The 144,179-nt window shown below is 45.0% G+C and overlaps 2 protein-coding genes across 6 annotated transcripts; one reads left to right on the top strand and one right to left on the bottom strand.

Moving 5' to 3' along the window:
* Nucleotides 1-24,805: 24,805 nt before the first annotated feature.
* Nucleotides 24,806-91,487, top strand: CCDC39 (coiled-coil domain containing 39). Of its 4 annotated transcripts, none has more exons than XM_029076084.2 (20): nucleotides 24,806-24,960; nucleotides 31,726-31,845; nucleotides 33,639-33,785; nucleotides 38,030-38,188; nucleotides 40,196-40,288; nucleotides 40,402-40,530; nucleotides 43,762-43,953; nucleotides 46,310-46,413; nucleotides 47,167-47,299; nucleotides 52,431-52,625; nucleotides 53,642-53,806; nucleotides 55,242-55,379; nucleotides 56,181-56,389; nucleotides 64,173-64,293; nucleotides 65,967-66,126; nucleotides 74,573-74,679; nucleotides 77,241-77,381; nucleotides 80,487-80,666; nucleotides 90,267-90,352; nucleotides 91,138-91,487. In XM_029076084.2, exons 2-20 carry the CDS (start codon nucleotides 31,726-31,728, stop codon nucleotides 91,292-91,294), a joined length of 2,736 nt encoding a protein of 911 aa, XP_028931917.1. In that variant the 5' UTR covers nucleotides 24,806-24,960; the 3' UTR covers nucleotides 91,295-91,487. The 4 variants fall into 4 exon arrangements, with proteins under 4 accessions (XP_028931917.1, XP_039769107.1, XP_028931910.1 ...); XM_029076077.2 differs by lacking the exon at nucleotides 24,806-24,960 and adding an exon at nucleotides 27,103-27,303; XM_039913173.1 differs by lacking the exons at nucleotides 24,806-24,960; nucleotides 40,402-40,530 and adding an exon at nucleotides 27,102-27,303.
* Nucleotides 91,488-97,286: 5,799 nt separating this feature from the next.
* TTC14 (tetratricopeptide repeat domain 14) lies at nucleotides 97,287-122,274 on the bottom strand. 2 transcript variants are annotated; one of them, XM_029068009.2, is made up of 12 exons: nucleotides 122,088-122,274; nucleotides 113,275-113,399; nucleotides 112,985-113,184; nucleotides 109,447-109,531; nucleotides 109,184-109,313; nucleotides 108,504-108,659; nucleotides 106,487-106,558; nucleotides 106,236-106,355; nucleotides 105,114-105,236; nucleotides 101,948-102,065; nucleotides 100,339-100,448; nucleotides 97,287-98,746 (listed from the first exon to the last, which is right to left on the bottom strand). In XM_029068009.2, the coding sequence occupies exons 1-12, from the start codon at nucleotides 122,258-122,260 to the stop codon at nucleotides 97,807-97,809; spliced, it is 2,352 nt and encodes a 783-aa protein (XP_028923842.1). In that variant the 5' UTR covers nucleotides 122,261-122,274; the 3' UTR covers nucleotides 97,287-97,806. The 2 variants fall into 2 exon arrangements, with proteins under 2 accessions (XP_028923842.1, XP_028923849.1); XM_029068016.2 differs by lacking the exon at nucleotides 97,287-98,746 and having other exon boundaries at nucleotides 100,339-100,431.
* Nucleotides 122,275-144,179: the final 21,905 nt, after the last annotated feature.

Raw genomic sequence — 144,179 nt, 5'->3', positions numbered from 1 at the left:
GTCTCCTCTGGTCTGAACCTGAGCAGATGGCTGGCATTGGCCAGAGTTTCTCATGTTTCTAGGAGTGCTGAAAGGAGGCTAGAGTGGTCCTCTATTAGCTAGCCATTGCCATCTTTACTCTTGGTCCCTGCCCTCCGAAGATCTACTAACACAGATTGTAAGCTTCTTGAGGGCAGGGATCATGGACAGAGCGTGGGCATGGGAACCAGGAGGACCTAATCCTGGCGCCACCACTTGTCTGCTGTGTGACCTTGTGCAAATCACTTTACTTCTCTGTGCCTCAGTTACCTCATCTGTAAAATAGGATTTAAGACTGTGAGCCTCACGTGCTACAGGAATTCCATCCAACCTGATAACCTCATATCTATCCCAGTGCTTAGAACAGTGCTTGGCACATAGTAAGGGTTTAACGAACATCATTATCATCATTATTAATCCCAACACTATTGAGGTAAACTCTCCCAAGTACTTAGAGCAGTGCTCTGCCCAGGAGGCTCTTAATAAATACCATTGATTGAAATTTACCCATATTCTTACTCCATTCCTTTCAGGCAATATTCTATGCTAACATTTCCAACATTGTTTGAAGTCATCGGCCTGGAATTTTCCAGCTGACTTTTAACTTGTGCCTTTGATAGAGGGAGAATAATATTGATGCTTCCAGTTATGCCTGTATATCTGTTGACATTGAATCTCCTCAAGCGTTAAATTTTAAGGATCCCATCCTTTCAAAATTAGGCAAAAGTTACTAAATGTGTCTTTAAATAAGGAAGCCATAAGTGAATGCTGTGTGTTTTACATTAATTTCCACTATTAATCTCAATAACTAGCTGCACATATAAATACCTCTTATATTCCATTAAAACATATAAAATGTGAGAAGAGGCGGCACCAAGTGAATAAACTAAGACTAATAAGCTCAGCTATGAGAGAATTTAGAACATAGCTTTAGTCTTCTGAAAACTACATGAGGTCAAACAAACAAACAAAAAAAAGATCCCAGTGTACAGTTTAGAATCCCCCATGAAAACGATACAATATTAATTGAATGATTAAAAAAGTTAAAAATCAGAACAAATTAGGACCGATTCAACCAAAAATGTCAAAAAACCAGTTCTAAAATTCAGTTGGATGAAAAGTGATTTTCAGGTTTCTTAAAAACTTTTCATTTCCTTCTTTACTGCTACCTTGATCAAGGGCCAGAAATAAAATCAAATTAATTCCTCTGGGTAAAAAGTAGTTTTACACTCAAAATTAAAGGAAATTAAATGTCTTTGGAAAAAAAATCTCCCAAACAAGAGTTTTCCAGAACCTAGTCTATAAATATTTTTGGAGGGTATTTTATTATTTTTATTTAACTCTTTTTACCCTCTTTTTAATTTGTAGCGGTGCCCAACAAAACTTTGAATAATTTAAGTGGGAAAGATTATATCTGAGAACCTGACAATTTAGGTACTTGATTCTAATCTACAGCAAAACCTGTCTGAAATTAATAATGTAAACTCTCACTTTGGCCATTTACCTTATTGTTTTAGCTCTTGTAGGGGCTCTAAAGCTCCCCTGGAAGTCCGATGATTTTGTATTTCTTTGAGCGGTAGCGGCATGCTCATTGACGATTTTCCAAGTTGTTCTGGGCTCTTCTTCGGGAGCCTACCGAGAGCTTTCACAGATTCACGACCAACTTGTCAAAGCTGTATTTGGCAGAGTTTGAATTCCTTTGGCGAACAATTTATCATCCCTCAAATCGTGAGGAAAGATAAAGAAAGCTGCCGAGCAAAAAGAGACAGAAATGGGAAATTTACAAAGCAAACTTGTGTGTGCCGAACGTATTAAAGATAGCCACTTTCTCCTATTTGCATATGAGCACAAATCTCTTTCAACTTGGTGCCAGAAAAGAAGGCCGCATCTCCCGCGATGTCTTGCTGAAAAGCCCGCTGTATTTGTTTGATAATGGATTTTCGTTCATTGTCATCTACTCCCTCTTCATCAGCAGGAACACTTCAGAGCAAAGGTACAAGCTTTTACCACACTGGAACAGAAGGTATAAAGGGGAAAAAAAACCCAGCAGATGGAATATTATTTGCATTTGGGCAAATAATGACCCGCCACAATTTTTGCTATGTCTTTGAGAGCTAAAGTAAACCAGATGTGTCCAAAGCCTGCTACAGACACAGAATCAGTTTCTGTGGGTTGATTAGAAGGTCACGACCTCAGAGCAGCTGTCCACTTGATTATCCATTAGTTTTATTTCGATTACTTATTAGTAGAAAAATACATAAGGTCCATATTTTCAGGGACTATTAGACAGTGGATCAAATTAAGTACTTTTCATTTTCCTGAATGAGAATCAAAGAGCTTTGGGCATGTGAATGTCCATCTTGAAGTCGAGATCCTGGTGTATAATGAGAAAACGGTCGCTCCTGGATGAAAAAAGATTATTAATTCATAATACGCAAGTTTATGTGACATGTATTTAACTTATTTTTGGTACAACCTATTTCTCAAGCCAAGTAGATGCCAAAGTGTATTAACATCATTAAAATATGATCATAATGAATTATAAGCAATTCTGATACTGAGTGGGGTATGGAAACAAAAGGTAGCAAATGTGTTTTTTGTGAATCAGTCAATCAGTTGTATTTATTGGGTACTGACTGTAAGCCCGTCAATGGGCAGGGATTGTCTCTATCTGTTGCCGAATTGTACATTCCAAGCGCTTAGTACAGTGCTCTGCACATAGTAAGCGCTCAATAAATACTATTGAATGAATGAATGAATGGAGAGTAAGCCCGTCATTGGGCAGGCATTGTCTCTATCTTTTGCTGAATTGTACATTCCAAGTGCTTAGTACAGTGTTCAGCAAATAATAAGCACTCAATAAATACTATTGAATGAATGAATGAGAGCACTTTACCAAGCACTTGGAGAATACAATATAACCGATTCATTCCTTACCAACAACGAGCTTATAGTCAAGAGGAGGAAAGAGGCACTAATATAAATAAATTACAGATACATACATAAGTATTGGAGGAGGGATGCATAAAGGGAGCAAGTACAGTGTGATGCAGAATGGAGTGGAAGAAAATGAAAAGAGGGCTGAGTCGGAGAAGGCCACTTGGAGGATGTGCCTTCAACAAGACTTTGTAAGGGGGAAGAGTGATTGTCTGTTAGATATGAGGAGGGAGGGCATTCCAGGCTAGGGGCAGGACATGTGAGAGAAATTTTTGGCAAGATAGACGAGATCGAGTTACACAGTGAGCAAGTTGGAGTTAGAGGAGTGAAGTGTATGGGCTGGGCTGACGCAGGAGAGTAGAGAGATGAGGTAGGAAGGGGCAAGGTGATTGAATGCTTTAAAGCTGATGGTAAGGAGTTTCTGTTTGATGTGGAAGTGGATGGGCAGCAGTGGAGGTTTTTGAGCAGTGGAGAAACTTGGGCTGAAAGTTTTTACAGAGAAATGATCCACACAGCAGAAAGAAGTATGGACTGGAGTAGGGAGAAACAGGAGGGAGGAAGGGCAGCAAGGAAGCTGATACAATAATCAAGGCAGGATAGCCTGGCCTTTGGAAGGAGCACGGGCCTGGGAGTCAGAAGGTCATGGGTTCCAATCCTGGCTCCACCACTTGACTACTGTGTGATCTTGGGGAAGTCACTTCACTTCTCTGTGCCTCAGTTATCTCATCTATAAAATGGGGATCGAGACTGTGAGCCCCACCTGGGACAGCGTCTGAGTCCAACCTGATGATCTTGTATCTACCCCAGTGCTTACTACAGTGTGGCACCTAGTAAGTGCTTAACAATTACCATTATTATTATTGTTATTATTAAGTGCTTCAATTAACGTGGTAGCAGTTTGGATTGAGAGGATAGGGAGGATTTAAGAGATGCCGTGAAGGTTGAACTGACAGGATTTGGTGTCATTGATTATCTGGGTCGAATGAGAGAGAGGAGTAGAGAATAATAGGCTGAGAAGCAGCGTGGCTCAATGGAAAGAGCACGGGTTTAAGAGTCAAAGGTCATGGGTTCTAATCCTGGCTCCGCCACCTGTCACCTGGGTGACTTTGGGCAAGTCACTTAACTTCTCTGGGCCTCAGTTACCTCATCTGTAAAGTGGGAATTAAGATTGTGAGCCTCACGTGGGACAACCTGATTACCCTGTATCCACCCCAGTGCTTAGAACAGTGCTTTGCACATAATAATCTCTTAACAAATACCAACATTATTATTAATAATGCCCAGATTATGGGCTTGTGAGACAGGAGGGATAGTGGTGCTATCTACAGTGATGGAAAAGTCAGGGAAGGATAGGGTTTGTGTGGGAAGAAAAGGAGGTCTATTTTTGACCTAAGTTTGAGGTAACAGCAGGACATTCAAGTGGACTTGTCTTGAAGGCAGGAGAAAATGTGAGACTGCACATTAAGTGATTTTTGTAATAGGAACAAGTGCTGAAGTCTTCCAAATCTAAATTCACTGCTTTTCCTCATCAGTCACATTTTATCTTAAACAGAAGAAAAATTGAGTCATGTAACTTTTTCACCACTTAGTTCATTAATAATAATAATAATAATAATAATAATAATGATTTCCTTAGGCACGTACTATGCACCAGGTACTGTACCAAGCATTGGAGTTGGTACAAGTTTATCAGATTGGACACAGCCTCTGCCCCACATGAGGCTCTCAGTCTCCATCCTATTTTACAGATGAAGTAACTGAAGCACAAGGAAGTGAAGTGATATGCCCAAGGTCACACAGCAGAATACTGGCTGAGCCAGAATTAGAACCCATGCCCTTCTGACTCCCAGGCCTGTGCCCTATCCACTATTCCATGCTGCTATTCACCAAATGCTGTCTCATTGCTCAGTTTTACTTACCCATAAACAGGTACTAGAAATTCCTGCGGGAGGTAAACCTCAAGGGTAGTTCTCATTCATTCAATAGTATTTATTGAGCGCTTACTATGTGCAGAGCACTGTACTAAGCACTTGGAATGTACAAATCGGTAACAGATCTCGTGGGATCCTTGTGGGCAGGGATTGCATCATACCTGTAATTTATTTATTATATCTGTAATTTATTTATATTAATGTCTGTCTCCCTCTCTAGATTGTAAGCTTGATGTGGACAGGGAATGTGTCTGTTTATTGTTATACTGTACTCTCCCAAGTGTTTAGTACAGTGCTCTACATGGTGAGTACTCAATAAATAGCACTTATTTGCTCAGCGCTTAGAATAGTGATTAACGCATAGTAAGAGCTTAACAAATACCATTATTATTATATATTAGAGTTGCCATGCATGGGATCCAGTTTACATAACCATTAATGGTGATTTGCCAAGGATCTGAATGATAAATTGCATCATCTGCAAATGTCAGTAAAACTGGGGGTCGCTAGAGAACAGGTCTAATATAAACAAAATAAAGGTCAGTAAAGAGAAACAGCCTGGCTTAGTGCAAAGAGCACAGGCTTGGGAGTCAGAGGCCATGGGTTCAAATCCTGGCTCCACCACTTATCAGCTGTGTGACTTTGGGCAAATCACTTAACGTCTCTGTGCCTCAGTTGCTTCATCTGTAAAATGGGGATTAAGACTGTGAACCCCACATGGGGCAACCTGATTACCTTGTATCTACCCCAGCGATTAGAACAGTGCTTGGCCATTAGTAAGTGCTTAACAAAAACCATCATTATTATTAAAGATAATAATAATGCCCTCCAAAGGTTGCACCTGGAGAGTTTCCAGTACTCTACCAGTGTTGACTACAAGAGGGAGAGTCAAGCATACTGGTGTCGCCAAACTAACTCTCTTCACCTCTTCAAAGGCCTAGTGAGAGCTCACCTCCTCCAGGAGACCTTCCCAGACTGAGCCCTCCCTTTCCCTCTGCTCCTCCTCCCCTCCCCATTCCCCTACTTCCTCCGTCTGTTCTATCCCCTTCCCCTCCCCACAGCACTTGTCTATATTTGTACATATTCATTCAATCGTATTTATTGAGCACTTACTGAGTGCAGAGCACTGTACTAAGCACTTGGAATGTAAAATTTGATATTATTTATTACTCTATTTTATTAATGATGAGTATATAGCTATGATTCTATTTAATCTATTCTGATGGTATTGATGCCTGTCTACTTGTTTTATTTTGTTTTGTTTGCTGTCTTCCCCTTCTAGACTGTGAGCCCAGTGTTGGGTAGGGATTGTCTCTATCTGTTGCCAAATTGTACATTCCAAGTGCTTAGTACATTGCTTTGCACATAGTAAGCGCTCAATAAATACAACTGAATGAATATCCATTCCATTCCTAGCTTGGGCAGTGGCTAGCAAGTGGAAGGCAATCTGCTGCAAGTGAAAACTCCCCTGTGCTAGGTAGCAGGGCACGGGAGAGAGTCGGGGGCAGACACTCAAATTTACCGCATGGAAGGAGGCAATAGGAAACTATTTCTGTATTTCTACCAAGAAAACTCCATGGCTACACTATCAAAATGATTGCAGAAGGAACTGGGGTGTTCTGGGAGAGATGTGTCCATGGTGTCACTATGGGTTGGAGACACCTCGACAGCATAAGACAGGACAAAATATAATGATAATGACAATAATAATACTATTTAAATACTTACTCTCTGCCAATCACTAGGGTAGATTCTGTTCAATCAGATTAGACACAGCCCTTGCCCCACATGAGGCTTCCAGTGTAAAAGACAGGAAGAATAAGTATTGTCTCCCCATTTTATAGATGAGGAAATTCATTCATTCATTCAATAGTATTTATTGAGCGCTTACTATGTGCAGAGCACTGTACTAAGCGCTTGGGATGAACAAGTCGGCAACAGATAGAGACAGTCCCTGCCGTTTGACGGGCTTACAGTCTAATCGGGGGAGACGGACAGACAAGAACAATGGCACTAAACAGCGTCAAGGGGAAGAACATCTCGTAAAAACAATGGCAACTAAATAGAATCAAGGCGATGTACAATTCATTAACAAAATAAATAGGGTAACGAAAATATATACAGTTGAGCGGACGAGTACAGTGCTGTGGGGATGGGAAGGGAGAGGTGGAGGAGCAGAGGGAAAAGGGGAAAATGAGGCTTTAGCTGCGGAGAGGTAAAGGGGGGATGGCAGAGGGAGTAGAGGGGGAAGAGGAGCTCAGTCTGGGAACGCCTCTTGGAGGAAGTGATTTTTAAGTAAGGTTTTGAAGAGGGAAAGAGAATCAGTTTGGCGGAGGTGAGGAGGGAGGGCGTTCCGGGACCGCGGGAGGACGTGACCCAGGGGTCGACGGCGGGATAGGCGAGACCGAGGGACGGTGAGGAGGTGGGCGGCAGAGGAGCGGAGCGTGCGGGGTGGGCGGTAGAAAGAGAGAAGGGAGGAGAGGTAGGAAGGGGCAAGGTGATGGAGAGCCTTGAAGCCTAGAGTGAGGAGTTTTTGTTTGGAGCGGAGGTCGATAGGCAACCACTGGAGTTGTTTAAGAAGGGGAGTGACATGCCCAGATCGTTTCTGCAGGAAGATGAGCCAGGCAGCGGAGTGAAGAATAGACCGGAGCGGAGCGAGAGAGGAGGAAGGGAGGTCAGAGAGAAGGCTGACACAGTAGTCTAGCCGGGATATAACGAGAGCCCGTAATAGTAAGGTAGCCGTTTGGGTGGAGAGGAAAGGGCGGATCTTGGCGATATTGTAGAGGTGAAACCGGCAGGTCTCGGTAACGGATAGGATGTGTGGGGTGAACGAGAGGGACGAGTCAAGGATGACACCGAGATTGCGGGCCTGCGGGACGGGAAGGATGGTCGTGCCATCGACGGTGATAGAGAAGTCTGGGAGAGGACCGGGTTTGGGAGGGAAGATGAGGAGCTCAGTCTTGCTCATGTTGAGTTTTAGGTGGCGGGCCGACATCCAGGTGGAGACGTCCCGGAGGCAGGAGGAGATGCGAGCCTGAAGGGAGGGGGAGAGGACAGGGGCGGAGATGTAGATCTGCGTGTCATCTGCGTAGAGATGGTAGTCAAAGCCGTGAGAGCGGATGAGTTCACCGAGGGAGTGAGTGTAAATGGAGAACAGAAGAGGGCCAAGAACTGACCCTTGAGGAACTCCAACAGTTAAAGGATGGGAGGGGGAGGAGGCTCCAGCGAAGGAGACCGAGAATGACCAGCCAGAGAGGTAAGAGGAGAACCAGGAGAGGACGGAGTCCGTGAAGCCAAGGTGAGATAAGGTATGGAGGAGGAGGGGATGGTCGACAGTGTCAAAGGCAGCAGAGAGGTCAAGGAGGAAATCGAATTCCAGAGAAATTAAGTGACTTGCCCAAGTTCACTTAGGAGGCAGGTGGTTGCATCTTTATTAGAATGCATATCCTGATTCTCGGTCCTGGATTCTTTTCACTAGGGCACGCTGCTTCCCAACTAGTAAAAGGTAATATTTTGGGGAATATGAACCCAAATGCAACAAGAAGAATGATGGTTTGCTAAAGGGTTTAGTGTGTGTTAGAAATATAGAATTGAAGCCAAAATATCAAGCCAATACTGCTGCACATGAGTAGGGGTGCAGAATTTGGGAACCTGGAGGAGCAGTGGCTTAAAGGAAAAAGCACTGGCCTTGGGAACAGAGGACCTGGGTTCTAATCCTGCTTCACCGTTTGCTGCTGCGTGACCTGGGGCAAGTCACTTAACTTCTCTTTGCCTCAATTACCTCATCTGGAAAATGGGGATTCATTACCTGCTTTCCCTCCTAGTTAGGTTATGAGCCCTCTGTGGGACAGGGACTGTGTCTGCCCTGATCACCCTGCATCTTTGCCAGTACTTAGAACAGTGCCTGACACATAGTAAGTGCTTAACAAATACCAGAATTACTATTTTCGGAAACAGTCATTTCATTCAGAATTGGTCAACCCCCCGGTAGAATTTTATATCTAATCCTACTTTCTCTAAGTAAAATGGAAGATGAGCACTTTGAGGACAGCCCCAAAAGTTATAAAGGGGCTGGGAAATAAGCACAGTGGAAAAATAAAAGGAAGTCAATGAGGAAATAAACAACAAAAGTTATAGAAGGCTGGTAAGTAAGAACAATGGGGAAATAAGGGAAACATAAATATTCAACCTGGAAAAAAATAAACTGAGGGCAAATTGAATAAAGTTCTTCAAGAACGTGAAGGATTTATGCAGGTGATGGTTGTAAAACTGTGTTCCAATGCTGTATTCGCAGTTGAAAAATGAGGGATTTACCCTCTGTACTAAACTCAACTCACTGGTTCCCTTATCCTTTTGCTGATTTCATACCACTAACCCATATCCCTGGATCACCACAGTCTGCTGCCTTTGTTCCTCTGCACAAGCTGCAGAGCACTGGTGGTGGAAATCCAGATCCTTTAAACTGTGAGCTCATTATGGGCAGGGAGCTTGTTGGCTAATTCTGTTGTACTGTACTATCCCAAGAGCTTAGAACAGTGCTCTGCACATAGTAAATGCTCAGTAAATACCATCCATTGATTGACTGATATCAGGCTGGCCTTCTCCAGTATAATTTTACCCTCATCTGCTTTAACTCAGCCCTCTCCTCTGCCTGGCAAGACTATTTCTCCATCGATTCTGATTCCAATGCCCATTGCTCTTGCCGGTTTCAGACATTTAACTCCCTCCTCAAATCCCCTGTCCCCCCAGCCTTCTCCATCTCTTGCCCTTAAAGACCTGGCCACCTACTCGATTGATAATATTGAAACCACTAGGTGTGCTCTCCTTAAAAATCTCCCCTGCTTCTCTCCAGTTTCTCCCTCCTCCTGTCCCTTCAACTGTCCCATTTTTCCCAGCAATATCTCTGGAGGAGATCTCCTGCTTCCTCTCCAAATCTACACCCTCCACCTGTGCATCCGACTCCATCGCATCGCACCTTATCCAGACACTTGCCCCTTGACTTTTACCATCCCTGACCGCCATCTTTAAATGTTCACTCTCCAGTGGCTTTTCCCCCACTGTTTTCAGATATGCTCATGTATCCTAAATAAACTCAACACTGACCTCACGTTTCCATCCAGTTATCTCCCCATCTCCTTCCTACCATTCCTCTTGAAACTCTTTGAGTGACTTGTCTGTACCCAATGCCTCTCCTCCAGTTCTCTCCTTTACTCTCTCTAGTCTGGTTTCCACCCTCTTCCCTCCACAGAAACTGCCCTCTCAAATTGGATTCTTACCAAATCCAAGAGCCTGTACTCCATCCTAATCTTCCTTAACCTCTCGGGTGACTTCAACACTGTTAACCATCTCCTTCTCCTGGAAACATTACCCAACCTTGGCTTCATTGACACTGTCCTCTTCTGTTTCTCCTCTGAACTCTCTGGGCACTCATTTTCAGTCTTTTTCATGTGCTTCTCTCTTTCCCAACCTCTAAAGTAAAGGAGTCCCTCAAGGTTCAGTTCTGGATCCCCTTTTATTCTCCATCTACACTCAATCCCCTGAGAACTCATTCGCTCCCATGGGTTCAACTACCATCTCTAAGCAGAAGATTCCCAAATTTACATCTTCGGGCCTGATCTTTCTCCTTCTCTGCAGTCTCGTACTTCTTCCTGCCTTCAGGACATCTCTATTTGGATGTCCTGCTGACACCTCAAACTTAAGATGTCAAAAACAGAACTCCTCACCTTTATGCCCAAACCCTGTCCTTCCCTTGACTTTCCTGTCACTATAGATAGCACCACCATCCTTCCTGTCTCACAAGCCCATAACCTTGGCTTTATTGACTCATCTCTCTCATTCAACCCACATATTCAATCCATCACCAAATCCTGCTGTTTCAACCTTTAGCACATCACTAAAATCCACCCTTTTCTCTTCATCCAAACTGCTACCATGTTAATCCAAGAATTTATCCTATCCCACCTTGATTACTGCATCAGCCTCCTCACTGACCTTCTTGCCTCCTGTTTCTCCTCACTCCTCTCTTCTCGCTGCTGCCTGGATCATTTGTCTACAAACCCCCTCCGTCCAAGTTTCCCCACTTCTCAAAACCGTCTAGCGGTTGTCCATCCACTTCTGCATCAAACAGAAACTCCTTGCTTTTAGCTTATCCCTCCTTCTTACTACTCATGTACCTTTCTGTCACATATTCATATTAATGTCTATCTCCCCTTCTAGACTGTAAGCCCTTTGTGGACAGGGAGCACGTCTACCAACTTGGTTGCATTGTACTTACCCGAGAGATTAGTACAGTGCTCTGAACACTGTAACGACTGATTACATGACTGAATAAATGACTGATTGATTGAATTACATTATATATGAAGAATTTCCTAATAGTGGGAGGACTTAGAACATTGTAAAACATTAGCCAAAAGAGAAATCATATGGCCTGTAGCTCTTTAATAAATGATCTAAAATTCGACATTGAAGAGTATCCTTCAACACTGTACTTCAATTACAACACTTTACCATTTGGATGTGAAGGTGGGAGAAGTTCCAGGCCAGAGGGAGCATGTGAGCAAAGGGTTGGCAGGGAGGCAGGCTAGATTGGCTCAGTGGAACGAGCACCGGCTTGGGAGTCAGAGGTCATGGGTTCGAATCCCCACTCTGCCGATTGTCAGCTGGGTGACTGTGGGTAAGTCACTTAACTTCTCTATGCCTCAGTTCCCTCATCTGTAAAATGGGGATTAAGACGGCGAGCCTCACGTGGGACAACCTCATTACCTTGTATCTACCCTAGGGTTTAGAACAGTGCTCTGCACATAGTAAGCATGTAACAAATACCAACATTAATTAGATTGAGGTACAGTGAGTAGATTGGTGTTAAAAGAACAAAGTGTGCAGGTTGGGTTGTAGGGGGAGTTCAGTTAGAGGGTGGACTGAATGCTTAGAACAGTGCTTGACACATAGTAAGCACTGACCTTCCAAGCTCCTGTCTCTCCCCTCTCCAGTCTATATTTCACTCCACCGCCGGGTTATCTTTCTACAGAAACTTTCAGGATGCATGACCCCCCCACCTCAAAAATCTCCAGTGGTTGCCTATCCACCTCTGTATGAAAGAAAAATTCTTCACCTTTGGCTTCAAAGCTCTCCATCACCTTGCCCCCTCCTACCTCAACTTCTCTCCTCTATAAAACCAACCTGCACACTTCATCCTTTACACTGTGCCTTGATCTTGCCTGTCTCGCTGCCGACCCCTGGCCCATGTCCTACCTCTGGACTAGAATGCTCTCTCCCCTCAAATCCACCAGACAATTACTCTCCCTGCCTTCAAAGCCTTATTGAAGACCCATCTCCTCCAAGAGGCCTTCCCAGTCTAAGCTCCACTTTTCCTCTTCTCCCATTCCCTTCTGCATCACCCTGACTTGCTCCCTTTGCTCTTCCCCACTCACAGCCCCATAGCACTTATGAATACATCTGTAATTTCATTTATTTGTATTGATGTCTGTTTATTTGTACTGATGTCTATCTCTCCCACTCTAGACAGTGAGCTTGTTGTGGGCAGGGATTGTCAGTCTTTATTGTTGCATTGTACTTTCCCAAGTGCCTAGTACAGTGCTCTGCACACAGTAAGCGCTTAATAAATATGATTAAATGAATGACTGAATGAATACTGAAGCTATGACCTTTGCACATTTGCTAGTCACCCTACCCCTCACCCTAAAACACATGTGCATCTTTGAATTATATATTATAAATTACTTATTTATTCATATTAATGCCTACCTCCTCCTCTAGTCTGTGAACTCATTATATCTGCTAACTCTGTTGTATTGTTTCCTCCCAAGCACTTAGTCCATAGAAGACACTCCATAAATGCCATTGTTTTGTTGATTAAAAATGATGGTGAAGAGTTTCTGTTCCATGTCGAGGTCAATGGGCAACCATTGAAGGTTTTTAATAACAATACTAATAATGATGGCATTTGTTAAGATCTTACTATGTTCCAAGCACTGTTCTAAGCACTGGGGAAGATGCAAGATAATCAGGTTGTCCCTCGTGGGTCTCACAGTCCCTATTTTACAGATGAGTGAATTGAGGCACAGAGAAGTTAAGTGACTTGCCCAAAGTCACACAGCTTATAAGTGGTGGAGGCAGGAAGAGAACCCATGACCTCTGACTCCCAAGCCTGTCCTCTTTCCACTGTCATGCTGCTTCTCATTTTTGAGGAGTGGGAATCGTGGACTGAATGTGTTTTGAAGAAACTGATCAGTGAAGTATGGACTGGAGATATGTGAGACAGGAGGTAGGGAGGTCAGCAGGGAGGCTGTGCAATGGTCCAGGTGGATTACAAGAAGAGCTTGGATAAGTGTGGAAGCAGTTTGGATGGAGGAGAGGGGCCAGATTCTTGAGATGTTGTGAAGGTAGAATTTACGTGAATGACTATGCAGTTATTACAATTTATAATTGCTTAATCTGAGCTGCTAATGATGGAGATAAAGTTAATTGTGGTGGAAGAAATGGAGTATTCAGTCCGTGGTCTAGAAAATTGCAAGACACTGGAGGAAACTCAACCATTAAATAATGAGTTCTGCAGAAACAGTGATGTGGGAATAACAGGAAACGGATATGCTATTGGTGGGGAGAGAAATATGGCCCAGTAGGGCCGGGGGCACCGGGGTTTTGAAACCCTGGGCGGGGGGGTTGGTGAACCTCACTTGGGCGATCTGCACAGCTGTGAAGGTCCCTCTTCCCCAACCCATGGGTCCCTCTGCTTATCGCGCCTGCACTCCTCTTGCTTTGGGGACTCGGTTTCCACTATTTTCACCAGATGAGGGGCTTGGGAAGGCAGTGAGGCCGTGCAAGTTGACCCGGATTGTCCTGGAGGGGTGTAAGACTGTAAGTCTGTTGTTGGGTAGGGACTATCTCTATTGTGGCTAAATTGTACTTTCCAAGTGCTTAGCACAGTGCTCTGCACAGAGTAAGCACTCAATAAATACGATTGAATGAATGAATGAAAGAATGAATAAGCCCCTTGAGAAGGAGCATGGCATAGTGAATAGAGCACATGCTTGGGAGTAAGAAGGTCATGGATTCTAATGCCGGCTCCTCCATATGTCTGCTGTGTGACCTTGGGAAAGTCTCTTCACTTCTCTGGGCCTCAGTTCCCTTATCTGTAAAATGGGGATTGAGACTATGAGCCCCAAGTGGGACAGGGACTGTGTCCAGCAAGATTTGCTTGTATCAACCCCAGCGCTTAGTAAAGTGCCTGGCACATAGTAAGTGCTTAACAAATACCATTGTTATTATTATTATTAAGAGTGTGAGATCCTAGTGGGGCATGGACTGTGTCCAATCTGAAGAACTTGTATCTACTCCATCACTTAGAACAGTGTTTGGCACATGCTAAGTGCTTAACAAGTACAATAATAGTAACAATAATAATAATAATAAATAGGTAGATTGAAAATATTTCTCCACCAAGAAGAAGGGTAATGGCAGAGATAATGGTCAGGCATCAACAGGAAGTAAAAATCTAATAACTAAAGGGGTGGCACCCAGAAAACCAAGCTCTGCAAACATCCCCCAAACTTTCACAAAACATCAACACCTAAAGACATAGTTGCAGGCAAACAATCACTCTCAAATACATTGAATCTGAGTTGATCTGCTTTACATCTGCTGCTGTAAGAGTAACTATCCAGAGCGTATGAGAACAACAACAATTACAATACATTGCACTAAAATAATAGGCAGCAATTAGCCCCCTCCCCAGGTCAAAAAAGTACGGAGAAAACTCTGCTTCTTACTATGACACCTGGAATGTAGGTTAGGATACAGATTCTCTGCTGCCATAGAGTACATCGAATAAATATACTCATATATTATGCTGAGGGCTAGATTTCACAGAAGAAAACTAAAAAAGAAACAATGTGGACTAGTGGAAAGAGCATGGGCCTGGGAATGAGAGGACCTGGGTTCTAATCTCAGCTCTGCCACTTGTCTGTTGTGTCACCTTGGGCAAAGCACTTAATCTCTCTGTGCCTCAGTTTCCTCATCAGTAAAAGAAAAGTAAAAAAGAAGCAGCGTGGCTCAGTGGAAAGAGCCCAGGCTTGGGAGTCAGAGGTCATGGGTTCGAATCCCTGCTCTGCCACTTATCAGCTGTGTGACTGTGGGCAAGTCACTAAACTTCTCTGTGCCTCAGTTCCCTCATCTGTAAAATGGGGATTAACTGTGAGCCTCACGTGGGACAACCTGATTACCCTGTATCTACCCCAGCGCTTAGAACAGTGCTCTGCACATAGTAAGCACTTAACAAATACCAACATTATTATTATTAAAATGTGGATTCAGTTCCTGTTCTCCCTCCTCCTTAGGCTGTGAGCCCCATGTGAGACGGGGACTGTAACCCAACCTGATTGACTTGTATCTACCCCAGCGCTTGGAACAGTGTGCAGCATATAGTAATCACTTAAGAAGTAGTGTAATTATTTTCCAAACTGCTACTCCACTGATCCCAGCACTTAATCCTATCCCACCGTGACTACCGCGTCTGTCTCCCCGCTGACCTCCCTGCCTCTTGTCTCTCTCTGCTCCAGTCGATACTGCACTCTGCTGCCCAGATCATTTTTCTAAAAAAAGGTTCAGTCCACGACTCCCTAGTCAAGAACCTCCAGTGGTTGCCCATCCACCTCCGCATCAAACAGAAATCTTTACCATCAGCTTTGAAACACTCATTCATCTTTCGCCTTCCTACCTTACCTCACTGATCTCTTATAATAGCCCAGCCCGCACAGGTTGCTGCTCTCCCACCAGCTTGCTCACTGTGCCTTGATCTCATCTATCTCACTGCCAACCCTTTTCCCACATCCTTCTGGTGGCCTGGAATTCCCACCCTCTCTGTATATGTCAGATTGCCGCTCTTCCCCCCTTCAAAGCCTTATTAAGGTTACATCTCCTCCAAGAACCTTCCCCAATTAAACTCCATTTTCCTCAACTCTCTTTCCCTTCTGCATCATCTTTGCACTTGGATAATCGTAATAATTATAGTATTTGTTAAGCACTATGTGCCAAGCACTGTTCTAAGTGCTGGGGTAGATACAGGGTAATCAGGTCATCCCATGGAGGGCACGCAGTTTTAATCTCCATATTACAAATGAGGTAACTGAGGCACAGAGAAGTTAAGCAGCTTGCCCAAGGTCAAACAGCAGACAAGTGACAGAACCGAAATTAGAACACATGTCCTCTGACTCCCAAGCCTGTGTTCTTTCCACTAAGCCATGCTGCTTCCCTTGATCTGGGATCTGTACCCTTTCAGCACTTGATATTCACCCCATCCTCAGCCCAACAGGTCTCATGGCTCAGTGGAAAGAGCACGGGCTTGGGAGTCAGAGGTCATAGGTTTGAATCCCGGCTCCGCCACCTGTCAGCTGTGCGACTTTGGGCAAGTCACTTAACTTCTCTGTGCCTCAGTTACTTCATCTGTAAAATGGGGATTAAGACTGTGAACCTCATGTGGGACAACCTCATTACCCTGTATCTACCCCAGCACTTAGAATAGTGCTCTGCACATAGTAAGCACTTAACAAATACCAACATTATACATATATATATGTATATATATATGTCTGTTTCCAGCTCTAGCCTGCAAGCTCATTGTGGAAAGGGAATGTGTTTATCAACTCTTTTGTACTCTCCCAAGCGATTAATGTAGTGCTCTACACAGGGTAAGTGCTCAATAAACACCACTGATTGATTCCTAAGTGTTTAGTGACATTACCTTGAACCCAGTGAGTGCTCAATAAACTTCTGTTAATACTAAAATTTGATCTTTCTGTTTTGCTTGCAATCCCTTCCTGTTCACCACACAACAGCTCTTTTGGTATCATGCTATTCCAGTCTCCTCACATGTTCTTACCTAGAGAAACTATCTTGCTCAGAACATTGCTTCGATGCTGGTAAGCTGATTGCAATTCTCAGAGTTCAGGATCTTTTCTTGACATTTAATTCTGACTATGGATTGTTGGTAATGTTGATGCATTTGCTCCAGTAACTGGATGTCAAATCAATCAATCAATGATATTTATTTTAGCACTTACTGTGTGCAGAGCACTGTACTAAGCGCTTTGGAGAGTACAGTATACTAGAGTTGGTAGACACATTCCTTACCCCCAGCGAGCTTGCAGTCTATGGAAATGTACACATGTACTATGGGGCTGAGGGTAGGGTATATGAAGGGCACAAATCCAAGTGCAAGAATGATGCAGAAAGGATTGGGAGAAGAGGGAATGAGGGCCTAGCTGGGGAAGGACTCCTTGCTGACCTCACAGCCGCCTGTCTCTCCCCACTCCAGTCCATTCTTCATTCTGCTGCCCAGAACTTTTTTCTACAGAAACATTCAGGACGTCACCCCGCTCCTCAAAAAACTACAGTGGCTGCCAATTGACTTCCACATCAAACAAAAATTCCTCACCATTGGCTTTAAAGCATTCCACCACCTTGCCCACTCCTACCTCACTTCGCTTCTACAACCCAGCCCACACATATCGCTCCTCTAGTGCTAACCTTCTTACTGTGCCTTGATCTCACCCGTCTCACCGCTGACCCCGGCCCATGTCCTGCCTCTGGCCTGGAACGCCCGCCCTCCTCAAATCCGACAGACAGTTATTCATCCCCCCTTCAAAGCCTTGCTGAGGGTACATCTCCTCCAAGAGGCCTTCCCAGATTAAGCCCCACTTTTCCTCATCTCCCGCTCTCTTCTGCGTCACCCTGACTTGCTCCCTTTGCTGTTCCCCCACTCCCAACCCCACAGCACTTATGTAAATATCTGTAATTTTCTTTATTTGTATTGATGTCTGTCTTCCCACTTCTGGACTGAAAGCTCATTGTACTAACGCTCACAGGCCATTAGAATTCAGCCTTAGCTGCATGTGAAATTTTATGCTGTTTTGATTAGCATTGTTATTATTATTATTATTTTGTACTTGCTAAGCTCTCATTATGTGCCAAGCTCTATACTAAATCCTAGGGGAAATATAAGTTCAGTCAATCAGTCAATCATATTTATTGAGCGCGGACCTTATGCAGAGCACGGTACCAAGTGCTTGGGAGAGTTCAATATAGCAACATAACAGAAACATTCTCTACCCACAATAAGCTTACAGTCTTCAGATTGGACACAGTCCCTGTCCCATGTGGGGCTCATAGTCTAAGTAGAGGGAGGATAAGGATTTCATCCCTATTTGACAGCTGAGGAAACGGAGGCCCAGAGAAGTAAAATGACTGGTCCAAGATCACATAGCAAGCAATCGGCAGAGCAAGCGGCAGAGCCGGGGTTTTTATAAGTGTAAGATCTGAGTGGGACTGAAATTCTCACAGTGCCCTTGTCAGCCACACTCATACCCAGAGGTAAACTTCACCATCAGTGTTATCGAGTTGGGGTACGAAGGACAATAAATAAATCGAATATATTTAAACGTCTTGTAAAATGAATGACCATTTCACATACTGATCAAACTCATTAAAACTGAATAGTCACACTTTCTTTGTTAATTATTATCATTAAGACCACTCTCTCACAAGAATAACTAATAGTCTTTAGAAAACCAAAATGAGCTGGTTTTGAATCTGTGAATTTTTAATGGATGATCGCAGAGGTCTGCATAACCAGAGATTCACTCATTTTCAAATAAGAAAGAATTGAGAAAAATAATAGTCAATAGGTTATTAGGCTCTTTTTTGGTCCCCAATTATTTCTGGGTGTTTTCTTTTCAAAAAAGTCTCTAATGCCATAGCAGAGATTTTGCTTGGATGATGGGAATAATGGTCATTATTATAATGGAGACCTTGATTAGGGTGCTCGGGCTAAAAATACATTTATAGTTCTTTGTGTATCTAACAGACATGTAGCACCATCTACTGGATTATTTTGCAAGAATACATTTAGGACAGAATATATCCAAAGTGCATTCACAGCATCCTAAGAAGCTGTAGACCCATGAAGTCGGGGTTCAGACGCTTTTTTAGCCAATGTTTCTTTTGAGGAGAAATCAGTGAGAGCCAAGAATACTGATTCACAGGGCTCTTCACTCTCTATGAAACATAGTCCTCTCGATGTTCAGCCCCCATTTCAAAGTGGCTCGAAGTCGTGTGACCTAGTGGAAAGAGTATGGGTCCTTCTCACTATTGGCTTCAGTGCTCTCCATAACCTTGCCCCCTCTTACCTCACCTCCCTTCTCTCCTTCTACATCCCAGCTCCCACACTCCGCTCCTCTGGTGCTAAACTTCTCTCTGTGCCTCGTTCTCACCTGTCCCACCATCGACCTACCTCCGGCTTGGATCTCCCTCCCTCCTCAAATCCATCTAACAACCACAGTTTCTGCCTTCAAAGCCCTACTGAAGGCTCACCTCCTCCAAGAGGACTTCCCAGACTCAGCCCCCCTTTTCCTTAGCTCACCGTCCCCTCCCCGTCACCCCAGTTCACTCCCTTTGCTCTACCACCCTCTCCTCCCCACAGCACTTGTGTATATAGGTACATATCTATAATTCTGTTTATTTATATTGATGCCTGATTACTTGTTTTGATGAGTATATATCTATAATTCTATTTATTTACATTGATGCTTGTACTTTTTTTGATGTCTTTATCCCCTTTCTAGACAGTAAACCCGGTATGGGCTGGGATTGTGTCTCTTTATTGCTGAATTGTACTTTCCAAGCACTTAGTACAGTACTCTGCACACAGTAAGCACTCAATAAATACTACTGAATGAATGAATGAGACCTGGGTTCTAATCCCAGCTCTACTCTTTGTCTGCTGGGTGACTGAGCAAGTCACTGAACTTCTCTATGCTTCAGTTTCCTCACCTATAAAAATGTGGATGAAAAACCTGTTTCAGCCACCTCCTTTGACTGTGAGTCCCATACAGGGACTGTATCCGATCCGCCTATATTTTATCTACTCACGTTCTTAGAACAGTCCTAGTAGGGAATGTGCCTACCAATTCTGTTATATTTTACTCTCTCAAGTGCTTAGTATAGTGCTCTGCACACAATAAGCACTCAATCAATGCAATTGATTGATTGATAGTCAGCTCTTATTTGTTAACAAATACTAGTATTATTAATAATGATAAGGCCTCCTGGAAAGACCAAGTGCATAGGAGTCATAGAAACTGGGTTTTAATTGTGATTCTTCCACTTGTCCCCTGAGTACCCTTGGGCAAGTCACTTAACATCTCTGTTCCTCAGTTTCCTCATCTGTAAAATGGGGATTAAAACCTACTCTCTCCTATTTAGACTGTGAGTCCCATATGGGACAGGGGTCATGTACAACCTGATTATTTTCTATCTACCCCAGTGCTCACACTAAGTGCTTAAATTCAGTAATTGTAATAATAAGAATTATAATAATAGACTGTAGTTCTCTACCCCTCTAGACTGCAAGCTCATCCTCTGGACTGCAAGCTCATTTTGAGCAGAGAATGTGTCTGCTCATTATTATATTGTACTCTCCCAAGAGCTTAGTACAGTGTTCTGTGCAAGGTATGCCCTCAATAAATACGACTGACTGACTGACTAATAATAATGATGATATTTGTGAAGCGCTTACTATGTGTGCCAAGCAATGTTCAATAAACCTTATAAGACTTGACGGTTCTTCCTAATGCGTATGCTATACATTTATATAGTCATTCATAAATACATTCAGTTTTGAACTGATGAATAAAAAGTCAAGAAATATGAGTAGGAGGGAACATATACATACGTGTGTGGTGGGGGGCGGGGGCATGGCATATGCTCTCTTGCACACATTTAAGGGATGATAGGCATAGAGAAAAAATGGGTAACATTACCAGAGGAAGAGATTAAAAAAAATGAGTCAGAACAGCCTGAACTACGAAAAGAAAGGATGACTGCAAAAGTGACTTTAGGGTGGACCGCACCTCTTATTTTCTTGAACTGAGCCTGTGCCGTGAACACAGCAGATTTGCAGTGAGTTCACTTCATTGATCAGTCTAATTTGCTGCTAGGGTAAGACATCCCGATTTCTGATGACATGAATTTGCCTGGATGTGGCTTCTTCTAGGAATGAGGCCTACAAACCTTGAGTGCAGAAAGATCGAGGCAGGGTAAGGGAACTCAGAGAGGCAAGGGCAGAGAGTCAAGGAGGATGGCGACTCAAAATGAGAAGAAAAAGCAAAGGGGAAAAAGTCAGAGGGAAAGAAAGGATGGCAGAGGGGAAAAAAAGAGAAAGAGGAGAAGAGGGAAAAGAGTAGAAGGAAAGGCAGAGAGGGAGGAAAGGAAGACAGAAGAGAGCTACTGTCAATGCTGTCGTCCATCACATCTTTTAACTGGTCCTGGAGCCATGGTATTGTAGTTTTAAATGCTGCCAGAAACCCATTTTTATTAATCCTCCTCGCCATGGCTGATGGGCAGGATGCAACGGTTCCTCTCTAGGCTTTTGGAGTATCAGAACAGAACCTCAAACAATGGTGAATCTCCCGTCTCCCATCTAGTTGGGGAAATCCGATCACATCTGCCAGGCTAATGCTTTTTCTAAACAGTTGTTACCATCATCCCCCATCAATTGGTCCTCTTGAATACTCCATAATCGTGGCTTTTTTGACTTTCACAAGTTCTTGAAATCTTGTGAATATCGGCTTCCCAGAAAGCTACTGAGAAAACCGTTCCGACATTTAAACTTGATCCACGTTTTATAATTGTCAAGAGGGTTGAAGACTAGAGAGCCTCCTTAGATTTCTTCCCCAAATGGCTGCCTTTCCATTGTCATGGTGAAGTCAACATCCATCGGCAGTACCGATCGAGTGCTTTCATGTTCAGAACAAGCCTGCTTAGGTGGAGTGTAATTTTGTTCTTACGGAAAGTGACTTAATAACATCGATTAAATCGTGATTGCAGACATATCGCTGATTCCAAATGACTACAGGAAATCTGTAGATAGGTAATTTGGTCATTGCTGACATTAGTATGGAATCCGTAGGCCTCTCCCTACATTCAATTCCCTCTCTACCAGCTGCTTCTCCCTCTCCATTCCAAACACCAACGGAAAGCTAGCTTCCCCGCCTATCCAAACGCAGCAGACAATAACTGTGAGGGAAAAAAGGACTACTAAGTCCGGCTAAAATCTCTGCACTTCTACCTCATCCCAATTCTTTGCTGCACTGGAATAGAATGGAGAGATCCCCCATTTACTCGCTATGGGCAGAGAATGTGTCTGCTTATTGTTCTGTTGTACAATGCTCTGCACACAGTAAGCGCTCAATAAATACTACCGACTGACTGACCAGACTCGGCCCTGCTTCTGCATTCCCCACCTTCCCCAAACACACACTGAATGTCAGATTCTCTGCAGTGTCGGAAAGCAGTAGAAAATCGTGGCGTGTTAGAAAAGGCTCTAAATGCAGATATATTTCTGATCTTCTATCTCAGCCCTTTTCTGGACTGTTTTTGGGTGTGAGAGGATTAGGCTGCCAAGGCCAGACTCTTAGCTCTACCATCAGCTAAATTTGAAGTTCTGTGTGACCTTAGGCAAATCACTTAACTTCTCTCCTTCATCGTAAAATGGGAATGAAGACTGTGAGCCCCATGTGGGACAGGTACTTAGTCCAACCTGATTGTCTTGTATCTACCTCAGCGCTTAGAACAATGCTTGGCACATAGTAAACACTTAACTGATATCATTATTATCATTATTAAGAGCCTGGGCTTCGGAGTCAGGGGTCATGGGTTCGACTCCCGGCTCTGCCACTTGTCAGCTGTGTGACTGTGGGCAAGTCACTTAACTTCTCTATGCCTCAGTTCCTTCATCTGCAAAATGAGTATTAACTGTGAGTCTCACGTGGGACAACCTGATTATCCTATATCTACCCCAGTGCTTAGAACAATGCTCTGCACATAGTAAGCGCTTAACAAATACCAACATTATTATTATTATTAAAAAGTTTAGCATCACTTTTCAAGAAAGGAGAACTTTTAAAAATGGTTGAAGAAAACTCTGATGGGGTGTTCAAAATAGCATGGGGATGTTTGAAAGGGAAAGCTACAGATTAAGATCTAGATCACATGGTTTATAAAGTGAGGGCTTTTTTTTCAGCCTAAATGGGACACTTTTTTGTTAAAATGGAAAAACCCCTACAACATTCAGCAGAACAAGTTTCAACTTCAGCAGCCCTCTTGAAAAGATCATAACACAACCTGTATATATTAGTGTTGTGATGTGCTTTGAGTTTCTTTAATAGAGAACAAATAATAGTTTAGTGTGATATTTGTTACAGAATATTCCATCAATCAATCACATTTATTGAGTACTTATTTTATGCTGGGCAATGTACTAAGTGCTTGGAAGAGTACAATATAACAATAAAGCAGACACATTCCCTGCCCACAATAAGCTTATAGCCTAATAATAATAATAATGTGGTATTTGTTAAGCACTTACTGTGTGCAAAGCACTGTTCTAAGTGCTGGGGGGATACAAGGTGATCAGGTTGTCCCATGTGGGGTTCATGGTTTTAATCTCCATTTTACAGATGAGGTAACTGAGGCACAGAGAACTTAAGTGACTTGCCCAAAGTCACACAGCTGGCAAGTGGCGGAGCCGGGATTAGAACCCATGACCTCTGACTCCCAAGCCTGGGCTCTTTCCACTGAGCCACGCTGCTTCATGTCAATAAATTACAAATATGTACATAAGAAATTTCTTGTGCTTTTTCCAGAGTTTCTGGAATGGGTTCCAATTTAAGCCATGTAAGTTTTTTGGGAAAAAATGTACCTCCTAGTATAGCCGTTCATGATAAATCCACATTTTTAAGGGACTTAATGAGGCTGTATTATGACTTTATAATAATACAGGTACACCTACTATTACTGTCTCCAGTTACTGCAAGCTCCTTGAGGGTCAGAGAGTTTCTTGTGTTTCTGATGTAATAATAATAATAATAATTATTATAATAATGGTATTTGTTAAGCACTTATTATGTGCCAGGCACTGATTTGGGGAAGGAGTGTGGCTTAGTGGAAAGAGCCCGGGCTTGGGAGTCAGAGGTCATGGGTTCAAATCCCAGCTCTGCCACTTGTCAGCTGTGTGACTGTGGGCAAGTCACTTCACTTCTCTGGGCCTCAGTTCCCTCATCTGTAAAATGGGGATTAACTGTGAGACTCACATGGAACAACCTGATTACCCTGTATCTACCCCAGTGCTTAGAACAGTGCTCTGCACATAGTAAACACTTAACAAATGCCAACATTATTATTATTATTGTTATTTCAAGATAATTGGATTGGACATAGTCCCTATCCCACATAGGGCTCGTTGTCTTAATCCCTATTTTACAGATGAGGAAACTGAGGCCCAGAGAAGTGAAGTGACTTGCCCAAGATCATACAGCTGATAAGTGGCAGAACGGGGATTAGAAGCCATGACCTTCTGACTCTCAGGCCCGGGCTCTATCCACTAGGCGATGCTACTTCTCTGTATTTTCCTGAGTGCTTATTACAGAGCACAAACAATGAAGTTCTGGAACACAGCCAGCCTCCCAGCACTGAAGTCATGCTTACTTTAACAGAGCTATGTGGGGTGGAACAGATGATAAGAATGAGTGAAGCAGAATACCCAAACAGCTGCTCTATGTAGAGCTGAAATTGGGAAATCAATCAACAGTACTTGTTGAGGGCTTATGGTGTGTGGAGCACTTGGGAGAGTATGCAGAGCACTTGGAGAATACTGTACCAAAGAGTAGGCGTAGACAATCCCTGGCCACAATCATCTTACACCAGGGAGCTCAGCAGAAATATTTCAGAGCCACAGTTTCCCAAAGGCTCAGTCGGTACTGCATCCCAGCTGAAAACCGAGAGTCAATTACTGAGGACAATCCTGCCTCGTGCACTACTATAAAGAAGTGGCTGGCTCAGAGCAAAAGCTTTCTATCAACAAGAAGCAAAGAGAAAAAAGAGAAAAGGTGCCGGGAGCTGCAAACCTTAAGGAATTAACATAAGGCACATCCTTTTTGTGCACAAAGTGGCCCGGACTGTGGATCGATCGTGGGTCTTCTTAGCCACGTGAGCGCTTTAGGTGAGCTGTACTGTCTGTGGTGTCTTTATCACATTCATTCATTTGATGGTATTTATTGAGAGTGTACTATGTGCAGAGCACTGTACTAAGCACTAGGGAGACTTTCCTCGCCCACAAAGAGCTTATAGTCTAGAGATGGGGAGAGAGATATTAATAAAGGAAGAGAAATGACAGACTATAGATAAGTGCCATGGGGCTGGAAGTGGGGAAGAATCAAGGAAGCAAGTCAGGGTGACGCAGAAGGGAGTGGGAGAAGAGGAAAGGGGGGCTTAGTCTGGGGGCAACTGTAAATATGGTACAGTGTATTCACCCCATGGGCAGTGGATGAATACCATATCTTTTCTCGCCCCAGAAAACACTTCATCCTCCACCTCTTCCCTCATCTCCACCTACAAACTGGAATTGGAGGAGCTGCTTGGTCCCAGAGCATTTTCCATAAAATTGTTTAGTGTGTCCCGTTGACAGAAGTGGCCTTCGGAGCTGGGCGAAGACTGGGGATGGTCCAACCTTCAGGGTGGCCTGTGGGGCACTTTTCCGGAGTCATTCATTCATTCAATCGTATTTATTGAGCGTTTACTCTGTGCAGAGCACTGTACTAAGTGCTTGGAAAGTACAATTCCACAACAGATAGAGACAATCCCTACCCATTAATGGGCTCACAGTCTAGAAGGGGGGAGATGGACGTCAAAACAACAGGTATCAATAGCATCAATATAAATAAATACACATTAATAAAATGTAGAATAAATATGTACATATATACACAAGTGCTGTGGGGCAGGGAGAGGGTCGAGCACAGTGTGGGAGAAGGGGGAATGGGGAGGGGAGGAGGAGCAGAGGGAAAGGGGGGGCTCAGTCTGGGAAGGCCTCCTGGAGGAGGTGAGCTCTCAGGACCGCTTTGCAGAGGGGAAGAGAGTTAATTTGGTGGATATGAGGAGGGAGGCCATTCCAGGCCAGAGGTAGGATGTGGGCCAGGGGTCGATGGTGGGACGGCGAGATCTAGGCCCAGTGAGGTTAGCAGCACCAGAGGAGCAGAGTAGGAGGGCTCTGGGCACCCCAAAGGATGGATGAGCCTGTACTGGACAGGGGATGGGACTGTTTAGAGAAGCAGCGTGGCTCAGAAGAAAGAGACCGGGCTTGGGAATTAGAAGTCATGGGTTCGAATTCAGACTCTGCCACTTGTCAGCTGTGTGACTGTGGGCAAGTCACTTGACTTCTCTGTGCCTCAGTTACATCATGTGTAAAATGGGGATGAAGACTGTGAGCCTCACGTGGGACAACCTGATTACCCTGCCCAGCGCTAAGAACAGTGCTCTGCACAGAGTAAGCACATAACAAATATCAACGTTATTATTATAGTCTCCCAAGCGTTTAGTACAGTGCTCTGCACACAAGTGCTGGAAGAACTCTGTCGCGAAGGGGATAAAAGCCACTAGCTGCGACCTGAACCCAGGTAGTTCAAAATGGAAATCACCGACGCCCCCCCACCCCTTCCTGGCCAGTTCCAGGGCAGTAACCCAGGGCAACAGGCGGTTGCTAGGGCCGCGAGGAGAACCCCCATGGCTTAGCGAGAAGAGCCCGGGCTTGGGAGTCAAAGGTCGTGGGTTCTAATCCCGCCTCTGCCACTTAGCTGTGTGACCTTGGGCAAGTCACTTAAAGTCTCTGTGCCTCAGTTCCCTCATCTGTAAAATGGGGGTTCTCTGTGAGCCCATGGGATAACCTGATTGCCTTGTATCTACCTCAGCGCTTAGAACAATGTTTGGCACATGGTAAGCGCTTAACAAATACCATCATTATTTTAAACTGTACATTCAATAGTATTTATTGAGCGCTTACTATGTGCAGAGCACTGTATTAAGCGCTCGGGAATGTGCGATTCGGCAACAGATAGAGACAATCCCTGCCTATTGACGGGCTTACAGTCCAAGCGCTTAGGACAGTGCTCTAAGCGCTCAATAAATACTATTGAATGAATGATTATTATGATGATCATTCCCAGGCATTTCCGCTGAGGTAACCCAGGGCAACGGGCGGTTGCTAGGGCCGCGGAGCCGCCCCATCCCCGGGCATTTCCGCTGAGGTAACCCGGGGCAACGGGCGGTTGCTAGGGCCGCGGAGCCGCCCCATCCCGGCCACTTCCGGTGGGGTAACCCGGGGCAACGGGCGGTTGCTAGGGCCGCGAAAGGGCGTTGGATTTTCTCCTTGGAAGCTCGGAGCGCGGAGGGCCCGGGGAGGACGGTCTCAGCAGGCACCATGAGCAGCGCCTTCCTAGCCGAGTTGCAGTGGGAAGATGGGTTCGCCATCCCGGTGGCCAACGCCCACAACAAGGCGCTGGAGGACCAGGTTCAGCTCGGCGGGGAGGGGGAGAGGAGAGGAGGGGGCTGAGGATGGGAGGGGGGGACGGGAGAGAGGTGAGAGAGGATGGAGGGGGGAGAAGAAAGGGGAGAGAGTTGAAGGAGGGAGGGGGGAGGAGAAGAAAGGGGAGAGAGTTGAAGGATGGGGGGGAGGAGAAGAAAGGGGAGAGAGTTGAAGGATGGGGGGAGAGGAGAAGAAAGGGGAGAGAGTGGAAGGATGGGGGGAGAGGAGAAGAAAGGGGAGAGAGTGGAAGGATGGGGGGAGAGGAGAAGAAAGGGGAGAGAGTGGAAGGATGGGGGGAGAGGAGAAGAAAGGGGAGAGAGTGGAAGGATGGGGGGAGAGGAGAAGAAAGGGGAGAGAGTTGAAGGATTGGGGGAGAGGAGAAGAAAGGGGAGAGAGTTGAAGGAAGGGGGGAGAGGAGAAGAAAGGGAAGAGAGTTGAAGGATGGGGGTGAGGAGAAGAAAGGGGAGAGAGTTGAAGGATGGGGGGGAGGAGAAGAAAGGGGAGAGAGTTGAAGGATGGGGGGGAGGAGAAGAAAGGGGAGAGAGTTGAAGGATGGGGGGAGAGGAGAAGAAAGGGAGAGAGTTGAAGGATGGGGGGAGAGGAGAAGAAAGGGGAGAGAGTTGAAGGATGGGGGGAGAGGAGAAGAAAGGGGAGAGAGTTGAAGGATGGGGGCGAGGAGAAGAAAGGGGAGAGAGTTGAAGGATGGGGGTGAGGAGAAGAAAGGGGAGAGAGTTGAAGGATGGGGGGAGAGGAGAAGAAAGGGGAGAGAGTTGAAGGAGGGAGGGGGGAGGAGAAGAAAGGGGAGAGAGTTGAAGGAGGGAGGGGGGAGGAGAAGAAAGGGGAGAGAGTTGAAGGAGGGAGGGGGGAGGAGAAGAAAGGGGAGAGAGTTGAAGGAGGGAGGGGGGAGGAGAAGAAAGGGGAGAGAGTTGAAGGATGGAGGGGGGAGGAGAAGAAAGGGGAGAGAGTTGAAGAATAAGGATGGGGGGGAGAAGAAAGGGGATAGAGTTGAAGGATGGAGGGGGGAGGAGAAGAAAGGGGAAAGAGTTGAAGAAAAAGGATGGGGGAGGAGAAGAAAGGGGAGAGAGTTGGAGAAGAAGGATGGGGGGAGAAAGGAGAGAGAGTTGAAGAAGGATGGAGGGGGGGAGAAGAAAGGAGAGAGAGTTGAAGAAGGATGGAGGGGGGAGAAGAAAGGAGAGAGAGTTGAAGAAGGATGGAAGGGGGAGAAGAAAGGGGAGAGAGTTGAAGAAGGATGGAGGGGGGAGGAGAAAAGGGAGAGAGTTGAAGGATGGAGGGGGGGAGGAGAAAGGGGAGAGAGTTGAAGAAGGATGGAAAGGGAAAGGAGAAAGGGGAGAGAGTTGAAGAAGGATGGAAAGGGGGAGAAGAAAGGAGAGAGAGTTGAAGGATGGAGGGGGAGAAGAAAAGGGAGAGTTGAAGAAGGATGGGGGGGAGAAGAAAGGAGTTGAAGAAGGATGGGGGGAGAAGAAAGGAGTTGAAGAAGGATGGGGGGAGAAGAAAGGAGTTGAAGAAGGATGGGGGGGAGAAGAAAGGGAGAATTGAAGAAGGATGGGGGGGAGAAGAAAGGGAGAATTGAAGAAGGATGGGGGGGAGAAGAAAGGGAGAATTGAAGAAGGATGGGGGGGAGAAGAAAGGGAGAATTGAAGAAGGAGGGGGGGAGAAGGAAAGGGAGAATTGAAGAAGGAGGGGGGGATAAGGAAAGGGAGAGTTGAAGAAGGAGGGGGGAAGAAGAAAAGGGGGAGTTGAAGAAAGAGGGGGGGAGAAAAGGGGGAGTTGAAGAAAGAGGGGGGGAGAAAAGGGGGAGTTGAAGAAGGGGTGGGGGGAGAAGAAAAGGGAGAGTTGAAGAAGGGGGGGAGAAGAAAAGGGGGAGGTGAAGAAGGAGGGGGGGAGAAGAAAAGGGAGAGTTGAAGAAGGGGGGGAGAAGAAAAGGGGGAGTTGAAGAAGAGTGGGGGGAGAAGAAAAGGGAGAGTTGAAGAAGAGTGGGGGGAGAAGAAAAGGGAGAGTTGAAGAAGGATGGGGGAGAAGAAAGGGGAGAGAGTTGAAGGATGTGGGCAGGAGGGTGGAGAAAGGGGAGAGAGTTGAAGGATGTGGGCGGGGGGGTGGAGAAAGGGGAGAGAGTTGAAGAAGGATAGGGGGAGAAGAAAGGGGAGAGAGTTGAAGATGGATGGGGTGGGGAGAAAGGGGAGAGGAGAGAGTTGAAGAAGGATGGGGGGGAGAAGAAAGGGGAGAGAGTTGAAGAAGGTTGGGGAGGAAGAAAGGGGAGAGAGTTGAAGGATGGGGGGAGAAGAAAGGGGAGAGCATTGAAGGATGGGGGGAGAAGAAAGGGGAGAGCATTGAAGGATGGGGGAGAAGAAAGGGGAGAGTTGAAGAATGGAGGGGAGAAGAAAGGAGAGAGTTGAAGAAGGATGGGGTGAGAAGAAAGGGGAGAGGGTTGAAGAAGGATGGGGGGGAGAAGAAAGGAGAGAGAGTTGAAGAAGGATGGGGGGGAGAAGAAAGGAGAGAGAGTTGAAGAAGGTTGGGGAGGGGAGAAGAAAGGGGAGAAAGTTGAAAAAGGATGGAAGGGGGGAGGAGAAAGGGGAGAGAGTTGAAGAATGGAGGGGGGGATGAAAGGGGAGAGAATTGAAGGATGGAGAGGGGATAAGAAAGGGGAGAGAGTTGAAGAAGGGTGGAGGGGGAGGGAGAGGAGAGGAAGCAGGGAGGAGGAGAGATAATAATATTTGTTAAGCACTCACTGTGTGCTAGACACTGTACTAAGCGCTGGGGTAGACACAAGCAAATTGGGCTGAATACAGCCCCTGCCCCACATGGGGCTCACAGTGTCAATCCCCATTTTACAGATGAGGTAACTGAGGTACAGAGAAGTGAAGTGACACCCAAGGTCACTTAGCAGACAAGTGGTGGAGCTGGGACTAGAACCCATGACCTTATGACTCCCAGGCCCGGGCTCTATCCACTAAGAGAAGGGGAGAGAGAGGTGAAGAAGGTTGGAGGGAGTGGGAGGGGAGGAGGGAGAGAGAGGTGAGAAAGGATGGAGGGAGAGGGAAGGGGAGAGAGATGAGGAAGGAGGAGGTGGGAGACAGGCAGAGAAAGAAAAAGAGAGAAGTGACAGAGGACTGGGGAGACAGAGAAAAGGAGGGGAAGGGATTAGTTTGGAATTCCCTTTTTAGGAGTGAAGCTTAGACCCCATAGTCAGAGCTGCCCCTTCCTCAAATTTATTTCCTTTTCTCTTGTCTCCCTCCATCCATCCTTGTCCCTTTTCTCGGTCCTCTTTCCTTTTCCAAGATCCTTCCTTTAACCTTTTCCTTCTTCCCCTGTAAGTGTGAAGTCCAGTGCTCTGTACACAGTAAGGGTTCCATAAATATCGATGATTCTCCTTCCCTCTGCATTTCTTTTTCCTTGATTGTCAGCTTCAGCCTTTCAGACACCTTGCTCCCCTTTTCCTGCCACTTCTCTCTTTCTAAGCCTCTAGACATTTTTTCTCCCTTTCTGATTCTCTATCTCTCTCACAGTTCCTCCCCATTCTTACCTTTCTGTTGCTCCTATTCCTTCTCCCTGCCCCTCACCCTCCTACTCCCCATTTCTTCTCTCTTATTCTTGGCTATTTCTTTCTTCTCCATTCTGCCCTTTACCTCTCACCTCAGCCCCAGGATCCCCATTTTATTTTGGTATCTACTGAACGGGATGCTGAGCGTTAAACGAGAAATACCATTAGCCAGAGATAGGGTTCTCCTAATCTAAACCTTTTCCCTCCCAGTTGGTTGGAATGGTTTGGAAATAAGCAGTTTGGACTTCAGGACCATTCTTTTTTTCTTCCTAAATCCATTCCTACTGGGCATGAACCCATGAAGCAAACGTTTCAGAGGACTGAGTTTAATTCCGTTTAGTGTAATTCAGGAAAATCTGGTTAACATCAAAGTATTAGTGGGTAAAATGCAAGATTTAATATAAAGTTAAAGATGTTAGCTGTTCTAATGGGACAACGTTATGATAGTTTCACAGTATTATATTAATCGGAATGCTCGATCATCTCCCAAAAGTCAGGTTGTGAAGAGTAAAAAGCATTGCTCTCCAATTTCAATTTGAGAATTGTGTTCTTACCTTGTAAATTCTTCATTGGATTTCTCGCATGTGGCTTTTCATTAGTCTTGAAAAATACTATACAATGCAAAAATTGCCCTGGAAATTTGCATTTTAGTGGTGGAAAGATTTTTATTTTATGCTAGGGAAGTTTTTCCTGTTCGAATCAATGGTTCGTAGAATGACCAAAGATTCAAATTATCTTTTTGAACCCAACTGTCACCATGTTTGAGATTTAAATCTATGAGCATCGATAGTGTTCTAAAGTGTTGAAAGTTAGTAGTAGTCACAGCTCATCATGATGTTTGTTTTCAGATGTTAAAGATGCAAAATGAAAAGGCACGCTTGCAAGATCAACTGATTGACTTTGAAGAACGAATCAGTGCTATGTCATCCCATTTGAAAAATGTCCAGCAGGAGTTCATGTTTACCCAGGTAAATAGTGATGATGGAATAAATAGATTCTCGATCTTATAATTAGTAAAATGGCTAAGGACGTACTTTGATAGGAGGCAGTAGGACACATTATTATTCTAATTCCTTTTATCCCCCGTGTCCCAAACTAGTTGCCTAGAACCTTGGAATGACCGTTGTCCAGATAGTTCACAAAGTTGACAGCTTCCATCCCTTGCCAAAATATTATCAGTTCACCCTATCTTCAGGAAGTGGACAGATAATGTTGTTGTCTTATGCTGTTGAGCCGTATCCGACCCATGCGACGCCATTAACAGATCTCTCCCAGTACGCCCCACCTCCATCTGCAGTCGTTCTGGCAGTGGATCCATAGAGTTTTCTTGGTAAAAATACAGAAGCGGTTTACCACTGCCACGTTCCGCACAGTAAACTCGAGGCTCTGCTCTCGACCCTTCTCCCATGCCGCTGCTGCCCAGCAAGGATGAGTTCTCACTAGTAGCTGATTGCCTTCCACTCGCTAGCCACTGCCCAAGCTAGGAATGGAAAGGGTAGGCCTCTGCTTGATTCTCCCTCCCTTAGTTGAGACTGCTGGAGTACTGAAAACTCTCCAGGTGTGACTCTGAGAGGCTGGACAGATAATAAAAGGGTTAAAATAGTTATGCCTTAATAGTTTCCTGAAATAGATGATGACGCTTTGTGACCCTGGGGAAGTCACTTCACTTCTCTGTGTCTCAGTTACCTCATCTGTAAAATGGGGATTAAGACTGAGATTAGCTTGCATCTACCCAGTGCTTAGAACAGTGCTTGGCACATAGTAAGTGCTTAACAAATGCCATTATTATTATCTGTGTTAAATTTATGTTTTAAGACATTTGCTTAAATAATTGTTTCCCCCATTTATAGCCAATAGCTCATTCGTTTATTTTTAAATTTGGAATTAGGTTTGAAAAACCTTAATTCTGTAGACAGAAATTGCCCAAAGAAATTTTACCTTTGATTCACATAGTGTCTTGTTTCTTAGCGAGCACAAAGTAATTTCAGATTTAAGCTCATTTGTCATCAACACCATCATCGTCCTCATCGTCGTCATCCCCCATTCACTTAGTACAATGCTGTGCTATGGTAAGCACTTAGCAGATACTTCGATGATAATGATGATCATCATTATTTATTCATTTCCTACTGAAGTAGTTGCCCGAGAACTACAGTAGATATAAAAGACACCACCTTTACCTTTGGAAAATTTTACAGTTCAGTTTGGGAGACAAGTGGACATAAATTGCAATCCAATAAGAGCAAGAATAAATAACCAATTAACTAAATCGATGAAATAGTTATTATATATATGAGTGCTAGGATGGCAAATATGATGACATCACTTTGGAGGTGGGGAATTCATCAAGCCAAAAAAGCCAAAATTGTATTTTTGGCACATTTCACAGGCAGCAAAGTGGATGAGGGAAGAAATGGTGCTTTGGGAAATCTAGATTCTGAACCTGTGCTAGACAAAGGAGTGGGTAAAATGAATTCCAAGGTAGGAAGAAATAGATCTCCCTCCACCTCCCTTCTGACATCTTGAACCAGAATTCAACCTGAATACCTTTGTTAGTGCTCAAAGAGCAAAACATTTATTTTTTCACTGTAATGTGACCAAATGTCAGCTGTATTGGGTATAAAGTTTTTATCTGATGCCTATACTCTATTCAGTTCACTTAGTGTTATATAGTTCAATCTTGTTTAATGTTATAATTAATATTATAAATATCTTTGATGTGATGTTATAATTTAGCACATTTCTATTCTGTATTTCATAGTCCCTTTTCAGAGCCAAGGAGAAGGAAATTGAAACTGAAGAGCACTTTAGGGCCATTGCCGAGAGAGAACTGGGACGAGTCAAGAGTGAAATTCAGAGATTGGAAAACGAGATGGTTTCAATAAGAGATAGGAAAACTATTAATGAAGTAAGGTTTTAAGAATATTATTTAGTACTTTGGTTGCACATTACATCTTAAAGGGCTCGTAGAGAGCAGAAAGACTCTTTTCCTCTTGTCGTCATAAATGCATCTCATTTTTAATTTTTAATTCCATATGTATGAATTTCACTCAACCAGAGATGTTTATTTTCAGTGCTTAGAACAGGACTTGCCCCAAAGCAAGTGTTTATTAAATATCCATCAATCGGCGGTACTTACGGAGCGCTTACTGTATACAGAGTTCTGTACTATAACTGTTACAGTATTACAATAATATATAATTACAGTGTTATAATAATATAAACTTATTAAAATTATATTTTAATGACTGTTTCCTCCACAAGACTGTCAGCCCATTATGGGCAGGGATAGTTTCCGCCAACTGCAGAAGCCGTATGGCGTAGTGGATAGAGGACGGGCTTGGGAGTCAGAGGTCATGGGTTCTAATCCTGACTCCACCACTTGTCTGCTGTGTGACCTTGGGCAAGTCACTTCAGTTCTCTATGACTGTTACTTCGTAAGTAAAATGGGGATTGAGACTATGAGCCCCTCATGGGACAGCACTTAGAACGGTGCCTGGCACATAGTAAGGGATTAGGTCTGTGAGCCCCATGTGGGACAGCCTGATTACCTTGTATCTCTACCCCAGCGCTTAGAACAATGCTTGGCACACAGTAAGCGCTTAACAAATACTGTAATTATTATTATTACTATAATCATTTTTGCGTTGTACTTTCTCAGTCGCTTAGTAGAGCACATTGTAAGCATAGCATAAATGTATTGATTGGTTGTTTATCCTTATTATTATTAACCTTAACAAATACCATGATTCTTCTTATTCTAATTATTATTAATTGTGGTATTTGTTAAATGCTTACTATGGTCCAGGCTCTATATGAAGCTCTGTGATAGATAAAAGCAGCGTGGCTCTACCACTTGTCAGCTGTGTGACTTTGGGCAAGTCACTTAACTTCTCGGTGCCTCAGTTACCTCATCTGTAAAATGGGGATTAAGACTGTGAGCCCCACGTGGGACAACCTGATTCCCCTATGTCTACCCCAGCGCTTAGAACAGTGCTCGGCACATAGTAAGCGCTTAACAAATACCAACATTATTATTATAAAAGATAATCATGTCCAACATATTCCCTATCCCATAAAGGGCTTGCAGTCTAAGTAGGAGGGAGAGCAGGTATTTGATCCCTGTTTTACAGATAAGGGGACTAAGTCACAGATAAATTAAGTAACTTTCCTTAGGTCATACAGCAAGCAAGTGGTGGAGCCAGGATTAGAACCAAAGTCCTCTAACTCCCAGGTTCATAATAATAATAATAATAATCATGGTATTTGTTAAGCACTTACTTATGTGCCATGCTCTGTTTTAAGCGCAGGAGTAGGTACAGGGTAATCAGGTTGTCCTACTTGGGGCTCAAAAGTTTAATCCCCATTTTACAGATGAGGTAACTGAGGCACAGAGAAATTAAATGACTTCAGTCAGAATTAGAACGCATGACCTTCTGACTCCCGGGCCCGTGCTTTATAAACTATGCTTTTTCCACTAGGCCATACTGCTTCCCACTGTCTTTACTATAGATGCAACAATAATAATTATTGTAATTATAATCAATAATAACATTTGTTAAGCTTTTATTATACTCCAAGCACTGTATTAAGCACTAGGTTAGATACCAGATAATCAGGTTGGATGCAGTCCCTGCCCCACATGGGGCTCAAGTCTAAATAGAAGGGAGAGCATTGATCGAAACCCCATTTTACAGAAGAGGAAATTGAGCTACAGAGAAGCAAAGTGACTTGCCCAAGATCACACAGATGACAGTGGCAGAGCTGGGATTATTCATTCATTCAATCATATTTATTGATCGCTTACTGTGCGCAGAGCACTGTACTAAGAGCTTGGGAAGTACAGTTCAGCAACAAATTGTTTAGTACCTAGGTTGTATGACTCCCAGGCCCATTTTTGTTCTAAGAGGCCATGCTGCGTCTCACAAATTTTAAAAAGCGAAACTTCTTCATCTTTTTTTGGTGTCTTGCAGTGATGCTTTGAATTGTCAAAGTTTGATGAGTTCATTCATTCATTCAATAGTATTTATTGAGCGCTTACTATGTGCAGAGCATTGTACTAAGCGCTTGGGATGAACAAGTCGGCAACAGATAGAGACAGTCCCTGCCGTTTGACGGGCTTACGGTCTAATCGGGGGAGATGGACAGACAAGAATAATGGCAATAAATAGAGTCAAGGGGAAGAACATCTCGTAAAAACAATGGCAACTAAATAGAATCAAGGCGATGTACAATTCATTAACAAAATAAATAGGGTAATGGAAATATATACAGTTGAGCGGACGAGTACAGTGCTATGGGGATGGGAAGAGAGAGGTGGAGGAGCAGAGGGAGAAGGGGAAAAAGAGGGTTTAATAATGTTGGTATTTGTTAAGCACTTACTATGTGCAGAGCACTGTTCTAAGCGCTGGGGTAAACACAGGGGAATCAGGTTGTCCCACGTGGGGCTCACAGTCTTCATCCCCATTTTACAGATGAGGGAACTGAGGCACAGAGAAGTTAAGTGACTTGCCCACAGTCACACAGCTGACATGTGGCAGAGCTGGGATTCAAACTCATGAGCCCTGACTCCAAAGCCCATGCTCTTTCCACTGCGCCACGCTGCTTCTCTGTTTAGCTGTGGAGAGGTAAAGGGGTGGTGGGAGAGGGAGTAGAGGGAGAAGAGGAGCTCAGTCTGGGAAGGCCTCTTGGAGGAGGTGAGTTTTAAGTAGGGTTTAAATGAGTTCCCCTTTGGACCTCAGTTCCTTCAAACGAGCAGCTCTTAACTCTTCAACATCTGCATCATCCAATTCTAAATCGATCTGCCTCCCTAGTTCAACAATTTCGTGGTTATTTAGGCAGGAATCTCTAAAATGCCCTAAAATTTAACCCCAAATAAGGACAGAGCCAGTGCCAAGATATATTCATAGCACAGGTGGGGAACTAATGGGGTGGGAGTTTATTTTCCTGTAGCTCTTGGCCGGAACATCTGTCAGTTCCTATGAGTGGAATAAGACCTTAAGTGATACAACTTTACACCCCAGGGTGATTTTATTTTGGGATAGTTGTAACTTGTAGTAAGCCTTTCTATTTTGTATATAAAAGCAAAATTGAAGCAAAATTGAGGGCCCTGGGGGGTTCACCAAGATTCTTTGACTAATCCACTATGGTTTGGTCAATCAATCAATCATACTTATTGAGCACTTACTGTGTGCAGAGAACTGTGCTAATCGCTTGGGAGAGTATAGTGTAACAGAACTGGTAGACAGGATCCCGGCCCACAGTGAGTTTAGGCTGTCAGGTTTGATTAGAAAATTTTTTGTCTGATCAGTTAGATCAGAGCATGGTAGCTGTTTGGATGGATGGAGAAGCAGCGTGGCCTTCTTCCGAAAGAGCCCAGGCTTCCAAGTCAGAGGTCATGGGTTCTAATCCCTGCTCCACCATTTGTCAGCTGTGTGACCCTATGTCAGCCACTTAACTTCTCTGTGCCTCAGATACCTCATCTGTAAAATGGGGATGAAGACTGTGAGCCCCACATGGGACAATCTGATTACCTTGTATCTACCCCAGTGCTTAGAACAGTGCTTGGCACTTAGTAAGCGCTTAACAAGAACCATCATCATCATCGTTCTAGCAATGATGTGAAGGTAGAACCAAGAGGATTTGGTGACAGTTTGAATGTGCGGATTGAGAGTCAAGGACGAGGCTGAGGTTATGGCCTTTTGAGACATGGAGGATGGTGGTGCTGTCTACAGTGATAGCAAAGTAAGGACAGGGTTTGCGTGAGAAGATGAGGAGTCGAGGAGTAAAAGCTCACTTCAAACCTGTTAAATGTAGATTTATATACTTCCTATGGAAGGGAAGCTCCTCTCGTCAGTATTTTTCGCTTCTTTACCTACTGAGTGGGGACCGACTGCTTAGTGGATGACCCCGATTGACAGGTTGTTATTAATAGAATTATCAATCTATGATGCCAAATTTGTCGACTTATTGTTCAATTTTCAGCATACTGAGAGCAGCAGATAATGAACAAGTACTCATATATGTTTATATACACAGAATTAATAAATGAAATTAAATATTTTCTGATACTATTTCCTCCTGAATTCTTCTATTACATTTTCCTTTCCTCTGGTGTTTGACTATCCTAACTACAGTTCTTTTCGCAATTAGAATAGCATTTTTAAAGTCACCCAGAAACTGGAGGGTTTAAGGTGTCAGATGAATTGGGATCAGCAAGCTTTGGAGGCTTGGTTAGAAGAATCAGCCCGTAGAGACAACGATTCTGTCGTTTTTCAAAAGTATTATCAACAAGATGATAGCAAAATAAGGGTAAGTTATCATAAACTATGATCTCTTTTCCTGTTTTCTTAATGAATGTTTTAATAAATATTGAATGTTATGGATATTTTTTAATGGAGAAAGAAATAATATGGTATTTTCAATTTAGAAATGAAACTTTTTTTCTAAAGATGCTAAATATTGCCTTGAGTTTTTTTTCTTTCTTATGGAATTTGTTAAGCACTTAGTATGTGCCAGACACTCTACTGGGGTAGGGACAAGCTAATCAGGTTGGACACCATCATTGTCCCATGTGGGGTTCACTCTTAATCCCCATTGTACAGATGAGGTAAGTGAAACAAAGAAGATGATGATGATGATGATGATGGTATTTGTTAAGCGCTTAATATGTGCCAAGCATTGTTTTAAGTACTGGGGTAGATACAAGGTAATTAGGTTGTTCATTCAATAGTATTTATTGAGTGCTTACTATGTGCAGAGCACTGTACTAAGCGCTTGGAATGTACATTATGGCAACAGATAGAGACACTCCCTACCCAAGGACGGGCTCACAGTCTAAATGAAAGGCAGCGTGGTCAACTGGAAAGAGCCCAGGCTTCCGAGTCAGAGGACTTGGGTTCTAATCTTTGCTCCACTATTTGCCAGTTGCGTGACCCTGGGCCAGCCACTAAACTTTTCTGTGCTTCAGTTACCTCATCTGTAAAATGGGGATGAAGACTGTGAGCTCCATGTGGGACAACCTGATTACGTTGTATCCACCCCAGTGCTTAGAACAGTGCTTGGCACATAGTAAGTGCTTAACAAGTACCATCATCATCATCGTTCTAACAGTGTTGTAAAGGTAGAACCCATGTAGTTTGTCCCACATAGGGCTCATAGTCTTAGTCCCCATTTTACATATGAGGTAACTGAGGCACAGAGAAGTTAAGGGACTTGCCCAAAGTCACACAGCTGGCAAGTGGTGAAGCTAGGATTAGAACCCACAACCTCTGACTCCCAAACCCGGGATCCTTACATTAATCTAAGTTGCTTCTCTGAGTTAAGTGACTTGCCTAAGATCATGCCGCGGACAAGTGGCTGAGCTGGGATTAGAACCCAGGTCTTTCTGACTCCCAGGCCTGTGCTCTATCCATTAGGCCATGCTGCGTCCTTATTGGGTTGTATAATTGTATTATGTTATTAATTTTACAAAATGCTTTTAGTACTCATCTCATTCGGACCTCACAACACCCCAGTGGTTGGGAGTTCTTGAAATTTATAATGGCCTAATTGAAAATGAAGCCTCTGAATAACATTGTAAGAAGAAGTTGTTGTTTTGTTTTTTTTAAAACCTCAGCTATATATAGTTCATCACCTTATTATTTAAGCAACACCTCATATAAGTATCCCATTTTTCTTCTTCCTGCCATTTGTAATTTAGTGTCTGTATCCCCAATCAGTTTGTAAAATCTCTGTGGGAAAGGAACTATTGTTCTCTCCCAGATGCTTACTCAAACCAGTTCCACAATAAGATAGTAAATGCATTGACAAAAAAAGTCTCTATGAATAGCATCCTTATTACTGAGCATTTATTTCACTGTGCACTTTTAATTTATCTATTCAAGCAAACAAAATGCCAAGTTCTCTGCTTACCAAATGAACATAGAATATTGTCCTAACTTCAAAGTCTAGTGAAAAAGCAACCTGGGATATGATGTATAGACCCACTTTAATTTGTATTCATTTGAGTTACCCATTTAGGAGGAAAACGTGTACTGTAGTAAATTCAATCAATCAACAGTCGTAATTTTTGAGGGCTCACTGTGTGCAGAGCACTGTTCCTGAGCGCTTGGGAGAGTAAAGATCAACAATATAAGAGGCACATTCCCTGTCCACAACAAGCTCACAGTCTACAGTCTAAATACGTGCTTATGTTTTGTTTTTTTATTTCTGACAAAGTGTCATAGATGGAGGCTTTGTCAAACCCAGGTTCTACTTGCTTTGGAGGGATGAATTTTCTAATTGCAATAATTGATGTTTATATGTAACCCTTTCAAGGTATTGAGCCTGCAAATAGAGAAGCTTACTCTGGAATCTAATGAGAAACGGAAGGCACTTGACAGTGAACTCACAGAAACTCTAACTGCTCAGGTTGGTGTGATTGAAGATTTATTTAATAATCTTCAGGGTAATATTTGACGAAGCACTGAAAGTGCATAAAAATGACATCTATGGTATTTGACATTTGCTTCACTCCTTCACAGATAGAGTTGGATAAAACAGCGGAAGCTTTCCGGAGGGTTCACGGGGAGAGGCAAGAACTCATCAAGCAGTGGGAAAACACAATAGAGCAGATGCAGAAAAGGGATCAAGAAATAGATCGTTGTGCTTTGGTAAATCTTTTATTGACTCCTTCCTTTAATGAAATCTGACATTTTCCCCTTTCACAGTGTTCATATTTCACATACCCTATTATTTAAGCAGGATCCCTTATGTGGATCCCATTTTTCTCCTTCTTCTGATTTTTAATTTATTTTAGTGTCTGTATCACCCACTAGATTGTAAAATCTCTGTGAGTAGGGTTCTAATACTGACTCTGCCATATATTTATGTGACCTTGGGCAAGTCACTTAACTTCTCTGAGCCTCAGTTAATCACCCTTTTACAGGTGAGGTAAGTGTGTGAGCCTCATGTAGTTCAGGGACTGTGTCCAACCTGATTAACCTGTGTCTACCCCAGCACTTAGAACAGTGCTTGTCACATAGTAAGTGCTCAAGTACCATAATAATTAATAATAATTAATCTGTCATTCTCTCCCAAATTATTAGAGTGTGTGCATCCATGCACATGCAGCGTGGCTCAGTGGAAAGAGCACGGGCTTTGGAGTCAGCGGTCATGGGTTCGAATCCCGGCTCTGCCACTTGTCAGCTGTGTGACTTTGGGCGAGTCACTTAACTTCTCTGTGCCTCAGTTACCTCATCTGTAAAATGGGGATTAAGACTGTGAGCCCCACGTGGGACAACCTGATTCCCTTGTGTCTACCCCAGCGCTTAGAACAGTGCTCTGCACATAGTAAGCGCTTAACAAATACCAACATTATTACATGCAGACACTAATTGTAAATATAAGATGTTTGAATGGAAGATTCCCTGTTAGAAAGTGCAAGCATAGAAATGTTGAAGTATGATAAAGTTAAATTCCAGGTTTAACCATTCTGGATCACTCTGGGCAGAGAACATGTCTACCAACTCTGTTATATTGTACTGTCTCAAAAGCTAAATACATTTTCCATTTCATTTCATGGTATTTATGGACATGTGACCCTCCTCCTCAAAAATCTCCAGTGGTTGCCTATCCACTTTGGTATAAAAGAAAAACTGCTCACCATTGGCTTTAAAGCAGTCCATTACCTTGCCCCCTCCTACCTCACCTCACTTCTCTCCTTCTACATCCCCACCCACACACTTTGCTCCTCTGGTGCTGTCCTTCTCACTGTGCCTCAATTTCGCCTGTCTTACCACCGACCCCTAGCCCAAGTCCTGCCTCTGGCCGGGAACACCCTCCCTCCTCTAATCCACCAGACAATTACTCTCCCCCGCTTCAAAACCTTACTGAAGGCACATCTCTTCCAGGAGGACTTCCCAGGCTAAGCCCCACTTTTCCTCATCTCCCACTCCCTTCTGTGTCACCCTGACTTGCTCCCTTTGCTCTTCCTCCATCTCCCTGCCCCACAGCACTTACGTATATGTCTGTCATTTTATTTATTTATATTAATGTCTATCACCCCCTCTCTAGACTGTGGGCAGGGATCGTCACTCTGTTGTTGTACTGTACTTTCCCAAGTGCTTAGTACAGTGCTCTGCACACAGTATGGATTTAAGAAATACAATTGACTGAATGAATGGAAGGCCTATTAGAGGAGATGTGATTTTTAATAAGCCTTTAAAGATGGGAAGAGTGATCATCTGTCAGGTATGAATAGGTAGGGCATTTCAGGCTTGATACAGGAGTTGGGTGAGAAATTGACAGCAAGATAGATTAGATCAGTGAGTAGATTAGTTCAGTGAGTAGGTTGGCATTAGAAATGTGCGGGCTGGGTTGTGTTAGGATATTGGGGAGGTGAAGTAGGAGAGGGCATGGTGATTGAGTGCTTTAAAGCCATTGGCAAGGAGTTGGTTTGATGCAGAGATGGATGGGCAACCACCAGAGGTACTTAAGGAGTTCTGAGCCTAGTTCTCAGTCCATAGAAAGTGCTGGACAAATATCACCAGCGTCGTACTTCATGATTCTTTGTGCTTCATTGATTGGATCATTTTCGTATGTTTTTTTACCATCTATTCTATTATTCAGTGAGAAAAATAGCAACTTGGTGAGAGACTGAGCCAATAAAAAATAATGCAGAGTAATTGTATAGAATTATTTTTTTAAATGGGCTTCTGCTTTTCTTTTCCTTTCTTTTATTTCCAAAAGAATATTGTCTATCGAGCAAAAAAAAAAAGAGTCGGTAATACTAGTTGGACTAGGAAAATTACAATTTTTTGGAGGTACTACAGATAAAAATATAGTCAGTGAACAAAACTTTTTGTTGGACCTAAACATTTCACTTTAGAAAGTAACAAGGCAAGGAACCTGAAAATATTTGAAAGCCTAGTAAGTATATTCATGAATCTGAGAAATGTAGACGTGTTTGGATTTGGAACTAATGCAACAGAAAATAAACTTTTGGCTCACTGGATTTAAAAGTTGCAATCTAACAAAAAATCCTATATAGTAGAAAAGAATAGTCTTTCCAGCATGATAAAGAAAAGCTGTTTCTCTGAAATCATAAAAAAAAACAAACTTGTTGAAGCCTAACATTAAAAAGTTCCATCCTGCATTTTTTTAGGTGTCCTTTTTCTATTTACAAAAGAAGCATAAATGTTTCTGGATTCTGTAGATCTCAGCAAAACATTATTAGAAGTAAATAATATAAAAACTTTCAATAAAGAGCTTTCAGTCAACCAGTGGTCTTTATTGAATGCTTACTGTATACTAAGCACATAGGAGAATCAATCAGTTGTATTTATTGAGTGTTTTTTGTGTGCTGAGCACTGAATTAAGCCCTTGGGAATGTACAATAGAACAATATAACAGAGTTGGAAGACACATTCCCTGCCCACAGTGAGCTTAACAATGCAGTAACATTAATTGGCATGACCTTCACCCTCAGGGAGCTTACAATTTAGCACAGTAGACAGACACGTGAATGAAGGAAGAAAAAGGAGGGTATGTATAAGAGTTAGTGCTTAAGTGATGAGCTAAGATATGTACATAATTGCTGTCGGAGTTTGAGGATTTAATCATTTATGTGGTCCCAAAGTGCTGGTGGTAGTTGGTAGAGATATAAGAGGGGGAGAAGAGAAATCAGTGAGGAAGGTATCCTGGAGCAGGTGTGATTTCAGGAGGGCTTTGATAACAGGGAAGACTCTGAGACTTTGTCCAATGCAAGCTGTTCAGGGGAAAATGTAGCTTGCTACCAGGTTTCTAAGTGTGAAATAATTCCATACTGGATTTATGAATTTTTTTTCTTAAAAAGTTTAGCAGTTTTCATCTCGAACCTTCTAAGACTGTTTTGATTCTTCCAGTTATTAGCAACGGTGAAACAGGAGATCAGAGCAAAAGAAGGGGTGATCAAGGAGAAGATCCAGTTTTTGGAAAGTGAGACTGGCAATAATGCAGAGTATGAAAAGAAAATTTCCTTTGCCGACCGTCAGGCTTCCAAATTGAGAATGGAGTATCAAAACCAAGAGTCCAGTCGAAATCAACTCCAGAATGAGGTACGATCAACTAAGACTGTAGTCTTGTCCTCTAGACTGTAGCTCGTCTGTGGGCAGGGAATGTGTCTGTTATATTATTGTGTTATACTCTCCCAGGTGCTTAGTGCAGTGCACACAGTAAAGTACTCAATAAATATTGATTGATAAGAAATACTGTAACTAGAAGGAAATTGCTGCAAGATCGCTAGATTGATTAAGCAAGACCTTAGTACTTCCCACCAAATATAGAATCCAGAGGTTTATATTTAAGAAGAAAAAAGAGAATTATTTTGATGCATTAAATTTTACCAAGTGTAACTTGTTGTTTGATTAGAGGTGTAGGAAGAGTCCTCTGCCTCAAGGAGATGACCCGGATGAAATATAAGAACTCAACATTTTTTTCCTATCCAGTTGAACTAGTTGAGAAGCAGTGTGGTTCAGTGGAAAGAGCCCGGGTTTGGGAGTCAGAGGTCATGGGTTTGAATCCCGGCTCCGCTGCTTGTCAGCTGCGTGACTGTGGGCAAGTCACTTCACTTTTCTATGCCTCAGTTGCCTCATCTGTAAAATGGAGATTAAGACTGTGAGCCTCATGTGGGACAACCTGATTACCCTGTATCTACCCCAGTGCTTAGAACAGTGCTTAGCACATAGTAAGTACTTAGCAAATGCAAACATTATTATTAACTACACCCTGGTTTAGGAAAATAAGAAAATTTCTACCAGAGGTGCTTAGTATTATCCACTTTCCTATGCCATTTTCCCTTCTGTTTTTATAGTGCTCTCACTCCTCTTGCTTATCCCCTGCTGCTTTCCTCTTCTCCTGCTACGTTCTTTAACCGTTGCATGGTCGGCAATTTTGTTGCCTCCTCTACTCATTAATCTACCTACTTATTGAGCGGTTACCTCAGGGTGGTGGCTGTTGGGATGGAGAGAAAGGGGCAGATCCAGGAAATATTGTGGGGTGTGACCTGCAGGATTTAACATCATACTGAATGAGAGTTGAAAGAGAGTGATGAGTTAGAAATTAATTACCAAGGTGGTGGCTTCAGAGGCAGGAAGATGGATAGCATTGTCAACTCTGATGGGAAAGTGAACGGGATGGTGGATGAATGGATGTGGGAGAGAAGATAAATTCAGTTTTTGATGTGGGTCAGTGACCTGGAAGCAAAAGGAAGCACTTACTGTAGAAGGTGCCTGGTAAATATTATTGATTGATTAATTAATAGGCAATCTGATATTGTGAGGACACTTCATCTGGTTAGTGCTGATGAGTTCCATGGGGGTTCAGATTTGTAAAAGATCATAAATTCGAACTTCTTATTCCCCCTTTAGACTGTAAGAGCCTCAGGGCAGGGTTCAAGTCTACCGACTCTTTTGTATTGTACTTTTCTAAGTGCTCAGTACAGTGCTCAGCACACAGTGAGTGCTCAATAAATACCATTGACTGATAGAGGAGGTAAGAGGTGAGAGCTAGCAACTCGAGAAACAGCATGCCCTCGTGGGTAGGGCACAGACCTGGGAGTTAGAAGGACCTGGATTCTAATCTCAGCTTCACCATTTGTCTGCTGTATCTCCTTGGGCAAGTCACTTTACTTCTCTTGGCCTCAGTTACCTCATCTGTAAAATGGGGATTAAGACTGTCAGCCCCATGTGGGACATGGACTGTGTTCAACCTGTGTAGCTTGTTTCTATCCCTGAGCTTAGTACTGTGCCTGGCATATAGTAAACACTTGACAAATACCATTAAAAAAATAGATACAGGGGTCATCCGTGGAGAGGTGGTAGCTGAAGGCCTAAGAGCGAATGTGCTCCCTGAGGAATTGAAGGTTAGAGCGAGAAGAGAAAGACCCTGAATTGAGGGCCCTGAAGCACCTACAATTAGGTGGTGAAGTGAGGAAGAGACCGAGAAAGACCACCCAGAGAGTTGAGGAGATTTTCTTTTTATAATATTTTATTATTCCTGCCATCCTCTTCTCTTCCAATCTTAACCACCTCACAACCTCTCCCTCTCCTTCCCCAACTCTTCCTGATTTCCCTAAGCTTCTGCTCATGTTCTGTTTTGAAGTAATGGCACATATCACATTTGGCATATATCTGTACTAAGCACTTGGGAGAGCAAAATACAACAGAATTAGCAGATACTATCCCAGCCCATAGTGAGTTTACAGTCTAAAGGGTATGTTCCTCCATGAGTGGGCACTTTTAGAGCTCAAACACTGGGTCTGGTGGACCCAGTGTGGTATTTCTTACTTTAGGTCTTTTCTATTTTCTGCTGGGCATGTTGTTTGGTTCTTTAGTGCTGCATGGGGAGAATTCAGCTCACTGATTGTAAATGTAACATCTTAATCCAGTGCACTTTTTGTTAACTAACAATTAGCTGGAGTCCTTAAAAGCCACTGTGGATAGAACTTCCAGTGATTTAGAAAGCCTCAGGATGGAAGTGGCCAATCTAAAGAAAGAAATTAAGGAAAAAACCCACAGGTAAGACGATTAAATTTTATACATCATTTTTAAGGGTGTTGTGGCATTCTGTTACGTGTTGTACTGGAATCCCCAGATGGTTTCCATAATGGGAGCAAATGGACGTGACGTGTTCGGGGCTGTAGAGCGAGCCACAGCTACCATCCAGCTGCAGCGGCTACTCTCGGTCCATGATGGTGGGGTTAATAGGCCAGTGGTACCGTTGAGATTCCTCTGCGGTCGGGCACTGGCCAACCACAGAGACAGGAGCAGATGAAGGAAAAAAAAAAGAGGAACTCGATCAGCAACAGAGTCTAAGAAGTGAACTCTCTGACTTGGAAAATGTGGCAAGTTACTCTTTACTGTTTCCAAAGTGTGCACTGGTATATTCTGGAGCAGCCAGAAGCTGCAGCACTAACCAAATGGCCCGTGTGCCAATCTTGTTGCTAAAGTCTGGCCTAGACCAGAGAAACATGAATAAAAATGTTGACTTAGTTCCCGATTGCCTCTAGAAATACAAATGAATTTCCAGGTTTTACCCCATCATGCTGGACATTATCCAGAGATCCAGGAAATGGAAAAGTAAATAGTAAATCATAATAATAAAATTGACCAACTTTAACAGAGAAGAAAAAGTTCGTGGGAAAGAACAAAGTAACCTTAATCATTAAACTGATATGAGAAACCCTTTAACTCAAACTCACTTAGGTGCCATATTTTACATTTGTATTGGAGGAAAACACTAACTTTTCCAACATGCCACAATTGTTTCAGATTAAGTTTTACTAAAGAACAAAATCAACAACTCACTGCAAAACTCAATAATGTAACTGAAATAAGCCTCAGTTTAGAAGAGAAAGCTTCAAAGATGGAGGACATTCTAAAAGATGAGGAAAAAAATGTAAAGGTACTTGTTCATCTTTTTTTCATTTTTTAGAAAAATATAAGTAAATGCCAGTGAATTTGAACCATAGGAATAAGAGCACTTAACAAAGGTCATTTAGTTTAGACAACAAGCAAGATTTCATGAAAACCTTTCATGTCAGAGAATTCTTCTATTTAAAAGATCCCCTGTGAAGGTAATCCGCTAGAGATGTCCTGTGAAGGAGATTCTACAACTATTACTTCATGAATTTGTCTCTTTGGAAAGGAATACTTCAGTTATCTTGTTCATTTAATATGAAACAAACTAAGACATTAAATCACTTGGGGAAATTGTGCTAGGAACAATTTTATCCTGTTAGAATTCATGGCTTTCAGGGAAATTAGTGCACATAGCAGACTATTTTCCTAGGAAAAAGGGAATTGTCTTTTGGCCACTGATGGAAGGTCCGATATCTGTTAACTATTAATCTCACAAGCCAATCCCAGTTCATAGAATATTCCAGGCTTTCCAGAATAATAATAATAATGTTGGTATTTGTTAAGCTCCTACTTTGTGCCAAGCACTGTTCTAAACCCTGGGGTAGATACAAGGTCATCAGGTTGTCCCACATGGGGCTCACAGTAGTAATCCCCCTTTTACAGATGAGGTAACTGAGGCCCAGAGAAGTTATGTGAGTTGCCCAGAGTCACAGAACTGACCAGTGGTGAAGCCAGGATTAGAACGCATGACCTCTGACTCCCAAGCCCGGGCTCTTTCTACTAAGTGACGCTGCTTCTCTAGTGTGATCTCTAGAATGATCATTAAGGAACTTAGACGTTTGACTCAAACTGAGTACTTTTCCGAAATGGCAGGATCCATCTCCTTCTACGTTCTCGTGGCTCAGAAAATGAGAAACACAAACCCATAGTGATTGGAGAATTGAATGAGGGGCCCAATAAGGGGATGTAGTCATTTCATTCATTCATTCAATTGTATTTATTGAGCACTTACTGTGTGCAGAGCACTGTACTAAGCACTTGGAATGTACAATTCAGCAGACAAGATGTACTGAGTGAGGATTCCTGTCTGTGTAACACCTATGACCAGTATCGCTCTCTCCCCATGATGCCTGCATCAAGCTAATCATTGGTAGTTACAGAGATTGAATTCAGTGCAAAGCTCTATTCTAATGGCTTGGAAAAGTATTTCAGAAGCAAATCCCATGTTCCCTGCTTGCAAGGAGTTTACAGTCTAATGGGGAAGATGGGCAGACAAAAGTTAATTATTCATTAATTCAATCGTATTTATTGAGTGCTTACTATGTGCAGAGCACTGTACTAAGTGCTTGGAAAGTACAATTCAGCAATAAAGACAATCCCTTCCCATAGTGGACTTAGTCTAGAAGTGGGGAGACCGATATCAAAACAAGTAAAGAGGTATCAGTATAAATGAATATAATTATAAATATATACACATCAAAACAGGCATCAATATAAATAGAATTATAGATATATACATATCTACATAAGTGCTGTGGGGCACTTATGTATATACACACACTGAGAATGGCATCAATTATGTCAGTGTTAAAGACAGCTTGTTAACTCAGTGCAATTTGGGGTATTGTGAATTATTTGGCGAAGGTTTCCTGTAGGATGTGGGATTTTGAAAGGGATTTGAAAAAGGGGAATAGTGTGGTCTGAAGGATTTGAGGTATGGTGGGAGTTCCATGAGGGAGGGGTTGGAGGCAAGAGAATCTAGAGTGAGGTTCAGTTAGAAGATAAGCTTGGGATGAGTGAAAGGTTCGGGCTGAGGAGTAGTTCTAAATTATTTATAACATGGAGTGAGCTGGTAGGGTCCTGGAAGCATTTTCACTTGATGTGACTGGCAATTTAATCAATCAGTAGTATTTATTGAGTGCTTAGTATGTGCAGAGCATTGTGCTAAGCGCTTGGGAGGGTACAATACAATGAAATTAGCAGAGACATTCCTTGAACAATAAAAAACATAAACAACATGAAAGGACAAGAACAAATATCATGTGAACTACAGAACACTGTGGGTAAAGGAACAGTTTCCTGCTCCTCACCACCCAGGTAAGACTGTTCAAAGGACAGTCCCAATTTTGGAAGGCCTCATTCACCACTGGAGGCTTTGGAAAGATGTGAGTAGAATGATCAGGAAGATGATCTAGAAAGCAGTGCTTATTACAAGAGAAGCAGCGTGGCTCAGTGGAAAGAGCATGGGCTTGGGAGTCAGAGGTCATGAGTTCGAATCCCAGCTCTGCCACTTATCAGCTGTGTGACTGTGGGCAAGTCACTTCACTTCTCTGTGCCTCAGTTACCTCATCTGTAAAATGGGGATTCAGACTGTGAGCCTCACGTGGGACAACCTGATGACCCTGTATCTCCCCTAGTGCTTAGAACAGTGATCTGCACATAGTAAGTGCTTAACAAATACCAACATTATTATTATTATTAACTTTTAGTGGGGAGAGGTTGGAAGCAAAAAGACCACTGAGGCAGTTGATACAAATGTCTATCCGTGACATGCCAAAAACTTGAATCAGGGGCATAGTTATTTGGGTGGAGAGGAAATTGTGGGTCTGGGAAGTGTTGTCGAGGAGGAGCCAGTAAGATACTGTAGCAATTGATTGACTGTGAACGACAGAATGAATTTGAGAATGGTGTGAAGGTAGTGGGCTTCAAGGACGAGGAGTATGGTGGTGTAATCAACAGAGATGGGAAAGTTGGGAGAAGTGAGTTTGGGGGAGAAGATGAGAAGTTCAGTTTTAGAGATAATAATAATAATTATGGTATTTGTTAAGTGCTTAACTATGTGCCAGGCACTGTACTAAGCGCTGGGGTGGATACAAGCAGATTGGGTTGGATAAAGTCCCTGCTCCAAATGGGGCTCACAATCTCAATCTCCGTTTGACAGATGAGGTAACTGAGTCCCAAAGAAGTAAAGTGACTTTCCCAAGGTCACACAGAAGACAAGTGGCAGAGCAGGGATTAGAACCCATGACCACCTGACTCCCAGGCCCGTGCTCTATCAATTTTGCCATGCTGCTTCTAGACATGCAGAGCGTGTGGTGACAGTGGGATATCTCAGTAACAGAAGTGGCCCAGAAGCATAAGGAAACACTGGGTTCGTTAGAGGTTATAAAGGTTGGGCTTAGAGAGTAGATTTGGAGTCATCTGCGCGAAAGATGTAGCCGAAACCATTTTTGTGAAGCAGCATGGCCTATTGGCTAGAGCATGGGCCTAGGAGTCAGAAGGACCTGGGTTCAAATACCAGTTCTGCCACTTCTCTGGCTGTGTGACTTTGGGCAAGTGACTTCACTTCTCTGTGCCTCAGTTCCCTCATCTGTCAAATGGAGATAAAGACTGTTAGCCCCATGTGGGACAAGGACCATGTCCAACCTGATTACTTTGTTTCTACCCCAGCACTTAGTACATATTAAGCACATAGTAAGCACTTAACAAATGTCATTAAAAAAAAAAGTTGAGCTTCCCTAGAGAGTGAGCGTAGAGCTAGAAGCATAGTTGAGCCAGAACAGAGCCTTGTGTGACATTCACAGTTCAGGATGAAAGATTAGAGAAAAGTTAGAAAATGAGAATAAGTAAGAGTAGTCTGAGAGTTAGGAGGAGAACCTAGTGAATGCACTTAACACTTTCATTCATTCAGTCATATTGAGCGCTTACTGTGTGCAGAGCACCGTACTAAGTGCTTGCAATGTATAATTTGGCAACAGATAGAGACGATCCCTGCCCAACAACAGGCTCACAGTCTAAAAGGGGGAGACAGACAACAAAACAAAACTAGTAGTCAGGCTTCAATACCATCAAGTTAAAAGAGAATCATAGATATATATACATATCATTAATAAAATAGAATAAAAAATAATATATCCAAATATACACATGCGCTATGGGGAGGAGAAGGGGGTAGAGCAGAGGGAGGGAGTAGGGGCAATGGGGAAGGGAAGAGGGGTAGAGGGAAAGGGAGGGCTCAGTCTGGGAAGGCCTCTTGGAGGAGGTGAGTTCTCAGAGCTTTGAAGAGAGGAAGAGAATAGTTTGGCGGATGTGAGGAAGGAGGATATTCCAGGTCAGTGGTAGGACGTGGGCCAGGGTCGGCAGTGGGACAGGCGAGAACGAGGCACCGTGAGGAGGTTAGCAGGGGCAGAGGAGCGGAGTGTGCGGGCTGGGCTGTAGAAGGAGAGAAGGGAGGTGAGGTAGGAGGGGGCAAGGGGATGGAGAGCTTTGAAGCCAAGAGTGAGGAGTTAGCATTTAACAAATACTGTCATAAGTAAGAAGAGGAGCAAAGGGTAGAAGAGTGCAGACACCAATGTCTAGATTACAACATGGTTATTATGGGTTAGGGAGGGTGACAAGGCATACACTGGGGGCTTTAGGAGATAGATAATAATAATTATGGTACTTGTTAAGTGCTTACTAAGTGCCAAGCACTGCTCTAACAGTAGATACAAGGAGGAGATACAAGGTTATCAGGTTGGATGCAGTCCTGTCCCACATGGGACCCACAGTCTAAAGTCTCATTTTACAGATGAGTTAACTGAGGCACAGAGAAGCAAAGTGACTTGCCCAAGGTCATACAACAGACATTTGGCAGAGCCAGGATTAGAACCCTGGTCCTTCTAACTCCCAGGCCCCTATATGGTAGGGGCTGTGGATGGAAGAGTCAGTGAGAGGGGAAAAGAGTTACTGAGATGAATTAATAATCATAATAATGTTGGTATTTGTTAAGCGCTTACTATGTGCCGAGCACTGTTCTAAGCGCTGGGGTAGACACAAGGGAATCAGGTTGTCCTACGTGGGGCTCACAGTCTATGAGAGAGCAAATTTGAAGTGACTGAAGCTAACCAAATGCCTGGATTTCCACCAGCCATGTCTAAGAGACAAAGTAGTGCAAGAACACAGGAAGCCGGCTTGGGATCAGCCAGTGTTGAGGGTTAGTGATGCAGAACGAAGGATGGACAAGCGAACAAGCAAGTTGGTGAAGAGAGTGGTGTTGAAGGTGCGGACTACAGCAACGAGGCACTTGAGACATGATTGGAAGTTAGGGAGGGATGTGATTTAAGCATCTATATATGTTAATGAAGGTGGTCCAAGTGTTGTATGTTATAAATTAATATTATTTTCACCTCTAGGAAGTGGAAACTCAGTTGAGCCAATTGAAAGATATACTTTTCAAGAAAGTTCAAGAATTTCAGGTGGTGAAGGAGAAAGAAAAATGTGTTCTGGCAGAAATAGAGGGAGGCCGAGCATCCTTAAAAAATCTCAACAGTCGGTTATGGAAACTTGACAATGAAACACTGAAACAGCAGGAAATCCTATATAATCAGGTAGAAGTCCGAATGCAATTTGTGAAATTTCAAGGTTACCATTTAAATGACATCATATGTGGGGTTTGGGGTGCTTTACAGTTTCATTCTTATTCATAATCTTCTTCTCTACATCCTGGATATGGGGGAGAGTGACATAGGCCATCTTCTCTTGAGAGTGGTTTTACTTTTTGACCTGTGGCTCAGGCTTGTGTAATTCTGTCATAAAACACTGTGTCCAAGAACAACATTCAGGTAAAGTATTTCAAATACATAGAGATGGTGGTCAGTAGTGATTACTTGGTTACCGATAGTCATAACAAGGGTGTATATGCATCCTCCATTCTGAATCCATAGACTAGCAGATCAGCAGTGCTTTTCAGGGCATTATCCAAGGCGAGGTCTATGCCCTCCCATCCCAACAAATGCAACTGACTAAATGCAAGCACTCCAAAAATATTTCTCCCTATCCATCTTGAATATAATTTATTCACAATTATTTTGCCATGTTGGATTCTTGTTAACATGTATTATTAAGATTCTGAGTCCTTTGACTCTTCCCTACTATTGGAGCTGCAGGGTAAATTACCGGAAATGATTCAAGAGAAATACATGCTCAAATCTTTTTATTCCTAACATGATTTGTGGACACATCACTCATGCTCCACTTTGAACATTTCTTCTTTATATAAACATCCGCTGGTAGTTGCAAGATTATTCCAGTACAGTAAGCTCCCCTCCAGCAGGCTGCAGAGTTCTGCTAAGTGTTCTTTTGTTACACTTACAGAGAATTATTTCTCAGCTGCCATCGCTCTCATATTATTCAGTTAAGAGCATTTTGTTAGTATATGTCCCCCTAGGATAAGAAAGCCTTTAAGTCACGCATTATTATTAAGCTACAATAGCTTAATTAGGTGACTACCCTAAAACCAAATCCATTATATATCTGTTTTTACTTGTTTTTCTTTAGCTTGATGGATACTGCTGGGATGGTTCGCCTCCCTCCGTTAATTCATTATTTTAAACGTGTTTGACAGGATTTCTACATCCAGCAAGTAGAACGACGGATATCACGGTTACAGGGAGATGTTAATACTGATGAAAAGCAAGTCCTTGAAGCAAAAGTTGTGGAACTTAAGAAGGCTATGGAAGAAAAGAAAAAAACGTTTGATCTTTTACAAACACAGATCAAGAAACTTAAAGTAATTTACTCAGAATCCTTTTTAGGATGGAAAAATGTATGATGTAGTCTAAAGAATTCACATTAGAAAGTTTCTTTAAATATATTTATACTGAGCTAAACTGCCACTATGACCACAAGATTTGATTCTAGCATTTGGAAAATGCCAAGATAAGTAGTAATTATGGGAAAATAATTTCAGATCTTAAATTTTATTGTAAAGTTAGTTAACAGTGTTTTGATACCATCCTTTCTTCATAATTATGTATAGAGCACAATCGTCTGAGGAAGGAGGAAGGAATTCTTCAAGGAATCTAGCACTGTCTGTGTTACTCCGAAGACACTTAAAATATTATCCCAAGTATTTCTAAATTATGCAGTGGGAAAGTGCACAGTGTTCTTTGGAGCAGCGAAAGCACTATAGAAGAACAAAGGGGATAATCCTGACAGTGAGAAGAGAAAAAGCTTTATTATTTTGGGAATCACGTTAACTTCTTTATTCATTCAATAGTATTTATTGAGCGCTTACTATGTGCAGAGCACTGTACTAAGCGCTTGGAATGTACAAATCGGCAATAGATAGACACAGTCCCTGTTCTTTAGCTATGTGGGTGACAGTATAGTCAGAGGGTAAATTACAAGATGACTCTCATGACCTGAAAATATTACTGCTATTACCACAGAAGGTTCCTGACCAAAAACCTTCAGCTATTCCTACTACCTTGCCTCCTGGAGAAGACTAGACATGGGAATAATCAAATAACTAATGAGGGAGTGTGGTTTTGTGGAAAGAGCACAGGTCAGAAGTCAGAGGGCCTGGGTTCTATTCCCCTTTCTTTCCCCAGTCTGGTGTACAATCTCAGGAAAGTCAGCTAACATCCCAGGGCCTCAGTTTCTTCATTCGAGTAATCTGGCTAATAATACCTTCTCTTCCTACTTCACAGGGATGTTGTGAGGCCAAAAATAACAATGTGAAAGCACATTGGAAAATAAAAACACTATACAAATTCACGTGATTTTACTCTATTGTTCTGGTATTTGTTAAGCATTAACTATGTGTCAAGCACTGTTCTAAACACTGGGCTAGATTCAAGTCAATAAGGTGGGACAAAGTCCCTGTCCCACATGGGGCTCACAGTCCAAATAGGAGGTAGAAGAGGTATTCAATCCTCATTTTACAGATAAGGCCACTGAGGCACTGAGAAATTAAGTGACTTGCCCAATGTCACAGAGCAGGTAATTGGAGGAGTTGGGATAAGAACCCAGGTCCTCTGATTCCCAGGCCTCTGTGCCCTTTCCTTTAGGCCATACTACTTCTCTCGTGGATAGTCAGAACAAGTCTCTCTCATTCAACCACTGTATAATATTAATCACTGTATTCTAATGAAATATTTGCAGAGAAATATGTAGTTTGTGTTTCAAGAAGCTTAATCATTTGCATGTTTTTCTTTTAATAGAATGATATCTATTTTCTCAAGAAGGCCACACATAAGACTGGCGAGGAAAAGAATTCTCTATTGAGTAAAATAGATGAATTAAATATTTTCAATGATAAATCAGACAAAGAATTAAAAAAAGCCAAAAGCATTAAGCGGGTAAGTTTGGAATATTATATTTTTATTTCAATAATAAGCCTTTTTCAGTCAATCACTAGTATTAACTAAGTGTCCACTATGTAGAGAACACTGTAGTGAGTGCTTAGTACATTAAGCACAATCCCTAAACTCAAGGGGCTTGCAATCTAATGGGGAGAACAACAGTAGATTAATTTTCAGATATGAGGAAAAAGGAAAAGTAGATGTAGGTGACTGTATGCTTACATGACGGGATGTGTTCAAATATTCAAAAGTGGGTAGTTGGGAGGGTGAAAGCGGGAGAGAGGAGAAACTAATCGTTTGTAGCAGGTACCAGATTTTTAGTCTTTGAAATAGAACCCATCCTTGATTTGCCTGGACCTTTATAAACATTTTGGTAATTGTTTATTTGGGGGTAATTTGGCAAGAGTTAAATCCATGTTATTTGTGTAAATCAATCAATCAATGGTATTTATTGAACATTTACAATGTACAGAGCACTGCACTAAATGCTCAGGAGAGTAACAGAGTTGGTAGACAAGTTCCCTGCTCACAATGAGTTAAAGGTTTAAAGAAGATTGGATAAGCATTTAATTATTTAACCAAGTCTAGAACATTCATTTATTATTGAAAAGAAATTGAGAGGTATAGGATGGGGTATAATTCACATTTGACCCCAGCCTCTTAGCCAAAACATTCAATCAACTTGTCCAGTGGGTCTTTAGATAATAGAACCGTTCTGAGGAAAGTTTAAATTACACTTGTAGTAAAGGACGTGACAAGAGCTAACTTTCTTGTTTTTCCATGTTTGTTTTGGGGTAGGAATTGATAATTGAAGATAATCTTCTAAAGCTCGAAGTTAAGCGCCTGCGAGAAACACTTCATAGCAAGGCAGAAGAAGTTCTGTCACTGGAAAAACAAAAGCTGCAGTTAAAGATGGCCATGGAAGAAAGAACTGAAGAAATCAAGGTTCACAAGGCTATGCTTGCCTCACAGATAAGATACATAGACCAAGAAAGACAAACCATAAGGTAAGCTTTAGTTTGGAAAAACTAGCCTTGACAATGCAAAATTGAAGGGAAAATAACTTACCGAAAATTCATCCGATATTATTTTACAAATTGTCCATTCTGCCATTGTTCTCCTTTTCTGCCAAAGAAGAGTTTATATATACAAAGTTCTCAAGAATTGGATTTTCCTCATTCATTTTTGACTCTGTGTGATCATTTAAATATATGTAGTCTGCATCTGTTCCCTACACTTTAATCAATCAACGGTGTTTGTCAAGCACTTACTGTGTGCAGAGCACTGTACAAAGCGGTTGGAAAAACACAGTGCAGTAGAGTGGGTAGACTAAATTTCTATAAGCACCTTCTGGACAGGGATCTAGTCTACCCACTCGATAGGGAGAACCAAACATTAAAAAAAATTAGATAGGGAAAATGACAGAAAATAAGGTTACGTACCTAAGTACCGTGGATCTGAGTGAGTATCAGGGAATTTAACGGGTAGACAGCCAAGTGCTTAGTGGAGAGTGAGAGGAGGGCAGGTAAGGGAAATGAAGTAGTCTGGGGAGGCCTCTTGGAGAATATGTGATTTGAAGATGTTTTTAAGAGTGGGAAGGGTAGTGGTCAGTTGAATATGAAGGGGATGGGAGTTCCAGGCCTCAAAGAGGGCATGGAAAAGGGTCTGGCAACAAGATAGATGAGATGGAGGTACAGAGTAAGTTGGCTTTGGAAGAGTGGTTCATTCATTCATTCAATAGTATTTATTGAGCGCTTACTATGTGCAGAGCACTATACTAAGCGCTTGGAATGTACAAGTAGGCAACAGATAGAGACAGTCCCTGCCCTTTGATGGGCTTACAGTCTAATCGGGGGAGACAGACAGACAAGAACAATGGCAATAAATAGAGTCGAGGGGAAGAACATCTCGTAAAAACAATGGCAACTAAATAGAATCGAGGCGATGTACATTTCATTAATAAAATAAATAGGGTAATGAAAATATATACAGTTGAGCAGATGAGTACAGTGCTGAGGGGAGAGGGGGAGGGAAGGGAGAGGGGGAGGAGCAGAGGGAAATGGAGGGAAAAGAGGGTTAAGCTGCAGAGAGGTGAACGGGGGGCGGTAGAGGGAATAGAGGGAGAAGGGGAGCTTAGTCTGGGAAGACCTCTTGGAGGAGGTGAGTTTTAAGTAGGATTTTGAAGAGGGGAAGAGAATCAGTTTGGTGGAGGTGAGGAGGGAGGGCATTCCAGGACTGCGGGAGGAAGTGGCCCGGGGGTCGACGGTGGGATAGGCGAGACCGAGGGACGGTGAGGAGGTGGGTGGCAGAGGAGCGGAGCATGCGGGGCGGGCAGTGGAAAGAGAGAAGGGAGGAGAGGTAGGAGGGGGCAAGGTGATGTAGAGCCTTGAAGCCTAGAGTGAGGAGTTTTTGTTTGGAGCAGAGGTTGATAGACAACCACTGGAGATGTTTAAGAAGGGGAGTGACATGCCCAGATTGTTTCTGCAGGAAGATGAGCCGGGCAGCGGAGTGAAGAATAGACTGGAGCGGGGCGAGAGAGGAGGAAGGGAGATCAGAGAGAAGGCTGACACAGTAGTCTAGCCGGGATATAACGAGAGCCCGTAGCAGTAAGGTAGCCGTTTGGGTGGAGAGGAAAGGGCGGATCTTGGCGATATTGTAAAGTGAAACCGGCAGGTCTCGGTAACGGATAGGATGCGTGGGGTGAACGAGAGAGACGAGTCAAGGATGACACCGAGATTGCAGGCCCGAGAGACGGGAAGGATGGTCGTGCCATCCACGGTGATAGGGAAGTCTGGGAGAGGACCGGGCTTGGGAGGGAAGATGAGGAGCTCTGTCTTGCTCATATTGAGTTTTAGGTGGCGGGCCGACATCCAGGTGGAGACATCCTGGAGGCAGGAGGAGATGCGAGCCTGAAGGGAGGGGGAGAGAACGGGGCGGAGATGTAGATCTGCGTGTCATCTGCGTAGAGATGGTAGTCAAAGCCGTGAGAGCGAATGAGTTGACCAAGGGAGTGAGTGTAAATGGAGAACAGAAGAGGGCCAAGAACTGACCCTTGAGGAACTCCAACAGTTAAAGGATGGGAGGGGGAGGAGGTGCCTGCGAAGGAGACCGAGAATGACCGGCCAGAGAGATAAGAGGAGAACCAGGAGAAGACGGAGTCCGTGAAGCCAAGGTGAGATAAGGTATGGAGGAGGAGGGGATGGTCGACAGTGTCAAAGGCAGCAGAGAGGTCAAGCAGAATGGAGTAGGAGCCATTGGATTTGGCAAGAAGGAGGTCATGGGTGACCTTAGAGAGAGCAGTCTCGGTAGAGTGGAGGGGACGGAAGCCAGATTGGAGGGGGTCCAGGAGAGAAAGGGAGTTAAGGAATTCTAAGCAGCGATTGTAGACGACTCGAGTGTGGGGACAGGAAATCAGTGAGGTAAGATCGGAGGGAGAGAGCTGATTGAATACCTTAAATCCAATGGAAAGGAGTTTCTGTTTGATGCAGGTGGATGGGTTACCAGTGGAGGTTTTTAAGGAGTGGGCACTAAATGGTTTTCCAGAAAAATGATGTAGTCAGCACAGTCACTTTACTCTGCTGCCCGGATCATATTTTTACAAAAAGGCTCAGGACATGTTTCCCCACTCCTGAAGAAACTCCAGTGGTTTCCTATCTACCTCCACATCAAACAGAAACCCATTGGCTTTAAAGGATTTGATCACCTTGCCCCCTTTTATCTCACCTCTCTACTCTCCTATTACAACGTGGCCCACCCACTTCACTACTCTAATGCTAACCTTCTCACTGTGCCTTGATCCTGTCTGTCTCACTGCTGACCTTTCACCCATGTCCTGCCTTTGGCCTGGAGCACCCTTCCTCCTCAAATCCAACAATTACTCTCCCTCTCTTCAAAGCCTTATTGAAGGCACATCTCCTCCCTGACTAAGCCCCCCTTTCCTCTTCTCTCACTCCCTTCTGCGTCCCCCTGACTTGCTCCCTTTGTTCATCCCCCCTACCAGCTCCACATCACTTAAGTACATCTCTGTACTTTATTTATAATAACATCTGTCTTCCCCACTCTAGAATGTAAACTCATCGTGGGCAAGGAAAGTGTCTGCTTATTGTTGTACTCTCCCAAGCGCTTAGTACGGTCCTCTATGCACAATAAATATGATTGAATGAATGAATGAAATATGGACTGGAGAGCAGAGAGAGGGGACATTGAGGTCAGAGAGGAAGCTGATATAGTAATCAAAGCAGGTGTTTGGGTCAGTGTGGAGGCGGTGCGGATGGAGAGAATGAGGAGAATGAGGATTCTGAAGGTGTGGAGGTTGAACAGGCAGGAGCTCATGTCAGGTTGAATGTGTGGTTTGAGAGAGGCCTTCCCTGACTGAGCCCTCATTTCTTCCGTCTGCCGACCCCTCAACTGTGCACTTGGCTGGGTATTCATCCATTCATTCATTCAGTCGTATTTATTGAGCACTTATTGTGTGCAGAGCACTGTACTAAGTGCTTGGAAAGTATAATTCAGCAACAGATAGAGACAATCCCTACCCAACAACGGGCACACAGTCTAGAAGCAGAGGAGACAGTCAACAAAACACGGCAAATAGACAGGGATCAATAGCATCAATATAAATAGAATTATAGCTCTATACACTTCATGAATAAAATAAATAGAATAATAAATATGTACATATATTCACAAGTGCTGTGGGGCGGGGAGGGTGGTAGAGCAGAGGGAGGGAGTCGGGGCGATGGGGAGGGGTAGAGGAGCAGAGGAAAAGGGGGCAACCCGTAAACACTTTGATTTTCACCCCAGCCCCACTGCATTTATGTAAATAACAGAGAAGCAGCCTAGTGGGAAGAGTACAGGGCTGGGACTCCAAACTCCTGGGTCCTAATCCCATTTCTGTGTTCTTGGGCAAGTCATTTTACTTCTCTTTGCCTCAGTTCCCTCATCTGCAAAATAGGGATTCAGTACCTGAGCTCTCTCCTACTTGGAAGGTGAGTCCCATGTGGGATCTATCTTGCATCTACCCCAGCAGTTAGTACAGTGCTTGGTGCATGGTAACCACTTAAATATTATTATTAGTATTACTAATATTACTACTATTACTATTTGTTTTTATCCTTATACTCTACTATTTCCCCTATGTGTAATTTATTTTCATGTCTGTCTCCCCCTGTTGACTGTAAGCTCCCGGTGAGCCAGGATCACATCTATTATTATACAGTGCTTTCTCAAGTGCTCTGTACACAGTAGACATTCGTTTAATACCTCTGATTGAGAGAGAAATGAATCAAGAATGTTGCCAAGGTTATGGACTTGTGAGACAGGGAAGATGGTTGTGTTGTCTACAGTGATAGGAAAGTCCTGGGGAGGACAGGGTCTGGGTGGAATGATAGGACTTTTGCTTTGGACATGTTAAGTTTGAGGTTTCGATGAGATTTCTAAGTAGAGCTGCCCTGCGGGCAGCAGGAAAAGCAAGACTGCAGAGGAGAAGGGTTAGGGCTGGAGAGGTAGATTTGGGAATCTACATCTTAGAGATGGTAGTTGAAGCCAAGCAAGCAAACAAGCTTTTCAAAAATAGAAGGGGACCCAGACCTGAGCCTTGAAGGACTCCCACAGTTAGAGGGATAGAGACAGAGCCGGTGAAAGGGATCGCGAATGAGTGGCCGGAGCTTTCCCACCATACGGAAAATTGTTCAAGAGGTGGAGGGGATCCCAAGAAGTGTCAGAGGACATGGGTTCTAATCCTGTCTCCACAACTTGTCTGCTCTATGAAGTCATTTACCTTCTCTGGGTCTGGGCCGCAGTTTCCTCAGATGTAAAATGGGAACTAAAACGGTGAGCCCCATGTGGGAAATGGACTGTGTCCAATCAAATTATCTTGTATCTACCCCAGCACTTACTAATAATAACTGTAATAATAATTATGACATTTGTTAAGCATTAACTATGTGTCGGCACCATACTAAGCGCTGAGATGGATATAAGCAAACTGGGTTGGATACAGTCCCTGTCCCAAGTGGGGCTCACAGTCACAATCCCCATTTTACAAATGAGGTAACTGAGGCCCAGAGAAGTGAAGCGACTTGTCCAAGGTCACACAGCAGGCAAGTGATGGAGTCAGGATTGGAGCCCATGACCTTCTAACTCCCAGGCCATGCTCTCTCCACTACGCCATGCTACTTCTCAGTGCCTTCTTAGTACAGTGTCTGACACATAGTCAGTGCTTAACAAATACCATTAAAAAGAAAAAGTGTCGAGGCCCAGCTTGGCTCTTCTCTCTAGAATCACTGGAGGTGATAGAGTAGGGTTCAGTGAACAAGGGAGCTGACACCTAGACAGTCTCTTAAGGCCAGAGGAGCTCCTTAGAGCTCTGAATCCATTAATTAATCCATTCTCCATTTTCCATTCCCTCTAGAGGAGAAGGAGGATTGTATGAAAGTCATGGTGGAAGTGTGTGAGAGAGTAGGTGGGTGAAAGAGAATAGGATGAGGACCTATTATATGTATATGACATATATTATATCATGTATATAATGATGGTATTTGTTAAGTGCTTATTATGTGCCAGGCACTGTTCTAAACACTGGGGTGGATACAAGCAAATCGGATTGGACACAGTCCCTGTCCCATGTGGGGCTCACAAACTCAATTCCCCATTTTACAGATGAGGTAACTTGAGCCCCAGAGAAGTGAAGTGACTTGTCCAGGGTCACACAGCAGACAAGTGGGCAGTAGAACCCATGAACCTCCCCCGATTAGACTGTGAGCCCGTCATTGGGCAGGGATTGTCTCTATCTGTTGAATTGTAATGATAATAATAATAATAATTATAATAATGTTGGTATTTGTTAAGCGCTTACTATGTGCCGAGCACTGTTCTAAGCACTGGAGTAGATACAAGGTTCTCAGGTTGTCCCATGTGGAGCTCACAGTCTTAATCCCCATTTTACAAATGAGGTAACTGAGGCACAGAGAAGTTAAATGAGTTGCCCACAGTCACACAGCTGACGTGGCATATTCCAAGTGCTCAGTAGAGTGCACTGAACATAGTATTCATTCATTCATTCATTCATTCAATAGTATTTATTGAGCGCTTACTATGTGCAGAGCACTGTACTGAGCGCTTGGGATGAACAAGTCGGCAACAGATAGAGACAGTCCCTGCCGTTTGACGGGCTTACAGTCTAATCGGGGGAGACGGACAGACAAGAACAATGGCAATAAATAGAGTCGAGGGGAAGAACATCTCGTAAAAACAATGGCAACTAAATAGAATCGAGGCGATGTACATTTCATTAACAAAATAAATAGGGTAATGAAAATATATACAGTTGAGCAGGCGAGTACAGTGCTGAGGGGATGGGAAGGGAGAGGGGGAGGAGCAGAGGGAGATGGGGGGAAAAGAGGGTTAAGCTGCAGAGAGGTGAAGGGGGTGGTGGTAGAGGGAGTAGAGGGAGAAGGGGAGCTCAGTCTGGGAAGGCCTCTCGGAGGAGGGGAGTTTTAAGTAGGGTTTTGAAGAGGGGAAGAGAATCAGTTTGGCGGAGGTGAGGAGGGAGGGCGTTCCAGGACCGCGGGAGGACGTGGCCCGGGGGTCGACGGCGGGATGGGCGAGACCGAGGGACAGTGAGGAGGTGGGCGGCAGAGGAGCGGGGTGGGCGGTAGAAAGAGAGAAAGGAGGAGAGGTAGGAAGGGGCAAGGTGATGTAGAGCCTCGAAGCCTAGAGTGAGGAGTTTTTGTTTGGAGCGGAGGTTGATAGGCAACCACTGGAGTTGTTTAAGAAGGGGAGTGCCATGCCCAGATCGTTTCTGCAGGAAGATGAGCCGGGCAGCGGAGTGAAGAATAGACTGGAGCGGGGCAAGAGAGGAGGAAGGGAGGTCAGAGAGAAGGCTGACACAGTAGTCTAGCCGGGATATAACGAGAGCCCGTAGCAGTAAGGTAGCCGTTTAGGTGGAGAGGAAAGGGCGGATCTTGGCGATAATAAGCGCTCAATAAATACTAATGAATGAATGAATGAACCTCTGATTTCCAGGCCCATGTTCTATCCATTATACCATGCTGCTTCTTATATGTGAGAGGAGAAGAGGTCCTAGTAGAATAGAATGAGAGGAGAAGAGATTTTTTTCTTTGTTAAACAACTTCACTCCAGCAGGAGGTTCAAGGTCACAGATATTGTAATTGTGGTATTTAAGCACTTACTATGTGCCAAGCACTGTACTAAGCACTGGGGTAGATATGAGATAATCACATGGGGCTCACAGCCTAAGTAGGAGAGAGAACAGGTTTTGAATCCCCATTTTGCAGATGAGGGAACTGAGAGGCACAGAGAAGTTAAGTGACTGCCAGGGTCACACAGCAGGCATTGGTGGAGTTGGGATTAGAACCCAGGTCCTCTGACTCCCAGGCCTCTGCTTTTTCTCTAGGCCATGCTGCTTTATGGGGATATAGGGAATATTGGGCACAAGCCATGCTTCTGGTTCAAAACATTTATTTGAAAGTTGCACAATTTTTTAATTTAAAAAAAAATTTGTACATAGGGTTGGTGTTTATGTGAATCCAGATATAAATGTATTTGAAAAACTAGACATCAAGTTTCTCATTATAGTTGAATGAAAGGCCAATATAGTAGAATGAAAGGCCAAATTGAAAATCAAAAATGAAAACCCGGAAACCTGACACTATAATTTTGCTTTTAAGAATCTAGGGGTTAAATATGAATCAGCATTTAAATGGAGACTAAACTAGACAAACATTTCCACCACGTCAATCAATTCATTATTTTCTCTCCTCAAAATAGCATTGAGTTTCATGACCGACTAAGTAAAATAGATAAACTGAAGAACAGATTTGAAATTCTCACAGTTGTTATGATGCCTCCTGAAGGAGAAGATAAAACACACGCCTACTATGTTATTAAGGTACGTTCTGGGGAAACAAATATAATTGTGTAATGCATCCTTATTTTCTTCAGTCTTTTTAATCTGATATGATAGAAACATACTAAAGTAGCAGAAATGGGTTTTGATGATACTTTTATGCTATAAATACATTTACCTAGGAAAAGAAAAGTGAAAACAACTACATCACTGGAGCATAGAAGTCTAGTGGGTAATAATAATAATGGTGGTATTTGTTAAGCACTTACTATGTGCAAAGCACTGTTCTAAGGCTGGGGGAATACAAGGAGATCAGTTGTCCCATGTGGGGCTCACAGTTTTAATCCCCATTTTGCAGATGAGGTAACTGAGGCCCAGAAAAGTTAAGTGACTTACCCAGAGTCACACAACTGGCAAGCGGTGGAGCTGGGATTAGAACCCATGACCTCTGACTCCCAAGCCCAGGCTCTTTCCATGGACTTTGGAGTCAGAAGGACCTGGGTTCTAATTTCTGCTCCGCCACCTGTCTGCTGTGTGACCTTGGGCAAGTCAGCGCTTAGCACTTAGAACAGTGCTTGGCACATAGTAAGCACTTAACAGATACCATTTAAAAAAAAAGTCGCAACTTCTCTGAGTCTCAATTGTCATCTGTAAGAATGGAGATTAAGACTGTGAGTCCCATTTGGGACATAGACTGTATCCAGTTTGATTAGCTTTTATCCATCCAGCAGTTAGTGCAGTGTCTGGCACACTGTAAACACCTAACAAATACCATAAAAGATACAGATTAGATGGTTTTACGGGATATAAACTTTATTCATTCATTCAGTCATATTTATTGAGCGCTTACTGCGTGCAAAGCCCTTTACTAAGCTTTCGGGAGAGTATTTTATGCATATTCTGCTGCTTCAAGGAGCAGCATAGTCTAGTGGCTTAGTGGAAAAAGCTCAGGCCTGGGAGTCAGAGGACCTGGGTTCTAATTCCAGCTCTGCCACCTGCCTGCTGTGTGACCCTGGGCCAGTCACTTAACTTCTTTCTGCCTCAGTTCCCTCATTTGACAAATGGGGATTCAGTACCTGTTCTCCTTCCTACTTAGACTGTAAGCCCCATGTGGGATCTGATTATCTTGTATCTACCCCAGTACTTAGTAGAGTACTTGGCATATAATAAGTGCTTAACAAATACCACAGTTATTATTATTAATGTTGGTATTTGTTAAGTGCTTACTATGTGAAGAGCACTGTTCTAAGCGCTGGGGTAGATACAGGGTAATCAGGTTGTCCCACGTGAGGCTCACAGTCTCAATCCCCATTTTACAGATGAGGTAACTGAGTCACGGAGAAGTAGTGACTTGCCCACAGTCACACAGCTGACAAGTGGCAGATCTGGGATTCGAACTCATGACCTCTGACTCCCAAGCCCGGGCTCTTTCCACTGAGCCACGCTGCTTCTCTAGCCACGCTGCTTTTCTATTATTCCAGGTAGTATTTCGATTTACCATTTATTAGTGAAATAAATAACTTAGAGTATGGATATACTACCAGAGCGATTGCAGATGGACAGTGGGGCGTTCTGGGAGAGAGATGTCTATGGAGTCGCTACGGGTCGGAGACGACTCGACGGCATAAGACAAGATGAGAAGCCTCCCCAAGAAAAAGTCCATTTTCCCAGTGATATATGGTGTTGCCCGGTGATTTTCTTTCTGTATTTTTTAGGTTGCACAAGAAAAGGAGGAACTGCAAAGGGAAGGTGACAATTTAGATGCTAAGATTCACAAGGCTGAGAAGGAAATCTGTGCTCTAGAAAATACCTTGCAAGTACTGAGTAGCTGCAATAGCAATTACAAGCAATCCTTTAAAAAAGTCACCGAATTCAGTATGTGAAACGGGTTATTTTTATTTCTGTGATTTGTAGGGTCATTGGCTCAGCTAATTTTTGAATATGCTGGGGTTAGGGAGGATCTAACCACCTGTGTGTGATGAAATCCTGGATGTGTCCAAATTTGTGTGAGGATGAGCAAGGGTGAAGGAGGAAATCTGCAGTGGTGAGGAGTGGATGGCTGAGAGATCACTGGGGACAACTGTGTGGATACCGAAGTGTCCACAGATCAGTGTGGGACAGAAGCAGCATGGCCTAGTGGATACAGCATGGGCCTGGGAGCCAGAGGACCTGAGTTCTAATTCTGGCTCCGCCACTTGCTTCCTGTGTGACCTTGGACAAGTCACTTAATTTCTCTGGGGCTCAGTTTCCTCAACTGCAAAATGGGAATACTCTACCTGTTCTCCCTCCTATTTAGAGTGAGAGCCCTCTGTGGGACAGGGACTGTATCCAGCCCGATTATCTTGAATCTACCCGAATGTTCAGGTCAATACTTGACACACAGGAAAAGAAGAAAAGAGGAAAGACACATGTCAGTCTCTCAGAAAAGCAGAGGCCGGGCCTGGGGGCTGCTGGCAATTGAATCAAGTATTATGATGGGTGGTAGAGGCAGATGAAAAGGTTTAAAAGCAAGAAAATTTGAGAGCTGGAGGGGACGGGCTACTGCTATTACCTAACTCATCATATTCTTCGATTATTCCAAGCTGAACCTTGCTCCCAGTTCTCTCCTCTCCAACCCACTGATTGGATCTCTCTGCTCCCTCGAATCTGAAAATCTATTAATTTCTAAAAAGTGTACATAAAATATGTACAGTACCACAATACAACTGAACAATACAGATGTTTATTGTGGTATTGTACTCTCCCAAGAGCTTAGCACAGTGCCCTGCACACAGTAAGTGCTCAGCATATATGATTGAATGAATGAATTAATGTTTTCACTCTCATTACAGATACAGGAATCCCAAAGGGAAGGCAGTGTCATTTCAGTGATCTTCTTTATACAGTTTTCATCATCAATATATCTGTCCCGACTATCAAACCCCTCCTAAAAAGCCCCTCATGCTGGAGACATTCTGTGGCTGGTTTCCACCTTGCTGATCAGGTCATCACATTAACAAACAAGAAGTAGTGTTGCCTAATGAATAGAGCACGGGGCCTGGGAGTCAGATGGACCTGAGTGCTAATTCTGACTCTGCCTCTTGTCTGCTGTATGACTTTGGGCAAGCCACTTAATTTCTTCTCTACACCTCAGTTATCTCATCTGTAAAGCAGGGACCAAGACTGTGTCTGTCTTGATTAGCTTGTATATACCCCAGCTCTTAGTACAATGCCTGGCACATAGTAAACACTTAATAAATACCATTTAAAGGAAAAAAACCCAGTAAGGGAGTGATTTTACTCATCAGTCAAGCTTTTATTCCACTTATTTTTTTTTAACCACATTCATTTTCACTGTGAGTATTCTATTACTGTGCACCTGAACCCCTGTTCAGCCAGCTCCCCATGGGCAAGAAGCCTGTGTTCTAGTTTTATTGAATGTTTCCAGTGCCTAATATTGTGTTTTTCACACAGAAAGAAGGGACTCCATAATCCTGATGATGGTGAAATAGTTCAGTAGGTTCTTAATAAATATCACAGCTGACTGATTAGTATACTTACTGGATATATCGCCCCTCATATATGACAGACCACCTCTCTTCTTGCCTTCAACCTCTACTAAAACAACACCTCCTCCAAGAGGTCTTTCCTTACTAGGTCCTCATTTCTCCTATTCATCCTCTGGTTTGTGTCACTTGTGCATTTATTTCCATACTTCTTAAGCACTTGTTATTCACCCCATCCCCAACCCCACATCACTTATGTATATAATCCTATATTCTCCTATTTCCCCTTTCGGTAATTTATTTTATTAATGATAATAATACTAATTATGGTATTTGTTAAGCACTTACTGTGTGCCAGTCACTGTAATAATAATACTAATTATGGTATTTGTTAAGCGCTTACTATGTGCCAAGCACTGTTCTAAGTGCTGGGATAAATGCAAGGTAATCCGATTGTCCCTCGTAGGGCTCACAGTCTTAATCCCCATTTTACAGAAACCGAGGCACAGAGAAGTTAAGTGACTTGCCCAAAGTCACACAGCTGATAAGTGGCGAGCTGGGATTAGGACCAACGTCCTCTGACTCCCAAACCCGGGCTCTTTCCGAAGTGCTGGGGTTGGTACAAGCAAATTGGGTTGGACACAGTCCTTGATCCACATGGGTCTCACAGTCTCAATCTATATTTTACAGATGAGGTAATTGAGGCACAGAGAACTTAAGAGACTTGCCCAAGGTCACACACCAGACCAGTGGCAGAGTTGGGATTAGAACCCATGACCTTCTGACTCCCAGGCCGGAGTTCTGTTCACTACGCCATGCCTTTCCCCCCTTTACACTCTAAGCTCTATGTGTACAGGGAACTTGACTATCAACCCTACTGAATTGTTCTTTTCATTCATTCATTCAATAGTATTTATTGAGCGCTTACTATGTGCAGAGCACTGTACTAAGCACTTGGAATGTACAAGTCGGCAACAGATAGAGACAGTCCCTGCCCTTTGACGTGCTACAGTCTAATTGGGGGAGACAGGCAGACAAGAACAATGGCAATAGAGTTAAGGGGAAGAACATCTCATAAAAACAATGGCAAATAAATAGAATCAGGGTGAGGTGCATCTCATTAAACAAAATAAATAGGGTGATGAAGATATATACAGTTGAGTGGATGAGTACAGTGCTGAGGGGCTGGGACGAGAGAGGAGGAGGAGGAGAGGGGAACGGGGGAGAAGGGGGTTTAGCTGCGGAAAGGTGAAGGGGGGGTAGAGGGAGCAGAGGGAAAAAAGGGGGGAGCTCAGTCTGGGAAGGCCTCTTGGAGGAGGTGAGCTTTAAGTAGGGATTTGAAGAGGGGAAGAGAATTGGATTGTCGGAGGTGAGGAAGGAGGGCATTCCAGGACCGAAGGAAGACATGGCCCAGGGGTCGACGGCGGGATAGGCGAGACCAAGGGACGGTGAGGAGGTGGGTGGCAGAAGAGCGGAGCGTGCGGGGTGGGCAGTAGAAAGAGAGAAGGGAGAAGAGGTAGGAAGGGGCAAGGTGATGGAGAGCCTTGAAGCCTAGAGTGAGGAGTTTTTGTTATGAGTGGAGGTTGATAGGCAACCACTGGAGGTTTTTAAGAAGGGGAGTGACATGCCCAGAGCGTTTCTGCAGGAAGATGAGCTGGGCAGCAGAGTGAAGAATAGACTGGAGCGGGGCGAGAGAGGAGGAAGGGAGATCAGAGAGAAGGCTGACACAGTAGTCTAGCCAGGATATTACAAGAGCCTGTAGCAGTAAGGTAGCAGTTTGGGTGGAGAGGAAAGGGCGGATCTTGGCGATATTGGTGAGACCAGGAGGTCTAGGTAACGGATCGGATGTGTGGGGTGAACGAGAGAGACGAGTCAAAGATGACACCGAGGTTGCGGGCCTGAGAGACGGGAAGCATGGTCTTACCATCCACGGTGATAGGGAAGTCTGGGAGAGGACCGGGCTTGGGAGGGAAGATGAGGAGCTCGGTCTTGCTCATGTTGAGTTTTAGGTGGCGGGCCGACATCCAGGTGGAGACATCCTGGAGGCAGGAGGAGATGCGAGCCTGAAGGGAGGGGGAGAGGACAGGGACAGAGATGTAGGTCTGCGTGTCATCTGCATAGAGATGGTAGTTGAAACCGTGAGAGTGAATGAGTTCACCAAGGGAGTGAGTGTAAATGGAGAACAGAAGAGGGCCAAGAACTGACCCTTGAGGAACTCCAACAGTTGAAGGATGGGAGGGGGAGGAGGTGCCTGCGAAGGAGACCGAGAATGACCAGCCAGAGAGATAAGAGGAGAACCAGGAGAGGACGGAGTCCGTGAAGCCAAGGTGAGATAAGGTGTGGAGGAGGAGGGGATGGTCGACAATGTCAAAGGCAGCTGAGAGGTCAAGGAGGATTAGCCAAGTATCTACTACAATCAATCATATTAATTGCGCACTGATTGTGTCAAGAGCACTGTATTAAGTACTTGGGAGTGTTGCTAGACACATTCCTTGCCCACAAGGAGCTTTCAGTCTAGAGGGGTAGACAGACATTAAAATAAATTACAGCTATGTACCTAAGTGCTGTGGGGCTAATCAAGGGTACAAATCCAAGTGCAAGAGTGAAGCAAAAGGAAGCGGGAGAAAAGGAATTAGAGGTTAGTCAGGGAAGACCACTTGGAGGAGTTGTGATTTTAATAAGGCTTTAAGGTGGGGAGAATGGTTGTCTGTCGGAAAGGAAGAGGGAGAAAGGTCCAGGCAAGAGGCATGAAGTGAGTAACAGGTCAGTGGTGAGACAGACAAGGTCAAGGCACAGTAAATAGACTGGCATTAGAGGAGCAAAGATTGTGATCTGGGTTGTAGTAGGAAAGCAGTAAGGTAAGGTAGGAGGGGGCAAGGAGATTGACTGCTTTAAAATCTATAGTAAAGAGTTTCTGTTTGATGCAGAGGCTGGTAGGCAACCACTGAAGATTCATGAGGAATGGGAAAACATAACCTTTTTTGTAGGAAAATGATCTGGGCATCAGAGTGATTTGTCTGAAGTGGGGAGAGACAGGAGGCTGGGAGGTCAGCAAAGAGGCTGATGGAGTAATCAAGGTGGTATAGGCATAAATTAAATGCTTGGATTAACATGGCAACAGTTTGGATGGAGAGGAAGGGGTGGATTTTAGCAATGTTGTGAAGCTTGAATGGATAGGATTTAGTGTCAGATTGAATATATGGGTTGATTGAGAGAGATTAGTTGAGGATAACACCAAGTTTATGGGTTTGTGAGATAGGAAGGATGGTGGTGCTGTTTACAGTGATGGGAAAATCAGAAAAAGGCCAGATCAATCAACTGATCGTATTTATTGAGCATTTGTAGAAGAGTAGAGTTGAGAAACAGCATGGCCTAATGGATAGAGCATGGGCCTGGGAGTCGGAGGACCTGGATTCTAATCCCGGCTCTGCCACTTGTCTGCTTTGTGACTTTAGACAAATCGCTTCGCTTTTCTGTGCCTCAGTCACTATCCATCTGTAAAATGGAGATTAAAAGTGTGAGCCCCACCTGAGACAGAGACTATGTCCAACCTGACTATGTTATATCTACCCCAGCGCTTAGAACAGTGCTTGGCCCCAGTAATTGCTTAATAATACCATTACTGTTATTATTAGTTATGGTGAAAGTTGTATTAGGAGAACATTGAAATGTTATTGCCTTCTCTTCAAGATGACTTTTATGTCTGTGATGAAAATGAAAGTTTTTGCATTCTTCAGTTCATTCATTCAATAGTATTTATTGAGCACTTACTATGTGCAGAGCACTGTACTAAGCGCTTGGGATGAACAAGTTGGCAACAGATAGAGACAGTCCCTGCCGTTTGACGGGCTTTCAGTCTAATCGGGGGAGATGGACAGACTTCAGTTGTGTTGTGGTACTACGGTACTCCGCATGGGTTCATGTAGACTCCTAAGGAATGAATAGAAGTCTTTCATTTGGTTTTCCCCAAAACCCTTGCTCACAACTCAATCCCACTGTAGTCTGTGGAACCCCCACCCCATTATGGGCAAACTCCCCTTCACCCGCGAATTTATTCTCGACTCCTTTCCTCCTCCTACTTGTCACTATCACGGAGGCTAATGCTGTCTCCTCTGCTGTCTTCTCTTTTATTGTGTCTCACTCGACCCATCTATTTAGTCTGTCACCAAATCCTGTTGGATCCACCTTCACAACATTGCTAAAGTCCACCCTTTCCACTCCATCCAAACTGCTACCACAAATTATTTACTTTGTCTCCCCACATCTAGACCGTAAGCCCGTTGTGGGGCGGGATTGTCTCTCTTTATTGCTGTATTGTACTTTCCAAGTGCTTAGAACAGTGCTCTGCACACAGTAAGCGCTCAATAAATACGACTGAATGAATGAATGAAAGTTAATCCACCTTGACTACTATCAGCCTCGTTGCCGACCTCCCTGCCTCCTCTCTCTCCTGACTCCAGTCCATACTTCCCTCTGTTGCATGGATCATTTTTTCTACAGAAACGTTCAGGCCGTATTTTCCCAGTCCTCAACAACCTCTGGTGGTTGCCCATCCCCCTCTGTGTCAAACAGAATCGCCTTGCCGTCAGCTTTAAATCATTCATTCACCTTGTCCGCTAACCTTTACCAAGCTGCTTTCCTACTACAGCCCAGCTCTCACATTTCACACCTCTAATGCTGTACCTCGATTTTGTCTATCTCGCCACCCACCTCGCACTCACATCCTGCCTCTGGCCTGGAATGCCCTCCTTCATATCCAACAGGTGTTCCTTCTTCCCACCTACAAAGCCTTAATGAAGGCACATCTCCATTCCTCATTTCCCCTTCTCCCATTCCCTTCGGTGTCACCCTTGCACTTGGCTATGCTTCCTTTATTCACCCCTCCCTCAGCCCCACAACACTCAAGTCCATATCCGTAATTTATTCATTCATATTAATGTCTGTCTTCCCCTCCAGACTGAAAGGTCATTGTGGGCAGGGAATGTGTATATCAACTCTGTTATATTGTACTCTCCCAAATGATTGGTACAGTGCTCTGCACACAGTAAGTGCTAAATAAATATGATTGATTGATTTTTCTCAAGGATACCTCATCTCCCACCCTGCAAAGCCCAAAGGGAAAAATAATGGAGTCAGCCTGCTTTTTGCTCCCCATATTCACTTTTGCTCTGTCTAACCACTCCCCCCCGCCTTTTCTTCATTGAATCTCACATCCTGCTTTTCCAGGACCCTCTTTAGCTTCTTGTGGCTGTTATCGACTGCCTTCCTGATCCCCCTGTATTTCTTCCTGATTTTGATGCTTCTTTCACCTTCTTGCATTCTCTCCCTTCCCTCCCACTCCCAACCACAACCTCCAAGATCAAGTTAATGATAGCACTAACGCCCCAGCCAGCTGCTACTCTTCTCTGCTCCCTTTTTTTAATGGTATTTGTTGAGCACTTAGTATGTGCCAGGCCCTGTTCTAAGTGCTGGAGTAGATACCAAGTAATCAGGTTAGACGCAGTCCACATGCGACATGGCGTTCACGGGCTTAATCCCCACTTTACAGATGAGGTAACTGAGGCACAGAGAAGTGAAGTGACTGGTCCAAGGTCACACAGCAGACAAGTGGAGGAGTGGGATTAGAACCCAGGACCTTCTGACGCCCAGGCCCGAGCTCTATCCACTAAGCCCTGCTTACCCCCAGCCTATTCGGTCGTATTTATTAAACGCTTACTATGTGCAGAGCACTGTACTGATCGCTTGGGAAAGTACAGTGCAGCAATAAACAGTGACAATCCCTGCCCACAATGAGCTCACAGTCTAGAAGTGGAGAGACAGACATCAGTACAAATAAAGAAAATGACAGATATATGCATAAGTGCTGTGGGTGGGGAGAAGGGGAAGAGCAAAAGGAGCAGTCAGGGTGACCCAGAAAGGAGTAGGAGATGAAGAAAAGTGGGGCTAAATCTGGGAAGGCCTCTTGGAGGAGACGGGCCTTCAGTAAGGCTTTGAAGCGGGGGAGAATGATTGTCTTGCGGATTTGAGGAGGGAGGGCGTTCCAGGCCAGAGGTAGGATGTGAGCCGGGGGGTCAGCGGTGGGACAGGTGAGATGGAGGCATAGTGAGAAGGTTAGCACCAGAAGACCAAAGTATGCAGACTGGGATGTAGAAGGAGAGAAGTGAGGTGAGATAGGAGGGGGCAAGGTGATGGAGAGCTTTAAAGCCAATGGTGAGAAGTTTTTGTTTGATATGGAGGTTGATAGGCAACCATTGGAGATTTTTGAAGAGGGGGTGATTATGTCCTGAACGTTTCTGTAGAAAGATGATCTGGGCAGTGGAGTGAAGTATAGATAGGAGAGGAGAGAGGCAGGAGGTTGAGAGGTCAGCAAAGAGGCTGATGCAGTAATCTAGACGGGACAGGATAAGTGATTGTATTTTGGTAGTCACATTCCCTGCCCTCGACGATCTTGGGTAAGTCACTTAACTTCTCTGTGCCTCAGTTACCTCATCTGGAAAATGGGGATTAAGACTGTGAGCTCCATGTGGGACAAGGACTGTGTCCAAACTGATTAATTTGCATCTATCCCAGTGCTTAGTACAGTGCCTGGCACATAAGCGCTTAACAAATACCATAGCCCTCTCCACTATCCCCCCTGCAAAAAAAAAAAATGAGTTTACGATGTAGAGATGAGCTTATAGTCTAGAATCCCCAGGTTTAGTCCCTGTCAACGCTTGAGTAAATCTGGCCCTGATAAACATTTTGTCTTGGGTGTGCCCAGGCATTTTTGTGTAGTGTCGAGACTGGATAAGAGATTCCTTCTATCTTCATGATTGGGTGGAATATTTGAATTGTAGGTGAAGAATATGAGCAAAAGCTTCATCTGGAAGAACAAAAAAGAGCAGCCAATGAAAAATACAGATACAAACGAAGCAAAGTCAGGGAACTTCAAGAAGATATCCAGGTATACATCACACGATATTTATCACAAGATTTGGCCCACTTAATAAATGACAAATAATATCTATACTTTACTTTCGAGAAAGCACAATTATGTAGTTGTAAAAGTAGAGCATTTGCCAAAGACACAGATAAACGTACCTCATTTTCATGACATGAAGCAGTCTAGTGGATAGAGCAAAGGCCTGGGAGTCAGAAGGACCTAGGTTCTAATCCCAGCTCTACCACTTGTCTGCTGTGTGACCTTGGGCAAGTCATTTCACTTCTCAGAGGCCACAGTTCCCTTATCTGTAAACTGGAGATTAAGATTGTGAGTCCTAGGTGGGACAGGGAGTGAGTCCAACCCGATTTGTTTGTATCAACCCCAGCGCTTAATACAGTTCCTGGCCCATACGAAGTGCTTAACAAATAGTACTTTCCAAACGCTTAGTACAGTGCTCTGAGCACAGTCAGTGCTCAATAAATAAGATTGGATGAATTAACAAATACCACAATTTATTATTCTTGTTATTGTTATTATTAATAATAGGCTGGGAGAAACACAGGCTCAAATTTTGTCATGTGCTCAAATTTCCCCACGTTGAATACCAAAATAATAGAACTTCTCATGCTTGATATCCTAAAGATTATTTTGTCAATTAGACTTTTTTTTTTAAATGATCCATTTTGGTTCAGTCTTGAGATAAGGGATAGGGATTGGCAAGCAGATTATGGAATTTTTTGGAAGCTTAAGTAGAGTAGGTGATGATTACCTAGTTGAATGTGGTTAATCATCCTTCATAGTTGGAGATAGGCTTGAAGAAAAATCACCCATCTGTGGGTGGTGTGTATTGCTGAAAAAGCCATTGCAGAACCCCTCATCCTGGTCCCACTGTGCGGTGACCAAGGGCCACCTTTGATGGGCTTACTTTCAGGTTTGGTATTGGTAGCTCTTTGGCACTTTTTCACTTTCGCTTCCATGTTGTATAATTCTCATGGTGCTTCCACTCCAATACGGCCACCATTTCAGTCAGTCAGTCAGCCATACTTTTTGAGCACTTTCTGTGTGCAGAGCACTGTAATAATGTTGGTATTTGTTAAGCGCTTACTATGTGCAGAGCACTGTTCTAAGCGCTGGGGTAGATACAGGGTAATCAGGTTGTCCCATGTGAGGCTCACAATCTTAATCCCCATTTTATAGATGAGGTAACAAAGGCACAGAGAAGTTAAATGACTTGCCCAATCACACAGCTGACGAGTGACAGACCAGGGATTTGAACCCATGACCTCTGACTCCCAAACCACGCTGCTTCGTACTGAGCCCTTTGAAGAGTACGATATGACAATAAATTGACATATTCCCTGTCCACCATGAGCTTACAGTCTTTCCTGATTGCAGTGTGCTCGCCTGGTCTCTTTGCAGTAATTAATTCCTAGCTGTCGGTGAGAAGCAACTTGGCATAGTGGATAGAGCACAGACCTGGGAGTCGGAAAGTCATGGGTTCTAATCCCGGCTCTGTCACTTATCTGCTCTGTGACCTTGGACAAGTCACTTCACTTCTCTGTGCCTCAGTTCCCTCATCTGTAAAATGGGGGTTGAGGCTGTCTTACATAGAACAAGGCCTGTGTCCAACCCGATTTGCTTGTATCGACCCCGGCGCTTAGAACAGTAGTACAGTGCTCTGCACATAGTAAGTGCTCAATAAATACTATTGAATGAACAGTGCCTGGTACATAGTAAGCGATTAACAAATACCAGAATAATCATTATTACTGTTCAATGTTTTCTGAGGCATGGTCATCCTGTGTCCTTAAATTGTTGACTGTGGTCGCCTTGCTCTTTGTTTTCCAGTTATTGTTTACCATATTGTTTATCCTCCTGCCGCCTACTCTCCGAATGGACCCCACTTCATAAAAATAATGATGGAATTTGTTAAGCACTTACTCTGTGATAAGCACTATTCTAAGCGCTGGGGTAGATACCAGGTAATCAGGTTGTCCCACATGGGTCTCACATTCTTAATCCCCATTTTCCAGATGAGGTAACTGAGGCACAGAGAAGTGAAGTGACTTGCCCAAAGTCACACAGCAGACAAGTGGCAAAGCCGGGATTATAACCCACGACCTCTGAATCCCAAGCCCAGGCTCTTCCACTGAGCCACACTGACTTGCCCACAGTCACAAAGTTGACAAGTGGTAGAGCAGGGATTCGAACCCACGACCTCTGACTCCCAAGCCCAGGCTCTTTCCACTGAGCCACGCTGCTCACCCAGCCATTTGTGTGTCTTCTTGGGTGTGGCCCTCATCCTAATATAGTAAGTAATTCTTGTTAATTCAAAATGCTTTTCAAACATATCTAATTTTGTGGCCGCCTAGATTAGTATAAAACTTTCCAGGGCACAAGAATTTTTCTCACCTGCTTTGCAAATAGAAGAAAAATGAAAGCAAAAGTTTGTCTTCGTACTCACATGGAATTGATCCACATTTAACCTAAGCAAGTGTCTACATTCAAGGTTGATCTATGTGAGTGTATTTATGGATGTATGTATAAACACATATATGTATATCTGTTTCATTTTCCTACAGAGCATGGAAAACACCTTAGAAATCATCACAAAAGAAACAAACGCCTGCAGAGAAAAAATTAAAGAGAAGCAGGCTTATACTATTCAACTAAAAAAAGAAATAGATGAACAGAAGACAAAATTAGAGAGAGTCAGGAAACAGGTATTATGATTTTTTAATTGGCTTAGTGTTTTTGCACTGCTTATGTTTTCCATTACAGTGATTCACTCATCTAGATTATATATGTACTGGGCTCCACCTCCAGTTTCTCAACTGTTTTGATCTCTTGATTTCTTCTCTCTTTCCCATTCAAACATTGATCCTTGGGGACTTCAGCGTCCACCCGGTCGTTCCCGATGCCCCTTCCACTGCCCGCTTGCTATCACTCCCTAACTCCGCCGACCTCCTGCTCCACCCCATTTCACCCGCTCACCAAGTTGGTCCTGCACTTAATCTCATCAGCTATACATGGGACAACCTGATCACCTTGTATCCTCCCCAGCACTTAGAACAGTGCTTTGTACATAGTAAGCGCTTAACAAATGCCAACATTATTATTATTATTAATCACCGTCTCTGAAATCCCTCTATCCCACCACAACCTCCTCACCGGCTTGCTTTCTCACTCACCTCCTCCCTGAAAATCTGTCCTGTTCCCCCACAGAGACCCCACTCAATTTATTCAAGTCATTGGGCCCCATTTAGTCCTCCTACCCAAACTTCTTTTCCTTGACAACCAAATCAACATCCTCAACACCCCCTGTACTTAACTCAATTGACTCGCTCCCCTATCCCTTCGCCAATGTAGTAAGGTGGCAACCCGCCATCCTGGATCGCCTGCACAGTCCGCTTCCTTTGCTCCTGTGTATGACCCTCAGAGCACTGATGCAGGAAATTGAGAAAGCAGGACTTGTCCGTGTCCACCTCAAATTCATGCTTTAACTCTGTCCTCTCCTCTGCCGAGCAACATGATTTCTCCATCCTTATCGACACCCATGCCCGTTGGCCTCGCTACTTCTTTTTGATGTTTAATTCCCGCCTCATATCCGTGTCGCACCGCCTCCCCCATCTTTTGCCCCTAATGACCTCGTCAGGTACTTTACCGAGGTGAGATCGCCCTAAAATCTCCCCTGCCCCCGTCCAGTCCTTTCCTCCTCCTGCCCCTTCTTCGACTCTCCCATATTTTCCAGCAGTCTCTTACGAGATCTCCTGCCTCCTCTCAAAATCCACCCGCTCCACCAGCACCTCCGACCCCATCTCCTCCCACCTTATCAAAGCACTTGCCCCCTTCCTTCGTTGACCACCATCTTCAACTGTTCACTGTCCAGTGGCTTTTTTTCCCACTGCTTTCCAACATGCTCAAATCTCCCCTATCCTAAAAAAGCCCTGCCTTCACCCAACGGCTCCCTCCAGTTATGGCCCCATCTCTCTCCTCACCATTCTTCTCCAAACTCCTTAAGCGAGTTGTCTAAACCCACTGCCTCAATTTCCTTTCTTCCAGTTCTCTCCTTGATCCCCTCCAATCGAGTTCTGCCCCCTTCATTCCACAGAAACGGCACTCCTAAAGGTCACCAACCATCTTTTTGCCAAACCCCACAGTTTTTATTCTAATCTTCCTCAACTTCTCAGCTGCCTTTGACACCGTACATTACCCCCTTCTCCTAACATTATCCAACCTTGGCTTCACTGTCCTCTCCTGGTTCCCCTCCTATCTCTTTGGCCTATCATTCTCAGTCTCTTTCGCAGGCCCCTCCTCTGCCTCCCACCCCCTAACTGTGGGAGTCCCTCGAGGCTCAGTCCTGGGCCCCTTTCTATCCTCCATCTACACCCACTCCCTTGGAGAACTCATTTACTCCCATGGCTTCAACTACCACCTCTATGCATGATACCCAAATCTACATCTCCAGCCCCGATCACTCTCCTTCTCTCTGCAGACTCGTATCTCCCCCTGCCTCCAGGACATCTCTACCTGAATGTCCCACCGACACCTCAAATTTAACATGTCCAAAGCAGAACTCGTCCTCCCACCCAAAAACTGTCCTCCCCCTGACTTTCCCATCACTGTAGACACCACCAGCATCCTCCCTGTCTCATCAACCCATAACTTTGGCATAGACTCCTCTCTCTTTCCACCTACATACTCAATCTCACGACACCGCTAAAATCCACCCTTTCCTCTCCATCCAAACTGCTAATCTAACCACTTATCCTATCCGACCTTGATTACTGCATCAGCCTCCTTGCTGACCTCCCTGCCTCCTATCTCTCCTCATTCCAGTCCACACTTCACTCTGGTACTCGGATCATCCCCACACCTCAGGAACTTCTAGCGGTTGCCCACCACACTCCATATCTAATGGAAACTCCTTACCATCAGCTTTAAAGCACTCAATCACCTTGCCCCCTCCTTCCTTACCTCACTGCTCTCCTACAACCCAGCCCACACATTACACTCCTCTACTGCCAGCCTACTCACTGTACTTTGATCTCGTCTCTCTGTCGACCCCTCGCCCATGTCCTGCTTCTTGCCTGGAACGCTGTCCTCCTTCATATCCGACAGACGACCGCTCTCCCCATTGTCAAGTCCTACTGAAGGCTTTTTAACATTTCCTTCCCCCACTAAGATCTTGTTTCCCTTTTTCCCCCCACTCCCTTCGGCTTTGCCCTTGCACGTGGATTTGCACCCTTTATTCACCCCTCCTTCAGTTTCACATAGTAATTTCTATTAATATCTATCGCACTCTTTAGGCTGCAAGCTCTTTATGGGCAGAGAACATGTCAGTCAATCATATTTACTGAGCGCTTACTGTGTGTAGAGCACTATACTAAGCACATGGGAGAGTATAACAGACACATTCCCTGCCCACAGTGAGCATCTACCAACTCTGTTATATTGTACTCTCCCAGGCATTTAGTACAGTGTTCATTCAATAGTATTTATTGAGCTCTTACTATGTGCAGAGCACTGTACTAAGCGCTTGGAATGTACACTTGTCAGCTGTGTGACTGTGGACAAGTCACTTAACTTCTCTGTGCCTCAGTTACCTCATCTGTAAAATGGGGATTAACTGTGAGCCTCACATGGGACAACCTGATTACCCTGTATCTACCCAGCGCTTAGAACAGTGCTCTGCACATAGTAAGCGCTTAACAAATACCAACATCATTATTATTATTATTAAAAGTATTCTGCACATAATAAGCACTCAGATACAACCAAATGACCTATCGCCTTTGAAGAATTATAGTAACTTTATTTTTCGTCAGTGTTCCAGACTCTCCAAAGAAATTCGCTTTTCAAAAAAAACTAAGGATGAAACAAAAGAAGAGCAAGACATCAGTCTTCGTGAATTGAACGATTTTATTAAATCTCTTGACAAAATGTTACTTGACATCATAGAAGAAAATCCTAATTTACTTGTAATCCTTCAAACATACTTTCAACAGGTAATTCCATGTGGTAATGTTTTCAGTTAGTGATGTCGCTTGATTTTTACTGGAATGCAGGTTTGGAAAAGTCAGTGCCAATTGAATCAGTAAAAGCAAATCTGATTTTACATAGAAAAATGGGAATTATATTTTAGACAGTAAGTCAAATTTATTGAGCGCTTGCTGTTTGGAGAGCACTGTACTAAGCGCTCAGGAAAGTACAACAGTAAACAGTGGCATTCCCTGCCCACAACAAGCTCACAGTCTAGATGGGGGAAGATGGATATCAATACACTTTACTATGCATAGGTGCTGTAATAAGTGCTGGGGTAGGTATAAACTAATCAGGTTGGGCAGAGTCCCTGTCCACAAGGAGCTCACTGTCTTAATCCCCATTTTACAGATGAGGTCACTGAGGCACAGAGAAGTGAAGTGACTTGCTCAAGGTTACACAGCAGACAAGTGTCAGAGCTTGGTTTAGAACCCAAGTCCTTTTGACTCCCAGGTCTATGCTCTATCCACTAGGGTCACGCTGCTTATTATCAGAAATGAAAGTTCTGAGAATCAGTGGTACTAAGGGATAAACATCCATATTAGCTGACACCCAGATGTCAATCTGTATATCTCAAATGATGTATCTCAGAACACCTGACATACGGTGACCAGCTATCACCCGAGTTAGCACCCTTAATTGATTTCATGAAAAAAGTATTAGGAGAAAGCGCTGTACGAAACCCAGTTCCCCACTGGAAATAATGTGAAGTGCAATTTATGCAAATATTCTGCCAAATCATTATTTAAAAGAGTGTTAAAGATAATTGTGGTATTTAAGTGTTTACTGGGTGCCAAGCACTGGGATAGAGTCATATAGCTCGCAGTCTATTGGAGAGAGATAAAAACAGGTTTGGATCCCCATTTCACAGATGAGGAAAATGAGGCACAGAGGTTAAATGACTTGCCCAAGGGCAGATGTCAGGCAACTAGCAGAGCCTGAATTAGAATCCAGGTTCTCTGATTCCCGGGCTTGGGTTTTATCCAATAAGCCACTTAACTTCGTAAAAAGATCCAACAAATGCATCAGGATTAGAAAGCACTGTAAATTTGTCCTAATAATATTATGTTAGGCTTTTTATGTCTTAACTCCTAAAATATCTCTGGACTGCATTCTCCCTGGGGCAGGGAATATATCTACCAACTCTGTTGTCTTGTACTCTCCCAAGCACTTAGTACAATACTCTGCACACTGTAAGCGCTCGATAGATACCACTGGCTGAGTACATTTTTACAAATAATTCATTTTCAATGATGCTTTTGTTCTATTTGCCACCTAATGCAAAAGTTTTACGCTAAAGATTTAACCTTATCTATTTATTCATTCGATCGTATTTATTGAGCGCTTACTTTGTGAAGAGCACTGTATTAAGCACTTGGAATGTACAATTGGGTAACGGATAGAGACAATCCCTGCCCAACAGTGGGCTCACAGTTTAAACAGGGGGGACAGACAACAAAATAAGTAGTCAGGCGACTACATCTTCTATTAACAAATAGAAATCAAACAGCTATTGAAATGCATTTTTAATCTTATTTCCATTAAATTACTTCAAAATGGAGTGGGGGGGTAAGATGGAAAATGAAAGAGGGGAGGTTTTTGAGTCAGAGAAAACTTGGCAGCACAAGCTACAAAGCCAGAGCATTATCACATTAAAAGAGGGCTGAATGAAGAGAGCTGTCGTGGGGGATCCCTGGTTATAAACAAAGGTTATTTGTTAGTTTGCGGAAAGAGAAGCTATGAAAAATGAGGAGCGACTAACCCAGGTATAGCTTGACATTCACACAGGCTTTCAAGCAATCTTTGCTATTTACTGAGTGCTTACCGCATGCTAAATGTTGGTAGACATATTGTGCTCTTATATTGCAGTCTTGTATTGTGCTCTTCTAAGTGCTTAGTACAGTGCTCTGCACAGTACGCACTCCGTAAATATCGCTGACTGAAGTATGGGTTGAACAGGGAAGAGACAGGGAGGTTGGGGAGGAGAGTGATGCAACAGTCAAGCCAGGATATAAGTGTCTGGACCACCACGGTGGCAGGTTGGATGGAGACGAAGGGGTAGATTGAGGAAGTGTTGTGGAGGAAGAGCAGGCAGGATTTGGTGATAGACTGAATACGGAGGTGGAACGAGCGGGAGAAGTCAAGGATAATTCAGCGTGGTGAACTTGAGAGACAGGAAGAATGAGAGCATCAATAACGATGGGAAAATTAAGGGGAGGAGTTTATTTGGGGGAGAGGAGGCATTCAGAATTGGACAAATTTGAGCCTGAGGTTTTGGCAGGATCCATTCAGAGATGCCCTGGAGGCAGGAGAAAAGGTGAATGTGCCAAGGAGGAGAGGGGTTGGGGCTAACGAGGTCACCTGGGAGTCAGCTACGTAAAGAGGGAGTGGAAGCAGTGGAAGCAAATGAGCTACCCTACATTAATAATAATAATAATATTGGTATTTAAGTGTTTACTATGTGCAGAGCACTGTTCTAAGCACTGGGGTAGAGAAGGGTAATCAGGTGTCCCACGTGAGGCTCACAGTCTTAACACCCATTTTATTCAATAGTATTTATTGAGCGCTTACTATGTGCAGAGCACTGTACTAAGCGCTTGGGATGAACAAGTCGGCAACAGATAGAGACAGTCCCTGCCGTTTGACGGGCTTACAGTCTAATCGGGGGAGACGGACAGACAAGAACAATGGCACTAAACAGCGTCAAGGGGAAGAACATCTCGTAAAAACAATGGCAACTAAATAGAATCAAGGCGATGTACAATTCATTAACAAAATAAATAGGGTAACGAAAATATATACAGTTGAGCGGACGGGTACAGTGCTGTGGGGATGGGAAGGGAGAGGTGGAGGAGCAGAGGGAAAAGGGGAAAATGAGGCTTTAGCTGCGGAGAGGTAAAGGGGGGATGGCAGAGGGAGTAGAGGGGGAAGAGGAGCTCAGTCTGGGAAGGCCTCTTGGAGGAGGTGATTTTTAAGTAAGGTTTTGAAGAGGGAAAGAGAATAAGTTTGGCGGAGGTGAGGAGGGAGGGCGTTCCAGGACCGCGGGAGGACGTGACCCAGGGGTCGACGGCGGGATAGGCGAGACCGAGGGATGGCGAGGAGGTGGGCGGCAGAGGAGCGGAGCGTGCGGGGTGGGCGTAGAAAGAGAGAAGGGAGGAGAGGTAGGAAGGGGCAAGGTGATGGAGAGCCTTGAAGCCTAGAGTGAGGAGTTTTTGTTTGGAGCGGAGGTCGATAGGCAACCACTGGAGTTGTTTAAGAAGGGGAGTGACATGCCAGATCGTTTCTGCAGGAAGATGAGCCGGGCAGCGGAGTGAAGAATAGACCGGAGCGGGGCGAGAGAGGAGGAAGGGAGGTCAGAGAGAAGGCTGACACAGTAGTCTAGCCGGGATATAACGAGAGCCCGTAATAGTAAGGTAGCCGTTTGGGTGGAGAGGAAAGGGCGGATCTTGGCGATATTGTAGAGGTGAAACCGGCAGGTCTTGGTAACGGATAGGATGTGTGGGGTGAACGAGAGGGACGAGTCAAGGATGACACCGAGATTGCGGGCCTGCGGGACGGGAAGGATGGTCGTGCCATCCACGGTGATGGAGAAGTCTGGGAGCGGACCGGGCTTGGGAGGGAAGATGAGGAGCTCAGTCTTGCTCATGTTGAGTTTTAGGTGGCGGGCCGACATCCAGGTGGAGACGTCCCGGAGGCAGGAGGAGATGCGAGCCTGAAGGGAGGGGGAGAGGACAGGGGCGGAGATGTAGATCTGTGTGTCATCTGCGTAGAGATGGTAGTCAAAGCCGTGAGAGCGGATGAGTTCACCGAGGGAGTGAGTGTAAATGGAGAACAGAAGAGGGCCAAGAACTGACCCTTGAGGAACTCCAACAGTTAAAGGATGGGAGGGGGAGGAGGCTCCAGCGAAGGAGACCGAGAATGACCGGCCAGAGAGGTAAGAGGAGAACCAGGAGAGGACAGAGTCCGTGAAGCCAAGGTGAGATAAGGTATGGAGGAGGAGGGGATGGTCGACGGTGTCAAAGGCAGCAGAGAGGTCAAGGAGGATCAGAATGGAGTAGGAGCCATTGGATTTGGCAAGAAGGAGGTCATGGGTGACCTTAGAGAGAGCAGTCTCGGTAGAGTGGAGGGGACGGAAGCCAGATTGGAGGGGGTCTAGGAGAGAATGGGAGTTAAGGAATTCTAGGCATCGATTGTAGACGACTCGTTCTAAGATTTTGGAAAGGAAGGGTAGTAGGGAGATAGGACGATAACTGGAGGGGGAAGTGGGGTCAAGAGCGGGTTTTTTTAGGATGGGGGAGACGTGGGCGTGTTTGAAGGCAGAGGGGAAGGAGCCCTTGGAGATTGAGTGGTTAAAAATAGAAGTTAAGGAAGGGAGGAGGGCAGGGGCGATGGTTTTAAGAAGGTGAGAGGGAATGGGGTCCGAGGCGCAGGTGGAGGGGGTGGCACTTGCGAGGAGGGAGGAGATCTCCTCTGAGGATACTGCAGGGAAGGATGGGAAAGTAGGGGAGGGGGTTGTTGGGGGGGAGAGGAGAGGCGGAGGGGTGACTTTGGGGAGCTCAGACCTGATCGTGTTGATTTTCGTGAGGAAATAGGTGGCCAGATCATTAGGGGTGAGAGATGGGGGAGGGGGAGGAACAGGGGGCCTAAGGAGAGAGTTAAAGGTCCGGAACAATCGGCGGGGGTGACGGGCATGGGTGTCGATGAGGGAGGAGAAGAAGCTTTGCCTGGCGGAGGAGAGGGCAGAGTTAAGGCAGGAAAGGATAAATTTGAAGTGTGTGAGGTCGGCTTGGTGCTTGGACTTTCGCCAGCGGCGCTCAGCAGCTCGAGCATAGGAGCGTAGGAGGCAGACGGAGGAGGTGATCCAGGGCTGTGGGTTAGTGGCGCGAGAGCGGCGGAGGGAAAGGGGGGCGAGAGAGTCGAGATGAGTAGTGAGGGTGGAGTTGAGAGCGGAGACCTGATCGTCGAGAGTGGTAAAGAGAGGACAGGGCGGCAAGGTGAGGCGAGATGCTATTGGAAAGACGGATGGGATCGAGAGAGCGGAGGTCTCTGTGGGGCAGTAGCGAAGATTTGCAGGGGGAGGGAGTGTGAGAGATGAGGCAGGTGAGAAGGTTATGGTCCGAGAGAGGGATTTCAGAGTTGGTGAGTGAGGAGATAGTGCAGCGGTAGGAGATGACAAGATCGAGGGTGTGACCGAGTCGGTGAGTGGGCGCGGTATGGTGGAGGAGGAGGTCGGCAGAGTCGAGGAGGGATAGCAGGCGGGCGGCAGAGGAGTCGTCGGGTACATCCGTATGGATGTTGAAGTCTCCAAGGATCAGAGTGGGCAGAGAGAAGGAGAGAAGGAAGGTGAGAAAGGGGTCAAGGTGGTTGAAGAAGTCGGAGGTGGGACCGGGAGGGCGGTAGATGACGGTGACAAGTAACTGGAGTGGGTGGTAGAGGCGAATGATATGGGCTTCGAAGGAGGGGAAGGAGAGGGAGGGGGGAGGAGGGATAGTGCGGAAGCGGAATCGGGGCGAGAGGAGGAAGCCGACGCCTCCTCCCTTACCGGTGAGTCTGGGGGAGTGGGAGAAGGAGAGGCCTCCGCTGGAGAGAGCGGCGGCGGAGACCGTGTCTTCGGGAGAGAGCCACGTTTCCGAAAGGGCGAGGAGGAGGAGAGAGCGGGAGAGGAAAAGGTCATGGATGAAAGGTAGCTTGCCTGTAACAGAGCGGGGGTTCCAGAGGCCACACTTGAAAGTAGCTGTGGGTGCAAGGGGAGGAGGGGGGAAGGGCGGGGGGAGGGGAGGGTTTGGATGGGAAGGAGGTGGCGGGGCCCTGGACGAGGAGAGGGGGATGAGGGGTGGCGGTGGGACAAGAGGACTGGGATGGGGCGTGGGTGGGGAAGAGAGAAGGGGGGAGGGGGTGAAGAGGGGGTTAGGTGGGGGGAAGAGTAGGGGGAGGGGGAAGAGGGGTAGCGCTGGTAAAGTGGGGTTCTAGGGCGGGAGAGAGGAGGGGGGGGAGGAGACAGAGGAGAGAGCGGGAAAGAGCTGAGCGAGAGAGGGGAAGGGGAAGGGGAAGGGGAGGATAGGAAGGGGCGGGAGGGGGGGGGGGGGGGAGGGACATGGCGAGGCCAGAGAGGTGGGTGGCAGCACTGACAATAAACAGTAATAAACGAAATCGGTAATATAGCAACATGATACAATATGATACAGTACAGTGGTGCTAATATAGCAACATGATACAGTATGATACAATATCGTCGTGTTAATAAAAGGGGTGATGACCAGGGTCGGGGGTAGACTCGATTAAGGGGCGACCTGATCAAATTCAAAATCTGACGACAATAAACAATAAAAAGCGAGATCGCAAATATAGCAACATGCTACAGTAAGGCACACTACAATAGTGTTAATAAGCAGGCGATGACCAGGGTCGGGGGACGAGCCGACCCTACCCGATCAGACTCCAAGTCAAGCGGCCAGCGGCCGAGAGAGTCCCAGAGCTCATGACCAAATAACCCTGTGGCGGCGGGGGGGCCCTGAGGTTGTCCGGGGTGGGTGGCGGCCGTAGGCGGCGGCTAAGGTAAGGTAACATGGTGAGAACAAGGACGTCGTCGCCCGGGGCGGGGGCGGGAGAGATGAATCACCTCAAGATGGAAGAGGGAGTGAGGCCTTCCCAAAATGGCCACCTCAGGCAGAGTGGGGGCTTCCTAAAATGGCCGCCTCGGGCGGAGTGGGGGAGCGGTTGGGGAGCACAATGTCCCCGGGCCCGAGCAGGGGGACACAATGTCCCCCGAGGACACAATGTCCTTGGGGCCGAGAAGGGGAGCACAATGTCCCCAGGATCGAGAAGGGGAGCGCAATGGGTAACTGAGGCACAGAGAAGTGAAGTGACTTGCCCACAGTCACACAGCTGGCAAGTGGCAGAGCCGGGATTCAAACCCATGACCTCTGACTTCCAAGCCCGGGCTCTTGCCACTGAGCCACGCTGCCTCTCTACAAGATTAAGAAGAGAGAGCCTCAACCCCAGCCCTGAGGGGCACCCAGTTAGAGGGAGGCAAGCAGAGAAAGAGGAAATGAAAGTGGCCGAGAGGGACACAAAGCCCACAGAGATGAGGAGAAACAGGAGAGGGCAGTGTCAGAGGAACCAAGGTTGCAATGTGCTGCACCCTGGGGGCTACTCCATAGTAATAAGTCTGGTATTTGTTAAGCACTTACTATGTGCCAGTCACTGTACTAAGCGCTGGAGTGGATACAAGCAAATTGGGTTGGACACAATCCCTGTCTCCCGTGGGGCTCACAGTCTCGATCCCCATTTTACAAATGAGGTAACTGAGGCACAGAGAAGTGAAGTGATTTGCCATCTGTAACATGGGGATCGAGATTGTGAGCCCCACGGGGGGACACCCTGATAACCCTGTCTCCACTCTAGCGCTTAGAACAGTGCTTGGCACAGTAAGTGCTATCGCCTTGATTCTATTTATTTGCTATTGTTTTAATGAGATGTTCATCCCCTTGATTCTATTTACTGCTATTGTTCTTGTCTGTCCGTCCCCTCCGATTAGACTGTAAGCCCGTCAAAGGGCAGGGACTGTCTCTATCTGTTACCGATTTGTACATTCCAAGCGCTTAGTACAGTGCTCTGCACATAGTAAGCGCTCAATAAATACTATTGAATGAATGAAATATAATAATAATAATGTTGGTATTTGTTAAGCGCTATGGGCAGAGCACTGTTCTAAGCACTGGGATAGATACAGGTAATCAGGTTGTCCCACATGAGGCTCACAGTTAATCCCCATTTTACAGATGAGGTAACTGAGGCACAGAGAAGTGAAGTGACTTGTCCACAGTCACACAGCTGACAAGTGGCAGAGCCGGGATTTGAACCCATAACCTCTGACTCCCAAGCCCGGGCTCTTGCCACTGAGCCACGCTGCTCATAGCACACCAACTGCAAAACCCCAACGTCTGAAGCCAGAGCTGTGCCGTTGGGCCGGACCGTGTATCCCAGACCTTCCTCACTTCACGGCCCTCCTCGGCACCACAGCTCTCAAGGTGTGGGCTAGATCCTTCTGACTCGGGCTTGTAAACTAGACTGTAATCTCACTGTGGGCAGGGAATAGTGTCGTTCAGTACAGTGCGCTGCACACAGTGAGCGCTCAGTAAATATGACTGATTGGCATGCCTGAGATGTGCACGGTTGAGCCACATCCCAAGATGGTTTGTAGCTGGATAATCATGCATTTACTGGGATAGTGGTGATGACAGATGGTGCTTCTCATCAGCAGGATGGATGCGCCTTCATTCTCCGGCTGCAGGTTGAAGGATCTGTGCAGAGAAATTGACTCCAGTTTTTGCAGGGTCACTCGCGCTCGGCTCCGTCAGTCGATATACTGAGCGCCGGAGTAGATACGACGTCATGAGGTTGGACACGGTCCCTGTCCCACATAGGGCTCACGGTCTTAATCCCCATTTTACAGATAAGGTAACTGAGGCCCAGAGAAGTGACGCGACTTGCCTAAGGCCACACAGCAGACACTTGGCCGAGCCGGGATTAGAACCCAGGCCCTTCTGACTCCCAGGCCCGTGCTCTATCCACTAGACCACACCACCACATTCGCTTGGTGGGTGGGTGCTTCTGAGCCGGGAGTTTTTGCTTGTTGTGGAAAATCCTGGAAGTGCTTGGCTCAGGTGAAGCAGCACTTCAGCTGTTTGGGCAATGACTCCCAAGCAAGCCTATTTGCTCTTGTCCGCATGCACGAGGTGTGTTCTCCCTACTTCCCTACCCGTGGTCTAGCCAAAATGCATAGTGAAAACTGAGTCTCCTGCCCTTTTCACAATTCCACTTCATCTGAACTGGAAGTTAGGCCAGATAATCTAGAGTCCATCACACAGAGGAGGATGAGATACAAAATGTGATGGGAAGCAGCGTGGCTCAGTGGAAAGAGCCTGGGCTTCGGAGTCAGAGGTCATGGGTTTGACTCCCCGCTCTGCCACTTGTCAGCTGTGTGACTGTGGGCAAGTCACTTAACTTCTCTGTGCCTCAGTTACCTCATCTGTAAAATGGGGATTAACTATGATCCTCACGTGGGACAACCTGATTACCCTGTATCTCCCCCAGCGCTTAGAACAATGCTCTGCACATAGTAAGCGCTTAACAAATACCAACATTATTATTATTACGTGATGACCTCAGAGTGTGCGAGCTGGAGCTGGGGCTGAGGGGAAGAGATTGTAGGTCAGGGTCTCCCTGGCTAGGAGTGGGTGTGGGGGCGGGGAGAGGCCCAGGGTCTTCCTGTCGGGATGGGAAGCAGTGTGGCTTAATGGAAAGAGCGTGGCCTTCAGAATCAGAGGACGCGGGCTCTAATCCCGACTCTGCCACTTGTCTGCTGTGTGACTTTGGGCAAGCCACTTAAGGTAACGGGCACAGAGAAGTTAACTACAAAATGGGGATTAAGACCATGAGCCCCACGTGGAACAACCCGATTACCTTATATCTACCCCAGCGCTTAGAACAGTACTTGGCACATAGTAAGCGCTTAACAAATACCATAATTATTATTTTCATATGCAGTAATGTTATACTTCCAGGCAGGTTTAGACTTTCCGACAGCTGGTTCCACAAAGGGTCGTCAAACTTCTAGATCTCCTTCGGAGAGTTCAGCATCATCATCAAGGTAAGGATGCTAACTTTTTTCCCATTTGGGGATCAAATTGCAATTTTTCTCAATTCACCGTACATTTGGTATTTTGGTTCTTTTGGAATTGCTCATGTTTGATAAAGTAAAACTTAGAAAGGAAATTTATTGTATCCAAATCCTCTTCAGCCTCTCGATCTGCCTTCAACACTGTGGACCACCCCATTCCCTTGCAAACATAGTTTAACCTTGGCTTCTTTGACACTCACGATCTTCTCTTGGCTCTCCTATCTCCCTGGCTGCTCCTGCTCAGCCTTTTTTCACAGGCTTCTCCTCTGCCTCCTACCTTCTGTGAGGGTCCCTCCAGGGTCAGCTCTGGTCCCCTTTTATTTTCAATCCACACCCACTCCAGTGGAAAACTCATTGACTGGCTCCCCCTACCATCTCTAGGCTTATGATTCCCAAATCTGTTGTACCCTCCTAATTAATGTGCATAGCACTGTATTAAATGCTTGGGAGAGTACAATATAAAGAGTTGGTAGACATTCCCTGCCCACAGTGTGAGCTCTTCAGCGCTCAATACGGTCCTCTGCACGTAGAAAATAAATGCTCAATACCAACGATTTGTTTGCTCTCAGCCGGGATCCTATTGAATCGACGGGAAATTTAAGGATGCATATTATTAAGAGGATCATCGTTTAGGCCAGAGGCTAGGGTAAAGTTCAAACGGTGACGATTCATTAATAGTTTTCTCCCCAAAGGGAGAAATTATTTCTTTAAATCACATTTTAAATAGTTTTGAATAATTCTGCCCCGTCTTCCAGGTCATCCAAGAGCTTCGGCTCCCCATTACCTGCTGCGGTCAAAGTGGTGGACTTCAGTTTTCCTGCAATCTCCCCTCCAAGCGCACCGCAGTCTAGTTCACGACCATCCACAAGCAGTAGCTCCTGTAGCGGTAAAAGCAAAAAGAGCTGGAGATAGAACTTGTAGACGGTTACATTACTAATTATTCCGACTGATAATGCGGCCACTCTGCCGCCTCAGTTTAGGAAGTCATATAACGGATTAAAATTCTGATGAAATCCTGATTTCACAGTGTAAATGATTAATCATTTTTTGGCATGAAGTTTCAGAATGAGGTGACAAAAATAAATTTTAAGAGCAACAAGTCCAAGAAGGAGTTCTGTGCTGATTCACCTTCTTTTTAGCATCTTAAAAGAAATGACCGATTTGAAGTGAATCACAGGGTTACGAAATTCAACCAGTCCACCGTGGCTCAGTGGAAAGAGCCCGGGCTTAGGAGTCAGAGGTCATGGGTTCGACTCCCAGCTCTGCCTCTTGTCAGCTGTGTGACTGGGTGAGTCACTTCACTTCTCTGTGCCTCACTTCCCTCATCTGTAAAATGGGGATTAACTGTGAGCCTCACGTGGGATAACCTGATTACCCTGTATCTACCTCAGCACTTAGAACAGCGCTCTGCACATAGCGCTTAATAAATACCAACATTATTATTTGAGCACTTACTCTGAGCATTGTATCTTAGTGCTTGGGAGGGTCCAATTGAGTCACAAGGGTTCCACAAAGGATTACTGTCCTTTTGCTTTCATGGTATTTGGTAAGCATTTATTGTCAAGCACTGTTCTAAGTGCTGGAGTAGATGCGAGTTTATTTCCTGTCTCACATGAGAAGCAGCGTGACTCAGTGGAAAGAGCCCGGGCTTGGGAGTCAGAGGTCATGGGTTCGAATCCTGACTCTGCCACTTGTCTGCTGTGTGACTGGGGGCAAGTCACTTCACTTCTCTGTGCCTCACTTCCCTCATCTGTAAAATGAGGATTAACTGTGAGCCTCACGTGGGATAACCTGATTACCCTGTATCTACCTCAGCACTTAGAACAGTGCTCTGCACATAGTAAGCTCTTAATAAATACCAACATTATTATTTGAGCCCTTACTCTGTGCTGAGCATTGTATCTTAGTGCTTGGGAGGGTCCAATTGAGTCACAATGGTTCCACAAAGGATTACTGTCCTTTTGCTTTCATGGTATTTGCTAAGCGTTTACTGTCAAGCACTGTTCTAAGCACTGGAGTAGATGCGAGTTTATTTCCTGTCTCATATGAAGTTGGAGAGAGGACGATTTAGCCCCCGTTTTACAGAGAAGTTAAGTGACTTGCCCAAGGTCACACAGCAAGCAAGTGGTAGAGCCAGGATCAGAAGCCAGGTCCTCTGACTCCCAGGCCCAGGTTCTGTCCACTGGGCCATGCTGCTTTGCAACATATGCGGCGAAGTCCTCCAGGATGAAGTGACGAGAAGCCGCAGTCTAAGTGGGCTTTACACCGGTCTAGCGACAGCAGGGTGGAGCTCTGGAAATAATAGAAAGATGGGATATTCCAGCGAGCCTCGCTTCTATCCCTCTTGCAATCACCTCTCTGTCTCCCGAGGAGCGGCGGTGGCAGGGTATGGGGCTCTGAAGTGGAAGGCTCAGGTGGATATAACCCCCCAAGAGGTCAGGAAAGAGCCCTAGTATTTAGAACAGTGCTTGGCATGTAGTAAGAATTAAAGACCATAAGAAAAGAACCAACTCAGTTTTTCTTCCCAGCTGCCCACCCAAGGAGCCGGGACATGGTGTCGAGGTTAACGGGGGTGGAAGCGGGAGGTATGACCCCTCACCCCCCGAGGAACCCGAACATAGCACTTAGAACACTGCTTTGCACATAGTAAGCGCTTAACTAATACCATCATCATGATTATTATAGCATCGTGAGCTTCGTGGAGGATGCTGATTTTGAGTTTTCAGAAATATTCCACTTCTCGGTCTGTCTGTCCAGCTATGACGGAGAGACAATGAAGGTTAATGGTTTTGAATTTTCAGAAACATTCTACTTCTCGATCTTTGTCCCACTCTGACTTCCCCATATCAGGAGATTGGCAGGTCTAGTCATTCAGATCCTGTCTGCAGTTATCATTCAGAGGACACATCTCACCAGCAGGTCAGAAAATCAACCTCTTCAACTGAACGGAGGGCGAGCAGATTAAGGGTACCCCGGGACTCCAAAAATCGAATCAAACATACCTTAGGCAACGCGACCTAGAAATGTGTTTCTAACGCGCTCCCTGCCCTCGAGGAGCTTACGGTCTAGTAGGGCTGACAGACACTACAATCCATTACAGGTAGGAAGAAGTAACAGCATTGGAAGATATGTACTTTAGTGCTATGGTGGATGGGGGTAGTATCCCTGTGCTTAAGTGATGTCTCTGCACATAGTAAGCGCTCAATAAATAATATGTATATATCTATGACTCTATCTTGACGGCATTGATGCCTATTTGTTTTGTTCTGTTGTCTGTCTCCCCCTTTTAGTCTGTGAGCCCGTTGTTGGGCAGGGATTGTCTCCATCTGTTGCCGAATTGTACATTCCAAGTGCTTAGTACAGTGCTCTGCACACAGCTCTCAGTAAATACGATTGAATGAATGAGGAGTTGATGAGACAGAGACCGCGTGGCTTAGTGGATAGGGCACGGGCCTGGGAGTCAGAAGGTCATGGGTTCTGATTCCGGCTCTGCCACAGGTCTGCTGCGTGATCTTGGGCAAGTCACTTCACTTCTCTGGGCCTCAGTTCCCTCATCTGTAAAATGAGGATTAAGATTGTAAGCCCTATGTGGGACAGGGACTGTCTCCAACCTGATTTGTATCTGTCCCAGTGCTTAGAACAGCGCTTGGAATGTAGTAAGTCCTTAACGAATACCGTGATTATTATTATTATCTAGTGAGGGAGACAGATACTAAAATAAGTTAGAGGAGAAAACCACACACTACAAGGGCACAGCACACAGGGTGTGGGGACGAGAGTACGTCAGTGCTCAGGCGGTGTGGAATTTAGTGTAGAAAGGGGAGAGATGAAATGAGATGAGGGATGGCTTCCCGGAGGAGATGCGACTCCAGAAGGACCCCCGCGACCGGTGGTGGAAATCAGAGGATGTGGTTCTTGATTCTATTTATTGCCATTGTTCTTGTCTGCCTGTCTGCCCCAATTAGACTGTAAGCCCATCAAAGGGCAGGGACTGTCTCTGTTACCAATTTGTACATTCCAAGCGCTTAGTACAGTGCTCTGCACATAGTAACCGCTCAATAAATACTATTGAATGAATGAATGAATGAAAAATACTATTGAATGTCTAAGGGCCGAAGTGGCAGCAGAGAGGACTGAAGGAAGCGGAATGCTTCTATTAATGATCCTGTACTTTTCTGTCCAGTTCTTTAGTCAGAGCAAACCCCTCAATACCTGCAACTCGGGGATTTCACCTGCCTCCTATACCCCAGTAGCTCCGATGTTTCTTCCAACCACTGCAAATAAATCAATTCTCATCTCCCACTCTCCCATTCCATATTTTTCTGTGGATTGAACTCAACTCCTCCCTTCCTTGTCTCCTCCAGCATTTTTCTTTTTTTCAGCTAACCCCCTTTGACACAAGGGTCACTCGCACTAATTCAACACAATCCTGCCTCCATTTTGCTGCACGTAATTCCACGTCCTAGTCCTAGCCACCGAAACAGGGTCAGGTTGGGACGGAGTAGCCCAGTCCCCTACCCGGATACTTTCTGCCACGACAACCTATCCCTCCGTCCCTGCCCCCCATGCCTACGGATATGCTGGCAGAAACAGCTACCACTTCTATGGTTGATTTGCCAGAAAAAAAAAAAAAGTACCACAGCTTGGGAAGGAGGGACGAGGAGGGATTTACGTTGTACTGCCCTGAAGCGCTTGACCGTCACATTGTTCTCATAAGCCATTCTTAAACCTTTGTCATTGGATCTGTTCTCTGGAAACTGTTTAACAAATTTGGCTGCCCTGAGAAGTTCATCAAGGTTTGGTAGTTATTTCAAGTTAGCCAGGTGGCCAAACACGCCCTGGCAATATAGTTTCACTTTTCCGGCATAACTGTGCTAGAAGAGGCCTAGATGTAGATTTAACAGTGTAAGAATAGGCTTTTGCAGCTTTAGGAAACATCCACCTTAACAGACTTTCTGGGACACTGTAAGCCCATCACTGGGCAGGGATTGTCTCTATCTGTTGCCGAATTGTACATTCCAAGCACTTAGTACAGTGCTCTGCATATAGTAAGCGCTCAACAAATACTATTGAATGAATGAATGAATGAGCATTACCTGCAGCCCGATACAGCCATTCCGGAGTCGATGAACTCAGATGACCCCATCATAGAACACCCAAACGACACATTCACACGGCTGTTAACTACCAGGCTGAATCAGCTAGGCATTACAGTGTGATGTCTGTAGAGGAAACCCGAGGTGACGTACCAGCCTGCCCCTGAAAAGCCAACCGTCCATTTACATTGTAAAAATAAACACTATCACAGAAGGGTGCACTTAGGCAGCCTCACTGATCAACAGGCGCAACGACAGATATGGAATTAGAAAAACGAGTCAAGACAGTTATCCGTCAGCGTGGTGGTTACCACGGTATTCAGCTCCACACCAAACTACAGATCTCGGAGCTGTCGGCGCCATCGCGGCTTCTCTTCCACCGTATAACCTGGATGCCGTCCGTACTCTACGCCTTCAGCTACTCAACATCGAAATCCACCACGGGATGGTAAATAATGAGGTACTAGAACCAAGACAATCTCCTCGCATTGAACCTCTGTTCATCTTAGCGTAGCTACGCTGGGTAGGACACGTTCAAGTGGCTTAATGGATGGAGCACCGGCCTGGGAGTCAGAAAGACCTGGGTTCTGATCCCTGCCCCATGTCTGCTGTGTGACCTTGGGCAAGTCACTAACTTCTCTGGTCCTCAGTTACCTCATCTGTACAATGGATATTAAGAGCGTGAGCCCCATATGGGACAGCGATTCTGTTCCATCTCATTAACTTGGATCTACCCCAATGCTTCATACAGTACCTGGCACACTTGAGATACCATAATAATAATAATAATTAGCATTATATTCAAACGGCAGTCATCAGTTGAGCTGAAGTTGGGACACAGTTGGGGAGGGCAAAAAAAACCCTTCAGCATCCCAGAAGAAATCTGGAAGTTAACTGTAGATTGTCAAGCGTAGAGGTCTGCAATCAAGCAATGAGAGGCTTCTTTTGAAGGGAAGCTTTGCAAGGATCAAGAGACAAATAGTTAAGAGTGAAAGTACTCTCAGGTATGGCAAACATCGAAAATAACCGGACTAAAAGGGTCCGTCTTTGTGCGTGGGCACAAGCAAGGGACTATGGATCCCACATTGGCTACTGCAGTCACATCTGCATTTATAGGTGAATTCCCTGTGACAGGTCCCTCAAGTACGAAGAGCAAGATATGTGGAATATAAAGTCAAAAATCAATGTAATGGGATAGGGGCCTAAGTAACAGGAAAGCACATTCGGGCTGTAGGTAGCCAGGCCGGGAAAACCCTGGGAATTGAGTGTTTGGGCTAGGGAGGAGGGGGGAGGTTTTGCCAAAGAGAAAACTGGTGAATAGCCATCCTTTACAGAGAAAAGGACTTCCGCTGGACTGACGGGGAATTCTTCAACCCCACGGTTTCTGTGCACAGCCTCCTTAGCTGACAAAGCGAATGGCAAATAGGAATTCCTAGGGGCACCCTGAAAGAAAAACTAGGATCAGGTGAGTTTCTTGGGCTTTGGTGTATGCGAGAAATCTCTAGATTGTAAACTATGGTCAGGGAATGTGTCTCTCCCACGTGCTTAGTACAGTGCTCTGCACCTAGTAAGCACTCAAGAAATACCATCGATTGACTGTTCTTTTGTATCTGGTGCAGCCATCCTGTGGGAAGACTTTGGGGGTGGGGGTGGTGAGGGGGAAGAGAAAGTGTGTGTGTTTGCTTAGGTAGTGGGAGGTACTCCACATGAGCCCTAAAGCCACAGCAAAAACATTCCAAAAAACATTTGGAAAAAAAGGAAATATTCTATTAACCACAAATCAGCTGTCATGAGAAACCAGACAAGAGTTCTTAAAAAAAAATTTAATATTTACATAATCTATTATAGATACATAAATGGCACATCAAGAGTGTAAAAACCCTCATAAGCTAAGTTAAATTTAACAGAAAAATGTTGACAACGGAATTACTGAATTTTAGCAAAAACTATCAAAGTTTAAAGTGCAAATCCAATGTTTTCCACTAACCGAAAGGTCATATTTTATGAGGTTAGCAAAAGTAATGTGTCATACAATTTAAAGAAATTTGAATTACACGAGTATCTTATGTAAAATTTAAACACATTTAAACTTATTTTTTCCCTTTAGAAAGTATATCCATTCATCTATAAACCTCACAGATGGAAAGCCTACTTGAAGTCTTCAGGCTATGAGAAGCGGTTCGAAACAGAATTCGAAACAGATACATCGCTGATCAGGAAAGCTGCTTTACATAACATTTTAAGGGTTCACGTTTCTCTACCGAAGGATGCGATTAGAAAGACAAACCTCTTCATAGCTTGCGTTGGATGTATTTGCCTCTAGATGCTCTATAGGTTTTTCTTATTTCCTTTTTCTTTTTCAAACTCAGCAATCTGGTTAAATATATTGAGCAAGTTTTGAGGCAAGTTCTTTTTCACACTGCTCCCCGACTGCCCTTTGCCATTTGGTGAGTCGTCGTCTTCAGGTTCCGTTTTAGCACCGTCCTCATCGTTACTCTCCCTATCCTCAGATTCTCCCCCTTGATGTGAGTTCTCCGCTACCTGGCATTTTGGTGACTCACCCTGCCTGCTAGAATCATGCAATCCAGCGTTTGGGTGTTTTTTGTACTTTTCAACTGACCTCCATGAGTAATCCGATCCCACCGGGGAAGAGAAATATCTTCCTTGCCCGGGCTCCCACTTTCTATAAGGTTCTTTTCTTCCCCCTACTTCCCGGTCAAATTTCCTAGGAAAATAGATCTTGGCTTTGTCCTCGGAATTTCTACTGTAGGAGCCCGAGAAATCCTTTCTACTGGAGAAGTACTTTTCGGAGGCATTTGGCTTTTCAAATTTGCTACTGCTTGCCTGACTGTTGCAGCTCCCGGAGGGGTCCTTCGAGTCTTCCGACCTACCTCCAAAGGTCTCGACGATTTCAACCGAAGACGAAGAGAGGGTGCGGTCTCTCTCTCTCCCTTTCACCTGGGTCTTTTGATAAGTAAATCTGTCCTGCTTTTCCAAGAGCTTTTCCACCTCTTGTTTTTGGCTGAGAAAAGATGCCGAAGTATCGGCCGGAGGAGAGTACCACTCTTCTTTTCTAGTCTGATCTACCGGATAGGAAGGTTCCCTAGGCAAATGCTTTCTGGAATTGCGCGAGTCTGAACGGTTCCTTTTCCGTTTTTTATGCCTTCTGTGACCAGAGGAGGAAGAGGAGGAAGAGGAGGAAGAAGCCGGTATGTCGGACGAAGACACGCTTGAAGAGGAGGACGATCTTTTCCGTTTCTTCTTTAGCCTGATAAAAGGAGGTAACTCATGAGGGTCTCTCATCACCCACGGTTTCAAACTGCTTCCAAATTTCAGGGAAAGCTGTCAATAATACTCTCCTTTTTTTGTTTCATGCCAGTTCAAAACAAGAGCTGTGCCACTTTAGAGTCTCTAGATGCAACATCAGGAAAATAACAGGCTGACAGGTTGAATGACACACGCATCTAGGACTGGTCCGATTACTCAGGTGAGAGCTAAACTAGTCACCCGAGCTCTTGGTCTAGATGAGTGATTTACCCGAATTGGGGGTATTTCATCCCAGCTGCATTTTTCCCTCACTCACTCTAGACCGTAAGCTCGTGGTGGGCAGGAAACGTTTCTACCAACTCTGCCATATCGTTCTCTGGCAAGCGCTTAGTTCAGTGCTCTGCACATAGTAAGCGCTCAATAAATACGACTGAATGAAGATGACTCATTTCTTCTCCCATTTTCTCCTTAAATTTATAATAATCATAATAATGATGGTATTTGCTAAGCGCTTACTATGTGCCAAGCACTGTTCTAAGCGCTGGGGGAGATACAAGCTAATCAGGTTGTCCCACGTGGGGAATCAGTCTTAAATCCCCAATTTACAGATGAGGGAACTGAGGCCCAGAGAAGTGAAGTGACTTGCCCCAACAGCAGACAAGTGGCGGAGCTGGGATGAGAACCCATGACCTCTGACTCCCAAGCCTGGGCTCTTTCCACTGAGCCACGCTGCTTCTTCTCACACTCCCTCTCCCCCTTATCTTTTGTCCCTCTCTTCCTTCTGCCTCGTCCAATATTCCTTATTTTGACCATCATTCTACTTCTCTTTCTCGCTCTCCACTGGTCTGAAAGTAACCTGGCTGAAATAGCTGTGTTCTGCTTGTCTCCCCATTGGAGTTGTAGACCTGTCGAGGACGCGGGCAGTCTCCACTTCAACAAGATGACTCGGTCTTTCCCCGAGTCAGAAAAAGGAGCATGGGTTCCTATTGTATGAGGCTCTGCTGAAGAAAACGCAGGCCTGTACTCTCCCACCAAAATGTGCAATTAAGTCAGCCAACCTGGCTTTCCCATTTATAAGCAAGTGGCAATTACGTCAGACAGAACTAGTCCCTCATGGGAGTATTACCAGGGTTATTATAAAAATATACCGAGGAAGTCTTTCGTTAGCTTCAACCAAAGTTGAAATTACAGGCTAATGAACTTCCCAGAGCAATTAATGAATCTCTCCCATACTCGCCTCATGCTGTAAAGATGACATTGAAACCGGTAGAGACAGAGAGGGAAAAAAAAATGATTTACATTTTTCAAGAGTTATAGATGGTGGTTGAAAACCTAGCGTAAAAAATTAACCAAACAGTTCCCTGAAAATCCTAGTTTGAATATTCAGTAACTACACATGTGGTACAGAGTATTTTATAGTCCTTCAGCCTGAAATTAGGCAGCAGCTAACCAGGAAACATCACCAAATCACAAATTAGCAATAGTACTGATGACCTGATCGGAAGGTAGCAGTTGTTTTACTTACTTAATCTATATGGCATTGTGGCTCAAGTCAGTGGATGCTTTAAATGAAATAAAACATAATGAGTTTACCTTTTTTCCTCTTTTAAGAGCTTACGCAATTTTTCTGCACTGGTTTCTATTTTCTTTGTTTTCCGCTTTTCTTCTTTTTCAGCTTGCTTTTCTCTTAATTCCAAAGATTTCTTTTAGAACCCAGATATCAAAAAAACCACACATTAAAAATAACGGAACATATAAACCCCAGTTTTTTCACAAGACCACCCCCCCAACCGAGAGTAATATACCAAGATTCCCATAGATTCCACACCAGGAAAATATATTTAACAGGTGAAAGTTGATTGCATAGGTGTTTGATAGGCATTTATCATTGGGATGAGCAGTATAGTATCGTGGACCATATTGCAGTTTGCATCCCATTGAAAGAATTTTAAAAAGCCAGAAATGAAAAAAAAAAGAAAGCCATGGCATTAGTATCCATGACCACCACAGATTTAACAGGCAAAACAAACAGAACAGATGAGAAAATTTCAACCAAAAAATGTTCACGTGGATTTAGATTGAGGTGACGTTAAAAAAAAAAATATATATATATTTTATGATGAAATTGGAAAGAAGAGAGGGATTCCATTAAAAATGAATCAATATCGGATTGCCATGTTTGGATACAAACCATTTTTAATAACATCGCGGCCCAGTTGGATGCATGGTTTACATAAGCAATCATTTTCCGGTTCGTGGTTGGGGATGAGCAGCACCGGATGTCACAAACACAGCAGCAACGGTCCAATTCAGAAGAAAATGCATATGAGGAAAACACTATCATCAGTATTACAGGAAAAAAACCATGATTTACAGTTCACTGTTATTTGATGAAAAGCCTCCCTAAGGCCTACTACAACTGATAAACCATGTTGGAATTCTCCACCGTGACATTCTGACATATTTCCAGCTTTAGCACCTAGCAGGCAAGCTGGGTTTTTGCCTTAACCATGAGCCAACTGAGCATTATTGAGCTCATGTGACAAAATGGAGAGGGGCAGCTGAGACAATTTTGCATGGATAAAGCAGTATGTTTTGAAAAATTAGGTAACACGTGGAAGGAAGAAAGCAGCGTGGCTTATTGGAAAGAGACTGGGCTTGGGAGTCAGAGGTCGTGGGTTCTAATCCCGGGTCCTCCACTTGTCAGCTGGGTGACTTTGGGCAACTCGCTTCACTTCTCTGGGCCTCAATTGCCCCATTTGTAAAACGGCGATTAAAACTGTGAGCCCCACATGGGACAACCTGATTATCTTGTATCTACCCCAGCGCTTAGTACAGTGCTCTGCATACAGTAAGCGCTCCATACATACTAGTGAATGAAGAAACCATTTCTTCTACAAATGTCTCATATATTGTTAAATATATGTAAATATACATATGCTAGTGTCTGTCACCTCTTCTAGACTGTAAGCTCCTTATGGGCAGGGAATGTGTCTACCAAATCTGTTGTATTGTTCATCTTCCAAGTGCTTAGTACAGTGTTCTTCACACCCACTAAGTGCTCAATAAATACCATCGATTCAACCACTTCGTGCTAAATAAAAATAATGTATTCTTCCCGAAAAAGTTCACTATCCCAAACTTATCCATTTATTTACCTGGTGGACACTGAAAAAGTGTCTAAGAGAAAATAAAGAATCACCTGCATGTGCTTGTGAAGTTTCAACAAGGCATCCTCCGCTTCTTGAAAAGTCTCATCCAAAGTTAAAGCTTTCTTATAGTAACTCTCGGCATTTAATAGCTTATCTTCTTCTTCTAATCTAAATTTGAGAGAGAGATTTTTAGAAGCAATGAAAGATTGAAAAAAAACACCATTCGTTTACATAGGTTGGAGAGACAGAGCTGAGAAGAACCTGACCAAGGACTCTGTGAGATGAAAGTCTTGCTTAAGCAGTTGTCGATCCAAAAATACGGTGATGGTCTCAGACGCTGAAGTTTAACAAAATGCCTACCTTATAGCTAACAATATTTACCTCACTGTATTAGGAAATAATACTTTTTAAAGTAGTTTTGTTCTGAATCTAGTCACACATGCTAAAATGTCATTCATCTTGTGGGTATAGGGAGGGATGTTGGACTTTAACTTTATGAACGTGGATTTTAGTGGGAAATTAGCTGAATATCGATATTTCTATAGCAGATAATGTCAAGAATTTCAACTTAAAGATCAGCAGCAAATTTTTCCACGTTAAAACAACAACCAACTAGAGCTAGTAGTTTTGCATAGCTCTGAAAAACTTGACCATACATTCTGTGGTCAAATTTAGTCTATGAGAGGGTTTCTGCTTCAAAGCTTGGAGACATTAGTGATCTGTAAGAGAACAATCTATCACTGAGCAGAAGGTTCTGAATACTCTACTTTAAAGATGCCTCATAATTTAACCACAGCCTTAGCAAAAATCTACATTTTTCTTTGGATGTGAGAATGGCTAGGAGAGATCTAGGTATAGAAAAAAAGAAAATAAAGTAATAGAGGCATATATAGTGTTTCGTAATTTCAAACTGTTTTGAGCATATCACCTGGTTAACACACACCTAAACATGTTAGTAGACAATACCACTATACTTCCTATTTTACAAGTCTTTAACCTCGGCACTGTCCTCGATTCACCTCATTCATACAACCCACATATTCAATCTGTCACCAAATCCTGTCAGTTGTACTGTCACACCATTGCTAAAATCCATCCTTTCTTCTCCAATTGTTACTTTGCAATTCAACCTTGACTCCTACATCTACCTCCTCGCTGACCTCCCTGCCTCCCCCTTACAATCCATATTTCACTCTGCTTCCTGGATCATTTTTCTATAAAAAGTTCATCCACATCTCCCATTAAAGAACCTCCAATTGTTGCACACCCATCTCCGCATCAAACAGCAACTCCTTAGTGTGGACTTTAAAGCACTCAATCAGGTTGGTTCCTCCTATTTTACCTCACTGATCTCCTACTCCAACCCAGCCCGCACACTGCTCCTCTAATCCCAACCTACTCGAGGTACCTCAACCTCGTCTATCTCACTGCGGATACCTTTCCCAAATCCAGCCTCTGGCCTGGAATTCCCTCCTTCTCCATATACGCCGGACCACTACTCTCCCCACCTTTAAAGCCTCACTACGGTCACATCTCCTCCAAGAGGGCTTCCGTGACTAAGCCCTTTTTTCTTCGAATCCCTCTCCCTTCTAGGTTGTCCATGCACTTGGACCTGTAGCCTTGGATCATTTGTTATTTAGTCCTACAGCACTTAGGTACATATCAGTAAACTGTTTATCTACATTAATCTCCCCCTCTAGACTGTAAATTCACTGTGGGCAGGGAACGTGTCTGACAACTCTGTTGCACTGTAGTCTCCCAAGTGCTCGGTACAGTTCTCCGCACACAGTAAGCCCTCTATACATACCTCTGACTGACAGTAATGGAGTAAGTGCTTAGTGTGCAGAACACTGGACTAAACTCTGGGAAAGGTGGGTACAACTGAGAGAAAAAATCCACTAATGAACTAAACAGATGAAGGTCCAAAGTAAGCCAGTGACAATAAAATGCAGGAAGGGCCACTTTTATCCTGTATGGCCAGCAAAGCTAAGTATAGAAAGGCATTTTACAATTGAGACTGAACTTAACTGTCCGATTAAATCTAGGAGACAACAATTTGGGTTAAAGAAGAAGAGCACTACGTTTACAGTGGTTTCAACTCAAGAGAACAGAAGGTACTTGGCAAAACAAAAAAAAAAACAAAAAAAATAAACGTTCCTGGGGGCAACTTCTCCCCTTCACTGCCTCCTGCAAAATTAAAAAAAACACTGGGAAAAGAAGGCTAGGCAATAAAAGGATGAATTCAAAAGGAGAATCACATTAAAAATATTTCCTAACAAGCATCGACATCACCTCCAAGGGGTGTGCCACCAGATGGTACGGCAAGCCTGTGGCGGGCCCAGTAGCCCCCACATTTTAAGGTGATGGCTTGCCCGCGGGTGCTCACACTGCCAAATTTAGGACCTGTGCTACCCCTCCGGAACCTGTGCGCGGCCCCTCCCGCCTGCCCTCGGACCATTCTCCTCTATTTGCCAGGCCAACACCCGCTACTGGATGAGTGTGGCAGTTCCCTAGAGGTGGAGCTCCAACTCAACAGGGAAGGTGACTGCAGTGAAGCCAGTCCCTGTCCTGGGCCACTTATCCCAAACCGGCATGGCAAGGATTAACAGTGACCTTTCCTGACCACTCTCAGCCCCGAGAGGGATTTCTGAGCCGAAACACTAGCACTTTTCCTGGTCCTAACAACAATAATATTGGGATTTGTTAAGTGCTATGTGCCGGGCACCTTTCTAAGCCCTGGGGGAGATACAAGGTGATCAGGTTGTCCCACGTGAGGCTCATAGTCTCAATCCCCATTTTCCAGATGAGGTCACTGAGGCACTGAGAAGTGAAGTGACTTGCCCAAAGTCACACAGCTGACAAGTGGCAGAGCCAGGATTAGAACCCATGTCCTCTGACTCCTAAGCCCGGGTTCTTTCCACTGAGCCACGCTGCTTCTCAGCTACTCGAAGCAGATGTTAAAAGGATAATGACAACAAAATCACTTCTAAGTAATAAGTATAGTGCTTGGCACATATTAGGCACTACCCAAATACCACAATTATTATTAGAAACTCAATATATGACATTGCTGGATGGATGTTTGACCTGCTTGATAAAATCAGTGCTTCAGACACATCCCCTCTTGTGATTGGTGTAGGATTGTAACTATAATTCAGGCAAAAAAACCATACGCATCTGCTCATAACCACATGTTCCAAAGCAGTCAACACTTACTGGCCCCCTCTTTCTACAAGAGTCTGACAAAGGTATTTTCTTGCATTCCTATGGGTCGGGCAGTTTTCTAGCGCAACTTCAAAGTCTTCAATGGCTTTATTTAAACTCCCTTTGGTTGCATACCTTAAAGAGAAAACAGAAGGCACGAGTAAGTTTTCTTGTTAATGTCATAAAATTAAAAAGAAATGTTACTTTCCCCCCATCCACTAAAATATCTGTACTTTTACATCCTCTACTACTTATTATTATTATCGTGGTATCTGTTAAGTGCTTCCTATGTGCCAGTCACTGTACTGAGCGCTGGGGTAGATACAAGCAAGTCGGGTTGGACACAGTCCCTGTCCCACTTGGGGCTCCTCAATCCCCATTTTAAAGATGAGGTCACTGAGGCCCAGAGAAATAAAGTGACTTGTCCAAGGTCACACAGCAGACAAGTGGCAGAGCCGGAATAAGCACCCATGATCTTCTGACTCCCGGGCCCGTGCCCGGTCTCCCTTGAGCATTTCTTCACTTACTCATCTTTCCGTTCTCTTGTTCCTTCTACCTGTAAACTATTTTGTACCTGCCCCAGTGACTGGATATAAATTTCCCGAGAGCAGGGACTGTTTCTTCTGCCCGTGTTTATTCTCCCAAATCCTCAGTGCCCTGCAGCACCCACTGGAGAAGCAGACTGGCCTGATAGAGCACAGGCCCGGGAGTCAGAAGGACCTGGGTTCTAATCCCCACTTTGTCGCTTTGCTGTGTGACCTTGGGCAAGTCACTTCACTTCTCTGTGCCTCAGTTATCTCATCTGTAAAATGGGAATTAAGACTGTGAGTTCCACGAGGGACAGGGACTATGTCCAACCGGATTTGCAGATGTCTACCCCAGTGCTTAGTATAGTGCTTGGCACATACTAGGCACTACCCAAATACCACAATTATTATTAAAAACTCAATATATGACATTGCTGGATGGATGTTTGACCTGCTTGATAAAATCAATGCTTCAGACACATCCCCTCTTAGGCTGTGTATTTCTTGTGGAGAGGGATCTGTTGTACTGTACTCTCCCAAATGCTTAGAACAGTGTTCTACATACAGTAGACACTCAATAAATACCACTGATTGACTGATCACTTACAATGCCCCACGAGCGACCAAAGCTTCGACATTTTGTTTGTCTATTTCCAGAGCCTTATTGTATTCATTCATAGCATCCACGTGACGACCAACTTTAAAGTAATCCACCCCAATCTTCACACTGGAAAGGAAACATCTATACAGGTCACATTTCACAAAACAAGTCATCTTCTACAGTAATAAATTTATTTGTGATATACTTTCTTAGCAATAGAGGATAATTCTTCTGAAAAAGAAAAAAGTCATCCATACCACTTTAAAGCCCAGGAAGCGGACTGTTTCTTCCTCAATGCAGAAGCGAAATCTTCCTCGGAGAAATTTTTGCTACGAAATGGGGAGAACATTCCTAGTCAGTTGCACAGAAATGCCACTTGAAACTTTTTAACGCAGGAACGCGATTCAAAGTTGACCGCTTCCATGGATGAAAACTGAACCAGATCAATACTCGGAGATGTGCCTTCAATAAGGCTCTGAAGGTGGGGAAAGTAATTTCCCGGTGGACATGTGGAGGGACAGGGTGTTCCAGGCCAGAGGCAGGATGTGGTGAGACATTGGCAGCGAGACAGATGAGATCGAGTTACACCGAGGAGGTTGGCATTAGAGGAGTGAAATGTGTGGACTGGGTTGAAGTAGGACAGTAGCGTGGTAGGTAGGATGGGGTAAGGGGAAACCCTGACCGCTCCTTGGAATAATGGGATTGTGGGGAGGAAGGCTCCGTGATTTGTGTCTATGCGTGGCCCATCACCCTCCGCAAAGCAAGTTTGGCACTGCACCCTACTCCTGCGGTTCTAAAGCAGGCACAGGAGAGAAAGAAGTGAAGTCCTTTACTGCTTTCCTGCATTTACCCAAATGCATCTCCCCAACGCAGAAATGGCCCTGGTAAAGACGTCAAGGTAGGCCTTCTTTCCCCCAACAATTTTTGCTGCAGCGAGCCCAAGGATGAATGGAACAGATGTGGCCAGTGTCTGCCCCCCGTGTGAGGTCTTTCTTGCCCGGGGGACTCCCCTACTCCTCCTCATCCCCTAACAGAGCCATGTCAAACTCATGCCTAAGAACGGGCCACCCAAGTAATAATGCATTACTGGGCTGGACATTAAAAAAACCCAACTGCACAGTACTAAGAATCCATAAAAGATTACCAACCTATATCATCACTAAATAGGAAAGAAATAATAATAAGAATAAGGTTGGTATTTGTTAAGCGCTTACTATGTGCAGAGCACTGTTCTAAGCACTGGGGTAGATACAGGGTAATCAGGTTGTCCCACGTGAGGCTCACAGTTAATCCCCATTTTACAGATGAGGTAACTGAGGCGCAGAGAAGTTAAGTGACTTGCCCACAGTCACACAGCTGACAAGTGCCAGAGTCTGGATTCAAACCCATGACCTCTGACTCCCAAGCCTGGGCTCTTTCCACTGAGCCACACTATCAACTGTATATATTTTCGTTACCCTATTTATTTTGTTAATGAATTGTACATCGCCTTGATTCTATTTAGTTGCCATTGTTTTTACGAGATGTTCTTCCCCTTGACGCTGTTTATTGCCATTGTTCTTGTCTGTCCGTCTCCCCCGATTAGACTGTAAGCCCTTCAAACGGCAGGGACTGTCTCTATCTGTTGCCGACTTGTTCATCCCAAGCGCTTAGTACAGTGCTCTGCACATAGTAAGCGCTCAATAAATACTATTGAATGAATAAGTGAGCTGAAGGCTCTGAGATTTTCCTACGCATACAAAATTCACACGCGGGGCTTCCGTCGGGGTGGGGCGTTGGGCCAAGATTAGGGAAGAAAAGGGTGAGTGCGCGCTAGGATTAGAGCCAGAGGAGCCAGTGTTATTCAGGTGATTTTCTGCTCAGAGAGCCCACAGCAGCAGCAGCTGGAGAAACATATGGGGAACGAGATCCTCTCCGAGCCCCGCGGAGCAGACGTGTTCCTGGGTCTAGGGACACGGGGGTCGGTTCTCCTGCTGCTGCTTCAGCCGCCAGTTTCCGGGGTAGGGGCATTGCCTGTCGAATGGCCCTCGGAACCCTGGAAACCTTGGAGAGAAACAGCAGTCCGGTCAGGAGTGAGAGCTGGGGTGGCCAATAGAGGTAGGAGGTGGGTGTCGGTCGCCGTGACTTTCTCCTTGAGCAACATCTGAAGGCTGACACGCCTAACGGCTCCTTCCACGCTTAAAAGCCCCGGGCTGCAGCACCTGAAAATCCCATCTTTGAGATTTTCTTTGGATCGATAGCAGAATGCAAAGAAATAAGAAGGCGTAATTATACCTCTGAAGGCCTCTCATTAAGGATGGTGGCTTGGCTTCACTTATTCCCAGTTTTCCGAGAAGAAATTCAACTACTCCTGGATTAAAAAAGCCCAAGGAATGCTGCAGGACATTTTCATATGTCTCCAAGGAATTGCTACTTAGTTCGACACTCCGCCTTAAACAGAGACAAGAATACAATAAATCGGAAAGATGGCAGCAAAACCTGTTTCTCTAACTGGTTTACGGTCTCAGTTGTTCAGGCAGGGTTCACCTAGTTCACCCTCCTGAATAAATGCTGCCCACTCTTCTGAAGAACAGATATGTGAAGTATCTATGTGAGCTCATTGTGGGCAGGAATGTGCCCGTTGGTTATATTCTGTTCTCTCCCAAGTACTTAATACAGTGCTACGCATACGATACGCGCTCAATAAATACGACTGACTGTATTTTCAAAAGATATCTTGCTACCAAAACAGCTGAGGGGAGAGCATAGGAAGTATGGGGAAATATCTATTACTCAGTTGTACTGATCACAGCACTAAAAGAACTCTGATTCGCCCCCCTTCCCCTGTTCCACATTTAGAGAAAAAAGAATGGTTATCAGGGAAGCTAACGTCAAAACTGTATCGGTTAATTTTTGTGAATAATTTGCAGACATTTTTCCAGGGATTTTCTTTTTTAAGAGAAACCAAATATTACCTGTAGTGCAATGGAAGGTCTTCAGAGCTAATGACACCCAACTTAATACTAGATAGATGAGGTGGAAGAGAAGAGCTGTACAGGGACACTGCGAGTTTTTCATGATAACGGTCAATATCTTTGATTCCGGCTAAAAGGTAGAAAACGTCAGGCTTAATGTGTGAAAAGAGCGGTAGTAATAGGTAGCTTGCAAAAACAACTAAACATTAAGGTTTTTTAAAAATCAAGTTGCTTTTTTATCTATACTAAGAAAAATACATTACCTTGAATGATGTCACCGGTTTGGTAATACGATAAAGGATCACCATGGTTACTTTGAGAAGGCACTTCTCTTAATGGACAGAGTGCCTACAAAGAGAAGGTATCAGAAAAATATAACTCTAACCCTTTAAAATAAAATAAAATGTGCAACATGAAATTCCTTCAGCATTTCTCCAACGGAAGTTGCGAAGGATCTACATAAACTCCCCATGGGCGGGGATCTGCCTCTACCAACTAATTCTGTCAGGCTGCACTTCCCAAACACTTAGCACAGTGCTCTGCACGTAGGAAACGTTCAGTTAACACCGCCCATCTACCTCTCAGAGAATCAGAACTATGGTCTAGCCAGAAGAGTTTGGCATTGGTCTGTGTTTTGGATCCTTGCCTCACCTTAAAGGGAGTGGGTTTATATAGCGACTGAGCGCACCGTGCAGATGCAGTTGTCCTTGTGGGCTGCTGAGAAGGGACTAAGGATTTTCACATGACCACATGACATTTTACAAACAAAGCAGTTGGGTCTCATCTGCTGTGCGACCAAAGCCAAGTTACTTCATTTCTCTGTGCCTCAGTTTCCTTGGATGTCAAATGAGGATTCAGCGCTTGTTCTCCCTTCTCCTTAGACTCTAAGCCCCACGTGGGACAGGGATTGTGGTCAACCCAATTATCCCGTATCTATCCCAGAGCTAACTACAATGCTCGGTACGTAATGAGTGCTTAATAAATATCACACTTCTATTTATTACTAAGAAGTGTGACTTGGTGGAGTCTGAGGTCCTGGGTTCTAATCCCACCTCTGCCACTTGCCTGCTGTGTGATAATAATGTTGATATTTAAGTGCTTACTATGTGCAGAGCAATGTTCTAAGAGCTGGGGTAGATACAGGCTCATCAGGTTGTCCCACGTGAGGCTCACAGTTAATCCCCATTTTACAGATGAGGGAAGTGGGCGAGTCACTTCATTTCTGTGTGCCTTACGCTTCCTTCTGAAAAATGGGGGATTCAATACCTGTTCTCCCTCTTACTCTGTGAGGCTCACGTGGGACCTTGATTATCTTGTATCTAGTAGAGTGCCTGGCTTACAAATACCGCAGTTATTCTTATTACATCCATCTTGCCTTCTAAGGATGTGGAGCTCATTTGTTCCATTCCCTCCCCACCTCCATTATAGGAAGGGTGAGTAAAAAACCAAAGACGCAAAATTCAGCCATGTAGTGAGAAAGGTGAGAGGAGGCCTAATGGAATGGAGTGAACCAGGCTCTATTTCCATTCTAGTCTTTAAATAATTTAAATTCACAAATTTAACTTGGGGTACTGAGGGATGAAATTTACGTTACTAACGCACATCGTGTATTGGTATAGTTTTAATGTGAACAAAAAAGTTTGTTAAAGGCAACTGAAATATTGATAAAATGATGCTCAGGGAGGACCTGGATTAAACAGAAAGATCCACGATAATAAAATGCTATTGAATACAACTGTTACTCCAAGTTAAATGCCATATTTCTCCTTCTATTCATTCATTCATTCAATAGTATTTATTGAGCGCTTACTATGTGCAGAGCACTGTAGTAAGCACTTGGAATGAACAAGTCGGCAACAGATAGAGACGGTCCCTGCCATTTGACGGGCTTACAGTCTAATCGGGGGAGATGGACAGACAAGAACAACGGCAATAAATAGAATCGAGGCGATGTACATTTCATTAACAAAATGAATAGGGTAATGAAAATATATACAGTTGAGCGGACGAGTACAGTGCTGAGGGGATGGGAAGGGAGAGGGGGAGGAGCAGAGAAGCTGCTCTGCTCTGGGGAAGCAGCGTGGCGCAGTGGAAAGAGCACGGGCTTTGGAGTCAGGGCTCATGAGTTCAAATCCCAGCTCTTCCACTTGACAGCTGTGTGACTATGGGCAAGTCACTTAACTTCTCTGTGCCTCAGTTCCCTCATCTGTAAAATGGGGATTAAGACAGTGAGCCCCACGTGGGACAACCTGATTCCCGTGTCTATCCCAGCGCTTAGAACAGTACTCTGCACATAGTAAGCGCTTAACAAATACCAACATTATTATTATTATTATTATTAGCAGAGGGAGATGGGGGGAAAAGAGGGTTAAGCTGCAGAGAGGTGAAGGGGGGTCGGTAGAGGGAGTAGAGGGAGAAGAGGAGCTCAGTCTGGGAAGGCCTCTTGGAGGAGGTGAGTTTCAAGTAGGGTTTTGAAGAGGGGAAGAGAATCAGTTTGGCGGAGGTGAGGAGGGAGGGGGTTCCAGGACCGCGGGAGGATGTGGCCCGGGGGTCGACGGCGGGATGGGCGAGACCGAGGGACGGCGAGGAGGTGGGCGGCAGAGGAGCGGAGCGTGCGGGGTGGGCGGTAGAAAGAGGGAAGGCAGGAGAGGTAGGAAGGGGCAAGGTGATGTAGAGCCTCGAAGCCTAGAGTGAGGAGTTTTTGTTTGGAGCGGAGGTCGATAGGCAACCACTGGAGTTGTTTAAGAAGGGGAGTGACACGCCCAGATCGTTTCTGCAGGAAGATGAGCCGGGCAGCGGAGTGAAGAATAGACTGGAGCGGGGCGAGAGAGGAGAAAGGGAGGTGAGAGAGAAGGCTGACACAGTAGCTTAGCCGGGATATCACGAGAGCCCGTAGCAGTAAGGTAGCCGTTTGGGTGGAGAGGAGGGCGGATCTTGGCGAAAATGTAAAGGTGAAAGCGGCAGGTCTTGGTAACGGATAGGATGCGTGGGGTGAACGAGAGTGACCGAGTCAAGGATGACACCGAGATCGCGGGCCCGAGATACGGGAAGGATAGTCGTGCCATCCACGGTGAGAGGGAAGTCTGGGAGAGGACCGGGTTTGGGAGGGAAGATGAGGAGCTCAGTCTTGCGAGAGGAGAGAACAAAATAATTTTCTCTTAACTGGTATTTACTGAGCATTCATTCATTCCTTCAGTAGTATTTCTTGAGCGCTTATTGTGTACAGAGCACTGTACTAAGCCCTTGGAAAGTACAATTCGGCAAGAGATAGGCACAATCCCTGCCCAACAACGGACTCACCGTCTAGAAGGGTGGAGACTGACATCAAAACACGTGGACAGGCATCAACAGCATCAATATAAATAGAATTATAGATATATACACATCATTAATAAAATAAATAGAATTATAAATATGTACCCATATACACAAGTGCTGCGGGGAGGGAGGTAGAGCACAGCGAGTGAGTCGGGACGATGGGGAGGGGAGGAGGTACAGAGGAAAAGGGGGGGCTTATGCCTGGCACTTTACTGGATACTACGGGATAGAGACACTAGGTATTCAGACCATATCATCCTTGCTCTTTAGGAGCTAACACATAATGATGAAACAGAAGGATTGAGAGCACTGTTAAACGGATAACACTGGAAGACTGAGAAATTATGCTTAGTTACACAAAGCGACAATGGGATGGGCTGGCTGCCATTTTGAATTTCCTTTCCATCCTCTGATTTAAGCTCATCTAAAAGAGAAAAAAACAGTGATCATAAGAAGAAAATGACCGAACACGGAGAAACTTACTGTGATTTCTAAGTGGGATATATCTCTTATGATGCCACTGCCGAGACAAATCAACACCATGAAAAAGCCAAATTCACGGATCGAACTTATTCGTCCAATCACCACATCGCCCCGCTCAACATCTCGAAAAAACAGCTCCCTCCTGTCTACATCGGGGACCTCCATGAACTGTTCCAGGGGTGGCAAGACGGCAAAATAATCTACAACACATAAAATTGCAAAAGTTACGATGGGCTTGAACCCTCGTCGGGAATCACGTGAACTTCCCGGAACATACGAGGGGAATCTACCTTCATTTTCTTCATTTATTTCCGAAATAGCGGGTGCATCTGTTTTCCATGACAGAGCAAAAAGGAGATCTGCTTTTCTTGAAATGAACTTCTGAATTTCAAAGTTGTCAACTTTTTTCTCTTTCCTACAGAATAAAATGAGTCCTATTAACGCCACGCCGTTCGGTCCCAGTCACTTTGTACTCTGAGCTCCTTCTAGATGGTCAACTTGTCACAGACAGGGAACGTGACTGCTAATTCTGCTCTATTGTACTCTCCCAACCGCTTAGTACAGTGCTCTGCAAATAGTAAGCCCTCAATAAATACCACTGATTGACTGATACTTGAAATCTTTCTCTTGGTTCCCATCAGATCCAAACTCCTAATTATGACCATGGAGATCCAGTCTGCTATTTCCCACTTAATTCTTCTCACGGCGGCGTGAAACACAAAATGGACATCCTCAGCACTTTTTTATAGATGTGCATTCAATTATTTATCTCATGTATTCGAAAATACTTTTTTCAATGGTACTTGTTAAGCGCTTACTCTGTTCCCAGCGCAGTACTAAGCGCTGGGATAGATATAGTGGCAAGAGCACACCTGGGGAGTCAGCGGTCATGGGTTCTAATCCCAGCTCCACCACTTATCAACTGTGTGACTTTGTTCAAGTCAATTAGCTTCTCAGGGCCTCAGTTCCCTCATCTGTAAAATGGGGATTAAGACTGTGAGCCCCACGTGGGACAACCTGATCACCTTCTATCTCTCCCATTGCTTAGAACAGTGCTCGGCACATAGTAAGCACTTACCAAATACCATCGTTAGTATTATTATTACAAGATAATCAGGTTGGATGCAGTTCCTGGCCCCCATGGGGCTCCCAGTCTAAATAGGAGGGTGGATTTAATCCCCACTTTACAGGCGGCCGAAGCACAGAAGTTAAATGACTTTCTCATGGCCGCAGAGCAGACGCAGGATTAGAACCCAGGCCCTCTGACTTCCAAGCCCCTTGCTCTTTCCACTTGGCCACCCGGGTTCCGATGTCCTCCAAGCGCTTAGTACAGTGCTCTGCACATAGTAAGCGCTCAAGAAATACTATTGAATGAATGAATGTCCTTCATGACCTTGATATCTGTCTCTACTGTGACGATCTAAGTTACTTTGTTTTGTACTTTCCAAAAACTTGGTAAAGAACGCTGCAACAAGCAGCCACATAATAAATATTTCTTCTCTGGCCCCTGGGCAAGCGACTGACAGGCTGGACTTTTACCATGGGAAACTGGAGACCTCTGGAGTTTTCCAGAATAGGCGGGGAATGCCTCCCAGTTTTGGGACCTGGGGCGATTTAGCCCTTCCTTCTTTCCTCACAGTGATGAGAGATCAAGGAAGAGTTAAAATCCCCTAGGAAATCCAGGGCAAATCAGTACCTCAGACTCCACTCAAGCTGAATGAAATCCTCTGAGCCTTCTTGGTTTCCCCGCTCTCACTGGGAGCCTGTATTGGAATTCTGTTCCCTGTGGTTTCACCAAACCTTTTCTGTCCCCAAAGCATCTCCACACATCTGCTTGTAGGGCCCGGGGAGTCCCCTGAGCTGGGAGGTTTGACGGTGTTGGGCACCGGGGACAGAAGAACATTGCCAGACGCTTATTTCTCACTTTGGTTACTATTCTCCAACTGGGCAAACCTGACGGGAGTTCCAAACCACAACGGTCAGTGCTTATCGGTCTACGTTGCTCCGTCACTTGCAACCCTTATTTCAGAGCCACGGACGCGGCCCGGAGAAATCTCTCAACTGCTTCTAGACTTCTCAGAAGGGTCCAGAAGACTCTCTGGGCCTTCTAGGGCAGGAAGCTCGCCTCTAGTAACCGAATGTTAGGAGTGGGTTTAGCCAGGCGGCACTTGGGAGACACCAGCCTCTTTCCACTGCAGTCCATACACATCAGGATTATTACGATTCTGATTACTATTACTATCATCATTATGGGATTTGTTAAGCCCTTACTATGACGAGCACCGTTCTAAGCGTTAGGGCACAAACGAGTTAATCAGATCCGAGTCCCTGCACTGCTCATCTGCTTGTGGCCGCACTTGTCACTCAACAATCTACACCGCGAAAACCTCCAACGGTTATCCATCTCCCTCCACATTAAGCCAAAAATCTTTTCCATACAGTTCAAGGCTCTCCACCCCCTCTATTGATTTACCAAAGCTCTTCCTTTGCTACTCCCGAGCTCATCTAACTGTATCTCTTCTCCTGGCTCTTCCGTCTCAGAATTCTAGTTCATTTTGTTCTCCTGGCCCAGTCACTCAATCCTAATCCATCAACGGCATTTATTTAGCGCTTACTATGTGCACGGCACTGTTCTGAGCATTCGGGAAAGTACAATTCCACAGAAGTGGCAGACATGCTCCCTGCCCCTAATGAGCTTACGTTGTAGAGAAGAGACATTACTATAAGTAATGTATAATATATAATTTAAAGATACGTTTATGAGGGCTATGGAGTTGGGGCAAATATCAAAAGGTCACACATCCAAGTGCATAGATGACGCAGAAGGGAGAGTGAGCCAGGGAAAAGAGGGCTTAATTGGGGAAGGCCTCTTGGAGATGTGACCTTAATAATGCTGTGAAAGTGGAGAGAGCGGTGGTCTGGTATATATGGAGGAGGAGTTCCAGACTAGGACAGGGAGGTGGGAAAGGGGTCGGCAGTGAGACAGACGAGATCAGATCCCAATGAGTAAGTTAGTGCTGGAGGAGTGGATAGCGGGGTCCAGGCTGTAGTATGAGATCAGCGTGGCTCGGTGGAAAGGGCACGGGCTCAGGAATCAGAGGTCATGGGTTCTAACCCCGGCTCCGCCACCTGTCAGACGTGTAACTCTGGGCAACTGACTTCACTTCTCGGTGCCTCAGTTCCCTCATCTGTAAAATGGGGATTACAACGGTGAGCCTCAAGTGGAACAACCTGATTACCCTCTATCTACCCCAGCGCTTAGAACAGTGCTCGGCACATAGTGAGCACTTAACAAATATCAACATTATTATTATTATTAGATCGGTGAGGTGGGATGGGACAAGCTGACTGAGAGCTTTAAAGTCAATGGAAAGAAGTTTCTGACTGAGGCAGAGGCGGATGGGCAGCCACTGGAGGTTCCTGAGGAGTGGGGAGACGTGGAACAGTGTTTGGCACATAGTAAGCACTTAAACACCACCATCATCATTTGTGTTGATAAGTGATCTGCGCAGCAGTGTGAAGTACAGACTGGAGTGGGGAGAGACGGGAGGGCGGGAGGACAGAGAGGATGCAGATGCAGTAGTCAAGGCGGGATAGGATAAGTGCTTGGAACAGCAGAGCAGCTGTTTGGATGGGGAAGAAAGAGCGGGTTCTAACAATGCTGTGAAGGTAGAACCGACAGGATCTGGTGACGACGAACATGTAGGTGGAAGGAGGGAGAAGAGCCTAGGACATCACCAAGGTCACAGGCTTGTGAGATAGGGTGGATGGTAGCGGTGTCTACAGTGGCGGGGCAAATTAATCAGACTCCAGCTCTCCCCATCTTTAATGTCTTCCTAAAATTTCTCCACCTCAAGGAAAGTCTTCCCCCATGAATTCACAACATCATCATAATAATGCCAAACACCTATCATCAGTCCTTGTGCACATCAATCCTATTCTCGATATCCATGTTCATATTTATCTACTTTCTCTTTATATGTCATTCATGTAATTATCCATACATTCAATTGCTACTCCTTCTGTGTTTGGACTGTTCCTCCTTTATAGTTGTATTTCCTCCAGTTTTCACTACCTGTAAATAATTTCTGCCCATGCTATTGTACCAGAGAAGCAGCGGGGCCTAAAGTGGAAAGAGCACGGGCCTGGGAGTCAGAGGGTCTGGGTTCTAATCCCAGCTCCTCCACTTGTCTCCTGGGCGCTCCTGGGCAAGTCACTTCACTTGCATCAGTTACCTCATCTTTAAAATGGGGATGAAGACTGTGAGCCCTATGTGCGACAAGGACTGGGTACGACCCGATTAACTTGTATCTTCCCCAGTGCTTAGTACAGTGCCCGGCACCTAGTAGCGCTTAACAAATACCATTAAAAAAAGAAAACTAAAGCTCCCTGGAGACATGGAACACATCTTGCTGCCTAGTAGTCAGAAGGCACACAATAAGTGACCTTGATTGATATCGATGTCCTTACCCGTAGTCCCTAGAGCACAGAAGGCAAGCTCTAGGGAATCCTTTATAGGGAGGTGGGAACGTGGCAAGCAAGACGGGGTGCCGAAGAGGCCAGAAATGATTCATTCAATAGTATTTATTGAGCGCTTACTATATGCAGAGCACTGTACTAAGCGCTTGGAATGTACAAATCGGTAAAGATAGAGACAGTCCCTGCCCTTGGTCGGGCTCACAGTCTAATCGGGGGAGACGGACAGAAAAGAACAATGGCAATAAATAGAATCAAGGGGATGAACATCTCATTAAAACAATAGCAAATAAACAGAATCAAGGCGATGTACATCTCATTAACAAAATAAATAGGGTAATGAAAATATGGGTTGGGGCGCCTCGTCCACTTGACCTCCAAAGAAGTCAGTTACCCTATGGATAGACCTTCTGTAACTCAACATAAATATGTCGGTGTAACTATATTAAGCAGCGTGGCTCCGTGGAAAGAGCCTGGGCTTCGGAGTCAGAGGTCATGAGATCGACTCCCGGCTCTGCCACTTGTCAGCTGTGTGACTGTGGGCAAGTCACTTCACTTCTCTGTGCCTCAGTTCCCTCACCTGTAAAATGGGGATTAACTGTGAGCCTCACGTGGGACCACCTGATTACCCTGTATCTACCCCAGCGCTTAGAACAGTGCTCTGCACATAGTAAGCGCTTAACAAATACAAACATTATTATGCACCTGTAATTGACTGAGTATACATTTCTGGGCAACCTGGAACTAAGCTGTCTCCCCTCCTAGACTGTAAGCTCCTTGTGGGCAGGGAAAGGATGTGTCTACCGACTCCATCACACCGTACTCCCCCAAGCACTTATGTTACGACTGATCGATTCCTCCACCTTGATCGACGAACTGCTCCACCTTAGTTTGAGAACCCCTTCCCCATTCCCTGCACTGTTCTCACCCTCGAGACTGTAACTCGTTGTGGGCAGGGAACGTGTCTGTTATATTGTACTCTCCCAAGCGCTTAGGACAGTGCTCTGCAGGGAGTAAGCGCTCAAATAATACGATTGGATTGGTGGGGAAAGTTTCCATCTCCCCACATTACACCTGGCCAGGTGAGTATCGTGGGCACTCCCGGGCAGGCCTTTCACCAGCCCTCTCGGACCCGCAGACCCCGAATTGGGTTTAGGTCTGCAGCGTCCTCGATGGGGGGCACGGTCGCTTCCTTCCTTCCACAGTAAGTGCTTACTATGTGCCAAGCACTGTTCCACGTCTCCCCGCTCCTCAAGAACGTCCAGTGGCTGCCCATCCGCCTCTGCATCAAACAGAAACTTCTTTCCATTGGCTCTAAAGCTCTGAGTCAGCTTGCCCCATCCTACCTCAATGATCTAATAATAATAATGTTGGCATTTGTTAAGCGCTTACTCTGTGCCAAGCACTCTTCTAAACGCTGGGGTAGATAGAGGCCCAGAAAAATCGAACATCGGCGGGAATGGACAGGAACTTAAAGCCCAAAGTCAAATCAGTGAATTTATTAGGCACTTACAGTCTGCTCAGCTCCAGTCTAAGCTCTTGAGAGAGTACAAAACCTATCCAAACCTTAAGCTCGACACGGTAATAATTATAGCATCTGTTAAGTGCTCACCATGTGCCAGGCCCTGTACTAAGCGCTGGGGTGGATCCATGCAAATCGGGTTGGACACAGTCCGTTCCCCGGGGGGCTCACAGTCTCGATCCCCATTATTATGGTCACTGAGGCACAGAGAAGTGAAGTGACTTGGCCAAGGTCACACAGCAGACAAGCCCGACCCGCCATTCGCCTGCAACGGGCTCAGCCCCTTTTCTCTGTGACTTTGCTACAGTTCCCAGGCCTCAGTAACCTCATCTGTCAAATGGTGGGGAAGGGGGGGGGGGGGCGGGCGCTTAAGATTATGAGCCTCATAAGGGACGGGGACTTCGTCCAGCCTGATTAGCCTGGATCTTCCACAGCACATAGTACAGTGCCTGGCACATAGTGAGCGCTTAACGAATGTCACGAAAGAGAAGGTCGCTTGGGTGGTGCCGAGGACGGGCAACAAGGCGCTGGACAGGGGTGGGTGGTCCAGGCCCGGCGATGTCAGTTCATTCGTTCATTCATTCAATTGTATTTATTGAGCACTTACTGTGTGCAGAGCACTGTACTGGGTGCTCAGAAAGGCCAATACAGCAATAGAGAGAGACAATCCCTGCCCCCACCGGGCTTATAGTCTAGAGCGGGAGGAGACAGACATTAATACAAGAGGCATCAATATAAATAAAATTATATAGACATATACATAAGTGCTGTGGGGCGGGAGAGAGCGAAGGGAGCGAGTCGAGGTGACTTGGGAGGGAGGGAGCGCTGAGGAGTCCTCTAGACTGTAAGCCCGCTGTGGGCAGGGCCTGTCTTCTTTACTGCTGTGTTTTACTTTCCCAAGTGTTTAGTACAGTGCTCTGCACACAGTAAGCGCTCAATAAATGTGACTGACTGACTGAATGAATGAATGAATGAATGAAAAGCAGGGCTAAGTCGGTGGCCGAGGGAGAGAAGGATCGTTTCGACTCGGCCCCTCTGCTCTTCCCCCCACTTCCTGCCCCACAGCACTTGTGTATACTGGAACGTATCCACGATTCTATTTATTGACATTAATCCCTGTTTAATTGTTCTGATGTGAACCTATCTATAATTCTATTTATTTGTACGGATGTTATGGATGCCAGTTTACTTGTTTTGATGTCTGTCTCCCCTCTTGTAGACTGTAAGCCCAGTGTGGGCAGGGATTGTCTCTATTGCTGAACTGTATTTTCCAAGGGCTCCGTAAGCACTCTAAAAAGGACTGAAGCAACATGGCCTAGGGGAAAGAGCCCGGGCTTGGGAGTCAGAGGTCACGGGTTCTAATCCAGGCTCTGCTACCTGTCTGCTGTGACCTTGGGCAAGTCACTTCACTTCTCTGTATCTTGGCACAGAGTACGCGCTTAAATACCATCATTGTTAATATTATTCTCTGTGCCTCAGTTCCCTCATCTGTCAAATGGGGATGAAGACTGCAGGCCCCACCTGAGGCAACCTTGTATCTCCACCAGCGCTCAGTGGCAAGAGCCTGGACTTGGGAGTCAGAGGTCATGGGTTCTAATCCCGCTCTGCCACTTGTCTGCTGTGTGACCCTGGGCAAGTCACTTCACTTCTCTGTGCCTCAGTTCCCTCATCTGTAAAATGGGGATGAAGACTGTGAGCCCCACGTGGGACAATCTGATTACCTTGTAATAATGATGGTATTTGTTAAGTGCTAACTGTGGGCAAAGCACTATTCTAAGCGCTGGGGGGGGGGATTCAAGGTGATCAGGTTGTTAAATGACTCGCCCAAAGTCTCATGGCTGACAAGTGGCGGAGCCGGGATTAGAACTCATGACCTCTGACTTCCAAGTCCACACTCTTGCCACTGAGCCACGCTGCTTCTCATCCCAGTGCCTGTATCTATCCCAGTGCTCAGAACAGTGCTTGGCACATAGTACGTGCTTAACAAGCACCACTATTATTATTACTATTATTATTGAGTGCTTGGCACATAGTAAGAGCCTTCCAAATACCACAGTCATTCTTATTATTATTAGAAGAGTGCTTGGCACATAGTAAGAGCTTACCAAATACCACAATTATTATTAGAAGAGTGCTTGGCACATAGTAAGCGCTTAAGAAATACTGTCATTATTATCACTAGAACAGTGCTTGGACAGAATAAGTGCTTAACAAATACCAACATTAGCATTATTAGAAGAGGGCTTGGCACATAGTAAGTGCTTAACACATGCCATCATTATTACTATAATAATCATTACTATGCATGAATGGGGATGAACGAATGGATGGGGATGAATGAATGGATGGGGATGAATGGATGGATGGGGATGAATGGATGGATGGGGATGAATGGATGGATGGGGATGGATGAATGAATGGGGATGGATGAATGAAGATGGATGGATGAATGAGGATGGATGGATGAATGAGGATGGATGGGTGAATGAAGATGGATGAATGAGGATGGAAGGATGAGTGAGGATGGACGAATGAGTGAGGATGGATGAATGAATGAAGATGAATGAATGAGGGTGGGTGGATGAATGAGGATGGATGGATGAATGAATGAGGCTGAATGAATAAGGGTAAATGAATGAATGTGGGTGGATGGATGAATGAATGAGGATGAATGAATGAGCATGATGGATAGACGAATGAGGATGGTTGGATGAATGAGGATGCTGGATGGATGAATAATAAATGTTGGTATTTGTTAAGCGCTTACTATGTGCCGAGCACTGTTCTAAGCGCTGGGGTAGACACAGGGGAATCAGGTTGTCCCACGTGGGGCTCACAGTCTTCATCCCCATTTTGCAGATGAGGGAACTGAGGCCCAGAGAAGTGAAGTGACTTGCCCACGGTCACACAGCTGCCAAGTGGCAGAGCTTGGGGACGGATGAATGGATGAGGATGATGGATGAATGAATGAGGGTGGACGGATGAATGAGGGTGGACGGATGAATGAATGAGGATGTTGGAGGAATGAGGGTGGATGGATGAATGGGGACGGATGACTGAATGAGCGGGAGGGGGAGGGGGAGGGGGCGCGGGCGGCGCCATTACCTGCAGTGCAGCAGCGGCGGCGGCGGCGGCGGCGGCGGGGGCCCCCGCGGCGCGTCCCCCGCCAGGCCCAGCAGCGTGCGGAAGTGCGGGTTGTCCTGCTGCTCGCTCCGCAGCAGGGCCAGCAGCGACGGCCCGTGCCAGCCCAGCGACTGCCGGACCAGGTCCCGGTCCATGGCCGCCGCCCGCCGAGCCGAGCCGGGCCGGGCCGGGCCGGGCCGGAAGTGGCGCCGCCGCGGGACCCCGGAAGCGCCCCCGCCGCCCGCTCCCCCGCCCACCGGAAGTGCCCCCACCTTCTCCTCCCGGCCGGCCTCTGCGCCCCGCTTTCTCCGTTCCCAGCGGCCCACCGCGCCCCCTGCCTGCACTCCTAATAATAATCCTCTTGGTATTCGTTAAGCGCTTCCTATGTGCAGAGCACTGCTCTGAGCGCTGCGGGGGACACGTGAGGCTCACAGTCTTCACCGCCATTGGACAGATGAGGGAACTGAGGCCCAGAGAAGCGAAGTCCCAGCTCTGCCACTTGTCAGCTGTGTGACCTTGGTCAAGTCACTTCACTTCTCTGGGCCTCAGTGACCTCATCTGTCCCATGGGGATGAAGACTGTCAGCCCCACGTGGGACCACCTGATGACCCTGGATCTCCCCCAGGGCTTAGAACGGTGCTCCGCACCTAGCGCTTAACACATGCCAACATTATTATTATTATTACTATTATTATGATGTCACTGTGTGCCAGGGGCTGCACTAAGCATGCTGTCTGCCCCGCCCTACCCTGGATTGTAAACCCATGGTCTCTGTTTATTCCCAAATTATACTTTCCAAGCGCTTAGTACAGTGCCCTGCACACAGTAAGCGCTCAAAAAATACGATTGAATGAATGGATATGAGCAAACCAGACTGGACACGGTCCCTGGCCCCATGGGACTCACAGTCTTTATTCCCCATTTTCCAGACGAGGGAACTGAGGCTCAGAAAAGTGAAGTGACTTGCCCAAGGTCACACAGCAGACATGTAGCAGAGCCGGGATTAGGACCCGTGACCTTCTTTCCGACTCCCAGCCCCTTGCTCTAGGCACTAGGCCCGAGCTCTAATGATAACGATAGTGTTTGTTAAGCGCTTACTATGTGCCAAACACCGTTCTAAGCAGCCGGGTAGATACAAGGTTATCGGGTCGGTCACAGTCCCTGCCCCACGTGAGGCTCACAGTCTTAATCCCCATTTTACAGATGAGGTCACTGAGGCACAGAGAAGTGAAGTGACTTGCTCAAAGTCACACAGCTGGCAAGTGGCGGAGCGGGGATTAGAACCCACGACCTCTGACTGCCAAGCCCTTGCTCTTTCCACTAAGACCAGCTGCTTGGCCATTAGCCAGTACGCGCCAACACTAGAGCTCTAGCCACTTCGCCATGCTGCTTCCCTAATGGGAAATGTCAATGTGGAGCTTCTGTTCATTGACTTCTCAATGCCCGGCAGTAATAATGATAGTCATAAATTCATTATTGAGCACATCCTGGGTGCAAAGTACTGCACTAAACGCTTGGGAGAGGGTCCAATAGAACAATAAACAGACACATTCCCTGGCCATAAAGAAAAACTTTTAAATTGTTTTTTAGGAATATCTTCCGGGCGTCACACGCAAATATTTTGCTTTAGAACAAGAGATTCACACTACCTTTCAAAGGAACGGGTACATTTGGTTTGGACCGCAAGTTGGGATTCACAAGGGAGGTGAACAGTGATTAGTACAGTCCCTGGCAAGTAATAAGCACTTAATAAATATTATTATTAATAAGTATTGTTATTTGGGAAACTTCTAGTCAGAGTGGAATTTTTTCCGTACAGAAACAGGATGTCTGCTTCTTTTCAGACTGACTGATTTTCAGGTTTCCATCTAGCCTGCCCACTGGCTGGTATAAATGGGCACTGGGTGATTTTATGGCCAGAATTTTCAGTCGGTATTATTTATGTAATACCTACACTGTGCAGAGCACTGTGCTAAGCCCTTAGGGAGTTAGTAGACATGATTCACAAGGAGCAGTAGAGAAGCAGCGAGGAATAGTGGATAGAGCCCGGGCCCGGGAGTCAGAACATCATGGGTTCTAATCCTGCCTCTGCCACTTGCCTGCTGCGCAACTTTGGGCAAGTCACTTCACTTCTCTAGGCCTCAGTTACCTCATCTGTAAAGTGGGGATTGAGACTGGGAGCCCCATGTGAAACAGGGACTGGGTCCAGTGTGAGTTGCCTGTGTCCACCCCAGTGATTAGTACAGTGCCTGGCACACAGTAAGAACTTAATAAATGCCCCAATTATTATTATTATTATTCCCTGCTCTTAGTCTTTCAAGCCAATGGTGAGGGTTTCTATTTGTTGCAGAGGTGGATGGACAACCCCTGGAGGTTTTTGAGGACTGGTCCATCCTTTGGGAGACTGGCAAACAACCCATTTTAAGACTTCTCCCACATTGCAGCTTTCAGGGTTCACATGGGGCTCACAGTCCAGGTAGGTCCCAGTGAGCCCACCGTTGGGTAGAGATTGTGTCTATCTGTTCCCAAATTGTTCTTTCCAAGCGTTTAGTAGAGTATTCTGCACACAGTAAGCGCTCAATAAATACAGCTGAACATACCTTCCCAGGGCTGCTAGCTCTAAAAGGTCAAACGAGATGTGGCAACTGAGACCACCTCCTCAAAAATCTCCAGTGGTTGCCTATCAACCTTTGCATGAAGCAAAAACGCCTCAGTGTTGGCTTCAAAGCTCTCCATCCCCTTGCCCCCTCCTACCTCACCTCCCTTCTCTCCTCCTACAGCCCAGCCCTCACACTCCACTCCTCTGCCGCCGCTAACCTCCTCACTGGGCCTCGTTCTCGCCTGTCCCGCCGTCGACCCCCGGCCCACGTCCTACCTCTGGCCTGGAACGTCCTCCCTCCTCAAATCTGCCAAACAATCACACTTCCCCTCTTCAAAGCCCTGCTGAAGGCTCCCCTCCTCCAAGAAACCTTCCCAAACTAAGCCCCCCCCTTTCCTCAGCTCCCCCCTCCTCCCCGTCACCTCGACTCCCTCTCTTTGCTGTATTCCCTTCCCCGCCCCACAGCACTTGTGTATATATGTACATATCTATAATTCCATTTATTCACATTAATACCTGTTTACTTCTTTACATGTGTTTATGTCTATAATTCTATTTATTTATATCGATGCCTCTATATTTGTTTCGATGTCTGTCTCCCCTCTTCTAGACTGTGAGCCCGCTGTGGGCAGGGATTGTCTCTCTTTATTGCTGAATTGTATTTTCCAAGTGCTTAGTACAGTGCTCTGCACCCAGTAAGCGCTCAATAAATACAATTGAATGAACAAACGTATGAATGAATCAGTGACTGCCACCTGTATAACCAAAGAGAGTGAGGAGCAGTGAGCTGACCCTCTGTCCGTTTAGCTGAAGGAAATCCTGCTGCAGAAATTGATGTACTGATGAATCCCAAAAGAGTACAGGGACACCGAATGCAAATCAAAGAGCTGCCTCTCTGGGTTGTAAAAGGTAAAATGGGGACTGAGACTGTGAGCCCCACACCGGACAGGGACTGTGTCCAACCCCATTTATTTGTTGGCATTTGTTAAACACTTACTATCTGAAGAGCACTGTTCTAAGCGCTGGGGGTAGATACAGGGTAATCAGATTGTCCCACGTGAGGGTCACAGTCTTAATCCCCATTTAACAGATGAGGTAACTGAGGCACAGAAAAGTTAAGTGACTTGCCCACAGCTGACAGGTGGCAGAGCCGGGATTCAAACCCACGACCTGTGACTCCCAAGCCCGGGCTCTTTCCACTGAGCCACGCTACTTGTATCCACCCCAGTGCTTAGTATAGTGACTGGCACAAAGTAAGAGCTTAACAAATGCTACAATTATATTATCCTTATCTGGGGAAAGGGTTCAGAGACTTAAAGAGTGGAAATTCCACCCCTAAAAGCCTTCCCTCACTGACTCGTCATCCATCGCTGCCTCCTCTCCCACTTGGTGAGCTGTTCTCCAGGTAATCCCAAGGATCATCGAAGTCTTGGCCCGGATAATAATAATAATAATAATGGCATTTGTTAAGTGCTTACTGTGTGCAAAGCACTGTTCTAAGCACAGGATACAAGGGGATCAGTTTATCCCACGTGGGGCTCACAGTCTTAATGCCCATTTTACAGATGAGGGAACTGAGGCACAGAGAAGCTAAGTGACTTGCCCAAAGTCACACAGCTGACGGGTGGCAGAGCTGGGATTTGAACCCATGACCTCCGACTCCCAAACCAAGGCTCTTGCCACTAAACCATGGATATGATTTGGGGTTTTGGAAAATTTTCATTGGCAGAGTTTTAGATTTTAAGAGAGAGGTAGATTTTAAGGAGGGCATAAAATAATGATGATGGTATTTGTTAAGCACTTACTATGTGCCAAGCACTGTTCTAGAGAAGATCTGGCAGATTTTGTGGAAGGAGGGAGTTCCTGACAAAAAGATCAGAGTGAGCAAGGGGTAGATGAGTCAGTATTTATTAAACATTTACTCCGTGCAGATGATTGTTCTAAGCACGTGGAAAAGTGCAATTAGATGATATAAGTATTGTCATTTTGACTTGTTGGAGGAAAATAAATCACTAAATTCCAATAATTACACATATAATAATGATGGTATTTGTTAAGTGCTTACTATGTGCCAAGCACTGTTCTCAGCACTGGGGGTGGATACAAGGTGATCAGGTTGTCCCATGTGGGGTTCATAGTTTTAATTCTCATTTTACAAATGAGGTAACTGAGGTACAGAGAAGTTAAGTGACTTGCCCAAAGTCACACAGCTGGCAAATGGCCGAGGCGGGATTAGAACCCATGACCTCTGACTCCCTAGCCCGGGCTTTTTCCACTGAGCCAAGCTGCTTCTCAGGTTGAACACAGTCCCTGTCCCATCTGGGACTCACGGTCTTATTCACCACTTGACAGAAGAGGTAACTGAGGCCCAGGGAAGTGAAGTGACTTGCCCAAGGTCACACAACCAGACAAGTGGCAGACCCGGGATTAGAACCCAGGTCTGGGATTAGAACCCAGGTCTGCCTGACTGCCAGGCCTTTGCTCTAACCATTAGACCATCCAGCTTCCCCATAGATGATTATATGTGTAGATATTATAACACACACACATTGCACACACAGACACACAAATATAATGATAATAATAATAGTAATTTGTTAAGCACTTGCTAGCACTGTTCTAAGCCCTGGGGGAGATACAAGGTCATCAGGTTGTTCCAGGTGGGGCTCACAGTCTTAATCCCCATTTTACAGAGGAGGTCACTGAGGCCCAGAGAAGTTAAGTGACTTGCCCAAAGTTACACAGCTGACAAGCGGCGGAGCGGGGATTAGAACCCACGACCTCTGACTCCCACACCCGGGCTCTTTCCGCTAAGCATCACTCTAGAGCAGGAAGACGCAGTAGCCTCTAAAATCCCGAGAACAGATATGAGAATTTATTTTAGTTTCCCTAAAAACCTGTCAAAATTACTCGAGTAGGCTTTGTAGGTCGATTTCTTATTCATTTCACTAGGGGGAACCAAAAGATCATCGAGAGCAGAAAATTCTCTTTCTCTAAGTTAAAAAGGAGAGTTGAAAACCTAAATGTTACCGCGAATAGAGTTATTGCCAAGGTTACCTTGTGATGAGAGACAGTGGTGTCTCCTGACTCTCAAGCTAGAATCATTTTAGAATAGAAGAGTCATAGAACTAATCCCCTCCCCAGCCAACCCAGCGCTTAGTACAGTGCTTGGCACCTAGTAAGCGCTTAGCAAATACCATTATACTATTAGGGAAAGAAAGTCCAGTTCGATTAGAGTGACTCTCACTCTACCACATCCAGTATCTCAAAATCGCGCCTCGGTCTTTAAAACTAAAAGTCTTCTAGGAAAAGCACCCAAGTTAAACTTGACAAAATCCTTTTCTTCTCATGTTCTGCTTCCCTTCTCGCCCCAACTCTTCCACAGTCTCTCTGTCTTTCATCTCATCGGTTTATATCATGTGACATTTCTTTAAAAGGCTAATAAAATAATTTCCTTTAAATGAAAAACCACTGGGGATTTTAGGTGTGAGAAATTACGTCCAGGGCTTTATATGTTCAGGAAGAAGATGCGGTAATTCTTCGAGATATTCATTCATTCAATAGTTCATTCATTCATTCAATAGTATTTATTGAGTGCTTACTATGTACAGAGCACTGTATTAAGCGCTTGGAATGGACAAATTGGTAGCAGATAGAGACGGTCCCTGCCCTTTGACGGGCTTGCAGTCTAATCGGGGGAGACGGACAGACGAGAACAATAGCAATAAATAGAATCGAGGGGATGAACATCTCATTAAAACAATAGCAAATAAATAGAATCAATAGTATTTATTGAGCACTTACTTTGTGCAGAGCACTGTACTGAGCACTTGGAATGTACAAATTGGTAACAGATAGAGACAGTCCCTGTTATCTATGAGTGTGTATGCGACTGTAAAGACCCAATGTATCGGACACACGAAAATGCTCCTCTTTGGTCTGTTTCCATGTTGACAGGCCCTGGCACTACTTTCTCTTCGGCCTCAATCCTTAGGAAGTTTCTCTCAAAACGAGCCTCTCCTTTAGGAGGTCTCCTGAAAAGACCATGGGCTAGAGGTTCAGGAGACCTGGGTTCAAGTTCCAGCTCCATCAGTGTGACCTTGTGACTTTGTGGCCTTGGGACCCTGTGACTATGAGCCCGATGAGCGACAGGGAATCTGTCTGACCTGATTTTATTATAACTACCCCGGCACAAAGTGCAGAACTTAGGCTAGAGTAAGCACTTAACAAAGATAATTATAATTATTATAATTGGAGTTTTTGAACCTCAATTTTTTTTCACCTGTAAAGCTAGATTGTGAGTCTCATGTGGGACAGAGATTGTGGCTCATCTCTTAACCTTGTACCTACTTCAGTGCTTTGAACATAGTAAGAATTTAATCAACCCATTATTATTGAGAAGCAGCGTGGCTCAGTGGAAAGTGTTCTAAACCCCGATCTGCCACTTGTCAGCTGTGTGACTGTGGGCAAGTCACTTCACTTCTCTGTGGCTCAGTTCCCTCATCTGTAAAATGGGGATGAAGACTGTGAGCCTCACGTGGGACAACCTCATTACCCTGTATCTCCCCCAGCGCTTAGAACAGTGCTCCGCACATAGTTAGTGCTTAACAAATACCAACATTATTATTATTATTGTTATTATCAAAATGCTAGGTTGAGCTACCCCCGGCAATTGAATCCCATTTTTCAGGGATTCTTTTGCTTTTCTTTTGCTACCTGTTTTCTGTTTCCCTCTTTCAGCACTCCAAAAGGTAACTGGGTATCGTATTATCGCCCACTCTCCTCACACGTCCCACAGAGTGTAGCTGTGTTGGAGTGAGCTTACCTTCAATGCTAGGAGATTGACTTGCTTTTCACAATTTCGTTGTCTGTGATCCTGTCTTGACATTCGATGTTGAATTTCCAAGACTAAAAAAGAATTCTCAGGCCAAGTGCAAACCCAACTGTAAACAGCACAACAGTGACAGTATCGAACACTTGATCAGAGCCGGTCTTGAGACTTCAAAACTGGGAACCAATGCCAAGGAAATGATTACTGTGCTCTGCTGCAGCCTGCAATCCTGCATCTCCTTGACATCTCCGCTTGATTAGTTTGCCAGCCCCTCAAACTCAACGTGTCAAGAACTGAACTCCTTAGCTTTCTATCAGACATGGGGCAACTTGCCAAATCCTCAGAGTGAAGAGCAATAGCCCTGCTTCTAAAAAGGCATTCAATAGAATATAAGAGAAATGGAATCTGGGCCGAATCTGAAAAGAAACCGCTTAAAGACTTCAAATAACTCTCTGATTAACCATGTCTTCTAACAAATACTATTTTAATTAAAGGTACAATAAAATAGGATGCAAGACATTAATAAATTGTTAAACACTTACAATAGGCCAAATACTTTCTTAGTACCGGGGTTGGTACGACGTCAGTAAGTCGGATACAGTTCCCATCCCACATGGATAGTATATCCCACTCTTAAGGGGAGGGAGAAACGCTATCATCCCCACTTTACACAGGACGTTCCAAATAGAGATTTAAAAGCACATCCGAGATTTACAGCGGGAAAGACTCCGAGATAGATCATCCGCCCCCTCTTCCGTGGCCCACCTTCCCATCCGCTTGATCAAGGGAAGAGGGCGCTTACCAGTGTGGAGCGGGCTCTGAAAAGAGTCCTCAGTGACCCAGCGTCGGGAGGAAAGGAGAAAGAGCAGAAATCTCTCTACTTTTATCAAGACCAGGCAGAGGCTTGACTCCTCACAGGAACACATCTTCCTGTGGTACAAAAAGGTCAAGAGACAAGCCCCTTTGCTTGCCGGCAAGTGTAGGGTCTCCTTTTCCTTCCCTGCCATGGCATTGCTAAACTACAGCAGGAGCTTCTGGATGACCTTTTCAATGGCAAACACTGATGAAAATGCAAAACCACCACCATTCCCCTCTAAACTCAACTCCCACTGAATTTCTCACCTCGGATCCACCTCCCCATCCGACCGTCCAACCCCTCCCAGAAGCCCACAACCGTGGTGACATCTTGGACCTTTTGTTATCGTTCAACTCTTATATTTACTCAATCAGCTCTCCCCCTTCTAGCTTGCCTCATTTCTCTCCCACTAGAGTCCAGGCTGAGCACACTTCACTCCTCTAACACCAAACCCTAGAGATGAGGGGGAAGGGCCGGAAGAACGTGAGATGGATGCCTGGATGCCTACAGGGAGATAAAGAGGGTACTGAGTTTGGGTGGGGATGGGGGAGGAGGTTATTATTAGATCTAGGGAGAGGCAGTCTGAACCAGAAGAAGCAGCACGGCCTAGTGGATAGAGCTCAGGTCTGGGAGTCAGAAGGAGCTGGGTTCTAATCCCAGCTCTGCCTCTTGTCTGCTGTGTGACCTAGGGCAAGTCACTTCCTTGTTGTGGGCAGGGAATGTGTCTTATACTCTCCCAAGCATTTAGTACAGTGTTCTGTACCCAGTAAGTGTTCATTAAATACCACTGATTGAGCGATTGATTCCGGGAACTCTCTCCCTGCTACGCATCCGGAAAACCTCTCCTCACCCGATCTTCAAATCCCTTTTGAAATCATATCTCCTCCGGGAATCCTTCCTTTATTACTCTCCGACTCCCGAAATTATTGTGCAACTGCCATTCCGGCATTATTGCATCACCTAAGCACTTATGCACACTTACATACATTGTTCTTATTAATAATCGCGGTATTCGTTAAGCTCTTATTATGTGACAAGGACCGTTATAAGCGCTGGGGAGATACAAGGTAATCAGGTTGGGCACAAGGTCTCAATCCCCATTTTCCAGATGAGGCAACTGAGGCACAGAGAAGTGAAGGGAGTTGCCCCATTTCACACGGCAGACGTGGCAGAGTCGGGATTAGAACTCACATCCTCTGACTTCCAAGGCTGTGCCCTTTTCACTAGGCCACGCCGCACTGCTTCCTCCTACATGTAGTTTATCTGAGTGTCCGTGTCTTGTGCTAGTTTGTCATCTCTTAAAAGGCAGGTATTGTGTTCGCTCAATCTTTTGTAGTCTTCCAAGCACTCAATAAGTACTATCGCTTGATTTATGGCAAAGGCTCATAGTCATAGCTGGGACTAAAAGCCAAGTCTCCTGATTTTTTTGTATTGATATTTAAGTACTTACTATCTGCCAAGCGCCATACTAAGCCCTGGGGTAGATACAAGCTAATCAGGTTGGACACGATCCCTGTCCCACATGGGGCTCACAGTCTTAATCCCCATTTTACAGATGAGGTAACGGAGGCACGGAGAAGTGACTTGCCTAAGGTCACACAGTAGACAAGTGGTGGAGTCCAAAACTGAGCTCATCTTCCCTCCCAAGCCCTGTCCTCTTCCTGATTTCCCTATCACCGTGGATGGTACGACCATCCTTCCCGTCTCTCAAGCCCTTGATCTCGGTGTCATCTTTGACTCGGCTTTCTCATTCACCCTCATTCTCATTCTCATTCACCACACATCCGATCCGTCACCAACACCTGCCGGTCCCACCTTTATAATATTGCCAAGATCCGCCCTTTCCTCTCCATCCAAACGGCTATTTTACTGGTATGGGCTCTCATAATATCCCGGCTGGATTATTGTGTCAGCCTTCTCTCTGATCTCCCTTCCTCCTGTCTCTCCCCGCTCCAGTCTATTCTTCATTCCGCTGCCCAGCTCATCTTCCTACAGAAACGTTTTGGGCATGTCACTCCCCTCCTCAAAAACCTCCAGTGGTTGTCTATCAACCTCCCCATGAAACGAGAACTCCTCACTCTGGGCTTCAAAGGTCTCCATCACCTTGCCCCTCCTACCTTACCTCCCTTCTCTCTTTCTACCGCCCAGCCCGCACGCTCCTCTCCTCTGCCGCCCTCCTCCTCACCGTCCCCCGTTCTCTCCTGTGCCGCCATCGATCCCTGGGCCACGTCCTCCCGCGGTCCCGGAATGCCCTCCCTCCTCACCTCCGCCAAGCTAATTCTCTTCCCCTCTTCATAGCCCTACTGAGAGATTGCCTCCTCCAAGAGACCTTCCCAGACTGAGCTTCCCCTCTTCCCTCTGCTCCCTCTGCTGCCTCTCTGCCTCCCCCTTCCCCTCACCTCAGCTAAGCCCCCTTTTCCCCTCCTTTCCCTCTGCTCCTCTGCCTCTCCCTTCCCCTCCCCTCAACACTGTGCTCGTCCACTCATTTGTGTATATTTTTATTACCTTATTTATTTTGTTAATGAGATGTACATCCCCTTGATTCTATTTATTACTATTGTTTTTGTCTGTCTCTCTCCCCCGATTAGACTGTAAGCCCATCAGTGGACAGGGATCGTCTCTATCTGTTGCCGAATTGTACATTCCAAGCGCTTAGTACAGTGCTCTATATATAGTAAATGCTCACTAAATACTATTGAATGAATTGAATGAATGAATGATTCCCAGAGAAATGCTCTTTCCACTGAACCAACAGCAGGGCTGAGACAACTAAGAAACTGAGGCAATCCCCTCACTGTTTTGCCTGTCTCCAGCTTCTCCCATCATTTCGTTCTTTACACTGGTCCACAGATCACCTTGCAGTGTCTCAAAACACATTTTTTTATCAATTCATCAGAAGCCTCTAATGGCTCCTAATCTCCCTCGGCATCAAGAAAGAAAAGCAAAACCCCAAAATAAGATTTAAGGCTCTTGATCAACTCACTCTTGTTCACCAACTCTGCTGTATTGTTCTCTCCCAAGTGCTCAGTACGGTTCTCTGTCCCCGGCAAGTGCTCACTAAATACAGTGATCAATCGCCTGATCTTACTTATTGGTTCTCTTTACCCACTTTCGCACAGCTCATACTCTTCATTCCTCCCAAGCTCCCTGACTAGATTGTAAGCCCGTTGTGGGCAGGGACTGTCTCTCTTTATTGCTGTATTGTACTTTCCAAGCGTTTAGTACAGTGCTCGGCACCCAAGAAGCGCTTGATAAATACGATTGAATGAATGAATGAATGACTATCTTGCTCTCATAACTGCTCATGCATCACCCTAACCTCTTCCCTTTCATTCATTCATTCATTCATTCAATAATATTTATTGAGCCCTTACTGTGTGCAAAGCACTGTCCTAAGCGCGTGGGAGAGTTCAAGTGCCGAATTGTATATTCCAACCGCTCAGTACAGTGCTCTGCACATAGTAAGCACTCAATAAATACTATTGAATGAATATCGAATAAATGAATACAAGAGTTCCTACTTCACCTCCACCTAATCAACCAGACCACAGCTTTCCCATCTTCAAAATCCTCCTAAACTCCTACTCCTTCTTGAAGCTTTCCAGATTAATTCCCAACCCCATAGTCCGGTCAAGACAAGAGATTGCGGTAGCACCTAACATTATTTCTCGTCTCTATCTTGCTCTCTCTCAGGTTTTGTTATTTTCTTTTCTTTGTGGGTGATGAACTAGTTTGAGAAGCTCTCCAAAGCTGAGCTCCCCTGCTGGAACTAACAGCCAAACCAGATGGTTCCTATTTACTCTGTGGCTCAAGAAACAATGCCAATAAAAGAGAACAAGCTAAAACCAGGTCCTGAAAATGGCACTGCTTTATTGGATTGCTTCTGAGAAGTCAGACCCAAGGTTTTTGTTCATTTGCATAAATTTTCCAGAACTGTTTATGCCTACCAAACCTGGCTCCATACACAAGTGAGATGCTCTGACCTCCTTGACAACTTGCGACTCTCTGTTGGAATAAAATTACGATGTGATTTTATTATTCTTCTAGCACTACTGTGACTAATCACAATATTTCTTTGAATTTGAATTCTCCACCTTTCTTTGATAGAAGTCAAGACGCATTATATATAATGTCATAAATCCCTGCAGTGCTAATCTATGGATATTTTTAATTGCCTGTCATTTTAAGCAACTACTCCTCTAGCCGGAGCGTCCCCTCTAAACCCACCGTGGCCGGATCTTCGGCTTTTAACCTGGAAATAACTGTTCTCCAAGGGAGACCATTCGTTTCCTTGGATTTGGCATGATTTCAGATTAAGAGGGCAAGCATGGTAGACAAAGATCTTTTCACCCGTAAATGTACCCATCTCTCTCTAAGTCTCAAAGGAATGGCACTTGAAAAACAGAGGGCAGCAATGGTTGCTCATCAGTCCATTATTATTAAAACAATTCACATTTTGCAACATTTATTAAGTATACAGAATATGGTGGGCCCCAGCTAAATACATACAATTTTTTCTGGACTTCTGAAATCTGCAACAAAATCAGAGGTGCACTGTGGCTCTGGTTTTAAAAAAGAAAGCATATTGGACCATTCTAGGTCGTAAGTTCCTCCCTCTAGACCATAGGCTCCTTGTGGACAGGGACTGGGTCTACAGAAAAGCATAACTAAGAAGAATATTGTTGATTTAAATGTCTACAGTCATTATGCGGTTCAGAGAAGGTATTTAGAAATTTCATATCCTCTCTCAAACATATAATGACTGTAGATATTTAAATCTACCATACCAGTGCTATTTGTTTTTCATTTGAAACATAGTTTCATTTCACCTTCTATAACAACCAATTTCCTACTTATATTAGCCTTTTATATCATCCCATAATGTAATTACCCCCTTGTAACAGAACATCATGTTCGTATCTGGTTTGACCAAGAGCTAAGATTAGATGTCTACAAAATCCCAGTTCAATAAATTATTATTTGTCTCTTTTCTATTTCATTTTCTCTAGGGCCGTGGACGAAAATGACTCTCAGAAATCATTTACATGAGACTGAGGCTATTTTTTCATTAGCGTGAGATCCATTATGATTTTTGTTCCGATAAATGAATCAAATTTGTACTATTCGAGGGAACCCAGGAACGGAGATCCGAAAGCATAGACTGAGAGAGTGATTCAGTTACTAAGAGGGAAAATTCTCTGTCAAGTCATTAAAATGGTCACATGAAATCATTTTTTTATGTTAACAAGCTGTAATGGGGTTACAGAAACAGCTGGGGATGTTGAAGTATTTAATATGTGTGTGAGGCCAGAATATTCTCGGTACATGCATTGATTCTTGAAAATCACTGGGGCCTGGAACTCTTGATACTCATATCGTATTTTGCAAATCAATAAACAAACTTTGGCTATCCAAAACCAGCTTGGGGAGCTAACACTAAAATACAAAACTTTACATAACTAAAAAAAGGAAAAATGGTCTACTCTGTTTCACGCATAGCCAAACCTGATTATGTCTGGTTAACTAAGCTTGGTGTAAATAGTGGTATTTGTTAAGCGCTTACTATGGCCGGGTGCCGTATTAAGTGCTGGGATCGATACATGCAAATCAGGTTGGCCCCAGTCCTTGTTCCACATGGGGCTCACAGCCTTAATCCCCATTTGACAGAGGTGGTAACTGAGGCACAGAGAAGTGAAAGTGACTTGTCCAAGGTCACATGGCAGACAGGTGATAGAGCCGGGATTAGAACCCGGGGTCCTTAATAATAATGATATTGATTATAGTATCTGTTAAGTGCTTACTATGTGCCAAGCACTAGGGTAGATACAAGGGCATCGGGGTGCTCCATGTGGGGCTCGCAGACTTAATCCCCATTTACAGATGAGGTGACTGAGACATATAGAAGTTAAATCCACGGTCACACTACGGACAAGTGGCGGAGCCGGGATTAGAACCCATGTATTTCTGACTCGCCGGCCCGTGCTCTATCCGTTAAGCTATGCTGCTTCTCTAATCGGGTTGGACACAGTCCTTGTTCCACATAGAGCTTCCAGTCTCGATCTCCATTTTGCAGATGAGGTTACTGAGGTCCAGGGAAGTGACTTGACTTGCCCAAGGTCACACAGCAGACAAGTGGCAGAGCTAAGATTAGGACCTTGGTCCTTCTGACAGTTAGTGGAAAAAGAAAACATGGGTCTGAGAATCATTTTAGCCCCAGCTCTGCACTGACTTACTCGCTGACCTCATTAGAGAAGCATCGTGGCTCAGTGGAAAGAGCCCGGGCTTGGGAGTCAGAGGTCATGGGTTCGAATCCTGGTTCTACCACTTGTTGGCTGTGTGACTGTGGGTAAGTCACTTAACTTCTCTGTGCCTCAGTTCCCTTATCTGTAAAATGGGGATTAAGACTGTGAGCCCCACGTGGGACAACCTGATTCCCCTGTGTCTACCCCAGCGCTTAGAACAGTGCTCTGCACATAGTAAGCGCTTAACAAATACCAACATTATTATTAAAATGGGGATTAAGACTGTGAGCCCCACGTGGGACAACCTGATTACCCTGTATCTACCCCAGCGCTTAGAACAGTGCTCTGCACATAGTAAGTGTTTAACAAATACCAACATCATCATCATTAACATCACCAGCTTTTGTTTCCTTATCTGTGAAACAGAAATAGTAATACCTGTCTCTCCATGCCTCCAAGAAACGTTGGGAGAACAAAAGTGAAATTGGTATAGTAATATGAAAGTGTTCTAGAAAATAAAAATGCTATTCAAATTCAAGATATTATCATCTGCAATTAAAATTAGGCCAGTTAGTCAACAAACTCTGCCTCCAAGTGCCTTGATCTTCTCAAAGACTTAGAGAAGCGGCGTGGCTCAGTGGAATGAGCCAGGGCTTGGGAGTCAGAGGTCGTGGGTTCGAATTCCGACTCCGCCACTTGTCAGCTGTGTGACTATGGACAAGTCACTTAACTTCTCTGTGCCTCAGTTCCCTCATCTGTAAAATGAGGATTAGGAATGTGAGCCCCATGTGGGACAACCTGATTACCTTGTATCCCCCCGCAGTGCTTAGAACAGTGCTTGGCACACAGTAAGCGCTTAACAAATGCTATCGTTATTATTATTATTACTTGGTTAAGGAGAATAGGCTCTCTCCTTCTTGTCTGATGCTAGATCAATCTCTCTGGCTGGTGTCTCCCCCGACCTCCGATAACACATTACAGGAATGGTTCACTCTGGTTTTAAAATGTTCGGCATTCACAGCTTGCTTTTGCCCCGCTTCGGTTCACCACACAAAATCTGCTTGGGTATCTTGTCGTCATCCATTCTCCTCACATGTTCAGCCCCCAGAACTGTGCTGTAAGAAACATTACCTCAGAAATGGTGGACTGTGTTCCAGGACCTAGTGATTGGTGATCTAGATACTAGACTTACTGTGTCTCAAGCACTGTTCTAAGTAATAATGATAATGTTGGTATTTGTTAAGCGCTTACTATGTGCAGAGCACTGTTCTAAGCGCTGGGGGAGATACAGGATAATCAGGTTGTCCCACGTGAGGCTCACAGTCTTCATCCCCATTTTACAGATGAGGGAACTGAGGCACAGAGAGGTTAAGTGACTTGCCCACAGTCACACAGCTGACAAGTAGCAGAGCTGGGATTTGTTTTGATATCTGTCTCCCCCTTTCTAGGCTGTAAGCCCAGTGTGGGCAGCGATTGTCTCTCTTTATTGCTGAATTGAACTTTCCAAGCACTTAGTACAGTGCTCTGCACATAGTAAGCGCTCAATAAATACGCCTGAATGAAGGAATGAATGAATGACCTTGAAACATAACAGACAATGACGGTAGACCACTCCAAGTGTTTTTTAGTTTGACATGAAGCTAGACAACCCACTAACAACTACCTACTAAGTTCCCATTTCCTCCAAGAGACGTCCCCTCCCACTAATCCTGCATTTCCTCTTCTCCCACTCCCTTCTGCATCACCCTTCCACTTGGACTTGCTCCCTTTATTCACCCCTCTCTCAGTCCCACAGCACTATTATGTACAAATCTATAATTTATTTATCTATAGTAATAATAGTAAAAATAATAATGTTGGTATTTGTAGAGCGCTTACTATATGCAGAGCACTCTTCTAAGCGCTGGGGTAGATACAGGGTAATCAGGTGGTCCCATGTGAGGCTCACAGTTAATCCCCATTTTACAGATGAGGTCACTGAGGCACAGAGAAGTGAAGTGACTTGCCCACAGCCCATTCATTCATTCATTCAATAGTATTTATTGAGTGCTTACTATGTGCAGAGCACTATATTAAGCGCTTGGAATGTACATTTCGGCAACAGATAGAGACAATCCCTGCCCATTGATGGGTTTACAGTCTAATCCGGGGAGACGGACAGACAAGAGCAATAGCAATAAATAGAATCGAGGGGATGGACATCTCATTAGCAAAATAAATAGGGTAATGAAAATATATACAGTTGAGCGGACGAGTACAGTGCTGAGGGAATGGGAAGGGAGAGGGGGAGGAGCAGAGGGAAATGGGGGGAAAAGGGGGCTTGGCTGAGGGGAGGGGAAGGGGGAGACAGAGAGGCAGCAGAGGGAGCAGAGGGAAGAGGGGAAGCTCAGTCTGGAAAGGCCTCTTGGAGGAGGCGAGCTCTCAGTAGGGTTTTGAAGAGGGGAAGAGAATTAGTTTGGCGGAGGTGAGGAGGGAGGGCATTCCGGGACCATGGGAGGATGTGGGCCAGGGGTCGACTGCGGGATAGGCGGTGAGGAGATGGGAGGCAGAGGAGCGGAGCGTGAGGGGTGGGCAGTGGAAAGAGAGAAGGGAGGAGAGATAGGAGGGGGCAAGGTGATGGAGAGCCTCGAAGCTTAGAGTGAGGAGTTTTTGTTTCGTGCGGAGGTCGATAGGCAACCACTGGAGGTTTTTGAGAAGGGGAGTGACATGCCCAGAGTGTTTCTGCAGGAAGATGAGCCAGGCAGTAGAATGAAGAATAGACTTTAGCGGGGAGAGACAGGAAGAAGGGAGATCAGAGAGAAGGCTGACACAATGGTGGCAGAGCAGAATTCAAACCCATGATCTCTGAGTCCCAAGCCTGGGCTCTTTCCACTGAGCCGTGCCTTCTTACTAATGTGTAATGAGCACAATAAATAGTCACTAAAGAGCAATTAGAACAAAGGAGCCATTGTACATTCAAAGAAGTGGGTGTTTTTACATCTCCCTAAAGTAATTACTATTCCCTTTTCTAGTTTGGTTTAAATTTTGCTTTTATCTAAAATACCTTAAGGATGCCCTTAAAAAAAGCATTTTAAAGGTGGCCAGCTGGAATGGGATTTTTCTAGATTAAACTGGTAAAAATGCTGGTTAATTAAGTAAGACTCTTACAGCGGCTGTTGACTACTGATCAGGAGTCCTGGGGTTTGACTGTTTGTTCCCTTGGTATCCATTCCATGGTCTCCTTTGTCCCTGAGTTGAGCCCAAGGCTCTCCCAGGTATTGACACAGCATGGCCGATTAGACTGTGAGCCCATCGTTGGGCAGGCATGGTCTCTATCTGTTGCCGGATTGTCCATTCCAAGCGCGTAGTACAGTGTTCTGCACATAGTAAGCGCTCAATAAATACTATTGAATGAATGAATGAATGGCCTAGTGGATAAACCACAGGCCTGAGGTCAGAATAATAATAATAACGTCGGTATTTGTTAAGCGCTTACTATGGGCAGAGCACTGTTCTAAGCGCTGAGGTAGACACAGGGGAATCAGGTTGTCCCACGTGGGGCTCACAGTCTTAATCCCCATTTTCCAGATGAGATAACTGAGGCACAGAGAAGTGAAGTGACTTGCCCAGGGTCACACAGCTGACAAGTGGCAGAGCTGGGATTAGAACCCACGACCTCTGACTCCCAAGCCCGGGCTCTGGTTCTACTCCCACCTCCACCACGTGTCTGCTGTGTAATTCTGGGCAAGTCACTTCACTTCTCTGTGCCTCAGTTACCTCATCTGTCATATGGGGATTAAGACCGTGAGTACGATGCAGGCCAGGGACTGTGTCCCGCCTGGAACGGTCTCCCTCCTCCAATCTGCCAAACTGGCACACTTCCTCCCTTCAAAGCCCTATTGAAAGCTCACCTGCTCCAGGAGGCCTTTCCAGACTAAGCCCCCTTTTCCCTCTGCTATTCCCCTCCTCCCCTCCCCTCCCCACAACACAGCTGGCTCACTGGAAAGAGCCCGGGCTTGGGAGTCAGAGGTCAAGGGTTTGAATCCCGGCTCTGCCACTTGTCAGCTGTGTGACTGTGGGCAAGTCACTTCACTTCTCTGGGCCTCAGTTACCACATCTGTAAAACGGGGATTAAGATTGTGAGCCTCATGTGGGACAACCTGATCACCCTGTATCAAGCCAGGGTTTAGAACTGTGCTCTACACATAGTAAGCGCTTAACAAATACCAACATTATTATTGTATATGTACGTATTTATTATTCTATTCATTTTATTAATGATGTTTATATATATTTATAATTCTGTTGCCAAATTGTACATTCCAAGCATTTAGTACAGTCCTCTGTACATAGTAAGCGCTCAATAAATACTATTGAATGAATGAAATCTATTTATTTATTTATTTATTCTATTTATTTATATTGATGTATACATATATTGATATATACAGATATATTGTATCAATTATATTATTGATGTAATACAGATACATTGTTTACTTGTCTTGTTGTCTGTCTCCCCCCTTCTAGACTGTGAGCCAGTTGTTGGGCAGGGATTGTCTCTATTTGTTGCTGTGTTGTACTTTCCAAGTGCTTAGTACAGTGCTCTGCACACAGTAAGCACTCAATAAATATGATTGAATAAAGGAATGAATGATTATATTGTATCAACCCAACTGCTAAGAACATTGCCTGGTACACAATAAATGTACCACAATTAACAAATACCACAATTATTGTTAGTGAAGCGGAAACCAAGCAGCGTGGCTCAGTGAAAAGAGCCCGGGTTTAGGAGTCAGAGGTCATGGGTTCGAATCTCCGCTCTGCCACCTGTCAGCTGTGTGACATCGTTATTATTATTATTATTGTCTCAGATACCCACAGTTACACCACAACTACAATCCAAGGCAATCCAGGACTGGGGAAGATGGTGCTCAGTAAGTCGTTTTCCCTTTTGCCCCAGTGAGCCCAGTAGTACAATAATAATAATAATGTTGGCATTTGTTAAGTGCTTACTATGTGCCAAGCACTGTTCTAAGCGCTGGGGTAGATACAAGGTAACCAGGTTGTCCCTCGTGGGGCTCACAGTCTTCATCCCCATTTTACAGATGAGGTAACTGAGGCTCAGAGAAGTTAGGTGACTTGTCCAAAGTCACACAGAGGATAAGTGGCGGAGCTGCCTAGTCAGTTAATAAGCCAACAGGAGATAGGAGCCAGGACAAGTCTCCCTTGCATTAGATCAGGAGGAAGAATTTCCAGTAATAATAATAATGGTATCTGTTAAGCACTTACTATGTGCCAAACACTGTTCTAAGCTCTGCAGGAGGGGGGATCCAAGGCAATCAGGTTGTCCCAACTTGGGAGTCAGAGGTCATGGGTTCTAATCCCAACTCCACCACTTGTCAGCTGTGTGACTTTGGGCAAGTCATTTAACTTCTCTGTGCCTCAGTTACCTCATTTATAAAATTCGTATTAAGACAGTGAGTCCCACATAGGACAACCTGATTACCTTGGATCCCCCCTCCTCTCCGTCAAGAGAGGCAACATCGCTTAATGGTTTATGCACAAGGCTGACACAGTGTTCATTCACTGTGCCTAGTCCCACAGTTCCAAATATTTCAAGAGGTCATCTAGTTCATCCCATTGTCAACAGGCCTTTGGAAGGACCACAGAATTGAGACCCGTTCCACTTCATTCAATCTTATTTATTCATTCAATAGTATTTATTGAGCACTTACTATGAGCACAGCACTGTACTAGAGAAGCAGCATGGCTCAGTGGAAAGATCCCGGGCTTGGGAGTCAGAGGTCGTTGGTTCTAATCCCGGCTCTGCCGCTTGCCAGCTGTGTGACTTTGGGCAAGCCACTTCACTTCTCTGGGCCTCAGTTAACTCATCCGTAAAATGGGGATTAAAACTGTGAGCCCCACGTGGGACAACCTGATCACCTTGTATCCCCCAGCGCTTAGAACAGTGCTTTGCACATAGTAAGCGCTTAACAAATACCATCATTTTAAGTGCTTGGAATGTATATTTTGGCAACAGATAGAGACGATCCCTGCCCAATGAAAGACTCACAGTCTATACGAGCGCTTGAGCGCTTACAGTGTGCAGAACACTGTACTAAGCTCTAGGGAAAGTACAACAATAGACACATTCCCTGCCCACAACGAGCTTACAGTCTAGAGGAATTTGGGGCACTTGTTAAGCACTTACTATGTGCCGTGCACTATACTAAACACTGTGGTGGATACAAGCAAGTCGGGTTGGACACAGTCTCTGTTCCACATGGGACTTATAGTTTCACTCCTCATTTCCAGATGAGGTAACTGAGGCACAGAGAAGTGAAGCGACTTGCCCAAGGTCACATGGCAGACAAGTGGCGGAGCCTGAATTAGAACCCATGACCTTCTAAATCCCAGGCCTGTGCTTTAACCACTACACCATTCTCCTTCTAAATCAAGGAGATTTTGTGGTGCTTTTAGTACCAAAGTGCCTTACATTAATTATTTTCTCCTCAAAACACCCCTGCGAGGTGGGGTTTGGGTATTATTACCCCCAATTTACAGCTGGGAAAACTAAGGCATGGGGTGGTTAAGTAGCTTGCCCAAGGCCACCCAGGGAACGGGTGTCAGAGCTGGGACTTGAACCCGGGACCTCCGGCTTTCAGGACCGTGGCTCTTCCGTCGCGCCCCGCTGCCTTCCCAGCCTGGTAACATGTTATATTCTTCTTCCAGTCAGCTTCTCAGCCACCTGACCATTTTAATGATTACAGGGCCTAGTTCCACTGGCCATTGCCGGAAACCTAACCAGCCACCACTGTTCTTCTTTCCTTGGTTCTTTTCTCATTTGTCAGCAAGGAATCGTCTCCTTAGGAATGAAAAAACAACAACATTTGCTTGATCTTCCTCTCATGTATTTTAAAAAGCAGGCTGCAGCAGTAATTGGAAATTGTAAAAGGCAGGTGACAATGACTTTGAAAGAAGAGAAGGGGAGGGATCGAGGTGGGGGATGGCACAGATGACACTGTGGAGGGGTGGGTGAGGGGGAGAAGGATCAAACTAACTTCTCTCCCATTCCCTGTGAGTCAAAAGAGGGGAGAAGATGAAGCAGCTTCAGAGTGGTGGAGGAGACAATGTCATCTGGAGAGAGCCAGGTCTTGGTGATTCATTCATTCATTCAGTAGTATTTATTGAGCCTTACTATGTGCAGAGCCCTGTACTAAGCGCTTGGAATGTGCAATTCGGCAACGGATAGAGACAATCTCTGCCCAGTGATGGGCTCACAGTCTAAATGGGGGAGACAGACAGCAGAGCAAAACAGAACAAAACAAAAACAAGTCAACATCATCAAGATAAATAGAATCAAGGGATGTACACCTCATTAACAAAATAAATAGGGTCATAAATAATATATACAAATAAGCACAGTGCTGAGGGGAGGGGAAGGGGGGAGAGGGAGGAGGAAGAGTGGGGGTAGGGGAGCAGGAGAAGAGGGATGGGGGGCTCAGTCTGGGAAGGCCTCTTGGAGGAGGTGAGCTCTCAGTAGGGTTTTGAAGAAGGGAAGAGA

This window comes from Ornithorhynchus anatinus, chromosome 1, assembly GCF_004115215.2.
Source record: "Ornithorhynchus anatinus isolate Pmale09 chromosome 1, mOrnAna1.pri.v4, whole genome shotgun sequence".
NCBI classification, from domain to species: Eukaryota; Metazoa; Chordata; class Mammalia; order Monotremata; family Ornithorhynchidae; genus Ornithorhynchus; species Ornithorhynchus anatinus.
The sequence above is the reverse complement of the archived record's forward strand: the minus strand, read 5'-3'. Positions and strand labels throughout refer to the sequence as shown.

Bases quoted from the DNA above. Each gene is read 5' to 3' on its own strand.
- TTC14 (XM_029068009.2), bottom strand. From the start codon at position 122,260: ATGGACCGGGACCTGGTCCGGCAGTCGCTGGGCTGGCACGGGCCGTCG. The intron at 113,185-113,274 runs GTAGATTCCCCT...TATGTGTTGTAG, and splicing joins AATAAATGAAGAAAATGAAG to ATTATTTTGCCGTCTTGCCA. The intron at 100,449-101,947 runs GTGATTCTTTAT...GGGTTCTAAAAG, and splicing joins AACTTCACAAGCACATGCAG to AAATCTTTGGAATTAAGAGA.
- CCDC39 (XM_029076077.2), top strand. From the start codon at position 27,214: ATGAGCAGCGCCTTCCTAGCCGAGTTGCAGTGGGAAGATGGGTTCGCC. The intron at 55,380-56,180 runs GTAAGTTTGGAA...GTTTTGGGGTAG, and splicing joins AAGCCAAAAGCATTAAGCGG to GAATTGATAATTGAAGATAA. The intron at 74,680-77,240 runs GTATACATCACA...ATTTTCCTACAG, and splicing joins AACTTCAAGAAGATATCCAG to AGCATGGAAAACACCTTAGA.